This window comes from Poecile atricapillus, chromosome 4 (genome assembly GCF_030490865.1).
Source record: "Poecile atricapillus isolate bPoeAtr1 chromosome 4, bPoeAtr1.hap1, whole genome shotgun sequence".
Classification (NCBI taxonomy): domain Eukaryota; kingdom Metazoa; phylum Chordata; class Aves; order Passeriformes; family Paridae; genus Poecile; species Poecile atricapillus.
The window spans coordinates 41,301,520-41,445,698 of NC_081252.1; the positions used below are offsets into that span (position 1 = coordinate 41,301,520).

The following is a 144,179-nucleotide window of genomic DNA, read 5'->3' on the forward strand; positions in this document are numbered from 1 at the left end:
CTATGGCTGTGCCATTGGTAGCTTGATAGGTGTTGGGGAAGTCTAGGGAAATCTAATTCTTGCCTGATATGATATAAGATATATGATATATGATTTATGATATAAGATTGATATATGATATATGATATATGATATAAGATTGCTGAAGTATAGTTTTGTTGTGTCATTATTATATGGTTGGTTCTTGTGCAGCTTTACGCTAAGCATTGTATTTTAGGATATTTGGCACCATTACATGCTTTGTGTTCTCAGTGTAAAGATTCTTAAACTGCTACTTAATTAACAAAACCTGAGGATTTAACTGACTTCTTTACTATAGATGTTGGTGTAATGAATTTGCATAATGGCATATCAGTTATGAAAGTAATGAATTTTTATACTTTTGTTATTTAAGGAAATTTTAAGTATTTTGTTCTTGGGTTGGTTGTTTGTTGTGCATTTTTGTTATAAAGATATGCCTGTAGTGAGTTTTGTATCATCAATCCAAAGTCACAGCATGTTAATCTTGAGTAATTCAGTAGTTAAGGCAGATAATTTTTAGAGTTATGATGGAACATACCATGAAATTATGTCTACAAGGATTGGCAGGAAGTTTTCTCACAGAATCGAGTACAGCAAAAATAAAAAAAAATCCTGAGGTAAAAATCTAATCAATTGAAAATAATTCTTAATTTCAAAACATATATCATGCTACTGATTAATGGCAAGAATATATCAAACATGACTTTTTATAGAAGTTATACAGACAAATGTCTAAATATTTCTGTATATAATAGTTAAACAGAAATAGTAGTTAAATATGTATTTGGAAAAAAAAGTGCATGGTTGATTTGTCACAGTATATGAACTTAAAATTATTAATTAACAGCAAATTTGGCAGTAAAAGTAGAAGATCAAAATAGATGTTTCTTACCTTCATCCACTTCTGAAAATCTCTATTCATAGCTGAAGTGCATTGCTGACTTCTGATACTGCCAGATAACATGGGAGAGCAGCATCAGTTTGTTTATTCCGATGCAATATAGGACATTATTTTAAGACGTAATCTTTTATCCTCTGTTTTCTAGGTAAATTATACATGTCCGTTATATTTAGGTACAGGGTTTTTTTAGCGCGTAGGGATTGAGGCCAATATACTCTCCAGAATATTCTTCCAGATTCTTAGGGTCATGTCTTTTGTAAAGAGCAAGGTAGTAGCTTGCACTCATAATAAAGAGATATCTGCACTGGAATGTCCAGAAGATCAACTTTCATATAAAATAAAAGGAGAAAATAACCACTGATTTTTTTTTTATTTTAATTTTATTTTTTTTTAAATAAAATTTTTTGGGCAGTGGGGTGGCTGGTTGTATTTGGTTTCTTGTAATTCTTGACTATTGTAGTGCTAAACTTTGATGACACATTGTGATGTTCATAGGCTAAAGCATCATAATTTTGAACATCCCTTCCACTTTTTCCTTCTGACTGTTTTAGGGTTTTTTTGTATTTATGCTTAGTCAATCTGAAATGAGCTAAATTGAGAGTACCTAGTTCTAAAGGGAGGATTGTGAAATGTCTGCAGCAGAAGTTTGATCATCGAATCATAGTATATCTCAAGTCAGAAGGGGTCTGTAAGGATCATTGAGTCCAATGTCCTGCTCCTTTCTAAAACACATGACTAAGAGCATTGTCAAGATGCTCAGTGAAATCTGAATGGTTTAATGACATCAAAGCTTCAGGGGGAATCTGTCCCAATGACTGACCACCCTCTCAGTGAAAAACCTTTTCATAATGTCTAACCAGAACATGCCCTGACATGCTATCTTCTTGTGTCAGCTCAAGAATTAAACAATTGTTTCTGCATCAAATGAATAGGATGTTTTGTCTTTTTTTTATTCCTTCTAGAATATATTAAACAATTTTATTGGGCAATATACTGTAAGACTACATACAAGTTGAAGATTGTCTCTTTTGGTCTGATATATTATAATACACTTGGTTGTCCTTAAATTGAGATCAAAGGACACTTAGATGGAGGTGCCAGCTGGAGTTTAGGTTAAGAGTATATTAAGTTACTTATAAAGCATTTAATAATATTAACATTAATTACAACAATTTAAGGGATGGAACACTTTGAGATTTTTCACATTTTTATTATAATATTTAGTACACGTAGTTTTATTCATCCTACACATACATTTTGTTATTACCTGCATGTCATGGTTTAATCCCAAGCATCAGCCAAGACCCACTCAGCTACTCTCTCACTCTCCCACCAGCAGGATTGGGGAGAGAATATGCAGGGTAAAAGCCAGAGAACTTGTGGGTTCTGGTTCTATAAAGACAATTCAATAGGGAAATCAAAAGCCGAGCACACGAGCAAAGCTAAACAAGGAATTCTTTCACTGCTTCCCATGGGCAGGTAGGTGCCCAGCCATCTCCAGGAGAGCAGGGCCCCATCAGTGGTTACTTGGGAAGACAAACACTGTCACTCTGAATGTGTCCCCCCACCCTTCTTCCCTTCACGTACTTAGCATGATGTTGTATGGCCTGGAATATCCCTTTGGTCAATAGGGGTCAGCTGTCCCAGCTTGAATTTCCTTCATGCACCCCCAGAGAATGCCTTGGCTCTGTGTAATCTATACTAATGATAGTACCTGTGTTGTCAGTTCTGCTCAGCACAAACCCAAAACCAGCACACTATAGTATAATAGTTTTCCTAGCTCTTGGAGATGAATGATGAAATAGGCTAAAACATGTAATTGCCTTATAATGCATTTGCAGTCTCTCTTGTCTTTATTTTTCATGTATAATTTAACATCAAACTTCTTAATTTATTTACAGGTAATTGTGATAGATATTTTCAAGCAGTTTAAGTTCCCATCCGCTATCCTGAGAAGATTTTAATTACGTCTGTACTTTTGGGTTGAAGATATTTACCAGTTTATTGACAGGATAATACCATATTCATATCCATTTTAGCCCATGCTTCCCTGATGATACTGAAACTAAATGTGAGTCACAGTGTTTATCTTGAGAGACTCATTGTTTTGACAGGTTGGTATTGAGACTAGAAAACTCAGATCACAGAGATGGTGGATCAGCTACAGGCTGTTGTGGTTTGACACTGGCCAAACTCCAGGCACCCACAAAAGCCGCTTGCTCACCCTCCCCTGCCAGAGCTGGGCAGAGGAGAGAATTAATGAAGGATTCATGAGCTGAGATAAGGACTGGGGAGAAAAAAAATCTCCAAGGGCAAAACAGGCTCAACTTACAAAGTGAATTTATTATTAATAAAATCAAGAGAATAATGAAAAGTAAAATAAGCCCTTAGAAACATCCTTTCTTCCCCTAACGCCTTCCTCCTTCCCACTGGCAGCACAGGGAGACAGGCCATGGGGATTTGGTCAGATCCTCACCTGAGGTTTTCTTCCTCTGCACAGGGAGAGGAGTCCTACCCCTGCTGCACCATGGGGTCCCTTCCACGGGAGACAGTTCTCCGTGAGCTTCTCCAAAGTGACTCCAAATGTCACAAGCAGCAGTCCTCCCAAACCTGCTGCAACGCAAGTCCCTCCCACAGCAGTCCTCCCAAAACTGCTCTGGCAGGGGTCACTGTTCCACAGGGTGCAGTCCTGCAAGGACAGGCTGCTCCAGCTTGGAAGCAGGACCTTGTCTCTCCACTGGGTCTCCCACTGGATCACAGCCTCCTCCAGGCATTCACCTGCTCTGGCATGGGCACCTCCCCCATGGGCTGTGGGTGGATCTCTGTGTTCCCATGGATCCCCACAGGCTATGGGTGGATCTCTGAACCCCATGTGGATCCCCACGGGCTGTGGATGGATCTCTGCATCCCCTGTGGATCCCCGTGGGATGTGGGTGGATCTCTGCATCCCCTGTGGATCTCCAAGGGCTGTGGATGGATCTCTGCATCCCCTGTGGATCCCCATGGGATGTGGGTGGATCTCGCCATCCCCTGTGGATCCCCATGGGATGTGGGTGGATATCTGAACCCCATGTGGATCCCCACGGGCTGTGGGTGGATCTCTGCATCCCCTGTGGATCCCCATGGGATGTGGGTGGATCTCTGCATCCCCTGTGGATCTCCAAGGGCTGTGGATGGATCTCTGCATCCCCTGTGGATCCCCACGGGCTGTGGGTGGATCTCTGCATCCCCTGTGGATCTCCAAGGGCTGCAGGGGCACAGCTGCTTCACCACGGTCTCACCACAGCCTGCAGAGGAATCTCGGCTTCGGCACCTGGAGCACCTCTGTCTCCTCCTTCTCACTGACCTTGGTGTCTCCATGTAGTTTCCCTCACATGTTCTCACCTCCTCCTCTTCTCTGGCTAGAAAAAACTGCACTTTGTTTTGTTTTCCTTTTTAAACATGTTATCATAGAGGCATTACCACTATTTCTCATTGGCCCAGCTTTGGCCAGTAGTATGTCCATCTTCAGAGCCGTCAGGGATTTGCTCTGCCAGGCATGCTGGAAGCTTCCAGCAGCTTCTCACAGAAGCCACCTCTGTGCCCACCCCCTCCCACTACGAAAACCCAGACCATGCAAAACCAATACACAGGCATAAAAGAGAAACAAGTTTGTTACTATTGAACTATCTGTAATTCTTCGATCAAGATCTCGGTGATAGTATATGCCCTTATAAAAAAAGACAGAACACCCTGAAAGCAAAGGCTTTCCTTAATGGGAAAGTATTCATTTACTTGAAACCATGATTTTCATGTGTAACAAGCAGTAATAATGTAGATATGTTTTAAGAATTTGTAAAATTTTGGTTCACAGAAGTGGTACATCAGTAACATTTTTATTGTTTTTTCATAGATCATGGTTATGGTCAGGGATTTCTTCAGTGCTGTGATTTGAGGTGACTGAATTAGTCCCATATTTTTCATACAGTTTATGAGACTGTGCAAGTCTGTGCACTTTGCATAGTTAATATTTGAGCTGAAATCTCAAAGGGCAAGTAATTTGAAAAATTTCAGCGGTATTGTAGGAAGTTCTTCTGTACATACTTGTGTCTGTATCCATTTATATGGAGGACTGTATAACTATAAAAAATCTGATAATCTTGGAATGCTACTTCCTGTTACTGAGTGTCTTGATTTAAATATTCATGGTTCTTCATGTGTGGTTTGTATTTTTGGTTTGTTTATTTCTTTCTCCTTGGATGTCAGAATTTCTGAGTAAGAGGTTGGAAACCAAAAGTATTGCTGCTTTTCTTTATTCTCCTGGAGAATGTCACCTGCCTACACACTACCCTTAATGGAAACAAAACGCTCTGGGGTAGGACAGGTAACGTCCAATCACATTCATTTACATCCATCCATATGTATCCACATACATATACAATGTATCCATTGTATCCACAATACATACATCCAATGTACACAGTTGCTCTGTGGAAATGGCGAGTAATGCTGAGCAGTTAGTATCTGGTACCTCCGACTATTCTTTTCCTGCTTTGTTTAAGTTTTGATTTAACAGTGGACTTCCCTATTTAGTTTTTGAATTAATTATATTACAAATGGTGGGGAACAGCTTGTTAAGTCAGTATAGAAAGGCAGAGGTTAACTGGATCCTAGGTTTCTTTAGAAACTGGATTTTTTTGGGTCTGCACAATCTCTGCTGAGGATTTGATAGTTGCTGTAACCATGCAGTCAGGAAGGTTTGTATGATAATGTCTCCTAAACAGCACAGCTGATGAAGTATATTGCTGCAGTATAGAAATGTAGTAGTACAGCTTTTATTCCTTTTTACCTTTCATTTTCATTAGCATAATGCACTGTGAAATCGAATGTGAAACTTAGAAGCATACCAGTACTACCTGCTGAAGGAATAAATGCAGTCAGATATGTGAAACTCTTCTGAGGATGAGAAAAGAAGCAGATCCATTCTGATGAATTAGTTAAATCAGGCTTTTTGCATTTTTCAACTGGTGCTCGTGGCTGCAGCTGAGCCTTTTAGGCTCTGCTGGCTGTGAACAATGGAATTGCAGATTTATTTTTTTTCCCTCTTAAAAAAGCATGTTAAACTGATGCTTGGTATTTGCGATAATTTTGGCCCCTCCTACTGTGCCAATTGAAACCACTCCCTACATAACCAAAACAAATCATTCCCCATGATTCTGAGGATATTTTACATTTCAGGACAAGCTTTTGTGCACTGAACTGCATTTTATAGATAGTACCTTTTAAAAAAAGGAAAGTAATTTTTTAGGAGATAGATAAGAAAAACTCAAACAGCACCTCGTTTTCAGAGCTCAGAAGCATAGGAAAATGAATCTTGAAGCACTAACCTGCTTTAATTTTAAATACTGTAATATATAATCTAATAATTGTTTTAATATTGATTTCTGTTTTCCATTAGAAAATCCAATAGGTAGAACATTTAAATTGCTGTTAAAAATATATCAGATTATATATTTATGAATTTAAAACTTATTAATCTCAATTCATACCACAGACTTCAGATCTGATCTTTGACTAGCTTGTAGTGTTGAGTAAATTTTAGCACAGGACTTATTGTACTCACATGTGTTCAGGTTCTGTATTTTTATTTCAACTGTGCCTTCTTTCATGGCTTGGATGACTTATATTTCCCATTGGTTTGATGAAGATGATTGGTATGAAGGACAACAAAGAGTAAGAATTGCTTAAAGTAATATTTTCTCTTTTACTACTTTTATATTTTTCTTCTTTAAGATGCTCTTTATTATTATATTGATAATAGTATTTCTATAGTGGCACTAGGAAGAGATTTGTATTAGTTTTAGTGAGGTCTTGAATCATAAATAAGGCATATCCAAAATGTGGTTTTTGAAAATTAATTTTGCTAGCTGGATAAAAGGTACTGTAGCTGTGACAACCACCTACTTGCATTTTTTAGGTTACATAATTTAACAAGTAATAATTTTTTAATATGCAATGAGATGGAAAGCAAATATTTAATTTCATTGTATTAGAAGGCATTAATATACCATGCATGGCGTAAAATAGTAATAGGGTGAAACAGAAATATTTGGGAGATATTAAATTACCTAGGGTCATTTCCAAGTTGTATCTTGGATAGCTTTATGTTTTTATTAACATTTTTCTGAGGGGGAGTTGTTACTATAGCAACATTTGCAGGATAACTTGGAAATTTTTTTTAGCATTTATTAGCTGCATGTCTAAGCTGCTTTCATAGATTTATGTTGGGAATGAATTTAAGTCACATTTCTTTCACTGTATTAAGCTCTCTTATGGTACCTTATATTACTGTGATTTCTTTTTCTTTTTTTCACAATATATGGTCAGTTAATGAATTAGAATGTGGGAGATGCTACTGAAAGCAGTTGCTTTCATTGTATTATTGTGTATTACTCAATAATGCCTGCTATATACTCTTAAGTATAAAAAACTGGCAGGTATTAGTACTGTTCCACTGTTCTCATTTTACATGTCACTAATGATATGGATGTTTAAGATGTAGAATTACCTTTTAATAGCTGTCATCAGGGATTCAGATGTGAGATGTGTCAAGAGGTAACTTTATCTGAAATCAGACAAGTCTTGGCAATTTGCCAGCACAAAAGCAATCTTCTGGTGATTGTTGTAGCTCTGGACTGGAAGATGAGAAGAGAAACTTATGCAGTCTTGGATGCTTCATGCTGTGATCAGACATGGTTGTATATGTATCTCTGTGTATTAGACACATCTGCAAACTATGATTAAGCAATATTCCACAGATAATGGCTTTCTTATCACTGCTAGAGGGTTTCATATTGATTAGGTGTGTAGTCCAACATTGCTGGTGATATATTGTTAGAAATGTTACCATTTCTCCATGCTTGGTTTCAAACCTAGTATGGCTCTTTAGATTATCTTGTTAAAGCTGCACAATAAAGGATATTCTAGTTAAATGTAAAAGTAGTGTAGTCAAGACAGTCAAAACCACTGTTGTGAGACTTGTGAGACTTGCTATGTTATGATTTTTTTAATGTTATTGCCTTCTGTTTTCTAAGGAGGGTATCTATCTTGGATTAATATATTTGGGTTTTATTTTGAGTGTTTGTTTCTGTAAGTCTCAGGCTGTGATTTCAAGTTTCAAACTTTAGGGAAAGGTCCACAACTTCTTCCCTTGTGAAGCCAGAGATCCTTTGGTTTAATCAGTTCTGGTAGTGATTTGGGTCCAAATTTATTGTGGAGGTTTAAAATGTCTGTGAACACTAGCAGAACACTTGTTCATTTCAAATAATATTTTAAGTCAGACTATTCTTTTCCTGATCAGTGTCTGGATAAGTGAATGCACATTTTGAACACTTACTAAGTTGTCATAGGTTAGGAAATGTCATCTGCAAATTCTGGTTGCAAAAGTCTAGCCAAAGCTTCTGGTATTTCTGAGGAATCTTGTTGAAATTCAAAATCTTGTCCAAGGCACACTCTTCCTGACTATGGTTAGGCTTCTGATTATCTGGGGAGCTATACATGGCCTGTGTACCATGAATTGGATACAAAATGAGAAAAAACTTATTCAGTTCTTGCTATCTATGCTGCTTAGTGGTAAACTAGAAACCAGCCTAGTACTTTAATAAGTGAAATACATGTGCAAACCTACATAATCTACATTCTTCTACATTGTGACTGTCACTATTATAGTCAGACTTTATTTTTTGCCTAGAAGCAGTTGCTAGTGTGTATTGTCTCAGACTATTTTGAGACCTGCATTAGTAAGTGCAGGTTAGTAAGCCATGTCAAGACTGAAAATTCATTAGCACTTTGTGGTACTTCAGAGTAGGAAGAACTTTTGTTTCTTTTGTCAAAGTTTTCATATTGTAGGTTGTCTATTGGCTTTTAAGCTGCATATATACCACAGTATTTCTGATTACCCTTTATTTCATAGGTCTGGACAAATTAATATGAACTTAATTTCTTAACATGGCTATAATGTGCTTGGTGTTTCCCAGCCCCACTGGAAAAACACCAGTGCTAATTATATTTGTGTTTTTACATGAGTCTCAGTGCTATTGAGGCATTCAGTCAGAAGTCATTTTCAGTCTTGCAGACATACCAAGTTTTCTTCATAAGTTTGAAGACATTAATACTTTCAGCAAGATAAAAAGAATGTCCATTATCTGGTGCTTTTAATTGGTCCCACTGGATAGGGTAATGAATTTGAAACCCTATGGTTCACAGATGACATTTTCATCTCTAATTGATTTCCTTCCAAAGACAGGTTAATATACCCCATGTCTTTAAGAAGATATAATGTGATGTAATGTCTGTATCACTAAAGAGCTTATTAATTATTATGTTATCATTGATTTGCTGACAAAAATATGTCCTTGGGACAATAGTCTGGTTGAGATATAAGTTTTATATGTCAAACATACAGGAGTGACAGCAACCTTTCCACATAAGAGAAGATACAAACCTTATGGGAAGATAATGACAATAGAGTGAACAGAAACAGAGGGCACTAGCACTTTACTGCTTGTAGCTGTTACGAAACTACACTTTCTATACACAGAGGCATACTGATTAACATAAGGCTACTGTATATCCACTTCTGTATGCATGCCATATTGCATATGGACTCATTTGGATAAGTCATACACCACGTGAACCACAATCAGAGCACATGTGAACATCTGTTGTTGCTTGTGCTTGATGGTTATGCATTTATGGATATTGATAACATGCAAACACTGTATTGATAATGAAAGTATTAAATGATGGGTTTAAAGAGCTATTATTATTCTACAAGTGTTATTGTAGTGCAATTGGGAAATACAGAGAGCAATGAAATACACTGAGGAGGTGAAGCAGAGAAAAAGGAGTTAGATTAAAATTAAAATGGTGCCTGTTAAAGAGCTGCAGTTGCCAGGCTACTAACACTGCAGTTCTGTGTGGTGTGACACAACACTCAGTCTTTTCTCCTGCATCCTGTAGTAACTGCATTATTCTGTGAACATCAAGGTTTAGTTCCTCCATCTGTCAAGTAAAGTGACTTCATTCTACAATCAGAACAATATTTTCTATTTTTGGGACCAGCAAGGTATTGGAATGAACATGGGAATTCTAAAGTGCTTTGCAAAAAATGATACCTATGCTAAGGTAGGGATTATTAGGCATTTATCTTTAAGTTATTGATATAAAGCCATGGTATGTACCTAGTCAATTCAGTTGTTATTTTAAAATAATATTTATGACATACCAAATTTCAGTTTAATGTGGTTGGTTGTTGGGGTTTTTTTCTATATTAAGCAACAACGAAGGACCTAGAATGTTGTTGCTTCTGCCAATTGAAAAGAAAGGGTTTGTTGTCCTTCCTCTTTCCTTCATCTCCTTGGAAACTGTGAGCACACACTGCTAGCTTTCCCAATGTGGTATACGCTTTTTACATTCACAGGGGTTTTTTTCATTGTAGATTTAAGAGTCCAATATAATTACTTCTATGTCACTTATTTCAAAATAAAATGCTTTTTTTTACAAAGTATAAAAAAACTCTATTGTATAAAAATGCATGTATGAAAACATACGTATTTTCAGTTATGCTGCATTTTTACCTTTTTGTCATTTTACTCCGGCTGTTCTGATGAATACATCTTTCTCTTTTATACTCTGTTTACTCTGTTAAATATGCTTTACAAAAATCTATAATGTTTGAAAAGATCTTCAGGAAACTGCTTTAATACATGATACCTACGAGAGAGCAAGTCAGTATGCCACACAACCACATTTCTTCTTCTAGATACTGTCAAACTGAATTTCAAGGCAAATGCTCGTCTTGTCAAGTGGTATATCATTACAAAGAGCAGGAAATAATAACATCTTAAAACAATAAAATGCAATTAGTAAATAAAATGCAAATTCTCTTCTGTAATAAAGCTCAGAATATTTTATGTATGTAACTTTTTTATATATACTTAAATAGGGAAAATCTAGTCAAAGTTTAAGAATACTTATTAAGCATGAATTCTTAACTCAGTGAAATAACAATATATTACAGAGCAACATTTTTCATCTAAAATTGGGAAAATTCAACTATTAGCAGCATTTTTATAGTGATTACTGCAGAATCCTACAAGACAAATCTGTTGTTACTCTGAAAGAAAAATCCATGGAATTCTGTTTTAGCATCTGTTAGAGATCTTAGATTTATGATTAATTTTACCTGTAATCAAACTGCAAATTAAACAAGACTTAAGTCATATTTTCTTACAGACTAAAACTTCAGCAAATCAGGAATTCTTAGCTCCCATATGAGAAGGTAAAAGAAAAAAGAGTATCTGTACAAAGTGAGAAAAATATTATTATGAAGTAAAGAGTTGTGTAGTCTTAGGTTCTAAATAGTTATTGACTTTTTATCAATCATACATTGATGGTTTTCAGGTGGTAAACGTGGAAACTAAACCTATGATAATCTAATAGTTTACATCTAATTCTCTCCTACTTCACCATGGCTTTTTTAACATTCCTTAACAGTTTGCTGACACGCCTAGAGTTTTAACCATTGTTTTCCCTGGAATCAAGAACAGAACCCAAACTTTCTAGTTCCAGGTAGTCTGTGCTTTCATAAAATAATTATCTAATCAGCTGAGGAATATTAATTTCAGAAAAAGTGATTGTTGGTGGTGCCAGTTACTTTTTCATGTGAACTAGAAGTCTGTTCTGAATGACCCAAATCCAATTATTTCTCTGCATATGTGATTTATAGTTTAATTGCACAGAAGGGACCTCTGCAATTTGTAATTTTACTAAACAGTAAAGAACTCTAAATGGCAAAATTAGAAATTTGGAGGCTATTTTTGCCTCTTCATGATGTTGATTCTTTAAATAATTAGATCAATTTCTCTCTGGGGGACACATATCATTTAGAACATAAGATGGATTGCAAAGGAGCTGCAAGATAATGCAATTTATAGAAATGTTCTCTGAAATCTCTAATTTGCTGCAGAAGTTGAAAGAATTACTATTATTGACAGAAAGGAAGTCTAACAGCCAAAGCACTAGTCTGCAACAACTGTATCTTGTAACTTGTATATTTCTGTTCTGCTTTTGCATTCTCTTTTACTAGAATTTTCAAAGGTTACATGTGAGCCTTTAATTCCCTTCAGTCATTTAGTACTCACTCAGAATGTTTAAACACTTTAACTAGGGTCAGTGATATCTTTCAGATGATCAGTCTCAAATATTCAACTTATCTTCTGCTGAAGAAGCTCCCAAAATAAGTTGCTTAAATTTTTTTCTTTTTCTTCCACACTTTTCAAGGTGAGAGAAACATTGTTATATCTGTAATTATTCATTATTGTTTATCTGTCAAGCAGATAGAGCAAGAAGAGGAGAAAAATTAAAAAAAAAATTAATCATTCAACTTTATTTTTATCCCTTGTATAAATGTATTAAAATAAAATTTTAATATTAATTAGGCAACCAGTTTTTAGTTAATAGTGACCAATAGGCTCCTTTGGGTACTACAGATCACAACTGCAGAACTTGTATAAAGTTTGTTCTGTATGTGCCTTAATACTACTGTCATCCAGAAAATATTTTCCCTTCTATATGTTTAATATCAAGTAGGTCAAGACTGATCTACAGCAACATCTGTGCTAAACTGTTATACAGCAGTGCATTGCATAACCAATCCTTGTGCTTCATCAACAGTTGCTCCCTCAAAATACTTGATTGCTTTTTAAGTCTCATTTCTCATTAATTCCCTTTCCTTTGTGGAGCTTGAAATAGTACCTAACACTTGGTAAATTTAATATGGCTCTCCCCTTTCAGGATTATAGTCTTACCTCTTTGACCTAAAGATGTCATCCTCCATATTCTATGTAATATTTTTCCACCTAATGTCCCTCAGTCTATTATCTGTCCACAGCATAAATGTGACCCTGAGACATTCTGTTACTAGGTAACATGTTGATATCCTGAATGAAGTGAGTGCTAGGTAAATAATTGGTCTGGCCCAGTAAAGCATTTCTTGCATTTTTATGTTGAAGTCAATTTTCTCACTCTGAGTACAGCTGGGACTGTGGGACTTGTTTTGGACACAGAAAGAATAGTTTGCTGTACAGTATTATTACCCTAAGATTTGCTTTTGTTTTTTCACAGCTCACCTCAACTTCTTTTTGTTAAGCAGTAATTATTAAGAAAATTTAGAAATTTTCTACTGAAAGGATGTTAATAAGAAGGATATTATGATAGTGTTGATCTATGCAAGTGGTTTGAAGATCTTTCTAAATGTTGGTTTTACTTAAAACTATTAGAATATGGTTTATTTTGTCTGGGTGTCAGTAGGAGATGAATGGGAGAGCAGAGAAGGCATTAAACTGTAATAGAGAAAGTATTGAACCAGACTGTGGAAGAAAATGAACATGATGAACAGTTTCAGCTAGTACAAATCAAGAACTATTCAAGTTTTTATGGGCTGCCCCCCCGGCTCCCTTTTCTTCCAAATGGATTGGTGTGAATGGTATTAGTCACCCTTTCTTGTGTGGCACTGAAGCCTCTGAACATCTACTTGTCTTTATTTCAGATACATTCATTTGTACCTCAGGCGAGTTATGTTTTTAAAGCAGACATATAAATGATTTATGGGAACAAAAATGTATTATTCTGTTCTTTAATATTCTGTCTTCTTGGAGTCTAATGAATTTCTGTTTTAAAGGCAAAAATGTCACATGTGAAACAAGTGGGACTTTTAGCTGCTGGATGTCAGCCATGGAACAAGGATATATGTGCTGCTAGTGGGGACAGATTTGCCTACTGTGCTACCCTTGCTGTTTATATTTATCAGGTAAGATTATTCTTGTTTAGCAGATTAGTTACACTTTTACATTGCTGTTGATCTCACTTTGATCCCTTTCAACAAATGTTTCTGCAATGTTTGGGAGTATGGTTGCTGCTGAGAAGATGTCTATGTAAAGCTCAATATTCCATTCAAGATACCTCTGAAATTGTATGTGTCAAGAATTATTTTTAGAAGATGGATTTACAGTGCTGCAAACATTTGAGATGAGTGAGGTTCAGTGATAGAAGCCTGGGTTCTGAGGGAGAAATGAAGCAATTCCACAATTCTATTTGATGCTGTAGTATAATGAAGTCTTTTGCACAGTGAATTAAAATGGTTCAAAGCTGAGGATTCAGTGACCCACCTTTATTTAATTTGGATCCTAAACTCCTCAGCACTGTTGTCTTCTGAATCTAAAAAATCTAAAATCTAAGATCTAAAAAATCAAAATGCTGTGACATAGAATTTTCAGATTGAGAAATATGTGAGGAAATAAAGAATGTACTTATTTTAATTTTAAGAGTTATACTAGTAGTAGGATTAAAATGAACAAAATTTACTGTGTCGTGTTTGTGCTTTTTATTTTTTTATATATATATTTTAATTGTACTAAGTAATTTAAAAAATGAGAAGGATTTCAAACTCATTTTTATATTCTGTCCTGTTTACCCTCTCGGAGATTACTAAATGATTGTTACTATGCCTATAAATAAAGCATTTTAGGATTGCTTGAGTACACTTGAAACTGAAATACAATAATTTGTAAGTGACAGGAAGATAGACATAGAACAGATTTTCAGATAGTTGGATACCTGGCAACCTTTCTTTCAAAGTCAAATGTATGAGAATTTATTTTATTGAGATGTGAGGTACTGGCAATAGTTAAATGCACTATAAATTCATCCATAAGTCTAATACTGCCATATGAAATATTCTCCAACCAAGAGATATTTAAAGTAAGTTTACAAAAAATTTATTTCTAACATTAGTTTTGCTATTTGTTTAGCTGGATCACCGATACAATGAATTCAAGCTCCATGCGATTATGTCTGAGCATAAGAAGACAATCACAGCCATATCTTGGTGTCCTCACAACCCTGACGTGTTTGCAAGTGCCAGTGCAGATAGTTTAGTGATCATCTGGAATGTGAATGAACAGAAAGTTGTGGCCAAGCTGGACAATACAAAAGGTATTTTAGACATGGAGATCTGTTTTATCCATACAGCATGATCCATGGCTATGAGAAATACTTGATGCAGTGTAAACTATAGTTGGTAGGCTGGAGTTTTAACAATTGCCTAACACAATATTCTTGTCAGATTTGTTGTAGTTTATTCTAGAAAATAATGATAGCATGTTGGAGTAAATTGCTGTCAACCATCTTGTATTTGGTAAAGACATTATTCTTTTTCTCTAAAGAAGTTGACCAGTTCAAGAATTAACTTTGATAGTGATTTCTTATTGAGCAGGGGGGGAAAAAAAACCCAAAACCAACATTATTTTCATCACTGTATAAAAGGACAAATAACTGAATTTTAAAACAATAAATTTCACGATGACTTTAGCTAAGTGAAAGCAAATAAACGGTAGCCTTAACAGATTCAGGTCTAAATCATCAGTGAATTTGGAGAGTTTTTGTCTACCTGAATCTTGTCTCAGGCCTTGAAACTGCTGGAGATTTTATTACAAGTCTAGAGAGTTAAGCATCAGTGTTAGTTACATTTCCCTGCCCAGTTCTGATTTATGCCATTTAGTCAAAACCAGTATCTGTATTTCTGTTCTTACAGTCAATCTCATCAGGTGTCCTTGACTCCTGCATTTTCATTCTTGGAAAGTGAGTGTGACCCAAGAACAGTCAAGGATCTCAGGATCTAATAAGCTATTTTGGGACTCCCTATTCTAGTCTCTCCAGAGCATTTAGGGATACCTCTGGAAATCTTTTACATCTTGTATATCATAGAAAAGAAATCCAAAAAATATCCACAGTGATTTAATCTATTCTAAAATAAATATTGTATCAGTTCATGCATGAATATACATGCTGGTACTTATTTTTTAATGCATTGCTTGTTTAAAAATCTACTTCAGCCAATGACTACACATGAAAGAAGTGTTGTTATTAATATTTTAATAATTTTAGAAACTAGTTTAAGATAATATGTTTAAACCTTCTACTGATTTATCTTTTAGTCCGTTTTACACTGCCATATAAAAGTGTCTAAATACAGTTTTAAGTTTGCAGCTTGAGGAATTTGTCTCACTGTAGTTTATTCCTTTAAGCACACATTATTAACTTATGAAGATGATGAAGGTTGGAGATGTTAAGATCAAAATTCTGAAACTGCCTCCAATTAGACAACTGAATTAAAACTGTCGTATTCAGAAGGAAGCTAGCAAGAGTTTCCTTTTATTACAGAGCTAGCTTTCAAATTTTGTCACAAATATCTGCTTCTGTTAGATTTATCTCTAAATTTCATTGTATGAAAAATGCATTTTGAAATTCTCAGTATTTTATTATCTTAGTAGCAAATAACTTACAGTAAAACAGTAGTTAATGAAATTCTGAATGAATGAATGAAAGTATTGTTTGCAGGATCAGGCTTATCCTCTTTCAAATGTGTGATTGTGTTTGGCACTGATGAAGTGTAGATATCATGAAATACGGCTCATTAAAGTAGCATAAAAGTAATTTGGGAAATAATTTTACTTCCTGCCTATGGAAGTCTGTAGTTCACTCTTACTCCATAAGATGTTCACACAGTTCTCTAAATTTCAATCTAGCACTTTTTATGTAGAATAATTATTTGTATTGTTTTTCAAGACAATTGCTGATACTGGGTCAAGGAATACTACACTGAATATCATATCCTGGTTCTTACAAGGTTTACCTGTATGTTTCAGGAATTCCTGCGTCCCTTGGCTGGTGCTGGAATGCAGGTGATGCAGTAGCATTTGTGTCCCACAGGGGTCCACTGTACATTTGGACCATCTCAGGACCTGACAGCGGGGTAACTGTGCATAGAGAAGCACATAGTTTCTTGTCAGATATCAGTCTGTTTAGATGGCATCCAAAGAAAAAAGGAAAGGTGGTATTTGGACATACTGATGGAAGCCTATCTATTTTTCAACCAGGTAAAACCCATATAGCAAAATATTTAGTTTTATATATGTATCTCTTGTTTCTCCATATGCATGTAATTCTTCACTTTTTAAAATTAGGTTCTATAATGTAGGTATATACATAAAATTTGTTCTTGATTCATGATATTCCTATTCCTTCCCTATCACATTTTATTCTTAAATAAAGAATTCAGAGCATTTTTTTTATGTCTCCTCCCTTTTTGTGACCAAGATAGGACTGCAATTTTTTGACAACTGCAATAAACACTTTTTTTCTGAGAATGGTAACAGCCACGATCTTCTACTGAACTATATTTTCCTGCAAGTTGATTCTTCTGAATGGAAAGAATTCAGTCTTTTTTTTTTAGCTTTCCTATTTTGCATTTGTTCTGGAGACCTCTTTTTCATGTTCTATAATCCTCTGCAATTTTATAGGTAGAATATCAAGTCACAATATTATCTTCATGGTTCTGTTCTGTCAAAGGATAGATGGGAAAATCTTTACCTCTTTTTGTCTGAAATCCACCAGACACATTTGTGCATACTTCATAAATAGTCTAGTTCTCTGCTAAGAATGTATCATGTTGATAAGCTCATTTGAACATAAAATTTCACTTTTTTTCATAGTTTTCTTCAAAGGCAGATATCTGTATTAGGTCGACTATTTAAATTTTTTCCTGACCGCTTCTTCTTTCTTGAATAAAAATTGATTTTCAACTTTGTGAGAAAAACTGTTCTTTAAATAATGTGCTAATTTTACATAGTTTCCATGTGCCATGTTGTTTCCATGTTTGTTTCCTTCACTCTACTAAGTTGTCACACAGGATGTCACAGAGAAGAGATTCCCTTGCTTCTGTAGTGCTGGCTGAATTAGCACTGGCGTTGGAAAAAGGAAATAAATTTTAATATGATAATATCTAGGTATTTATCAGACTGAGACTTTTCATGAAGTCTGTCTAGAATAATTTGAAAATGAAAACAGAAATAATAATGAAAATATTTAAAATATCAAAATTATGTTCTGCAAATGAAAATATAATAAAGGCTAAAAAAATCTAGTCACTGGCAGTTTTGTATGTACCACAGTTCAAGTTGCAGTAAAAAAAATGTTTAAAGAAAATTATCCATTACTTTTGGGGATAAAACTATTTTCATCAACTCAAAATTTAGATTAGATTATCACATGAATGCTGCCTTTCTCTATAATTAGGATAGTTTTCTTTATTATTGTAATATTGCACATCTTTATTAAAATAATTTTAAAATTAAAAAAAAAATACAAGTTGTGTCCTGTTCTCAGCATAAGATTCTTCATTTCCAACAGAGAAATAAAATTTGAAAGTTTATACGCAGCTGGGTGAAAATTTTCTGCATAAGTAGTAGACTACACAGGTTTTTTTTCACTGTTGTTATCTACTTAGTTTTTTCTCCCATGGCTGTATTTTCTTTTTTATTAATTCTAGACTATGCATTAATGCGTCAGAACATTTAGTGTAAAGAAAATATACACAAGAATATAAGATACATACCAAATTTTTAGGGAGATTCAATGCTGTCATATAGAGCCAAATATTTTCCCTTGCATTTGTTCTCAAAATAATCACAGCTTACTTATATGACCTGTGACTCAGTTGAATGATTCATACTGTTCATGTCTTCTTTTAACGGAAAACAAAATTTAACAGTTGGGTTTTCATGAGGTTTGCTTGCCTTTTTTTTTTTTTTTAAACACTAGTGAAACTGAATGGCTGCTAGATACATACAGTCTTATACTCTCCCACCAGGTGGTTGGGGCTGAAGTGTTTGAATATGGATGGCTTCAGTCACATTTTGCTTTTAGTCCTTGTCTAGCTAACTGAAAAATGACAGTTCGGCTTGGTTGTCTTGTTTTTTCATTTCAGTATTGATTTGCAGTAAAACAAAAAGGTGAGCTGTGATGTAAGCAGGGGACATTGTTTAAAAGAGTGTGAGTTCTCAAGTTTTTGGCAAATTAAAGCAATTATCATAGTTCTGCTGTTATTTCCAATGTTTCAGAAGAGTAAAAAAAAAAAAGGAATTGGAAAATTGGTTTATGGTGTTAATTGTTGTGCAGTCTTAAATTAATTCTCCCATTTCTGGTACCTGATTCTATGAAGTTGCCCTAGATGTAATGTGTATGAACCAGTATTAAAATTGAAAATTAGATAGAAGCTGAATAATGGAAGGTGTCAATTCCTTATTTGTAGAAAAGCAGTAAATTTTAAAATTTTTTTTTTTGTATATCACAACTTCAAAAATAAAGGTCTATTTCATTTTAACTGTACACTGTCTTATAAAACTGAGATTCACCTCTGTAAAAATAAAAAGTAGAAGATAAATATGATATTAAGAAAAATGTGGGTTCTGATAATATGGATCATGAAGTGAAATATGTCATCTTTTTTGTAGGTGTCAGACTAGATACTTCTTGGTCTATTTTGGATACAGAATCTATAAGCACTTAGTAGCTGCAAACATAGTTTTAAAGAAGAAAAAAAGACTAAAGGCAGTTGTTCAGAAAAAGCCTTTACTGCCACAGGGTTTTTCTGGTTCATACTGCCTTTATTTTGTATGTATTTGCTGTGGTGTGCAGATTTACTTACACTCAAATGGCTTGTATTTTATGCTGTGCTGCAGACCTTTACTCACAAAAATTCTTAGAATAATGTACATGATCTGGCATACTTTCCTTTCCTATAAAATTATATTTATAAAGCAGCCAGCCTGTTTCTGTTTTCTGCTATATTAAACATAAATTCGAATCTGATTGAAAAAGAAATACTCTAAGTCAAATATTGCAAAGATAGCTTCATTAATTTCACTGCTGCAAACAATAGAGCAGGCTAGTGAAAATTTCAGGGAGAGAGGAAAAAATTGTTTGCCAGCCTTGTAACTATTGAGAGGATATATCTGATTTATTTTTTAAATAACTTGTTTTCTTGTGCACTTTAAAGGTTCTAAAAATCAGAAACATGTCTTAAGACCAGAGTCTCTTGAAGGAACAGATGAAGAGGATCCAGTTACAGCTCTGGAGTGGGACCCCTTGTCAACTGATTACCTTCTTGTTGCTAATTTACATAATGGCATTCGACTAGTTGATTCTGAATCTCTCTCCTGTATCACAACTTTTAGTTTTCCCAGCGCAGCAGCATCTGTTCAGTGTTTAGCCTGGGTTTCTAGTGCACCTGGAATGTTTATAACTGGAGGTAAGGCTTTTATTTCCTGATTTATACAAAGATAACAAATACAGCACTGAGTGTTCAAAATTGACACTCCAAGTTAGATTTTTCTGGTTTTATAATATTTTTACAAGTAGAAGCATACATGAATTGTACAAAAAAAGACCATAACGAAAATACAGAATATAATAAAACTACACTGGGCAGTTTTTACATGTTTTAAAAATTTTTAGCTACATAAATATATTACTTTGTACAATTTTTTGTGCTAAATAATATTTTCCTCATGCACCCTTTAGCAAAAAAATATATTAATTCCTTTTGGAGTAGGAATAAAAAGACATTGTACTAATTGATGCCACTTCAAAGATTAAAAAATTAAAAGAAGAGAAAAATCTATTTCCTGCCTCTTTTCTACACCATAGACATTACAGCTCAGGTTGAACTAATGAATAAGGAAACTAAGACTGGCAAAATATCTTATAAAGAGAGAGGTTTCATAGAATTACTCTGTGTTTAAATAGTTAATGCTAATAATGATTATTGTTAATAGTGATATGGCCACAGTGGTGAATGGAAAATAAATAGGATGCCATGGATGTTACACTAGATGATCTAGAGAGGTCCCCTCTATCCCTAACTATTCTGTAATTCGATGGAGTTGACAGTGCCTGCTTATAAAATTATTCTTAGAACTTGAAGTTTAATTCACCGCTGTAATTTTGTATAAATCAGTCCTCAAACCACATATCTCTGTGTCTTGTTTTTTTAAACCTCAGATTCTCAGGTTGGTGTGTTACGTGTTTGGAATGTTTCACGTACAACACCTATAGATAATTTTAAATTGAAGCAAACTGGTTTCCATGGCTTGCATGTGCTAACTTCTCCTCCAAAGAAAAAGTGTAAGTGTAATTTTAATTGTTATTCACTGTAATGGCTGTAACTTAAGAAAATCTTATTTATGAGTCTTGTTATGTCCAGATCAATCTCTGTAGGGATGGTCAGCTATTTAGTTCTTAATGAAAGTGCCTTCTGCTGCTAGTGGATTAGACAAATGCATAAAGGATCAAGTACTTCGTAAGGTACTTCTTTAGTAGGCCAGGCTTCATACAGAAATTCTCCATTTCTTTTGATTCAAAACTCATTAGAATACAAACATTTTACTCTTTAAAATTTTACTTATTATTGAAATAAGAAATAATCTTCTCTCTTTGTCTTTTGCTTTGTATTGTTAAGCACGTTCATCACAGTATCCTACTAAAAATCACCATATATCTTCAACAAGTGAGGCTGTTCCTCCTCCAACTTTAACCCAAAACCAAGCATTTTCGCTTCCTCCTGGTCATACCGTCTGTTGCTTCATGGATGGTGGAGTGGGGCTTTATGACATGGGAGCCAAAAAGTGGGATTTCCTTAGAGAGTTGGTATGGTTCATCTCTGTCTTTGAATAGAGAGTTTATTTGGCTAATGCACTTCTAACAGCAAAAAACTGGAGAATGAAGTTTTTGTAGTACTGTAAAGCAGTTTCTATTGTTGAAGAGTCTAAATTTCTAGGAAACAAAATGACAGTTCTGAAGTTTAAAGCAATCCTTTTATTGGAAATTACTGAATTTTGTTGAAAGTATCCTGATGGTTTGTTTTAAACCAGAAATAACGATTTAAGGACTTGTTTTTTGTTTGTTTATTTTTTTAACTGAAATTTTAGTTTGATGGCTTTCTCAGAATTTTTTTCTAGTGGGCTTTCTATAATTCAGAATAAAAGTTTGAGTCAAATCAGAGAGCTATATGGTGAATGCACTCAGTTTAACATTACGAAGACTAAATTATTATATTTTCTTTGAAGCTGAAATTCAGAAATGGATTTAACACAGATTACCCTCTTTTTCACTAGATTTTGGTTATTGAGGTTCTTAAAGATATTTCTCTTTTCCTCTTTCCAAGTTCCCTTTTCACTGAAAAAAACCCCAAACAAACAAAATCCAAATAATTTTCAGCTGTACTCCCACATGCATTTGAATAAAGGCGGCTGATTGGTTTTCTCTTTCCATTTTCATTAGATTTGGTCCTGTAAAGCAACTGAGGCTGGAAAAGATTCTTACATAATACCTGTGTTTCATATATTTGACTTAAATTCTACAAATGCATGTTTTTAAAAACAACCAATTGATACATGAAATCTCTAATGGATTGAAGTTTAAACTGTAATAGAGCTTAGTCTGTATCTAGAAACACAGACTATTCAGTGGGGTAGTAGACAACTTGTAGAGCATGTTCGACATACAGAGCATTATTTTTTCAGTCTTTTTACCAAAAGGGAAAAACTGTTTCTGTTTTAAAAAATTTAAATTTGGTGGGGTTTTTTGCTTAGTTTTTTTAATGCAATTTTTTAGCAACATAGTCCCAACAGAAAATGATAACAAGTTCCTGGCATTGCATACTCTGTGGTTTCATGAAAGAATTTTTCTGGTTTTAATAATAATCTATGAAAGAACATGTTATAGTCCAGGTTATTTTTTGCCTTTTAATTTGACTGATAAGCCTAAATATAAAGGAGTTTTGGAACTCTTAATTGACCTGACATATAAATTAAATACAATGTATTTTAGAGTTTGATCTAGAGTTTGACTTATGAAAAAATCAAATGTAATAAAAATGGATTAAATATTTGTTTCATTTAAGGGACATGTTGAGACCATCTTTGATTGCAAATTCAAACCTGATAACCCTGATCTTCTTGCTACAGCTTCATTTGATGGCACAATAAAAGTTTGGGACATAAATACTTTATCAGCTGTTTATACATCTCCTGGTAATGAGGGGGTTATTTATTCCATTTCTTGGGCTCCAGGTAAGAATATCCTGCTATATGTCTAAATGTTCTTTGAATTAGCATTGACTGCAGAATTTGTGATATAATAGTATTAGTTTTATATAGAAAGGCATCTTATAAGGTTTAAACAAAACTTAATTATCTGTGAAACCAGCAGAATTCAATGCTTCAGACCTTGCTGAAGCTTACCCTTCTGAGTAATGCTCCCAGTATTTCATTCTCAGAATGGAGGGAGGAAGATCTCTGGAACGTTTCTAACATGGCACTACACAGATGACATAATTGTGCTTTGCGTGAAAAGCAGTAGCTTAAAGGAATTCAGATTATATTTTGTGATTAAATATTGGAACATGTGTATTTAGCTATTTTTCTTCCTTTTTTGTGTAGGAGTCTAATCACTGAAGAACTCTAACCTTATTAGAATAGGAGGTGTCTTTTCTGCAAAGCATTACTTTTTCTTAGACAAATCAGTAGAGGCACTGGGAAATTTTGTTTTCCAAACTGTTCTGTTACCCTCTTTGGTGTACCTAAAAATACATTTTTGATAGTTGTCAACAGTTGACAGTAGGTTGTCTTCCTTTTTGTGTTTTATTTCTTTGGACAGCAGATTTTTAAAAAATCTAAATAATTCATTTCTCTGTTCTCACCTGCACTTTTAAACTCTTAAGAAATAATAACTGACAGGAAAAAAAAAATGTGGTGGGAAGCTTAATGTGGTCTGCATATGTGAAATAATTTTGCACTTTTTCCTTTCAGAGAGTCTCTTGCGTCTTACACCTCTTCACAAATAGGTTGTCTTGCTATATGGAAATAGAGTGCTTATGCTTGTTTATTTAGTTTTGAGGTTTAAATTTAATTTGTAGTTGTATCTCATGTTTCTGCAGGAGGGGTGTGGGCTTGTTGCTTTTGCTTTTGTGTTTTTTTACAAAAAAGTAAATTGGAAGAACATGCTTCAACTTTGTTCCTTACGACCATGTACCTCCTAGCCAGAACTTTTGGTGCTTCTTTCCCCTTACTCCCAGAGAGTTCCTGTCTGCCTCGCACTTTGTTCCTGATATATAATCTAATGCATGCCACCATTTGTTTGGTCTCAGAGGACTTTTGAAAAGACTGATTACTCCTTTTTTCTTCCCCATCATTCTCCTACCTATTCCCATTTTATATATTTTCCTTGCTATAGACTCCTCCTTCATAGACTGTCTTTTCTGCCTTTGAAGCTTGGAATAAAATAACAGTCAAAACTTTCCTATAAATCTGATATTTATGAAAAGCATAGCTATACTGGGATAGAGAGTCACTGTGGTGAGGAGAATTTGGTGGTTTTTAGATTAGACTTGAATTTTCAAGTTCTCACTGTGGAGTTTTGTACTTAGATTTTCTACCCTGAAGAGTGTAGTTACAGATTCAATTGCATTATTAATGGTCTTAGGTGCAGCAGTGGTGAAAGATTAAGAAAACAAAATACTTTTAGATATTCTCTCTCATTTTTATGATTTGTCTTTATACATAGGGAACTTTAAAGGAAAATGGTCTAGTTGCAACATTAAGGTTACCTGTCTTTCAGTTTGAGTCATATGCATCATGATTAACTGTTTTCACGCAAGACTTTCAGGAGGCATTAAGATACTTTTTACAGCAATACAAATTTTATTTGACCATTCCTCAAAACAGGAATATAGAAAAACAGGTCAGGCTTTCACTGAAATTGATGTTTGTGACTTAGTAGCAAATGCTAGCCTTAAACTATTGAAAACTCATGTTCATGTACCATTGATGTCTTCTGTTCATATTACATTTTTTCAATTTAAAGTAGAACCACTGTCAAACAATATTATTATTTTAAAATTATTGTAATAATTTAAAAACATCTTTCTTTAAAGGAAATCTGAACTGCATAGCGGGTGGAACATCCAGAAATGGTGGCTTTATCTGGGATGTTCGAAAAGGCAAAATGATAACCAGATTCAGTGAGGTAAGATGAGATTACTTCTTTTTTGTCTGTGTTAAGTGGAAGTTAGTCATTCCCTTTAGTGTCCATAAATAGAGATGGCCAAAGTACAAAGTGTGTTTTTAAAAGATGCTGTAGTATAAAAATCTATGGAGTTATGTGGGTGCCAGTTTACACATGTGGCAGAAGTATTTTTACTTCCCCTGGAAGACTGGATTTGTAATATGAGAGTGGTGAAGCACCAGATGGACTCCATTATCTTAAAATTGGTCATGTAGGGACACATGGCAAAAGCATAGCTGATTCCTTCTTAATTGTGTAAATATATATGGATATGGACTCAGCATCAAAATGAAAACTGTGTTCTGTATTTTCAAACATAAGGGCCAGAAAAAACTTTCAGTACCTGTAGTCTAGATCAATAAAACTCCATTTTGTAGCATACTAAGCAGTATGACTCATTTAATGTCTTGCCTTGTATTACCTGAAATTTATCCAGGCATTTTTAAGTCCTGAAATAGTAGCATAATTTTTATTGGCAGAAGGAGTTGTGTAATATTATGCTGTAGTATTTTACACTATTTTGTGTATTCCTAGTATATAGCTGTGATCTTCAGATTATTCAGACATAATTGTTTAAGTGTAGGATCTGCATCACTGTATAAGGGATGCTCTTTAAGAAGAGAGGTGGGGCAGTGGGAAGAGGCACGAGCAGAAAACAAATATACCTACCTTCAGGAGTTCTGGGTTTCCAATACTGATATTTGCATTTGTACTGCTAAATATCTTTTCTGTAAAACTGGTCCTGATACACGTCCCAATTAAGTTTTCTCATAGCACAATTTTTCATGCCCGCTAACTTCATTATTCCAAGTAACTAACCTTTATTCAGAATCACTGAATGATTAAAGTTGGAAGGCACCATAGGTAGTTATCTGGTCCAACGTCCCTGCTCAAGCAGGGTCATCCTAGAACACTATGCAAAGGATTGCATCCAGATGATTCTGGAATGTCTCCAGAGAGGGAGATTCTCCAGCCTCTCAGGACAATCTGTTCCAGTGCTTGGTCACTTATACAATAGAGAAATTCTTCCTCATGTTTGGGTGGAACTTCCTGTGCATCACTTTCTGCCATTGCCTCTTGTCCTTTTGCTCAGCACCACTGAGCAAAGCCATTCCCATGCCATCCTCCCTTCAGATACTGACAGACATTGATTATCACCCCTCAGTTGTGATTTCTCAAGACTGAATAGACCCAGTTCTCTCAGCCTTGTAAGAGAAATAATTTTTGTTGCCTCCCTAATGGGCCCTCTCCACAAGCTCTCTTGTCCTGAGGAGCCCAGAACTGAACACAGCACTCTAGATGTGTCCTCAGTAAGGCTGAGTAGAGGGGCAGGATCACATTCCTTGACCTGCTTGAATGCCCTTCCTAATGCACCCCAGGATGTCATTGGCCTCTTGGCCACAAGTCACATTCCTGACTCATGGACAGCTTGGTGTCTACCAGAACCCCCAGGTCCTTCTCCACAGAGCTGCTTTCCAGCAGATCAGCCCCAGCCTGTCTGGTGCCTGTGGTTATTCCCTCCACAGGTACAGGACCCTTTGCAGTTGTCTTTGTTGAACTTCAGCTGGTTCCTCTCTGCCCACCTCTCCAACCTGCCAAGATCCCTCTGAAGGGCTACAGAGCCCTCTGGGCTATCGACCACTCCTCCCAGCTTTGTGTCATCAGTGAACCTACTGAGGAGACCTCTGCCTCTTCATCAAGCCATTGATGAACAAGCTAAACAATTCTGGGCCCAATATTGAACTTTGGGGGCCATCTCTAGTGATAGGCCTCCAACTAGATCCTGTGCCACTGACTACAACCCTCTGGGATCTGCTGTTCAGCCAGTTCTCAATCCATCTCACTCTCCACTCATCCAGTCCACACATCCTGAGTTTGACTATGAAGACTCTGTGAGAGACAGTGTTGAAATTCTTGCGGAAGTCAAGGTGGACAATACCCACTGCTCCCCCCTCATCCATCCAGGTAGTTGTGTTATCGTAAAAGGCAATCAGGTTGGTCAAATGTGATTCACCTTTAGTGGATCCATGCTGACTACTCCTGATAACCTTCTTGTCATCCATGTTGATAGAGCTGGCCTCCAGAATGAGGCACCTTTACAGGAATTGAGGTGAGGCTAATATGCTAGTAGTTCCCTGGGTCCTCCTCTTTCTTTTTGAATTGCATTTGCTTTCTTACTTTGCTTGCTTTCTCTTCTCAGACACCTCTCCTGTTTTCCATGACTGTTCAAAGATGACCATGAGCAGCCTCACTGTGGTGATGACAAGTACTCTTTCAGCATTTATGAATGCATCCTGTCAGGGCCCATGGGCCTGTGGATGTCAAGTTTGTGTGTTCTCTAACCCAGGTCTTTTTCAAGGGAAATCAAGGGAAAGTCTTCCTTCCCTTTTTCAAAGGGAAATCAAGATCAAGGTAAAGTCTTCCTTCCAACATGCTTCTGTGCTGGTCCCTTGAGTCAGAGATTCCAGAGAGCTGGTCTTGTCAGTGAAAACTGTTGTAAAGAAGGTGTTCAATAACTCTGCCTTCTCTGCATCCTCTGTTACCAAGGTCCCCCCTCCATTTAGTAATGGGCCTACATTATCCTTGGTTTTCCTTTTGTTGTAACTCAATGGAGTTGAAGAAGCACTACTTGTCCTTGACATCCTTGGCCAGATCTAATTCCAGATGAGCCTTTGTCTTCCTTATCTCATTTCTACTTATTCTGACAACCTCTATATTAATTCCAAGTGGTCTCACCCTACTTCTATCCCCTGTGTATTTCCTACATTTGCATAAGTAATGATGGAAGTTCCTTGGTCATCCATGAAGATCCCTTGCCCCCTTTACTCAATTTCTTGCTCATTGGCGTGCATTGTTCTTGAGCCTGGAGGAAGTGATCCTTGAATATCAACTGGTTCTCTTGGACCCTTTTCCCCTGCAAGGCATGTTCCTGTGGAACTGTTCAAAGAAAATCCCTGGAGAGACTAAAGGTATCTCTGCTGAAGTTCATGATTGTATTTTACTTGCTGCCCTGTTTCCACCTTGCCTAATACTAAATTCCATGGTCTCATGGTCACTATAGCCAAGGTTGCGCCCAACCTTCACATCTCCAACAAGGCTTTCCCTGTTTATTTGTATGAGGTTCAAGCAGCACAACATTCCTTGTGGCATCCTCCACTGCCTGTGATAGGAAGTTGTCATTAACACTTTCCAGGAACCTCTTGGACTGTTTGCACTTCACCGTGTTGCTTCTCCAGCAGATGTCAGGGTAGTTATAGTGCCCCACAAGAACCAGTGCCCCTGACTTTGGGGCTGCTTTTAGATGGCTGTAGAAGGCTTCATCCACTTCTTTTTACCTATTAGGCAGCCTATATCAAACACCCACAACAATGTCTTTTATCCAAACCATAAGCTCTCGACTTGCCCATCATCCACCCCAGGACAGAGCTTGATATATCCTAAGTGTTGCCTCACGCTGGGGGAAATTCCACCAGTGTGGCTTCCTGGCCTGTCTTTCCTAAACAGTGTGTAGCTTTTTGTGGCAGAATTCCAGTCAAGTGAGCTATCCCACTATGTCTCTGTAATCACAGTGCAGTGATCTGTGACTGCACACAGATCTCTAGTTCATCCAGTTTGTTCCCCATACTGCATGTGTTGGGGTACAGGCACTTTATAGAAGTATTTGATTGTGTCCACATCCCAGTGGAGATGCAAATGGATGTCCCATAGTCCTGCCTAGTGATTAAATCTTTGGCTGCTTGTGCTTGCTCTAGGTACTTCCTCTTGAACCTCGTTATGCTACTGGAGTGATTTCTCTTGTTCTCTCCTTCCCTACACATTCTATCTGGCAAGCCTGGCCCTGGCCTTTTTCCAAACTTGTTTAAAGCTCTCACAATGAGCCCTATAAACTCTTGAACTAAGATCCTTTTTCTCCTTTGAGATATTTGGGCCCCATTTGCTGCCCGCAGGCTTGGTGTTGTATAAACTGACCTGTGATCAAAACCTCCAAAATTGTGTGGGTAACACCAGTATAAAATCTAATTATTCATCTGCATGATCTTCCTGTTTCTTGCTACATCATTCCCTGAAACAGGCAGGACAGAAGAGAACACAACTTGTGCTTCACTTCCCTTGAGCAGGTCCCTCTGATTGTCCACACTATTCTTTATTTAAGCTTCAGGTTTATATAGTTATGGATTGCTTATTCTTCAGCTTGACCTGGTTTTGTCTCTTGAATCTTGGAGGCTATAGAAGTTTTACTACCTATCTCCATAGCCCCAATGTTTTGGACTTGGATTCTCAAACATCCAGCTTATATTAGGTACTCATTATTATGTGGTTTTATACAGTATACTGTACTGTGAGAAAAGGGCTGAAGCCCATAGGAGAATAAAGTAAAAAAGATGAGTCAATAGATGAGAGAAAAAGGGGTGAATTATTTCTTATTGATAGGTATTTTGCATTTTTTGAAGCATGGAAAGAATGGAATCTTCTGCATTGCCTGGAGTCATAAAGATTCCAAAAGAATAGCAACCTGCAGCAGTGATGGATTTTGGTGAGTGTTATTGGAAGAAAAAAATTGCTAAATGCACTTCTCAAGTCCATAAATTTTGATAATATTCTCAGTAATTAATTTTAAAACTTTTCTTACTGGAAAAAACTTATATTAGTCTTCTGTATTTGTTAGGGTATGTTTTTCATTATTTTAAGAAAAAAATAAAATATTTTCAAAAGGAATAGTGTCTAAGACACACTGATAGTGAAACTAAATACTGATTTTTATTTGGACTAGAATATCCTTCTAGGTTTCTTATCTGTAGAAAACACTTTTCAAAAATCGTCCAACTTTATTTGGATTAATTTTTTAATATTTTTTTAGTTTGTTGTTTCAAGGACTAAAAAGTATTATTTTAGAATAAAATAACTACAAGTGCACTATCACAGGAGTATAATACCTCATTTCTAAAAACGCATGAATGTCCATTGAAACCAATTTTGCATATACTGTGTTTCAGTACATTTTAAAAATCCTTCTTCATTTGTTTCCTCTGCTACCTGTGTCATTCCAGCTCAAACATAATGGGCAGAAATTTTAGAAAACAATAATTCATAAAGATCTAGTTGTACCTTAAAGCCATGACTACAACTTTGATTCTGGGCCATGAGGATCCTTTCAAGAAAGATGTACCACGGTTAACATCTTTAAAGCCCCTCTGAAAAAACTTAGATTCTGAAGTCAAGTTAGATGCTGTACAGTCGACATGCAGTTAAATGTTGTAATTGAGGGGCTGATATTGTTTGTAGCTTTCTCCTATTCTTTGTGTGTATCTTTTTGCTCTCTGGTTTATTTGCACAGAATAAAACTTAATTTTGGATAGCCTACCCAGAATGTATTTTTCTTTTTAATATCACATTGTAATTGGTTTCAGTATTATTCGAACCATTGATGGCAATGTTCTTCACAAGTACAAACATCCAGCTGCAGTGTTTGGCTGCGATTGGAGTCAAAACAACAAGTAAGTAAAAATTAACCCAAAGAACTGACAATATTTACTATTTAAATTGATTACCAGTAAAGTAACACAAAGTTATCTAAAATGTGATATTCACTGTGATAGTAAAACATTGAAATTTTCTGTTCCAAAGTAGGATATAGTTACAGCAGCTCTCTCCTCCCAGTAGTATATTTCATTGACCGGCATGAATTTTCTTAACTTTCAAAGGAGGATCATTTCATACTGCTGAGAGAAAAAAAAAAAATTATCTAGATGAATATATAATGGGGGGGAAAAAACAGACATTCAATACCAGGAAAGAGGGGTTTAGATTGGTGTCCTTCTAATGACTGCTATGATGAAGATGTAGCAGGCAACTAAATACATTGTGGTTATATGTAAATCTTGTACATAATTCTTAATAATGACACAAGAGCTTTTTTTCCAAAAAAACATATAGTAATTCAGTTTAATAATAGGTGTGTAGTGGGTGCATAGTCAGATGAATTCAAATATATTCCCCCATGGCAACTAATGGATTTTTATCAGGTTTTTTCTGATTTTTTTTTTTTTAATTGGACTATTGATAGCTACATCTTGAAGACATGAAGGAGAAGCAAAAATTCACTATTTAAAAAAATAAGTGCAAATTGCACATCATTTTTTTTTTTTTAATTTAAAAAAAATTCGTCATCTCTGTGACCAAGGATACTGCTATTTTTTATTTTGCAGAGATATGATAGCTACCGGTTGTGAGGATAAAAATGTTCGTGTGTATTACTTGGCAACCAGCTCTGATCAACCACTGAAAGTTTTTACTGGGCATACTGCAAAGGTGTTTCATGTACGGTGGTCTCCTCTCAGAGAAGGAATCCTCTGCAGTGGCTCTGATGATGGGTGGGTATTTCTGAGCTATTAGAAAACTTAAACCTCAAGCAGGACTATTGGACAAACGTCTTTGCTTGTAATGGTGTTGTCAATATTTAATAATCTAAATCTCTGCCTTTTCAGATGCAGCTTTTAGCTTTGCTCGTAGCTTTACATAGTATTTGGGCAGCAGGATCATCTAAAATTGTCACAACTGCTGTAGTAGTGCAAGTTTCTGAATGCTTTCCCCAAGAGTAGGGTCAGTACCTGATACTGTTACTGCAAGGAATAGCACAAGGGGGATACCACGTGTTTACACTACGTCTGAAGAAACAGGTGCAAGACCTGCTCTTATTTGATATTTTTCAAAAGTATGCTTAAGTGGATTCTGCAGAAAATTTTAATGAGTGTTGGGTATTTCTGTTTTTTGGTTTGATTCCATTGCTTTTGGGGGAGAGCACATCAGTCCGTGATAAGTAGGAGGACGCATTTTTCTATGATTCTAAGCTACTTCCCTGCAAATTATACAAGATATTTTTATAGTGGATATTTTGTAAAGTTTGGAGTATTGGCTTCTGTTGCTTTCCCATTATCGTTCATTAGAGGTTTATGCTTGAAGCAAAATCTATTAGTTTATAGTGTAGTGATTCATGACATGACACAACTTGATAGAAAACATCTTGACAATAAAATACATTGAACAGGACCGTCCCTAGAATTGAACCCTGAGGAGCATTGCTGGTGACCACTTGCCACCCAGATTTACCCCTTTCACTACAACTCTTTGAGCCCTGATGTGATGCAAATAAATATTCTGATGAATTAGAAGCTTAAATTATTGCTAAAGGAGAGAGATAATTATATTTGAAAGGTGATCTGATGTAGATTGTTCTCTTTTGTCCTGTTTCAGTACTGTTCGGATATGGGATTATACAGAAGATGCTTGTATAAATGTTCTTAGTGGACATACAGCTCCAGTACGGGGACTGATGTGGAATCCTGAAATTCCTTACCTTCTAATATCTGGCAGTTGGGACTATACAATTCGAGTCTGGGACACAAGAGATGGAACATGTTTGGACACAGTTTATGATCATGGTGCAGATGTATATGGTAATATCTTTCAAATTTGTTTTATTTTATTTCTGTATTGAAATGCATTCTAATATGTTTTGACATATATAAATTAATTTAATCAAACAGGTTATTAGATAAACTTACTTGACTACATTTTTATATATTCCCTCTACTAGGATTAACGTGTCATCCTAGTCGTCCATTTACCATGGCATCCTGCTCTCGTGATTCCACTGTGAGACTCTGGTCATTGACACCTCTTATAAACCCACTACAAATAAATATCATAACAGACAGATGTTGGGATGATATTATTGGCAATACAGGTAAGAAAATTGTATAAAGCATTGTTTTAATTTTTTTTATGTTAATATTCCTATTCCTTTGGTGGTTGTTTATTTTAATTTCATATATAAATCTTTATGTGTGTTAGATCGCGCTGTGGAGTCTGGAGCTCCTCCTTTGCTGTGTGGTAAAGTTTCCAGGGATATTAAACAAGAATTGGAAAAATTGTCAGGAAATCCTCAAGGAAAAAAACTAAGATGGTTTTCAGAATTTTTTTCAGTAAGTATTCTGCAAACTTAGGGATGATATCAATGTGCGTGGCTTTCTTTTCTGAAGTCAATCTCCAAAATAGAGATTTCTTTTTTCTCTACCAATTTTTTTCTCTTTCTTGAAGGGAACTTAGAAAATAGGCAGAAATCAGTTAATTTCTTAACAGGCTGGCATATAACAATGTCCATGATTGAATTGTTCATCAGCTGTGAAAAACAAATTTCATTAATTTAGCTTTGCAAAAAGCAGACCAGCTTTTTGCAAAGTTAAATTAATGAAATAGTATCATTTTCTATGGGAAACGTTAATTTGACAGCAATTTGATACTGAAGAAAATGAAATTATGTGTTTAATCAAACTGCAATAGAGTTTTTAAATTTTTAATTAATCATTCAATTAATCAAAAGAATAACCTTATTACTGATAAGGTTTGAACTGCCCAAGTGTCTGTGCCCAAACTGCTCATTATGTTTTAGGAAATGTAGATCCACTTGACCTGTGCCTCAGTATCCATCTATCTCCTTTTCTCCATTGCACTGTAATATTTTCTATATTACAGTATATTGCTGCAGCCTTTCAGTGGAAATTAGTTAAAAATATGGGTTTCTGTGAGCTCTTACCTGCATAAGGAGCTGCACTTGAGGTAGAACAAGAACAAAGTAACTTGGAACTACAGGTTCTACTACTGCTGGAGCTTGTGTCAAACACTGTCATAATTTAAGTCAAAACACTGATCTAAAAAGACCTAGTTCATCCAAAATACTTGGTTTGTGTTCTAGCTAAATTGAAGTGTATAGTTTAGAAATGATGAAACAATCTTTCTCCATTTCAAACTTAGAAATTTTCTCTTTTGTTAAAATGTATGTATGGAATTCCTTGTTTTACAGAAGTTATAAATTTTGGTTTCCCATGTTGATTTGAGAGTAAAATTATTTTAAGTCTGTGAGAATTTTCCAAGAACAAAAGCTTTTTTGATCAGATATGCTCACTGCTTTTTGAGTCCAGAAAATGAGGTACTGTGCTAAACTGTAAGGAGTCTAGTAAGAGTTTTAGTGAACAGAAAAAAAGAGAGAGTAGTCTTTTTTATTTATTTTTTTGGGGGAGGGGTGGGGGCTTGAGGGGGAGGTTTCCCTAGTAGAATTTTATGTTTTTTACCAGCTCGGAAATAATTTGGCTTCAAAACTTGTAATGCTGTTGTTTTTCGAAAAACTTCTTTAGGTCAAAGGTTTAATGATTTTTTTAAGCTTTTGAATACTCGCTCTCTTCTAGACTTCATTCAGTGTTAAACTGTTGTCCTGTTTCTACAGTAGGGTTGGTTCAAAGGCTAGACCAATGGAAATGCTTAAAATTGATCTTTAAAAAAATGTTTTGTGCATATACCATTATACTATGTGTGTCCATTTTAAGATTTGATATTAAGATAGTAAACCAGCTTGTGGCAATCAAGTCTTGAAGCTCTTTTCTACCTGGCCCATGCCTTTGCTTTATAGAAAGTGGTAAACAAGTCCTGGGCCAGCTCCTGCATGCCAGCAGGAGCATACCAGACTGTTGCTTTGTGCCAGCAGTAGACACAGGATAGCTTGTATTTCTTTGAGAGCAAAAGGAAAAACTAATGGCGAGCCTTCAGCTATGTCCACACATAACCAAATAGGTTTGTGCATCTCACTGTATCTTTACAGCCTTCAAGAGGACTGAAGGACTTGTAGTATCTTGAACTAATTCCTGTTTCATAATAAAGGTTCTAATATTGAAATTATCTGAAATTGCATTTCTTGGAGTTGACTGAAAAATGTTTTCCAATGTCTTTATAAGTTCAAGTTTCTCTCTTGAACATAACTGTTATAAAACTCTTCTTCCCTAACAATTTTAGCCTCCAGGAGGCAGCAAAAATTTATGGGATTTGGTTGCTGTAATAAAAGGACAGGATGACAGTTTGCTTCCACAAAACTACTGCAAAGGAATTATGCATATGAAACACCTCATTAGATTTAGACTGGTAAGTGAAGCACAAACAATATGTGAAATGGTTGTTAGTCTTAAAATGCTAGGCTACAGTTAGTAACTAGAACAGCATTTTACAAAACAGTTAAAAGAAATTGTAAAGCAGTCGTCCCTACAGTTTCAGCTATGAAGCAAGTTTGTCTTGCCTATTATATACACTGTACTTTTATGTTCAGTAAAGTCAAATTATTTGTTTATATAAACATGAAGTGTGTAGCTATGTTCAGGTGTACAGACAGGGGAATTCATGTCTGAAAATGGGGGGAGTCAGCAGAAATGTGTTCTGTAGCTCTCTGGAAGAAGGAATAGCAAGAACCTGTCATTAATACAGATATGCAGCCTAAGAGTGGCTTGGATAAGAATAGGAAATTCAAGTACTAGGCCATAAATTTATTAGTAGCTTCATTCATGAACATACAACCAAATACACAGTTTGTGTGGAATATGCAAGTTCATCGTTCTGTCAAGAAGTTCTTAGGAGTACTAAAGAATCCCATACTCTAATGACTGGACTGTAAATAGAGAAAAGAAGATCTACCAGTATGGACCAGGGAATGCACTTGCCAGCCCCAGGGCTAATACTTGACAGGTATCACCTGTTGCTTGCTGTTACATACTGGCTCTTCTGTAAAATCACAGGCTCTTTAAGAGTTTCCTACATTCCTTATGACTCTCAAGTGATTAAAGTTTATTTGTTAACTGTAATAATAGCAGCTGTTCTGCTAATCCTGTGAAGCTCTGTTTGTGCGTCCATGTGTCAAAAAAAACAGTTTTCTCAGCCAGTTAGTCTGAGAAGACATTAAATCTTGCCTTGTCCAGTGCCAGCAGTCTGTTTATCCCTGCAACATGATTTTATGCATTTAAAACTCTGGTGACCTAGAGTAACTACAGTAATTGCTGGTTATTCTGTGGACCTGGATTGAGCATTCACATTAATTAAAATAATTTTTCCCCTTCTTGCTGACTCAGAATCATGTTTGAGAGCTTTAAGAAAAAGTATGGGGTAGGGTGATGCTGACTGCTTGTTATGGACTGCTAATACTCTCTTTTCCTTAGGAAACTAAGTAATAGCACTGCAGCACCTACACATTTCAGGCTGAAGTAAGGATGTAGAGCAACTCTGTTTTTTCTGTTTTTAGGAAGCAGAGAGGATGCATGGGAGACTTTAGCATCAGAATAATAAAAAATGTAGAGGTGCTGAGGAAAAAAAATAATGTAGTATGTTTTTAACAAAAAACAGATCCTTGGGAGCTGCCATTGGTCTTCATGGCAGTTTACTTTGGTGAAGAATGTTCAAAATTCGTTCTTCATCTTCCATATATGGTACTGCAAAGTCATAAATATCCAAATGCTGTCATTGCGCATTGGTGATAGAATTCAACTGAGAATTCTTGAAATAGGAATCTCCCATTGCTTTTTTTTTCCCCTGTACATATGATTCTGTTGCAGCTTGTTTCTCAGACTCTGCCAGATGAAGAAATTTTGTCTTATCTTCCCAACTAATATAAAAATTGCAGTAGTTGGGAATATAAATAATTTTTTGGCCATAAGGTTAATGGGGAGTGACAGATCAGACCACAGAGCCTGTTGTCTACCAGTTAAGCCTACTGTCTTTGTTATTTCTTTACGTGGATATCATTATAATGGTAATATGTACAATTTTCAGCTCTGTATGGTTTATGTTTACAAATATTACGTTTTTTTAAGTTTCAAAATATCAAGATTTTTATAAGGGACATCTGTGTAAATTACTATAATATATGAGAATACAAAAAAAATGTTATTATAGGAAGATAACCAAGGAAAATGTATATTTACAACAAAACACTAACACATTTACTTTAACAACATAAACTTAGTTCACTGTAATCTCATTGAAATCTCTTTCAATTAGCTTTTTCTCTAAACAATGTTTTTCTTAAATGATAACCTTTATATTCCACTGTAATATTTGGCAATAGTCCATTAAGAAAATTTGTTTTTATCACAGAAAACTTCATCTTTTTTTTTTTCTTTTTTCCTCAGTCCAAGGCCCAAGAACTGACAACAGTAAAGATGTCTAAGTTTGGAGGTGGTATTGGTGCACCAAGCAAAGAGGAAAGACTCAAAGAAGCTGCAGAAATACATTTAAGATTAGGACAAATTCAGCGATATTGTGAACTAATGGTAGAACTTGGAGAGGTAAAATACCAGAACACTATTGAAGAATAAAAATATATTACAGTTTCTTTAAATCAGCTACCCCAGCAAAAATGGGGTGGCAATGAATGGGTCACAAGTCCCCTAAAGAGTAATCTTGTTCCACTTATTAACATATGCAGTCTAAAGCATAACTCATTCCTTGTTTAACTCTTGACAAATCTATTTTTTATGGAAAAAAAGTTACACTAGTTTAAAATATGTCTATTTCTCAAATGAAAATGATCAAGTTAAATGTATTTCTGCTTTCTCCTAGTGGGACAAAGCTCTCTCAGTTGCACCTGGTGTATCAATGAAGTACTGGAGGAAGTTAATGCAAAGGTAAGTTAATTAAAATATGATGGTGAATTGTAGGTTCAGTCCATAAAAAGACACAGACAAGTGGGAAGGATGGATACTATTACCAGATATGCTTATTTTTTGTTACAGCATTCTAGTGATGTTACTTTTTGTTCAGTAAGCTTTGGGATGGAAATGTGGAGAATTTCAACAATACCTTTGTGTACAAGAATCAAAGGGTTGACCATAAATTGCAACTTTGTAAACTCTTTAGTGCAGTATTCACAGATTGTAAGTCTGGAAAGACAGATGGGTTTCAGTGAACTTTTTTTGGCTTCATCTAACACCTACACCATATAGATAAGTTTGGTGATTGTTCATATATGCAGATCTTTCTTGCTTATTTATTCATTTTTTTAATTAGGAGAGCTGATCAGTTAATTCAGGAAGAAAATGATGATGTCATCCCATACTGTATAGCTATTGGAGATGTGAAGAAACTGGTTTCTTTCTTTACTTCAAGAGGTCAGCTTAAAGAGGCTCTACTTGTTGCACAGGTATTACTACATATATACCAGTGTGGGAGATGTATTTAGCTCTTAGCTTGTAACTCAAAATATGACATGTATATTTAAAAGGCTAGCTCTTTTCACTTTAGGAAAACAGCTGGATAATGATGCCCTAGTCTTTACCTCCATGTTGTATTGACCAGTTTTTATACAGAAATCATATAAAGGAGGTACCTCATTTTCTTTTACAGATTTAAAACCTGATTCTTCTTAACTGCAACCAAATCACCGTAATGAAAACTGATGTGTTCCATTTCAATTGAAATGGTACCTGATTTTCAACAGACAGTATTGTCCTTAACATCAAATTAGTGTAGGATTTGATTTCTCTTGAATTTCTGCTGAGAAATCACCTGTAGGTATTAGGTAAATAACTGAATAATGTACAGAATGTAACTTGACACATGCTCAGATTTAACAAGCTAAAATGTTTGAACTTTAAAACAAGTTAAAGCTTCAGAAAGATCTTATTTTTTCATGTAAGAGAAGTATTGCAGAGATATTACAATTCATAGAATAGCCTTTGTTTCAAAGGCTTTAATAAGATAATAATGACCAACAAAATGCCAGAATTTACCTTCCATTGTAACTGAGCCCTGAGGTTTAATGGTGTTATCCCAGCTACATTTTAAAGCATGTGAAAGAATTTCTAAAGATCACAGAATCAATTAGGTTGGAAAATACCTCTCAGATCACAGAGTCCAACCCTTGACCAGCCACCACTTTCATTGGAATCAATTGATTTAATTTCAACCCACATTGATCTCTTTGTATTCAATATTAGAAATAAATTATTGCCAGATATAAAGAAAAGTTCACCTTGAACCACTATATTCCAAATCTTTCCAGATTTACTGGTATACCTGCTGAGAGGTATCTATGGACTTCATCCTTCCTTCAGAGTCCCTTGGATTGTAAAAATCAAGATTGTAGCCTTCACCATCCATTATATCCAAATGCTGAAAAATCCTGCACAAATGCATAGAAAGGAAGGACTCTCTTGCTTTGGTAGAATTCCTGTATGGCTAAATAATACCTAGGCTAGGATTTAGCGATGAATAAGTTCATTAGTTTAAACATTCAAACATTTTCTTTGTTATAACTGTTATAACTTTAGAAAGTTTTTTATAGGTCTTAGATTATTTTTGATTATCTGAAAAAATTAATTTCATATTCAGTTTGGATTCTGCATTAATTAATCTATATTTTATTCACTTCCAGGCAGCTTGTGAAGGAAATATACAGATGTTACCACTCTCCACAACAAGCGGAACTTCAAATGTTTGTGGGAACAATACAGATGATTATAATGAGTAAGTTGTTCTAGTTTATAACTATAAACCTCATCTTACTGCAGAGTGTAAAGTCATTAAGGGAGATAAAGCATAGTGGTTTAATTTGGAATCAGCAATACAGAGTTCAACAAAATATTACATCTTCTAGTACTTAGTACTGAGTTACTAACTAACTTATGCTACACTAATTTCCCTATTGTGCCTCCTGGCACAAAATGGTTTTTCACATGTATGTTTTATAATTATAAATGTCCATTTCACCTGCTTGGTATTTAAGATGCATTCCTGTGTACTAAAATATGTAGGATAGTATCTGAGGACTTTTGGCGAGTAAGATTTAGCATTAACAAGTATTTGTGATCCCTTATTATTACATATAATCTCTTCCTGGACCTTTGCTATTTGTTATCAGTGAAGGTTCTGATAATGTAAAATAAAAATCAAACTGAGAGAGTGGGTTTAGATATTAGGAAAAAAATCTTTCACTTTCACACTTTCACCACTGTGAAAGTGGTGAGGCACTGGAAGAGGTTGCACAGAGAAGCTGAGGGTGCTCCAACCCTGGAAGTGTTCAAGGTCAGGTTGGATGGGGCTCTGAGTTACCCAGTCTAGAGATAGGCATCCCTGCCCTTAGCAAAGGGCTTGGAACAGAATGATCTTTAAGGTTCCTTACAACATAAGCCATTTTATGATTCTATGATTCTCATTGTCCATGCCCATAAAAAAAAAACCCAAATATGCACCTCTTCTTGTCTAGAACAACACTCAAAAACTTGAATTACATTATCAAGCTAGGGATGTAGTAACAAAATCGTTTTGAGGGTGTGTTGTTATTTCATTTACATGACCAGTTTTTGAGCAATTAGAGAAATACTGGTGCAGAGTTTACAGGTACAGATTGGATATCCAAATATTTGACTTTCCTTCTGTCAATCTGAAGAGACATTTCCTACTGATGTAAACTTTGGGAGACTGACCCACCTCAGTGTAGCACGCTGGGCCCAGATGGTCTGGCTGTGTGCTACCTCAGAGATAATCAGAGCAAGGTCTGAGGGTGCTTGTAATAAAGAGGGACGGGCACGATTGTGTAACCTGAAAATAAAGAACTTTCATAAGCAAAACAACAAGCACATAAACTGTGCACAGAAAGGGGATGCGAACAAAAGGCCATGGTCCAGGGTGGGAAACAGACAAAGTAGGTTAGGGGTGTGGAGTGTGAGGGTAAGAGACCAATAAAAATAGGAGACTAGGAATATGTAAAATAATGCACCAAATTTTAACCAATGATAACAGAGAAGCTATAGAACTTTCTAGTATTATTTACATATCACTTTTCTAGGGGCATTGTGGGTCAGTTTTTGCTCACCCTAACTGCGGGAGATTCCTTTTTTTCCTCAGGGCCTGGGGCAAAGTCCATTGCCAGCCTCCTGCCCCAATGGACTCCAATACCTCAGTATGCACCGACATAAGTAGTGGATGAAGCTCAGATTGCATTTTTCAAGCTAGTAGTGTCATTATTTGTGAGCAAAATATAGCAACTTTTAGGGTACAGAAGCAAATGTGGTGAATTTTACATAAATTAAGACACAAGGCACTCCAACCTAAAAGTGACTTTGCAGAATGCATTTTTTGTTTTTCAGTCTCCTGCAGAAGGTCAGTAAAGAACTGGCAGATTGGTATTTCCAGGATGGCCATGCAGTGCTTGCAGCATGTTGTCATCTAGCTGTTGAAAATATAGAGGTAATTTTTATTTTTCTTTAACAATGAAAAAGGAAATATTGACTTCCTTTTTACATCTCCACACATTTTGAAATTTATGTATCACATTCCAAAATGGTATTTGGCATTTGATTTTTTATATTTATGCAGAGTTAGTTATAGTATTAAAGTTGATTCTATTAAATTCAAGGCTTCTGTAGGCTTCTTTCACGCACAGAAGGTAGAAAGTTGCTGCTGAATTTTATTTATACTATCTTGCTATTTCAGACAATAAGAGATACTTAAGTACCTTAGATATATATATCTAAGTGTTAGTATTTATAGTGATTCAAAATACCCATTCAGAACTGGAAGTCATTGTGCTAAAGGTGATGCAGTCATCTACCTTGAAGAATTTACAGTCTAAATGAAGAAATAAATAGGAAAAGAAAACCCCACCCCTCAGTAAAAAAAGTAGAATTTACATGTAGTAAACATTTTATTGTTTTTTATTTGCTTGTAGTTTTACAAATTTTATTTTACTCATTTCATCTGGATTTTGTTGTTGCTGACTTAGCATGTTTTCTTCCTCTATCCCCCCCAAATAAATATAATTCCATCCCAATGAGCTAATCTGAGAGAAATTGAGATTCACTTAATGCCTATATTTCTAAATAGGCATATTCAAGTTGTTGTGTAGTCTCCTAGCGTTTGACATTCTGCTGTGCCTATTCGGAACTATGATTGCTCAGAGAGAGTAAGAACAGGACAATCCTTCCAGTTTTCTTGGGTTTTTGAGTCTCCTTTCATTGAAAGAGAGGGGGAAATATACATTTTGTATGCTAGTGTCCTTAAGATTAGATGGAATTCCTAGCATGCATCTTAGGTATCATATTTATGTGATCTCTTCAGTTGAATAAAGGAAGATTCTGCTAAAGGAAATCTATTTGGTTGTTTAAAAAGACATTAACACATAGTGCACAATTATTCACTCATTCAAGAGACCCAAAATACATATAACTGAGTTTAATCATTGTGTATTTTGTCCTTCTGTAAAAAGTCTCATAAGTGAATGTCATATGTTCAACATGATGAATGTCCAAAAATGCTTAAGTCCCTTAATGATATAATTTCTTCATTGAGCAAGCTTGCGATGGCAAACCTGATTCGTGGAAATGAACTGGAGTTGGCAATCAGTGTGGGTACTGTCTTGGGAGAAAGTGCAGCACAAGCAACACATTATGCCCTGGAGTTACTAGCAAGAAAATGTATGGCAGTAATAACATGGTAAGAATTTCCTAATCCAAAGAAAATTTTTTAAAATTTTCTCCCTCACAAAACAATCAAGGTGTATCATTGTGAAACTTTTGTAGAGATCAAACCATCATGGGAAGGGAGAATAAAAATTTCTGCTTGAATAAGAATTGCTATATTAGACCTTTGAAGTACATGGCATGCAAATGTTCTCTTTTAATCTCAAAATACATTCCGTATGCATTGTAAATGAGAGAGGAGTCATTGTCAGAGTATGAAACCCACTGAAAAAAACTCTAGCTACATGGGCAATAGGTAGCTTATGAACTCCTAGTTTGTAGTGAATAAAAAGAGCTGCTTCAAAAAAAGGAAGGCTGGAATTGAGTTAAAAAGTCAAAAAGAGAAGCTCAAGTAGGATATGTAAAGTGATTTTTAAGTACCTGACTGAAAAATATAAAACGGTGAGTCTGAGGAATTATCTTCTATTGGTATTAGGAGCACAAGACTCCTGCAAAGATATAAGGATGAAACAGGATTAGTATTTAATTCTGCAGAAGTAACTTTTCTCTTGCATATAGGGGAATCCCTCTGTGGTAAATTTTCTTTTCCTGATTGTAGTGGTTTTACTTTGAAGAATACAACTTCTTGGATTTTATCTAACAATGAAAAAGCAGAAAACTTTCCTAAGGTATATTTGGCAGCTGTATAACTGATTTGTAATAAACATTTCATAGAAAATGTGTACTTAAACAATTAAGGATCAGTTTTTCTTCTACAGTTAGTATTTACTGATGTTGATATATTATTAGATTGTTAATGCTAATTAATGCTAATATTAATCTATTATTAGTTATTGCTAATGCTAATCTAAAGGTAGCCTGTGAGAAGCATAGTGGAACGCCTCTCTACAGAGCATTTAGTTTTCATTAGACAATGAAGCATTGTACAAAAAAATAAAATAAGAAACTGGTGACTTGCTGTTTTCATTTTGCAATGGTTTAGCATGTCAGCATTGCACTAGGTTAGAATAGAGCTGTTTTTGCAACTCCATCTGCAGCTTCTAAAGTGTCTGAAGCTCCTACTTTGATCTCCTTGCCTTCATTGTGAAGGGTGATTTTTTTGTAGCCTCCAAAAGCAAGCACAGGATGTGGAGTTACAAAAAACTGTGAATATTTTTTCCAGTTCCATAACAAAAGCTTGTTCTGATCTCAGGGCTGCAATTAGTGCTTATAACGGTATGGCATTTTTCTTTATGTCCATAAAGCTGCTGTAAACTTAATGCTTGTGTACACTGAAGTCTAAAATAAAATAAAATAAAATTTTAAAGCATATTGCCCAAGTATACATCTGAGCTTTTCAATGGGTTTCCCACACTGTACTGCTATACTGAACATCCTAAAAACCTGGATTCTGATTTTCAGCCATTACAGCATATTTTTATATTCTGTAGCAAAAGATCAGAGATTCATGATCTCTTTGTTTTGTTATAGAGAGATTTTCACACAGCATAATCCCCTTGGTTAACTGCATTCATAAGATCGTGTATAAGGCAGCTGGAGTTCATGGGTCTCTGATATTTGAAGGGCTCCCCTCTTTTTTTTTTTTTTTTTTTAACTGGTTGTTATGCTTAGGGATATCCATCAGTTGGAAACATTTCGCTGTAGCAAAGCACTTAATTGTAGATACCAAAAGGAATACCAAAAGGACCCTGATAGGTTAATAAAGAAATCAGTTACTGGTGGAATGTGTCTTGGGTTTTGGTTGGTTATTTTTAGAAATTCTCTAAAATATAAAATCAAGCCAAAAAATAATTTTAAGCTAAACATTCACACACTTTCCCAAATCTAGAGCCTTGAGAAAATGTGTGAGTGTTTAAGGACACATTTTTATTTGTATTTAACACCTAAATACTGTCAAAAGCAACTTTTTATTATTCAAAAAGTTAGTCATATTTGACCTGAGATACTGCATATGCAAACTCAGTCACCTCATTTTCATCTTTATACTCGAGAATGTTTTCAGTTTGATTCTTCAAAATCATTCCAGGTAGCACAACTTGTAGGCCATTATATGAGGGCTTTTTTGAATTACTTCTTTTCAAATCAATATTGGATTTCATTTTTTTGTCAAGACAATTTCTAATCACTTAAAAAATGTTTAAATTGCTCATGAAGATTAGTATATATGATTAAGTGATCTTGAAAATAGCCTAAGCACTTTTGAAATATCCTAGATTCTGAAAGAATGCTTCTGTAACTTGGAAAACTGGCTGTTGCATAGTAATAGTATCACAGATTTTCTAAAGAACTTTGAGCATTAATTTCTTTAGGTTGTCAGAAGGCATAAAATAGAAAATTTTTTCTTTTGGTTTTGAATTCAGTTACTCTGACCCTTAAATTTGCTGTTGTAGTTTAATTATTTTCCATCAGATATTTTCTCTGAAAAGTAATACAAAATTTTGTTCAATACTGTTTCAATGTCTTCCTTTTAGCTTCCCGTCACTTGGATACAGGTATTTTGCTTTTCTGGAGAAAGTTTAAATTTATTTTTTCCCTTAATAAATTCACAAACTTTTCAAATTTCTCCTAAGTGTCCTACTTTTTAATTGTGATTAATACTTGAAAGTGAGATAGAAAGCAGTTGCAAATATAGGATAATAGCTTACTTGAACATTTTTAAGGACCATATTCTGAAAACCCAGAGGAAATCAGTAGGAATTTTTGCCTTACACAAGGGCAAGTCAGTCTTGAGGTTCACAGGAGAAATTACATCTGCATGAATTGAAGAGTCACAGAATAACCAGTTATTAAAACTTAAATAGAACAATTTCTAAATAATTTCCTAATATTACACATGTTCCGTTCTGCTGTTTGTTGTGTGAAGGACAGGGTAACAAATGGTAAAAAAGTTAGGAAAATGTAAAAAATGTTAGTTTGCTAGAACAATTTTCCTTTGAGAAGGCTGAAAATAAGTATCATATCCTTTTCTCATATAATCTCTCTGTTTCAATGTCACATGAGCACCAAGCCATTCTGGATGACTGAGAGATGTTCTATGTTGATGTCATGAAGCTTTAGAAGCCTGGAATTTGAGGATGGTTTCATGACAGAACCACATTATCATCTTTTCTTCTGTCATATTTGAGGGCTCCTTCTCTCTTTTCCCATCGCTGCTCACATATTCTTCCATTTCACTTTGAGATGGTTTTGGTGCTTAAGAATTGCTTAAGAATAGATGTTTAATTCAACCAACTAAAGCAACAGAAAATTAATGAATGACTTTCCCAATAAGATGAATAATTAAGCCTCATTTATTGAACAAAAATAGTCTTAGAGACTGAGGTTGCTTCAGCACTTATGTGGAAATAGTATTTTTTTCAGTAAAATCTTCATTATAACAGGAATATAAAAGAGAAAATAATCTACTTCCACTACAAACTGTCAAGAGTAACTACGTGTCATCTTTTATTTGTGCAGGGATTTAGCGGTTGATCTTCTTATGATGATTCCTGATAATAAACTGCAGTTAGTAAAACTGTGTGCTTTTTATCCTGGATGCATAGCAGAAATAAATGACCTGCATGAAAAGGTACATCATAAAAGAATTTACCTGAATCCAATAAGGTTTTGTATTGATTTATTTACTAATTTCAAAAACAATAAGGCCATATAAAACCATAGGATGAATTTGTCTCTACAATCTTATATGTAACATATCCTTTCCACCTCTATTAGTTTTTTGTTGACTTTATTTTCAGTATTGTACAATAAATTTAGTTCTTTATTTCATTCCTTTGTGCACTCTTTCCCTGGCGCACATTACTTTCTGAAGTAGCTTATGATCTTCAAAATTACCTATCAATATGATTTATAACCTAATAGATGTGCAGCCATAAATGTCCCCTTTCCTCTTCAGAAGTGGAAGAGTCTGCTTTGGTTGGACTCCATTAGGGTGCAACTCAGACTGAACATTTATTAAACAGTAGTAAAAACTTCACAAAAACATTAGCAATGAAAACTGGTACTGCTTAAAGTTACAGAACCTTTTCCAGTGTTGCTGTGGTCTAGATGGCTTTCTTAATATGCTTTATATGCAGGTATGTCTATCAATGACTGCAACAGAGAGAATTTTTTCTTATTATTATGCGCAAACATTAGTATTCCTCTGCATCTTAGATAAGTATTGGAACATTTCAGTGACTTTCTGGCAAAATCTTTGTTTTCTAGTGTAATCTTCCTGATGTGGAAGAATGTAAGCGACTAGCAGAGACAATCCAGGCAGATGGGGATGTATTTGAAACAATAAAGTACTATCTGTTAAGCACAGAACCTGAAAAGGCTCTCCCTGTTGGCATTCAGTATGTGAAAGGTAGGTACTTGGATGAAGAACAATTTTAAAGCAAAAGTCATTTTTATAACTTGCCTCATGAGGTATTTTTCTTTTTATTTTTTAACAGAACAACTTTGTGGCTCAGACTGGACTTTAGATTCAGTCTTTCCGTATCTTGATCTTCTAAGTTACATACGGACTGAACAGTTAATGTTGCCTAAGTGTAGTGAGTGAGTACATTTTCCTATCTCAGAATAAGTGGAACTTTCTTAAAGGAATCTTTCAGATTGCATATATATAGGTGCACACTGTTAGTATAATTTTTTTGTTTAACGGAAGAGGGACATAAAAAAATTCCAGCAAGCATGTTTGTTTCCAGTCTGGAGAATCGAATGTGGATTTTCCCAGATTTTGAAGGTTTAGCAAGAAAAATAAGATACTTTAATGCTTCTTTCTCTGTGGAGTATTTACAATATGTGAACCAATGATGTCTTATATGAAGAGCTTCACTTTGATCAGCTCTGGTTTCAGTTTCCTGAAGTGGTATCACAAATCATGTGGGCTTTTATGTCAAAGTGTTAAGGAACATTGGATTGTCACTCTCTGAATTAACTCTAAAATAGTTGGATAGCTCTGGTTCACCTTTATGATGGACAGTTGATGTAAGAGATTTTTCGGGGTGTGGATGGTCTGGGACACGGCAGAGACCTCTCTATAGTCGAGTTAGATGTTAGTAGTTTATTTCAGGGTGTGGGTGAGAGAGCCCTGCTATGAGCCAGCAGATGAAGCTCAAAGCAGGCTCAGAGGGAACAATACAAAAGGGGGTAGAAGATGAATACATGATTTCAGGACTTAAGATAGCTAAGAAAGAGAGTAAGAGAACAGAAGTGAGAGAGCCAGAAAAAGAGGCCGAGCTCTCCTTTACAATTACTTATATAACCTATACATTTGAATATTCTATCCCTTTACTAACCAATCTTTCTAAGTATACTAATACAGTAACATTTGTGTGCAACCTATAGAAATTGCTGCTTTTGCATATTTTTAGTTATCTCAGGGGTACTTTGGACTTTTCCTTATAAGGCTGGGGAGAGGGGTCTCAGCTTAGTTTTACTGGGGGAAAGAGTGTGTTCTGGCATACCAGACTGGTTTCTTTGAATTATTCAAACCGCGCTTTCATTTGTATTTCTTCCTTAGCCCTTCTGGCTAAGGAGTCATAATTCCTTTCTGATTCTACCTTTCCAACAGTTGAAGCTAGGCCTAGGTGCCTACACAAGTATGCACAATATACACAAATACACAATATATTCTTTTCATGTGAAGAACGAAAAGGAGGAAAAAGTTGGGGAAACTTGGTGAAACTGAAATTGACACATATTTGCGGCAGTTTTATTTACATTTAGACTTTTATCACATTAAAAAGTCTGAGTGATTTTGTTTTTGTAACTCTACATGATTGTGCCTAGAATTGCATTATATGTGCCATTAAAAATTTAGTAATGGAGATCAATATACAGCAGATGGAGTCTGTTTTAAGAAGTCCATGACACAGAAAGTAAGCATAATCAGCAAACATATATTCTTCACAAAAGATGGATGGATGGATGGATGGATGGATGGATGGATGGATGGATGGATGGATGGATAAATAAGGTTTTAAAATTATAATTTGAATATGAGTATGTTTCATGTTTTTGCAAATGCATGTTGTTTTTCATGATTGATACTTGCTCATTTACAGATTTCGGAATGAGTTGCTGATTTTGTGTGGTTATGTTGGTGCTTTACTTGCTATCAGAAGACAGTACAATAGCATTGTACCTGCACTGTATGAGTACACAAGGTAATACTGTGTTTTCATGAACTCTGAGTAATCTCCTTATTATGACATATGCCATATATTGAGCCCACTTCACATCCCACCTCAAAAAATTTAAAACATGTCTTTCCTCTTAGCTATCCTCCTGTGTGAAACTTGGTGAGAGGATTAGGAAAAGGGAAAAGGAGCATTTTTTTGTAGTTGGTTTCTTTTTTCTTTTCTGAACCTAAAGAAATAACAACATGAAATACAAGCTTTTACAGAAGGGCTATTCTGATTATGGATATTAATACACTAGTAACAGGTAGTCTTTGAAACTCAGTTTCTGTTACTTTTGGCTGTAAAGCTTTCAATTATCCTGGGATATAAAGAACTACAGAATAATACAGCTCAAAGTTTTCTTCTTGGATTGCCCAATATATTCAGGACTCACAGATTTTTAGTTTCCAGCCCATCTTAAACTGGACACTTACCTGCTTAAGGTGGACAATTGACGTGCTTAAGCAGGACATTTTTAATCAATGACAATATCCCAACAATATCCCAACACAACACAACAAAATATCCCAACACAACACAAACAAAAGATGGCTGAATTAGGTGAGGTAGTAACTGCCCCTTATATTTTGATAAATAAAAAAATGCAAGGGCTTCTGCAAGGGCTTTGAAACTGTTTTCTGCAGGTGAAACAAGGCTGTCCCAAAGCATGTGTTGAACCATGTTTCTCTAACTGCATTTTTACCATATGGAGCATATATAGGCAAATTGGATCCTTAATTTTAGTAAAGTTGACAATATTAAGAAATAAAAATACATATACCCTTAAAATATAGAATGGCCTAAAATTAAAAAAAAAATAGAGCAAATTAAATAAGGTGTAAATAGGGATAATTAAGATAAAATTTAAATCAAAAACTATACTTTTATATCTAGTATGAGTGTTATCAAAGTTTAATATAGTGTATATTGTGAAGGATTAATTTATTTCCCTAGTTAGTTCATATCCAATCAAAAATAATTTTACTTTATTACTGTCTATCATATTTTGCTTATAAGCAAGTAGTCATTATCAGGACTAGTTTGGACTTTAACTACTTGTATTCCTTTTCAGTCAGCTTTTAAAAAGACGGGAAGTATCTGTACCTTTGAAAATTGAACAGCTTTCTGAGGAATTAGATGCATGGAGAGCTTGCACACAATCAAGTAGGTAGGTGGAAAAATATGAAATTACCATGAGTGAGACTCATAGTATTCAACTGTTTCGTTGTATATTTATTGCCTTTGTAAAGTCTGAATGTCACTGCTTTGAGGATCTTAATTTCTAACACAAATTAGGAAGCAAAGTTGAAAACCAAATTTATTTTATGTTCGTAGGCCTGCAGATGAGTTGCCGTGCACCCCGCCCTCTGAATCGCAGAGAGCGCTGTATTCAGTACTCGTATCGCGAATTCAGGAGGAGCCTCTGAAAGGAATGGTTGGGCCAGACTGTGTCACTGGCTCAAATCTTCCCAGTCATTCAGATGTTCATACCTCTTGTTTGACTGGGCTAAAGATCCAGGTACGGTTTTGGAGAGCTGAAGTATTCTTTCTTGCTGATAGCATTGACTACTTGTGAGGTTGCCATAAATCAAAGGTCCCTCCCACCATTTGGCTGGAAAAAGGTCCAGGAGCAGACTTAAAGGTGACAGGCAGTGACATCTGCTATATAAGAAAGGCTGCATAAAGAATTGTCCAATCAAATAGTTGTCATTTCCCAAATACCAAACCTTTTAATTTCCATTGGAAAGATTTCCTTTGCCAAATGTTGTGTCTAAAGTGCATGTATCTTATTGGCTACTCCCTCAACACAGCTTGAATAAAAGCCAGGAAATTATTTGTCTTCAACCACATACTAACATTTTTCTGGTTTTGGTTTTTATCACTGTGGAAATGCATACTGTAAAACTTGGAATTCATGCCTAATTAAATCCAGATATTAGAAGACTAAATATTCAAATACATTTATTCATCACTCACATTGAGTTTTATGATTAATACACATTAGTCCTTATAACACCTCTTTAGCATATCTTTTTGTTTTATTAAATAGAAAATTGAAAGATCCTGAAAACACTACTGAAAACATTGACTCCAGACAATGCCTCAGTGTGAATTTAATTTCCTAGGTGATGCCGAGTCTGTTTCCTCTGTCCAGTGGAAGATGTTGGCCCAAAGAGTAACAGGGTGGTTTAGGGACTAAGAGGGATGGATAGTTTTGTGACAAAAACTGGAGTTTACAAAATGCTAATGGGATTTTTGAGGTAAACAAAATTCTAAACTTCTCACCAAGAATCTCGAAAAACTTGCTCTTAACACTTCCAGATTAGATCAGTGTTTTCTGTCAATGGCTGTACTCTCAGCATTTGCTAACAACCATGTAAAGCTGCCACTGTTATAATGCGTTCAACAAGAATAGCAAATATGGTGTCACCAGCTTGTCATCTATAGGATCCTTATTTCTGGATTAGCATACATTAGGAGTCATGGCTTTAGGCATGCAGATCAGCTCAACAATCAAAATCAGTTAATACTAAAGTAGAGCAGCCTACTTGCATGGCTTTACAAGTTTTACGTAGCAAAGTTGGAGAGCATAACTCTTTAAGAAAGCACTGAAATTGAAATGCAGCTTTAAGAGCAGATTTTGTCAAATTAATAAATTAGCAAATAGCTCTTCCATCACATGAACAAGTACTTTTTCCTTTTCATAGTGAGTATTTCAAATTGTTCTGTGGACTGCATGAAGACTCTGTTTTCAAACAATTTATAGAGGCATTATATCAGGGCTTTTTTGCAGATAGGAAAAAGCACAGATCAGCAGAAATAATGACAGACATGATGAAATATGGACGGTATTCAGAAGAAAAGTGTTTGTTACCTCAGTTTCTAATTCAAGATAAATTTAACTCTGGAGTCATTGACAAGCATATAGAAAATAACAAGAAAACACATAAAACTAAAAATTTAAACATTATGAGAAGTTGAGTTGACAGATTGGGAGCATAAGTGCCCTCAGTTCATAATGTGTAGCTGTTATCAAAGTTCTAAGTGAGTGGGGAAAAATCTCTGTGTGAGCATAGTGGATAGGTCTAAACAAGGTTTTTATGTTCTTCTCAGATAAAATGTGCTTTCTATTGTGGCCTTTATACAATACATGTATAATTTCTTTTTCTTTCCCTTCCCAAACATTTTTGCTTTACAGGGTCCTGTGTTCTTCCTTGAAGATGGAAAATCTGCTATTTCACTAAATGATGCTTTGATGTGGGCCAAAGCAAATCCTTTTTCACCATTAGGAACAGGAATACGACTTAACCCATTTTGATGAGGTGTTTCCTCTGTACTTTATAGTGCTTAAAATAACACTCTGGGGGTTAATGCTGATTTAACCTTGATTGTCAAAGGACAGAAAGGTGGTAGTTGATTCCTCCTGAAGGTCAGTTACTTGAACTTTGAAAATTATAGGATGAGAACAAAAGGATTTCTATACAAATGTTTGTTGAGGATCCAAAGAAAAAAGTTATTTGATAATCCAAAGAAAAAGTCCTAATTTCATATATAGCCATGCCATTTTTTTAGTAAGAATATTGTCGTCAGACAGTTATTTTTGTCAACTCTGTGTAAATAGATGTTTAGTAAAGTAAGCAACTATCTACACATTACCAAAATACTGATAACAAACTGTGAAACCCATAAATACTCTTCAAAATATGACTTTATTGACAGCAACTGCAACCTGTTTTTAGAATAACTGGAATATTTTGGCTCTTTCACACTGTCCCCTTTTTTAATTTACACTAATTTTTTTGTGTAGGATTCTATAGAAAAAGTAAAATTTAAAGAGTAGATGCTTTGTTTCATCCACTTGTTACTGTGCTTTAATAGCAGTACAAATAGAAGGTCACTTTTGTTTTGTTTAGATTACCTATTTATTATCTATTTATTTAGATTATCTAGATTACAAAATTCTATTTTCTAATAGGATCATATTTGGCAACATTCCCTGTTATACTTTCACTGGAGGCTAAAACTCTTTATAAACTTTTTTTTTTTTTAAACAAAGGCTTTGTAAGGAACAAACAACATATTTATTGAAGTTATTTAACTATGCTATGCACATTTTAAATGCTTGTTTTCTTTTTACATTTTGTATTAGTTATAAACATGCATATGGTATGACAGACCAGAAATAAATACTTGTGCATATATATATTTTTATTTACTAAATCTGCGCTCAAATGGATAAACAGTTATGGCAATAGAATACTAAAAATATTTAAACTTTAAAGCTGTGTATAATATCGAATTTAATTATAAGTAATATATTATTATTATTAATTATTCTTATAATCAGAATTGCTCACCTGTAGAAAAGATGCCTTGGTTACAATACTTTTTATTAGCTTAACTGATGGCACATAAGCAGAAATCTGCTTTATCTGTTCCTACATTTTTTGCTGCTGCTTTAAAACAAATTTTTTAATTTATTTAAGTTCCTGATAGTTACATGAAATGTAAAGAGGTTGCAATTAAAAATTGGCAGAGTTATTTCTATAGCAACTGTTGTAAAACTGTAAATAGTATCAGGTCTCTATTTAGCAGATGCTATCAAACAATCCTCAATACAGAGGTAAGCCCTGCCCTGATTTAACTATAGAAATAACAATGCCACCATGCTGAAAAGGAAATTACAAATGAAAGAAAATCCTGGGTTGTTTTCTTCCCTCCCTCTTTAAAATGGCAAAATTTAACTCTGGGAATGTTCTAGAGTATTATTACAGGGTTTCTGATATAAGAATATATTGGGTGGAGGGAATACAGCTGTTTTGTACCCTAAAATCCCCATATTTGCATGTACTTGGGTGCTGGAACAAAATCTTTTATTTCCTGCAAGTATTCTTTGAAAATGGTTTTCCTTTATTTGTTCCATGGAGCTTGCAGAAGAAGAATTTAGCTTCAGAAACTAAAATCCATAGTTTTTGAAAGAATTTTCCAACAGTCAGTATCTGATCTTGCTTCTGTCAAATGAAAGACTACCTGTCTTTTAATACATAAATCGTACAACCTGGTATGTAAAAGTTGTTGATACAGAGGTGGAGAGCAAAGGTAAGAACTGAACACACAGCCCCATGACTGATGATTGGGATCTGAAGCATTGACTCAACTACCATTCTACTATATTTAAAATCTTTTGTTGTATCATAAGTATTTTTGCTACTATTTCACAGTTAAAATATCTTAAATATGTAGTGTAACTACATCAATGTGTTGCACATAAATTGTGCCTTAACATGGAATCTTGGGCAAATCTACTCCCTCTAAATTACAGACTAAGGGTTAAGAATTCTTTCCGTACTAAAGTAATAAAAATTAAGTCAAAGGGTGTTTTTTTATATTGGGGATCCATCAGGTAACAGTCATTGTGAATAACATGAGGTTGCATTTTCCTTAAAGTTGTTTGTACAGTGGTGAGTGAGGGGAATATGCAGAAAAGGTTGTAATTGTGTCTGCTGTTACAGCTGTGGTTGCAACTGTCAACTAGTTCATCTTTTCAAAAATAGTTTCAGATTGTTTGCTAATATGAAGCTTCATTGTCTAGTACAGCAAGTCAAATACAGGTATCTCCCCCTTAATATTAAAGAATACTTTGTCTTCAAAAGACTGTTTGACTCCTCTGTAAAAGTCATATTTCCATTTAAATGAAAAAAACCTATGAAGCTACACAGCTACTGCTTTCCAATTACTATTAAATCTCAATTATGTTCAACATCCCTGCGAAACCAAATCCATTGTTCTATGGAAATAATCTGTCCAACAGTGCTGACCTGTTTATAAGCTTCAGAGACAGCTTCACTGGCAGCTGCAGTCTGAGATAGGAGATTTGGCACTTTAAAACCACGTTGTGGACTGGAATGATGCCCTGTTCGTTCCACCCTGTGTGGGGCTCCCGCCAGGCTGGGCCAGTGGTGCTGGACTGAGCATGGCCAGAGCCAAGTGGCCCCCAACCCCAGGACAGGCCCAGGAGAAACACAAGGAGAACATTGTATCATTGTATTCCACCTGCTCTCTCACCCACTAGTGAGGTAGCTGCTCTGGGTGTCTGGAATGCTTTCAACAAAGCTACAGGATTTCACTGCTGGATTTCTTTCCAGAATTGACATACTACACTACTTTTTTCTTTCTTCTTTCTTTTTCTTTCTTTCTTTCTTTCTTTCTTTCTTTCTTTCTTTCTTTCTTTCTTTCTTTCTTTCTTTCTTTCTTTCTTTCTTTCTTTCTTTCTTTCTTTCTTTCTTTCTTTCTTTCTTTCTTTCTTTCTTTCTTTCTTTCTTTCTTTCTTTCTTTCTTTCTTTCTTTCTTTCTTTCTTCCTTCCTTCCTTCCTTCCTTCCTTCCTTCCTTCCTTCCTTCCTTCCTTCCTTCCTTTCTTCCTTTCTTCCTTTCTTCCTTTCTTCCTTTCTTCCTTTCTTCCTTTCTTTCTCTCTCTCTCTCTCTCTCTCTCTTTCTTTCTTTCTCTCTCTCTCTCTCTTTCTTTCTTTCTTTCTTTCTTTCTTTCTTTCTTTCTTTCTTTCTTTCTTTTTCTTTCTTTCTTTTTCCCCTGAAAATGCCTTAGAACACTTTTTAACTGGTATAACAATTCATTTAATAAGGGCTTTATTGGAACAATCTTTAACAGTGCTCTGACCTGGGTGAATGTTTGCTTCAGATCCTGGTTCATAGTATTTTAATACATTACTTAACATTTATTTCATACTAAGAATTCAACCCATCAAAGCCACATTGGAATATGGCCCTCACAGCATGAGAACAGTAACAAACCTGTTTCCTTTCATTTCTGGCTAAACAAGGCATCATTTTTGGAATGGCTTTTACCAAGTACTAACACCAGGTATTTCATTGTTCTGTGTTTAGTATGTTGCAATAGCATGCTCTGATCTGCCAGAAACCTGTTCCAGTACATAGTCCTGCCAGGCCAACAACATCTATTCCCTATTTTGTTTGTCCCTGTCACATAGTAACAGAAACAATGCCCCATCCAACTCGGTTCAGCTTGCCAAAATGAACTCAATTTTCACATAATTATCTGTTAGCAAAAGATTTAAGTTTATGTTGAAAAGTGCCTCTTGCCTGAGATCAAAGTAATGGTAAAAGCCAGTTTCTTTTGACTAGTCTCCTATTCTGTATAATTACAGAAAAAAAATAGCACCTGTAAACTACAAAGATGGTCTTGTTTGCTCTTTGGATGGTGGCAGGGATCAGGGGGGATGGTGGGAATACATATTGCAAATGCCACAAGTGCATGATCACACCTATTTGCAATGAGACGGTTTGGACTCAGGTGTGACTCCTGGCAAAAATTTTAACATTGCCTAGTTGTGTTCTGAACAGCAGAATAGCCATGTTTGTTCCAAACTGATATAGGTGTATAGAAAATGAGAGCTTTTTTTGCCACTTTGGATCAAACTTGAAAAGCAGTGTGTACACCTGAAGGTGGGGCTCTAAATGAGCTCATTCTACCTGGAAAGGTTCAACAGTGCTGTGGTTGGCTTGGCAGTTCAAAGTTGGCTTGTTTGTCAGAGTAATACACAGTAATGGTATACCTAAAAATACGAATTGCTACTTTCTGGATGAAAACAAAAACCACTACACTCACCCCTGTTGCTGCTGAAGATGAATAGATCACACGGACACAGGTCGAGGTGTGGTGAAAGGAAGAGCAAGTTTATTTTCCCTCCCAGGATTCATAGGCTCCTGACCGTGGCCAAGGATTGGAAGGTCAGGATAACACTTTCCCACTGCACTGGCCATGAGAGATGCCCATCACAAGACGTGTAACAGAAAGAATGTACACATATCTATGTTTACAGTTACTGTCCTGGGAAAGTCCTTAGAAAACCATGTCAGCAAGCTCAGAAGCTGAGTTTTCAGGGCGACATCCCCCAGTACAGACTCAGGATATGATGGACTCCTAAGCAGCTCCTCATATTTGTATCTGACTTTCCTTCTCCAGAAAAGACCCCTAACTAGAGTTTTTGCAGGGAACAGAAACAAATTAAGGTTATTTAACACAGTGTCAAGTCAACTACACTTTTTACTAGGTGCATATAATTTAGCAACTGAGTAAGCATTGCTCTTTGTGAAAGCTTCCTCTATAGTTAGTTCCTCACTTAGCATCTTTCCAGTAGAAACATAAATACTGAAAGGAGTCACTGAAAAGGAATGGAAGAGGGTGAATCACCAAGGGCAAATGGCAAGTTTTCAGGTGTCCCATGCCTTAGTTTGTAGGAATTGAGTATCAGTCGCTGAGAATGCAATCTGTCCTCAAAGGAACACCAAATGAGAAGTGGGAAAGGAGGAGTGCTGCATTTTCATCTATTCAGATCACAATCATCAAAAATTCAAGGGCATGAGCAAAGACTTAGGCTTTTCTAATGTCTCTTGGGGGTGTTACCATTCCATCTCTGGCTAGAGTTGAACAATACCTTTTCACAGAAATGCCTGCTGGGGTATTCTGGGAATTTGCAATAGGATTTTTGGAGCTAGGTAAATGTTTACAAAACAGATAGAGAAGTAATGTCCTTATCAAGATGTACCCATCTTGATACAGAAAACTGACATGTTTGAAACCTTGTAATCACCTCCTGAACTCGAGCTTGTGGATTCAGTATCCACATCTCCAGAAAGCTCACAGATACTACACATTAAAATATGCCTCTCTCTGAGGCAAATAATTATTTAATATGCCCATTAAATGCTTGTGATACGGCATTTTTATGAAAACATAAGGGAAGTGCCCATGTAATTCTGTTTTACAAGAGTATATCAAAAGTATCTCTGCGTAAAGGCTTTTGAGAAATAAGTTACTAATTGTACCAATAAACAGAATTCTACAAAAAATTAAGTTTGTGTTCACATCAGTTTAATTACAATTCACAGCACAGGCAATGAGGAAGAGTAAAGGAAGCTCCTCACTGTGATTAATGAATTGTTTATATAAAGAAAAGGAATCAAAGTCTAACTGTTTTATTTTTATCAATGCATATAGTGCACCCATCACCAAATATTTTTAGGTACACAAACAACAGAAATTTAAAAATACAAATGGACAAACTTAACAAATAATAATGAAGAAACTCTTTGTGGTTCAGGTGTGTCAAACAGATTTTAAAAACATAAACACAATTAAAGTTAACAGCACTAAAGCTAGTAAGGGTTAAGATAAAATTATACAATCATGTCCCAGAGTATCAGCACACTTATTTAATTCAGCTGGATTAGCACCTTGGCACTAGTTGCTGAATGGCTCCCAATTACTATTACATTACCAACACCAGGTGTCAAAGATACAATTTTTTTAAGCAATATGCAAAAGGCTTTTTTTTTTTCCGCCCAGCAGTTCTTTAGATAAAACATACAATAAACAGAGAGAAGAAAATGTACTTGCTGTATTTAAGTTTCTAACAGTTAATTACTATGTTATCTGTACTGTAAGAAATTCTTAAGTATTGTTGGCAACTGGAGCTGTGGAACAAGATGCAGTCTAGCTCTTCCTATGTAATTTCGGATACATAGTCGGCAGAGCTGACAAAGAGAAGATGGTGTGGCTGCAAACAAAAAGAAAAGAGTTTAACTGTACAACCAGAAAAGCCAGCACTTTGTTTTACAACAGTCTTGCACAATAATGGGATTTTTTTTTAAAAAAATTTAAAAAAGTTCACATTTTTCAAGTTTGACCTTTTTCTTCATTCCCTTTCCTTTATTGCCTTTCTTCCCCTCAAAGGTAAAGACCGGGGCTGCTTAAACCTTAATAATAGTTAGGGAAATACTAAAGAAAGCAAGCCAAGGTCAGTTTTTTTAAATTAAAAACCAGCTTCAAGTAAATATCTGATGTCTATAACTTTAAAAACTGCATATTTGTTGTTTTGGGGTTTTTTATTCACAGCACAGGTTACATACCTGCTACAGCACTACCAATGCATCACTGCAACAAGAATAACCAGGCAAAATACCCCAAGATCCTAGACCATATTTAGTGGTCATACTATTTAATCATGTCTTTACCACTCTAACCCCCACTCCTTCAAAATGAACACTGCTATTTTCCCTGGACAATAAACCTATATCTGTTTCAAGCCATGTAATATTTTTTATTTGCTCTAACTTTTAAAAACACTACTAGTCTTAGTAAATTTGTGAAAATACAGTTTTTAGGGGGGTTTTGTTAATACCATTCACACTACAGAGTGGTTTTTCGAAGGAAAATATGAATCAGTCTTACTTGTCAGTTGACCCTAAAGACATGCCCATGGTTATTCAAGGAGTTTCATTCTCTTGTGGCTTATTTTTATTCAGTCTGAACAAGTCCAATTCCCTTTGGAATATTCTCTCTCTCCAAAGCAGATAGACCTTTAAGAGGTCTGAGGGACTACAGATTCTTTAGCCTCCTGTTTCTCAGGTTTTTATAATTTTTTTAAGAAAATTTAGAAAATTAAACTTCTTATGCCTTTTGCCCACAATCAAAATAATTTGCTTTATATGAACATAAAATACATATTTAAAAATATTATGACAGCTGACCAAAATGAAATATTTTAACCTGAAATTTAACCTGTTTCTTTTTAACAAGGTCTGTAAAAACGAATAAAAATGTAGCTTTAATGTCTACTTGTAAACACCCAATAAACATATGACGATACTTCTTCAGCTTGTATAAATTCTGATGCTGCTTGGTTAATGGGCTCTGGCCTGAGGCTAAATATTGCTGAGTATATTTGTAGTTAGAAAGGAAATTACCTGAATGTTCATATATTCATTTCATGCAGCACAGTGTTACCTTCTATAACATGGGTTGTTTGGACTGTTAAGTTGGGGGTTTTTCTAGGTGGGTTTTTTTTTTTTTTAATAATAGAAGTTTCAGTTTAGAATATAAACATGTAAAACTTACCTTCATGGAAGAGCAGCAGTCTCTCCACTAAACTGCTTGGGGCAGCTAAATCAACAGGCCTCTCAAAATCTGAATTTTTGGCATTTATGTCTGCCCCAAATTCGAGGAGTAAGTTTACAATCTCTGTACTAGAATGCTGGGCAGCAGCATGGAGTGGAGTTTGCAAATTCTTTCCTTTCTGCACATTGGCACCTGGTGGGTAGATGCACATAAAGAGATGTAAGAAGAGAATTAAATTTGCCATTGAGTAAGAAAGACAAGACTACAAAACAAAGAAAAACCACCACTGGCTTGGAATGCCACAGTGCATTTAGCCACTTTATTAATTTTATTGCAAAAATCTATAACTAATCACATCAGTGTTTTGTTTGGGTTTTGTTTTTTTATCCTAGGTTTTATTACCTAAGTACAACCAGATTAAGAGGTATCAGGTACCAGTCAGAGAACATGAGCATCACTATTGCCTAATCACGATAAAACACTTTTTGTACACATTTAAGACAATTTTCACTACATAAAAAACATATTTTCTTTATTTGAGTCTTAAAAAAAAACCCAAAACACTAAACTGAAGTTTTGTATGTATATTTTTGTGAGTACACCAACTCAAGAAGGAATCTTGGACACCTTATAATTTTTCACATGTTGAAGCTTGCAAAGGGTTTGAAATAGATTTCCATCCCATCTAACCTTTTTTTATTAATCTATAAATTAATTTTAATTTTAATTAAGGTGAGATATACAGTCAAGAAAGCTAATAGGAAAAAAAAAACCCTAAATCATTAATTCTCCCAATCCATGGGTTCTAATTATTACACTTTTACATTAATGGTTAATTATTAACATGTTTTAAATTAAAATGGACTAAATTAATTTGCACTAATGCATTCATATTCAAGGAAAAAAAAAATCCATACATGAGTTAAACTAAACTAGCTAGTATGGAAGAATTTCCCTTGCAGGTCAAGCTGTTGCTTCATCTAAAACCAAGCCTTTTTCAGACTTCATACTGACCTTGTGAGACCAAAAATTGCCCTCTGTACCAGCTCTCCTCCCTGAATCAACACTTTTTGCATTTTAAATGCCCATTTGAGTAAAAGAAGTTAATAATGTCACAGGTCTAGCAATTGGGTCTGAAGTCTGAATAATTCACTCTTAACATTAACAATTTGCACATGCTGCTGCAGTACCATGCTTTTGCTTATTTCATTGTCTATCTGCTTTCCAACTTCTAATATATTCTCACAAACTGATAAAATATGAAAAAAAATTAACTTACATAAATAGCTACTTATATCCTCAATACCCTTTTCTACTTCAGGGCACCAGCAAATGTAGAATATGCCCTTCAGTTACTGTTTTTTCTGTATGGTAGTATTTGAATCCCAAAATATGCTAATTACACTTTTGCTGTTCTTAAACCTAAAAAATCATGACATAGGGTAATTAATCATCCAAGGAGATGGACACAGTGAGAAACACTTTAACTGCTTGTTTAAGTTCTAAATATAGCATGGAATCAACTAAAAAAACTATTCTGGTTTAATGATAGCAAGGCTGAATTATCCATATATACATTTTAATTCCTTGCTCTGCAGGATGCAAAAGCCCTGTATGTAAATAACTGAAATACAGAAAATTGTCTTTCAGCTATGACAATTGTGTTCCTGGACTTGTGCTGAAACAGAGCGAGCCTTCAACATCTCTTACCCACTGATTAAATAAATAATCTGAAATTTAGGATCAGATGCCTTTTACCTCACCTCTTCCCTCTGCAACTCAGCCTCTATGCCTTGTGAAAAGTCAGAACTTGCTGAAGAATGAAAGCAAGTGGGATTTCATTGCTAAAATAGTTTGATTGAAATCTCAATGATTACTATATAAAATTTCTCAAAGCTAATTTTTTCCCTTGTTTTTCCTAAAGAGAATCAATACCTATAAAGCTGCTGTATGTGCTGAAAATTTTGAACATTCATTCTTACTGGTCTTGCTTCCTTTTTTCCTCTTATGCTTACTATGGCACCAAAAAATAAAAGATATAGTAAGTTATAAGAAAACATGAATCAGCATAAACTTTGAAGTAGAACCCTGCAAGCAAGGGTTCCAGTTCAATTGGCTGAGCACAGCTGACTTCAAAGGCGAGCACAATATGCATATTTTACAGACCAGTAATATTTTTATTTAAATCATGACATACCTGCATAAAGAAGCTTTCGAATACAATGGATCTGCTGTGAAACACAAGCTACATACAGAGGGGTTCCTAAATGAGGAAGATCTTGGTCAACATCTATACCCCAGGATATCAGTACCTCCAGACATTCACTGTGACCTGTCAGTACAAAGCATGACAGTTTGCTCGACTTCAGTACGCTGTCCCATGGACAAAAACACACACATTTCTTAACCCTCTTGCTGAGACATTGCTCAACTGCTTCATGTTTATTGAGGAGGTAATTTCTTACCTCTGCTGGCTGCTTCATGTGTTGGTGATGGCAGACAGGACTCCCATTGAGCTTTGGCACCATACTGTAACAGGAGCTCGGCACATGCTGCACTGCCTCTCGAACAGGCATTAAATAAAGGTGTCACTCCATCAATTGTGGTAGCATTTACCTAGAATATATAAAATCTATTTACAAAAAGAATTGAAAGAAAGGTAGATTTTTAAACAGGAAATAGTTACAAATTGCATAAAATGACAAAAAAAATAAAATGTACTAGTTAAAATAACAAGTTAACTGACCAGCCCCTGTGAAACTGTCTTTCTCTTACCATGCTTCTCATTTGGAATTAGTTTACTATTATTCTTGTTAAACTATGTTGGATAAATACACCTGGAATACTAAAGATTGACATCTGGGCAGTAAATAATTTTCAAAAATCATTGCACTGAGCCTGTTTCACTGATACAGAAAGTTTAAACTTTGGGTACTAATGGGATAAAGGGATTTTATCTCCACAGCTCTGGCAAGAATTGAGGATTATTTGCCATTTTCTTCTGTTTTAGTCTCCAGATTCAAGTGATTTTTCACAGGATGGAGACAAAGCTAATAGCATAGGCTCAAGTGTTTTAATAGCAACCTCACCACCTCACTCTTCAACTGGATATTTCCAAATAAGTGTGAGAGAGTAAGGAGACAAAGTAGGCAACTTTGTGGGGGCTAATAATACTAAAGGAAGGGGCAGAGGTATGAGGAGAAGGCTCCTTCCAGGATTCTGGCCTATCCTCTTTCATGCACCCCCTGAACCCAACAAAACAAAAATACTAAAAATAAACCAGGTGGGAAAATGAAATTTTTTTCTTACAGTTTTTTTTATCTTGTGCTACCTGAAGTAGGGAGAAATTGGTTTTGGAAATATCTATGTATCTTTTTATCTTTTTCTATAATAACACAGACATATTCCACATGGTTCTGAAAACTGAATTTTAAGAACAATAAATATTTCCATTACAAAGACCAGAGACCTGGGAAGCTATGCACTTGCACTCTGATGTCAGCAGACATTGCACTGAAAGTGATCTGTAAAGTCCCATTTTCATTTTGGGACAAAAGACAGCCTATGTCAGGAGTACAGAAAAGAGACAGCGCTTTTTTCTACTTCAGAGCAAAGAATTTTAAGACCATACAGGTGCAGTGTGACAGCAGGCATTCTGAAGATTAAAAGAACAGCCTCCTAAAAAGCACTCAGAGCAAGAGGAACCAAGTAGAGGAATGCATTCCATATTTTAGAAGAGAAATATCATAATGAATTTCTGCTAACAGATTCACTCCAAATTGTTACTGTCAGTGGCTTCCCAGCACTCTCATTTGCCAGCATTCAGATGGCAGCTGTAATTACATGAGATGAACACAGCCAATAGGGTAAGCACAGACCAATTACATTAAAATAAAGGAAAATATCCTTCTCAGTTAAACCAAGGACAGAACTGGACTTCATATAAAAGAAAACAAAACCAAAGCCTTACATTTGCTCCTGCTTCAAGGAGGATTCTTGCACATCCTACATGATCTCCCAGACAGGCTTCATGGAGTGGAGTTACTTGGTCAATTGTTAGTGTGTCTACATTGTATCCCTAAAACAGATGTAAATGGTATTTAAAGATCACACAAAACCTGTTAAGAGCCATTTCCTCATACTACTGTTCAAATGAATAGTTTACAATACTCTAACTAGGCTTAAAACTCAACTTGCAATAAATTAATCCTCAGGGAGCATTTATTTTTAATCAGGAATAGGCATAAAATAATGTGACAGGGGAAAAGGCAACAGACCCCAGCCAGAACATGGAAAATTCCAAGAAGCTTTGTGGAAAAAAAAATTAACTGGGGGACAGTGAAACCCTGAAACAGATGAGGGAAAGGATGGTGCATCTCCACTCTTGGTGGTCTTTAAAACCTCATGAAGACCTGAGTCTAAACTCTCCTGTGATTCTATCATCCTGTGACTTAAGGTCTGAAATATCCAAAGCTATGAATTTTAGCAAAGAAAACATTTACTGGATTGATAAAATCACCAAGCTCTCTACATTTTTTGCAGTAGATGTTGTCTGATTCTTAAGAACTAACAATTTTATGTACCTGTTTTCATCAAATGTATTCTATAGTATAATTTCTCATTATTGAAATAGCTAATAGGACAATATTATAATATTAAAATTTAGCATTTCCAGTCTATCCCTTTGATATTAGCATTTTTTTTTTAAATTACAACGATGCAAAACCCAGAATCTTTCAGTGATTCTTCCTGTTAAATGGTATCTTTCTAACTATCTACCCAAAGGCTTAAATCAGTGAAACTATATTGATTTATACCATGAAAGAAGGGAAGACTGACATAAATTTAGATACAATTTTGTTTTGTGTTTTTGGAGTTTTTTTGGGTTTTTTGGGGGGAGAGGGTTAAAACATACAAAGGAAATATTTTAAACACTAGCTTATATCTTATAATATGAAAAATTCCTAAATATGTATTGGTCTGAAAAATTCAAGTGAAAAAAGCAAAACAAAGCATACTAAATCTGCATTAATAATCTCTGCTGAGAGATTAAATAACATTCATGAAATAACACAATAAAAGCAATTGTAAAAACAGAGTCTTCACCTGTGACAATAAAGTCCTTAGAGAAAGAAGACGTCCTTGACTGGCTGCCTCATGCAGAGGTGAGCGATCTGCCCAAGAACCTGTATAGCAACAACATTTATTGAATAAGCCATATCAATTAGAAAGGGTTTGGAATTCACAGAGCAAAGCAGAAAATATGATGCACAGAATGAAGTCAAATGTCCTATGAAATTAATTTTTCCTCTTTAGAAACTCAAATGATTAGTTTCTAAACAATAAAAAAGTGCTCTATTATTAATTGTAAATATCGCTAATAAATCACTATGTGGTTCACAGAACAAAATATTGAGATATTGATATCAGTAATAAGGTTGAATAAAATCATTAATTACCATATTCCACTTCTATTTTTGCATTGTTCATTTTTAATACGCATAACAAAACTTTGTAGCTGGAATATAGGGATTATTTAGACTTAAACCAGACAAAAAGCTGCCTGAAGAAGTTACAAAGAAGCTGGTGTATATGAAAAGCAATGTGGGAATCTTTATGCACAGTGAGATTAATTTGAAGCTACTACACAAGTGCAAAGAGAGAAATACAGTGAGAATCACAGTAAAAAAATTATTATAGTAGAAATAAGATACACAGTCTCAATTCTCATTCCATAAACTATTAAGCCTAGAAATAATGAGATATGTTTTTTGTAAAGGTTTGGCTTTTATTTTCATTTATCACCCCCAAAAGAGAAAGGTGAAAAAATAATAGTAACCCAACAACAATCCTGCATTCACACACATAACCCTCCATAACTCCCAACCCAGCTTCCTGAGACATCCCTGAAGCTCTTGCTGAAGGACCTGCCCTTTCCTCTAGATGACTGCACACTGACAGGACCCTTCTAGCCAGCCAAGGTTGCAGGCAGACCTGATCCTGATTTGTGGCAGGAATTTTGAAAATTCAGTTTTGAGAGGCTGTGCAAGGAAGAAACATCTTCAAAATGTATTATGAATTTTCAGTATTTATTCCTCTAAGAACAAAATCGCTAGAACTGTAAAATATTAATGCAATCACTTGTGTGAGTTCTATTAAGCTGCCCAAAATTCCTGCAGAAACGTAGAGAATTAGCCTGGAATGCTGAATTGGTAACGCTGGCAGATGACTCTTCCACGCGTGCGGGTTTGACTCTGCCAGGGACAGGGACTGCCTACAGAGCCAGCCGCTGCATTTACTGACAACGCAATGCATCTGAAATGTGAAGGCTGTTGCTCAATCACTGGCAGTCATCAGCCCAAGCTCTAAGATAACTACACCCCAGAAATAGACCCTGTTTCTGTTTCCAACTGGACTCCTTCTGTCCACTAGCCTGTTTCAGAAAGTACCCTTTTGTTTACTATAAACACCCCCCTCAGATCCCATCAAGAATGACAAAAAGATTAAGGCTGCTCAACCTGAAAAGAAATCAGGGCCTAGCTAAAAACATATGAAATGGTGCACAATAGGAAACTGTAGATAAAACCTCCATTTTCCCACTGGTGTTAGTGAATGAGGCTAAAACTTACACAGACGTATGACAGCATCTTGGAGAACATAGTGCACTTTGTGACTCAGCACTACTGAATACTACTGAGAGCAAAAACTTGGCAAAACAAAAGCAAAGATGATTATTTAAATTATCGTAAGACCACATAGAGCTGATCACAGAAGTTTAAAAATATGAGAGGAAGGTTTTATAAACCTGACTTAAATAAAAAAAAAAAAGTGAGATTTCTATTATGTCTCTGTTATGTTCTATGATGTTCTCCGGCTGACTGCTGCAAAAAATCCCTCAAGTTTAAATCTGTATTTAGAGGTTGCTTTTGGTATTTTGCCCCCCTGTCTCTATAGATAAGAACATCTCTCTCTTGACAGCTTATCCTACTCAATGAAAAAAAAAAACCAAACCACTTAACTGATTATATGGAAAAACATCTTATAAAATTGTAAGAATTTTGTAGCTTTTATGCCCATTAAATACACTTACTTTTCAGACTTTTTTGTAGCCATGTATAAACACAACAAAGATGCAGGAAGGATCTGAAAGCAACAATTTTTCACCTTTATTTCCTTCACCTCCTTCCATCTTGGATTGATCAGAAGAATGTCTATTAATTACTCCAGTGACATTTGATAATCAAAAGATGCCAGATCCTGTTGTAAGCTCTGGTTTGCACCTAGATCCAACTTACATCCCTATCATCAGGATGAGACATTCAGCAGCCAGTTTTTTCTGATAAATCCATAAAATCAAAATACCTGTGTCATCTCTACTACAAATAAAATCTAAAAGCAAAATGTTGCAGAACTATTTTGTGCTGACCGAGTTTGAAAAAAGAAAATTCACATTCCAACTAATTTGTTGATATAGTAATTCATCATTAAATACCACAGGGACATATTACACAGGGAATATGTTCAACATAAATATTTACCATAAATAAACATCAAAGGTGTTTTAAATTCTTTGCCTAGATTACTGCCTTCTGCTAATCTACAAATTACAATGTCTCTCACTTAGAAGTCATTAGCAAAAATATAAATGCTTTTATTCATTGTGTTTGTAACAGCAGTATTAGCAAACACAGTCTATTCCAAAATTGATAATGCATTAATTCCCTACTGATACTGTCTCTGATAATGCTGAACACAAAGTATCTCTAACTGTATACAGAAGCCACATTAGTTTAAAGTTCTCTGAGGTATAGTTTACCAGAAAGGCAAACTACTACAAAGCATCATTGCTTTGTAAGTATTAACAAGAAAGAATAAATATATTCACTGCATTAACAGGTGAAGTTAAAAAAAAATTACAAATTATTATACAATACCTAAATCTCCATCTCCCCATGGCACTTCCAGCCAATTGCAATTATAAATCCTACTCATTTCTTTCAATCTGGAAAATAAAAAAAAAAAAAGAAAACAACAATAATAATAATAAAAAAAAAAAAAAATCTGCTCTGGCTAGTTGGACCTGTCCTTAACACACTCTGGCTATGTTTGGAAGATCAGCAGTTCCCTGTAAGACGAACTTTCAGCCTTCAGTAAAGACAGCTTTGAGTATATGAGTGTGTACAAGTTGTCAGTTTCTTAGGGTAAAAGTCTGCTGCCCTTTTTTGCCAGTTTTCCACATTTTTTCTCCACCATAACAGCTTCTCAAAGGGGCAGTATCTGTGCATTGGCTTTCCAAGACAGATTAACTGGAATTTCAACAGAAGAGAAACTCACAATGAAATCAAGAGAACCTTGACATGATTAAACTGAGGGACAAGCTCCTTCTTTTTTAACCTCATTCAAAGAGATACAGTTTTGTATCCTCAAAAATCAGTACCAGTGCATAGATTTTAAGGGAGGCACTGCCAAATATCCCTGTGTTATTTTACTACTTACTCATAATACGTCTAGAAAATAAAAGCAAAGATATTCTGAACATGATTCAAATGCTGTTTGTGCTGTACCTGAACTATGTTTTTCTTTTAGTAGTTCACTATTCCTTCAATTATGTTCTACAATATTCTTTGGTTGTTGAATTGGGGCATTGATAGCTATTCTCAGCAGTGAAAATGTCCAAAAATAGGGCTTTTCAGTTATGACTTTGATTCATTTCTAAGTCATTAATGTTACTTTCCTCACATTTCCCTACAGACTTCACTCCTTTACTTCTACCTGCAATTATCTATAAGTCATTCCTGCAACTATGATCATAGTAGTAAAACATGAAGTAAAAAGAATTTCACAACTGTCTTTACCTCCAGTCAAGTCATTCCTTTTTGTATTTATTTCTAAAACTTTGTGAAGTCTCAAAAAAAAAAAAGCCAAAAAGCAACAAAACAACCCAAACTCAGTATAAAAAGTACATTAAAGGTTAGATTTTCAAAAGCAGGACTGCAATGAATGAAGTTCTCGCTGACTTCATTGGGAAAGTAGTTATACCAGAGCTCAGCCCTTTAAAAAATTACTGCTCTACAGCTAAATAGATTGAGGCCCAGTCATCATCAGAAGAACTATCATTAAAAAAGACCTGAAAATAGAATCCTGACACAGCTCATTACTGGGAGATGAGAAACACAGAGTATTTGAAAAGCATTGTAGCTAATAATTATTTCTGCAAAACCAACAAATGCTGTGTATTAAGACAAGCACTGTTCCCTTTTATTTCTTAAGATGGATTCTAAGTGCTTCTGCTTCTGGCAACTGAAGCAACAGGCAGGATGAATAACTAAAGAGAAAAACTCTGCAACAACAGAGTCCCAAGATCAACAGAATCACTCCAGTTGTTGAAAGTGTCTGCTTGTTTGTATATCTAATAAGATTCTAACAGATTTTTACTGTGACACTATAAAATTACTCATTTGTCTAAATCCCTTATAAGATAAATAAGCATGTCAACTACTTAATTGATATGTGATGTTGGAAAACTATTGAAAAAAATATTCAATGAAGGATTTAGACTTTAAAAAATACATCTATGATGCTTAATTACCATATTTAGATATGACCAAAAAAACAGAAGCTACTTTTTTTTTTAATAAATGAAGTTTAAGCACTGAAGAACTCCAAGAGAATCAGAATTTAGGCTAGAGATTATTATAATATGTCTGAAAGAAGAGATGTAGTTCAAGTGGAATTTACATGTCATTTCAATATGTCAACTAATCTGAAAATTCTCTAACTATATTACTAAATGTATATAAATATATATATATATATATGCATACAAACAATGAAAACTTGATTGGCTCAAACCAGTATACTTTTTATATATTTTATATGTTTATCATAATGTAGACTTTCACAATTTGCAGAGCTTAGTGTAAATGCTAACAAATTCCTACTCCTAAGAACCATACATAGCAAATCTACCTTCCCACACAGTTATGTCTCTAACATACCTGCACCACATGACTACACATTAGTTTTGCCATTCCAGTGTTGTATTTGGTGAATAAGTTAATTCAAAATTTTTTCTATCTCCATATCTAGCAGGATCCCTTTAAGACACGTCATCCAAACTATAAACTCACTGTGAAATTGTTAATTTTCTACTGCCTTTTTCGTGGTATTGTCCCCATAACAAAAGAATACTTCAACTGCCCTGCTGAACCTATATCAAAACATCATCCATTCATACTATTGTGTAACTAAGGAATCAATACACAGAGTTTTGATGCTTGAATTATAAAAGCGTTCTAACAGACTATTTTTTTTCTGAGTTCTTAAATATTAGAGTGTACACCAAAAGCACAGTTTAATTGTGGTTATGAGAGCTCTGAGCCGAAATTTCAGCTTTAGATAATAATAACCATGATCAGCCAAAAAGCTTTCACATTAGAGGATTGGTCCTAAAACACACAGGTGCCAAAGCAAAGACAACAATGGATTTTACTTTTAGAGACATTAAAATGTTAACCCTTTCTCCCTCCCATTCACTGCATGCCTTCTAACCTTTGCATCAAACAGAAAGACATAGGGTATGTTTTTTCAGAGTATCAACCTAATGCATTCTCAGATCACCATTCACATTGCAGAGCTAAGGAGGCTGGGGCTCAGTGGAAGAGCATAGCATGTGACTGTGCTGTCAAATACTGAGGTATAATGCACTGAATGGTCAAATCAGTGTGGCACAGGTAACATTTAGAGTGTTTGGCATTGCACTTTAACATACTTTTCACACAGAAACACGAGCCACTGAACTCTATAAAAAAGCCTAGAATAACACAACAGCGATTTCCAAACACAGCTTGCTTGGTTCCCAACAGAAGCAACATTATCCTATGTGAAGATGATGGCAGTGACAATGGTGGGAGCAGCAGCAGCTGATGCTGGCTCTGTGCTTGGCCTTGCTCATGAGGGAAGGAGTGTGTCAGGCCCCTTCTCGTGTCACATGAAAGCACAGCCACAGCTCCACGTCCATTGCTCATGCACAGGTTGTTTTTTCCATTTTCTTGAAGCATCAACAACTGTCTGGATATTTTTCTAACCTAAAGTAGCTTGCAAAGTCTGTGTGCCCTACCTAGAATGCCAAGATATAAAATCACAAAAATCTCCAAATTCAGTAATCTATTAGATCCACATCAGATTGGACCTGAGTAAGAGGAGCAGCTGGTAATAGTCTTTGGCTGTTATTATTTCCTTGGATAAGTCACTAAAACAAAGTAAGGGTTTTTCAGTCCCCTTCCCAACTAGAAGGTGACAGAAAAGGCATATGGACATTCTTAGCTGAGTTCAGACTCTGAAGATTTAAGTCTGGAATAATTTTGCTCCACAAACACAGTCTTAGCCTTAATTCAAAGCACAATTTTTTTTCCCCAAACTGTGCTGAAAATTCTCTGTATTTTCTCAGTCTGCCAGAGACTGAATGCAGCACAGGGCCTAATCCCAAGTCTTATAAACAGCAAGCAATTGTGCAGCAAAGCTGGGCCCAGTGTGTGATTTTTGTCACATCCACGAGATTTTGGAGTTGTGGCTCCTCAAGCCAGTAGGCTGGAGACCTTTTCCCATTTTGACTCTATCCTTTCACCTTTGTATCCAATCTTATGATATATTCCACCCTCTGCATCACTTTCAGTCCATTTTCCAATCTGTCTACTTAATTACAGACTGCATTGCAGTATGACTTTCTCTTCTTTTGCTCTGCAGGCGTGCCTGTAGAGCCAAGTCAGATTTGGATGCCTCCATGGATGAAATAAAGAGGGAAAAAAATATCCTTCAGACTTGATAAAAGAGATACTTGTTATTCAAATGAACTGCAACAATTAGAAGCCTTAAGTGCAACAGAAGTATCTCAGTACTTCAGCATGTCTGTCAATAAATTGGTATAACATTCCCAGTACGGCAATTACAAAGAGGCTCTAAGCAGCTAGACCCTGTTAATATGGATTCTTCAGGAAATTTTCCATATTTTAGTTAGATTCTGAGAATTTCAAAACTAGACTAATTGTGGATATTTCTTTGTAAGAGTAGCAAGAGACCCTAACCTTCAACCGTATAATGGAGTGACCAGTACTAATGCTGACAAACTCTTGTGAATTTTTTTTTTTTTTTTCAGCTGAGGGATATTGTCCAAGATTTTTTGGAAACTACTGACCTAATGAGTTAAAATGACCATTAAAAAAATGTTCTTTAGGTCAGGAAATCTTAGTCCAAACAGTGAAAAACATGAGGGCAAAAGATGCTCTGCGTATTCAAGCTGATGAATAAATGCAACCATACAGTATCATTGCATTCAAATACTTACTCGGAAGATAATGAAACTGGTGCTTAAATTCTTGAATATTGCTTAGGTCTAAAACTGTCAATACTGGAAATCATCAAAGGTATTTTAAGAATAACTCAGATTTCTATAACATATAGCTATATTTTACATGGTAAATTCACAGTTCCTTTATGCACAACATATGAACTCCTGTCTACTCCTCTCATTGACTGTTTTAACATTTCCAGTTTTTTATTTTATGTCATACTGTCAGAAATTTCAAGCTGGACTTCCTTCTTTTTTTTTTGGTTTCACTCTAAACCTTATGATATCACAAATATTAAATGGAATTATGATCACTCTTTAAAAAAAATTCCTCTTAAGGGTCTTACAATTACTCAGAGCTCCCTTTTACACACTTGGACAATGAAAAAAAATATACAGGAAAATACATAGGCAATAGGAGTCCTAAATACTTCCAACAGAATTTATTCCTCATTGCTGAAAATGTCAGTGTTCAGCAACTTAAATACCTCCTAAGTACTTCTCTATGCAAAGCCCTACAATTATATCTTTGTCCTTAGTATCTTAGTACACAACAATTCTGTCACCTGTGTTCGTCTACTGCCTCGTATTTCAGCTATCTATAGACTCCTCACACATGAAGTTATATGTAAAGTTTATTCCTCCCCCTCCTTTCATTCCCTGGTTCCCCATAGTAAACAATTAACCTTCCGTATCCAGTTACCTTGCGACAGGACAGCAAAAGTCAGGGTAAGTCAAGCCTTAAACACTTGCACAAGACAAATAGAGCAGATAAACAAGAAATGGTATTTTAGATCAGCTGATAAGAGAGCAGAAAGAACGAAAATAGCCTCAGTACCCTTCTGTTAACCCATGCAAGACAACAAAGTGCCACTAACAAAAGCATGCATTTACATTACAGCTAGAAAATGAAAAACAACAAAATTCAGTTTTATAGCTAGACCATCATAAATTGGGTCAGCTCAGCATATTTCAGTATCCGGTTTCTGAAATGGCTGCTATACTAACCTTGGCTGGTCAGAATACCCCAGCTAGCTTTCCGTTTTGCAGGACACTCCCCTACACTTTCTAGGCGTCTTTTGGGGAGATTCTGGCTCCTCTGAACAGCAGTGTTTGTTGTCATGATTTGTTTCTCGAGGAAAGCCTGTCTGTCATTGGTGCAGGTACTCTGCTCTGACGAACATCCACAAATGATTTCTACTACCTTTTTTCCTCCTTTCGCTTTTTCACAAAGAATCTTGCTGTACTTACTGTAGAATGGCTACAACACTGAAATCCATTCAGTAACATTTACTAGCTTGGACTAGTGACTACAGAGTGGGGGAAGGGAAGGACTGCTCCAGCATTTTCTATTTTTAAAACAGAGAAAGAATCAGCTTAGCTACAGCATGAGTCTTAACTATTTACATGATTTAAATGGAGAGAAGGTGTTAATTTTTTAATCATTTAATACAAAAAAGAAACAGATTCTTAAAGCATAAGTATTCAAATGTTTTGCTGCTTGAATACCGAGCAGCCTAAAAGAGAAAACCAGAATTATTTTATCAGAATGGAAATTCTTTTAATAATAGTAACAACAATTATTGCTGCATCAGGTTTTACTCATATGTAATGTGCAATTAGGAGTGATTTTAGAATTCAGGAGAATCCACGAAACTATGAAACACTCCCAGTTTTCTGTGATTTGTTTCTTGTTTGTTTTTTTTTCATATGGGGCAAGTTATCCTACAATGTCAACAGAAACCAAGTCCTGAATAAAAGCATGTTTTGAGTAAAAAAAAAAAATATTTTGAAAGTCTGATGCCATTGTGAAAGTAAGGCTGTAGACTTGTCAGAAGAAGCACAAAGCAATATTTTTTTTAAGTGTGCTGGAATTTATTGTTCATTACTATGTATCAGGCTGATACTATACAACAGAAATCTGCAGAGAGAAGCAATCAATTATAAAATTCCATCATGGCAGAAGACACTGATTTCTCTGTAATAATACCATATTAAAATGTCACCTTACTTCCCTGGCATTTCCTCATTATGTCCTTCTACAGATATATAAATTAGCCACTTGTAAATTTTTAACTAGCAAATCAATATTGCTGAGTTTCACTAATACTACTCTTTTCAGGTACCTGACAAAACTTAAAATTCTGAAATAATGCTCAGATATTTAATGAAATTTTCTATATCCCTCTTGGGTTTTTTTAGGAGAAAATCAGAGGCAAGATTATAGTTAGTTAGGGTGAGGGGAAGAAGAAGGAGCAGCTGCAAATTTCACCTTGAAGTTACCGCAGAAGAGAACTGTCTTGCTTGGAATCACACTACACCCTTTACAGAACAGAAGCAGGTGGGCTACTGCTTTTCTCACAAGAAGAAAACAGCACTCTCACAGACATTACGCTGCTTTCAGACAACTGTTTTCCTCAGGTTTTATCTAGCTGAATGAATCAGAATATCTCCCATACTGCAATAAACACTTCAAGATATCCAGCAATCAGACTCTGCGTGTAAATCTGAAACTTATAAATGGGACATTATAAATATATTACGTTAATACTAGAATTATATGTTACTTTGTAGTGGATTCTTCCAAGTAAATAAATACTGGAACAGGAATTAACAGGAGAGCATACTAGGGATGTGTACACATGTGGCTGTGCAGGAAGATACCAGCATTATTCTCCTGTGAGAAATAAACACTGACATTTTTGCACTTGCCATGGCTCTGAGGCTCATCTCAGTTTTAAATTTCCATTTGGAATGGAATTCCAGGACTCTCAGGAGAAGGTGGTGAGGATCAGGATCAAGCAAAGCATCTGGGACTGCAAAGCAGGAATTGACAGTGGTCTGGCAAGAAAAAAATCCACATTTTTTTGTGGGAGTTTTTGTGGGTGAGGTTGTCAGCTGAGAATGAATCTGTTGCCTTTCTACAGGAGTGGAACAAACCTGGAAGTACTTCATACAAATGCTTTCCACATTCATTCCAGCCCCTGTTCTCTCTTACTAGTCTGGGAGGTGTGACTGGCAGGAAAGCAGCAGGTACACAGACAGCTGCCATGGCTTCAAAGAGGCAGAGCCCCACCCGAGTCAGCATCAGCTGCTCTCTTGTGCAGACAAGTGCACAGGAAACAATGAGCTACCAACGCAGTTAGACCACCCCCAAAACCCTCCACCTTCAAAGCATGGCTTATAGGAAAAGTACCTCTGTTACACAGAGATATTCCACAGATGCTTGCCACTTATTGAGTTACTTTGAATACTCTAGAGGACATTAAGAAATATGCATTTTTGTGCTTTAAAGAAGGCAAACCTTATCCAGTTCAGGACTCTAGTAGAAACTTTTCACTAAATTCTGCTAGGCCCAACCATTCAACCTCCAGGCAAAAACCATTAAAAAGTCTTATTAAAGACTTCAAATACATTGTAAACAAATGTAAAAAAACAAATGTATTTGTTTCCAAATACAAAATTTAAAAAAAACCAAAAAACTAAAACAGCATCAAAAATCATATGAAATTATGTTAAAAATACACTTGAGATGAGGGAATCAACATGGTTAAAACCATGGAGTAAGGCTGAAGACCATGCTATTTCACTTCCACCTCTGACTGAAATTGCTGTGATCTTTCTCATGTCAGCCTGGACATCTATGCCCTGGACTACATTAGCTATAAAATAAAAATCAGTATCCTTCAACTTCATTAGGTAATAAAAATATTAACATTCAAAACTGCAAAACTACTTAGGCTTAGTTTGAGATTCTGTTGTTCAGATTTTTCTCTATAGAACATGTCAAAACACATGCAAAATCTGCCAGAAAACCTTTCACAGAAGTCTAAGTAGGTGTCCAAGCATGTAAAAAATACAGTTGACCATTATTTTTCCTGACTTGGCAAACAAGAAATTAGGGCCAGCATTTAGATTACAGTTACTCATGGAAGTAATGCGGTTATCTTCAAAAAAGTAGCCAGAGGAATCAGTAGATGCTACAGTTTGAGAGTAAGGAAACCACAGGACTTTACTGATGGGTTTGGAATTCTAACCTAATTTAGCATACAAGCTTTAAATAAAGCACTATGTTACATTTCATTATTAATCAGTTCTGTTCAAATTTATAACCCAGAGGAAGAAGTGTTAAAGGAAACTTTCAAAATTGTTTTAGTCCAGATTTTTATAAAAGGAAATGTCAATAAAGTTTCAACATTTCCATGTCAGCACATAGCTCTGAGTTTAAAGGGGCAGCAGTTCTCAACAGGTGGGAATGAAAATAGAAGTAAATTTTTGTCCCTCCCTTTCAGCAGGGAACTCATTTTATTTTCAAGACTATTTTAAGGCAACAGAGATGCAATTGTGCTAACACACAAAAAATGTGTTAATACAACCAGCAATACCCAAGACCCTCTTGACCTTTCAACATATCATGCAGTCCAAATCAATACAGTCCAAACTTCTATAACAATAATTTATCTTAGGAAAAATTGCACAAAATTGCACCATTTTGAAATGTCACAGATCAATATTCTGTGTGCAGCCATCTCAAACCAGAAAACTGATGACCCACCTTGCTTCCAAAACTGTTCTGTACTTTCAGGTTACTCTGTTTTCATGACCAGGATAACTATGGGGTCACAGTGACTGCATGGAACCTGCCACCCTACATTCTGGAACAGGACTAGAAACTGACTCTTCCTGTTCATGTGATCCACACCCTGCAACCACAAAACTGAAATGACAGACAGGCTCCCTGTGGCTCAGTGCCAGGACCTCAGGAGTGGCCTGGCATTTGATATCGCCGAAAATGAATCAGAATAAATCTTGAACATTCCTCCCTATAGAAGATGCCAAGATGAAGCAAATTTTAGGAAGGATTGAGGAACTGTGGTTACTGACAAAAACAGCATCCTACAAGGCCACAGTGGTACCACTGTTACATTCTGCAGTGCCAGCTCAATGCCAAGGAACATAAATGCACCATAAAAGTACAGGGACAAAGCTCTAGGAGCAGAACAGGGAAAGGCCTGGAACAGCTTTTTGTTTGTTAAATAGATTCTTGCATCAAGCCATTCTTCATGGCAACTACGGTGGTGATTTAAGTCAACCAGAAGCTTAGGCATTAACCAGGTCACCAACCAGTCCTCTTGACAAATACCAGCAGATAGGTAGATAATGCTTTCATGGTCACTAGTTACTTAAGCATAAAATGACATTGCTTTACATCATTATAAGCACTAAAAAAGTCTATTGTATACTCTTAATACAATCTCATTACTGAATCTTAGCTGGAAATCCAAATCAGTAGTAGTAGTAGTAGTAGTAGTAGTAGTAGTAGTAGTAGAAAATGATGATGATGATGATGATGATGATGATGATGATGATGATGATGATGATGACAGAATCACAGAATCAGTAGGCTGGAAGAGACCTTCAAGATCATCTAGTCCAACCCATGTCCCAGCACCTTAACTAAACCATGGCACTGAGTGCCATATCCAATCTTTTTTTAAACACACCCAAGGACAGTGACTCCACCACCGCCTTGGGCAGACCATTCCAGTATTTTACCATCCTTTCTGTAAAAGACTTTTTTCTAATATCCAATCTATATTTCCCTTGGCTCTGTTTGAGACTGTGTCCTCTCGTTCTGTCAGTTGCTGCCTGGAGAAAGAGACCAACTCTTCACCCACCTGACTACAGCCACCTTTCAGGGAGCTGTAGAGAGTGATAAGGTCACCTACAGAATCACAGAATGATGATGATGATGATAATGATGACCATGATGATGACGTTAGCTAAAGCATGGCTGGCTGATAGTAATTTTCCTACCTCTTCTCTTGAGATTTCTATAGTTGTTATACCTTGTGTACCTGGATTCTGGGAATCATAACTGAAGGTTGAAAAAAGATTTAAACTTCTGATATGAAAAAAGGCTTTGTCTCAGGCCTCCCAGAAATCAAATATGGAACAATAACACATTTATTACATTTATTGGATTGTTTACAATGTGTACCTGTCAGACTCTTCATGCAGACAAGGCAGCAGTAACACAGAATACTTGCTAATATGTAAACTAAACTAAATCACAGAAGTCATGGGGCGGAACCTAAGAAAATCAGTTACCAAGCAGGCCTGAGCTTCAGATATTGACGGAAAGAAATTCACAGGCATGAAGCCAGTACTCAGCATAGGAGCAGTAAAGGGCACCCCAGAAGGAATCTTCAGTCAACTACAGTGAAAGAACAGCCATAAAGAGAGAGAGCATATCAGTTGCCAGAAAGACTCCAGACATGGCAGAGAGTAACATCCACTAGTGCAACAGATGCAGCATGCCACAAAGGATTTATGGCCAACCAGCCAGCATTGCTGCAGTCATGGGCAGAGCTCAGTACTTAGGCATGCTATGCAATTCCCCCCAAGCCATCATCATCTAACTGGCAGAAGTTCACTCGCTGTTTGCCTGCATTGTGAATGTTTGAGAACATCCCCTACGCGAGAGGAATGTGAATAGCAAAACCCTGGCCATAAGAATCCAGGGGCTGAAGGAAGGAACATCACCTTCAGGGTGCTTTGCTATTTTGGTCTTCCCCTGTTGCCTTGTGCCTCACCAATGCAAGAAAGAGCAGTGGAGATGGTACTACTGAGCTTGCCCCAAGCCAGTACTGCAGTTTTCTGCGTATTTTCTTTAACATCTTTAAAGCCTTGCAGACAGATTGCTCCAGGATTGTCTTTCAGACTTATTGCTATGCACCTTTAAAAACCCAGATTTTAAGCTACATCAGAGTTCATAATGTTCATTTTGTACTTAGAATATTTCATAAGCTTACTATTAATTTCACACAGAAAAATACAGAAATCAATTGATGAAGGGCACTTCTATATGAGTTTACAGTGTACGCTCCAAGCAAGTGAATGGGGCCTAGGGTGGTGGCAAGGTCCATATTCAGAAAAAAATATATTTCAAGGAGACACACCTGAACAAAACCAACCAAAAAATGCAGCTGGTGGACCTCAAGGAGGTCCTGACATACATGGAAGAGTCAAAAAACCCCACAAACAAATCCATATGACAGGCTATATCAGTTTCTGTCAGGCAAGCACGCAAATAGGCTCCAGCATACATATTCTCTAGGAGTTTCTGTGGCCTCAGAAATTTTCTTTAAGATAAGGGATGTAAAAAATTAAAAATTTAAATTAAAAGTAACATGCTTGCCAACAGATGTTCTTGATTTTTGTAGCTGTAAGTCAGTCAGGGCTCTGGCCATGTCGATTTAGTTGCATCAGACAACTCTGAGCAAAACCTGTTTAAGGTAGAATATGTTCTTCAAAAAATAATGTTCAGGTATTTTTTCTAATATGTGGTGTTATTTTCTTCCTTCAAAAAAAAGTGCCTTATTGGCTTTATTTTGAAGTATGACTCTCCTTTGGCAGCCATTTGTCATACTAGGCAAAGTTATTTGGCATACAAGAGAAAGTGATGAGCTCCATCAAAAAAGCCCCCCTTCTAAACTTTCAAAAAAGAATATTCACACTATCTTAAGCATTTTTACACCATTAGCTTATGTGCTGCAAATGAAAGACAAATGCTAAATGTGGTGCCTTACAGAAGTGGTATGGTGAATAGGTATGCCATACGATATTCCTGTCATTGCTAAATGAATCTCTATTGTATCCAGGAAGCTGAGAGAGGTCTTGTATGGCTTTTATTAATAGAATTGTGATCTCTGTGGAATGCAAGTTGAGAAAATGTCTCGTGCTGATCTTCCCTACCTAACAACTGCTGCTGAGTGGCATTATCAATTGCAATTTGTTCAGATAAAATAAATATGAAAACTTTCCTCTAATCATTCACTACAAGCCTTCCAAACAGTAGATCTCCGACTGTGAAACACAGCATTATTGCCTATTTATGAGCTGTATTTTAAGGACCAGTCTCTTGGGACTACTCAAGTAGTTCTCAGTGTACAAGAAAAAAAAGGTAACAGAAAACTTCATAGTATTTACCTGTTTCTGGAAGAAGATGGAGACTCCAGTAGACTGAACTACCACTGTCAATGGCTTAATTTAGCCTAACTAGTGTACTGAGCTTTCCAAGGCAGACACAGCAAAGATGGGTAGCTTAGAATTTGCTACAGTTATTCAAGAGTAAATTTATTTAAGCTTAGAAGAAACCAGGGCATATTCACCTCTCCTGTTCTGCATGTATTTAAAGAAGCATACTATAAAGACAATTTCTGCCTTCAAATAACTTTAATTTATATACTTATAGAAAAAGTGAAATTTTATACAAATTTTTGTGAAGAGAGGTAACATCATTAAAAAATAGGAAATTTAAGACAAGTCATTTTATATTGTCAGAGCTATGTAGCTTGTCTCTCAGACCCCAGGTATCTGTATATGTATGTTACTAGCTGTTTGTTGTTTATGCTATGTTAACCTCTGCAATTTTTTTTTTTTCATAAGAAGGTTCCCCTCTATCACTTTCTGCTTGTACCTAAATACATTTTGACAATTGCTGAATATCAAGTTTACTTTTGATAAAATAGACACATTCTGCCTTATAAAAAAGTCTGAGTGGGAATTATGCCTCCTTCTATAAAGTTATCTGTAGTAATGAAGAATAGGCTCTTTCATACAAACCAAGATCTAACCAGTATTTGTTGGCAGACTTTATATCTTATAGACCCAAAATATCTGATAATTGATTAATTCTTTAGATTTGACACACAAACTCTGAAATCACCTCATACCACAGCACTTCTACCTCATCCCAAAGCAATAAAACTATAAAACTCATCTGAAGCTCCAACCCAGTGCTTCTATACACAGAGCACTTTCATGATATGACCAGTTAGCTGGTACAGTAGGAAGAGTCTAAAAGCTGCTTTTGACCCTCCAGCATTCATCCAGCAACAGCTGTGGAAAAGGCTGAGTTATAAACTCTTCACAGATCCGGAAATACCATGAGAGAAGAAATGTTACTGTGCAGATCACTGTCATTACACATAGTTTGCTAAGGAGCTAAATATACCCAAAGTTAATTTTCAAGCTAGGTTATTCTTCTGCATCAGTTTGTCGGGCACAGAATTTTAAAATGGAACAAACATATACTCACTATGACTTTATCCATTAAGAAAGAACAAAATGTTGACTTTTGCAAAGTTTTAAATGCAATGAATATATAAATGTTCAACACAATAAATAAACACTAGTCACCACAACCTATTTTCAACACAACTCTAGTCCCTGATTGCAAAGCACTTGGCTCCAAACAACTAATCAGTCCTTTCAAATCAATGGGGCAAGTGCATACGAGTAAGTGTTTACAAAATTAGTGCCAAAGTTAAAAATAACCCAGCAAATGACACCTTTATAATAGAATGGATCCTTTTTTCATTTCATTTTTTATGGTAATAATAACACTGACTTCACTGAAAAAAAAGTATTAAACTCCAATAACTTATTAGGACACAGGTCTTCACTTTAAGCAAATGTAAAAGACTGCAGAGTTCTGTCCTGCATTTGGTGCTATCCAAGCTTCTAACATTGTGAATGATAGAATAAAGTATTTATTTTTATGCAAGTAGTAGATGATACTAAACTGTAGATGCTACAACTGCTCAGAGGGAAACAATTCAAAACAGACAAGTAAAACGGAGAAATTGTCTGATTCCAAGACAGCATGAAATTAGCTGAAGGCCAGTACACAGTACTAAGAGAGGAAAAAGCAAATGTACAATACAGTGACTTTGTTTTAACATGTGGTTTACAGGCCACAGACTCTATCCAAAATACTTTACTGCTGAGGGGCAGCATCATTCCAGGGGGTATTACATAGGGTGCCATACACATGGCACATGACATAAGTGTTCCACTTGTATACAACTAATAGTTCCCCCGGTTACACTCATAAAGTCTCAGCTGGAGCACTCTGTTTAACATGGGAAATTAGACATCAGTAAAGATGTCTGTAAACTATTTATGAACTGGCACAAGTCCAAGAGAGAGCAACTGCAGTAACTCCAGGTGTTAGAAAATAAGACTTAGGAGGACAGACAAAGTTAAATCTTTTTTACATTATTCTAAAAAAAGAAAGAAAACAGCAGAAGTAGGAAAATGCATGATAATAGTCCTTAAATTGATTACTTCTCATACACAGAGAGAAATAGTTATATTTCATGTATTTAGTTTGCAGAAATAAAGATTTAGGTCAGTCTTGGGGGAAGTGGGAAGCAGTCTAGTGATGAGAACAGTAAAAACTGCAATTGGTTGCATAAGGATGCCGCAGAAATTACTATTACTAAGCATTTTAAAAACAGGTTAGCCAAACATTTGCCAGACAACTCATGTATATTTGATCCTAGAGCATTCAATTCACCTCTGAAGGTACCTTTCAGCTATACACAAAGGTTTTACTCAGACATTATTTCCTTAAACAAATTAATGTGCCTTATAATTAGTAGAGCTTTTACATGCACTATTTTGGGCTTAGCTGATGCTGAACACTGATCTAGTTCCTGTATTTCGATGCCACATAAACAGTATAATTTCTAATTAATTATTGTGACATTAGCCTTCCATTCATATACACATGAGATCCAAAGGATAGATGGAGTGTAGATTGCTGACTACTGAAACTTAAAATATTCCTGAAATATTAAGGAACAAAGTATGACCCATTTCACTACTAACACTTAGCAACAAGACCACATAAAGGAGATGACACAGGCAAAGCTGTCTCCTTATGTTTAGTAAAGAAAAAGTGACAAACCTAAGCAAGTCAGCCTTGAAATGTATGATCCCTGGGCCTCAATTCCTGAACTGACCTCTACACCTTCAGTTTGATGAAAGGAGATCCACCAAAAACTACTGCTCTGTACCTGAAACATCCTCAATTAAACAGACTTCCTAAAACACTTATTTTAAGTCAATTAAACTTATTTAAGCTTATTTTAAGGGGTCAATTTAGAAAGTATGAAATAATGTCGGTGCCTAGTAGCACATTATTTCCAAAGGTTTGGTTTTTTTTCTTCAAAATTATAGCATTCTATCCTAGCTAAGACATTACAATGGCAATAAGTAATTAATTTTTTTTTAAAAGCAAACCTGAAATACCAGTGCTAACAGAATTTTGAGAGTATGTAATCAGGTTAAAACTAGAAAATGAAAAGAAACATTTTCTCTAATTTGAATTACTTATGGAAACACTATAAACTTCAATTAGCTAATGATAGACGCTAGGCTAATTATCTATTTTGGTGGTTCTTTGCATTGGTTTTTTTTGCCAAGGTTTTTCTCCTACTTGAGAAAAAACACAGAATGGATCACTAATTAGGAGGACACTCAGTATTTAATTTTACAATGTAATGTTTCAAGCTGTTTCATGCTTCATATTCCTTATTGTACATCTTTTAGATATCACTTTTAACAGGATATTTTGTTACATGAATTTTATAAACTCTACCGAGGCATCCCTGTGTTTCACCACCACCAACAAATCAAATCCCACAACATGCTATGGGTTCAGACACAAGCATGTCTCCTTCCACAGGCATAGAACTAAATGAAGAAAAGATAACAATTTTGAGGAGAATTATTTTCATCCCAAAGAGTAATGATTGCTGCTGTTAGTCACAACAAACGGATGAATAGCAGATTATGTATGAATATGTGCTTACAACTTATAAATCCAGAACCAACCACTGCAAGCTGGACAGTGAAAAATGAAGGCACACTGATGTTGAAACATAAAAAGTACAATTTTAGCACAAAATAGTTGAATTAACTATTTTCTTTTAATAAAACAAGCAGAAAACTATAAAATCTACCATATGTTTGATCCTTTAAATCAATAAAAAACTCTGCTACATGACCAAAACACTAAACTGTAAGGGTGATAGATTTTCATCTTTTGCATTGGCCAGCTACTAGAATGCTTAATAATATATTTCTTTATGTATAATAGATGAGACTTTTGAAACATGACTGAATTACAGGTTCCTGGGTTCTGCAACAGGTAACACCATAGACACTATTTTACTCTCCATCCCCATGCATGTTATCCCTTTTACTCCAGTTTCTCCCAAGTCTCTTTCCTTCTGTCCCCAGCTTGTGTGTCAGTCTTCCCATAAAGAGCTGTCTTAGAGCTATCCAGCAGTTTCTGGCAAAAAAAAAAAAAATCTTTATTTCAAGTAAGGCCTTCCCCATTACCTGAAAGTATTCCTGTCTGTGCTCTTCCTATCCTACTGTAGTGAATATTATACATACATACCCACAGCCTCCCACATTTATATATCTGCACATATACTCACACACACACACACGCATAATAGTTCAAATTGTGTCATTAACAGGCTCAGATGTAAAAAACACTGAGTTTCAGAGCTTGTGCAGAAAACACATCGTATAAATCCATCTCAAGTAAATCTTCTGCAAAGTAAGCTAATTCCTACTTTAGGATTTAAGCCTTTCTTTCTGGATTGCAAATTTTAACACCCTCACACAAAATATCTAACTTTAGTCCCAACATTGAAGATTGAAAAAATCTTTTGAGTTTGAAGCCGTTTCTGGCTCATTTCTATAGTCTCTCCCATTACATTTAACTTGGGTTATGTCTTCACATATGTGGTACTTAGGGATGAGGAGTAAAGGCAATAAGAGGCAAGACAAGTCTTTCTGTTCCACTGCCTAACTCAGCTTGATGCCATCCCAGAACACAAGGGACAACAACAAAGACAAATGAGGTAGCAGGGATCCCAAGCTGAGCAAAATCAGGGCTCAGTCATGTACCAGCAAGCCACAGCTTAGAAGAAAGAGTGTTCTGTAATGCAAAAGAACAATTGAATGAAAATGGTGCATCACTACAGATGAGTTTGGGGCAACAGTTCTGCTAAAGTTCTGCTTGTGAACAGCAGAAGGAATTTTCACAAGAGCTTTCAACACAGTAAAATTTGAAGAGTTTCCACACACATGCCAAAAAGCTAGCCCTGACAAAGTGTTACTTAGGCTCCTGATAGGTGCCAAGAGACAATTTATTCAAACTACATGAGGACTATATCTTCTCAAATGAAATCACTATAAGAAAATTTTACCTTAATCAAGACATAATTTTCACAAATGTTTGGACTAGTTTCACTAGAGTGGTGCAAAATAATCATATGCCAAACATGGAAAATTTCAACTATGCATGGTAAGCTGGGGAACAGTAGGAGCAATTGGGAAAAAAGTCCTGTATTGGGAAGTATTTGGCAATCTTATTTTTATACAGCCATCTTAAATATAGGCCTCTATCCTAATAGAAAACTGGCTGTCATATTTCCATTTTTCTGAATTTTTTGAACTTAATATTAATCTAAAAAAAAAAACCAAATTAAAAAACTAAAAATTTCACAAAATCTAACAGCACTCCTACAGATAATTACACTACAGGTATTATTATTACAGTATTATAATATTAATATAATAATTATTATTATATTATTACAGATAATTATACAACAGATAATTTTTGTTATACAAAACACAACAACTACAGAAAAAAACCAAAAACACTCACATATAATTTAAAAAACTGAATGTAAAAGAGGCTAGCAGATAAGTAATTACCTGAACAACAAAATCCCCAAACAGTAGTGATAACAGAGTATGTACAAATATACCTTGTCCTTGAGGAACTCCATAAAATTCAGCAGCTATCCTTGCTGCTTCCTTACGGTTTCCTTTCACAATGTAGAAATGACTAAGTATAGCCAGGCTGATCTTCACAAAAAGTTTAAAACAAAAAAGTGAAAGTATAGTAAAGTAGACATTGGATAACTGCTGTGCAAAAGGGCGACTTTCTTCTATGACAGTCATTGCTGCAGCAAAATCTCTGTCAGTGTTTGGGTCAGGCTCTCAAATGTGTTGATAAGATCATATGGCTCCAGCCATGCACTCTTGGGAACAACTGGTCCCGAGGAAAGAAAATATCAGCTGGTCATGATGCCTGCTGCTCAAAATATGACGATTATTTATACTGTACATAGTACTGAGTTCACTACTGCTCTTGCTAGCCCGGTGATATTCATGTGGGACAGCAGGTTCCAAGATCCTGGATTGTACTTGTTCCACTTAAAAGGTCTGTTGCATTCCAAATTCTGCATTTCTAACTCATTTATTTACATGTTTAAAATACATTTTTGAAAGTATTATTATAAACCCCGGAAATTCATATACTAAACCACGTAACACAGATAATCTGTTTTTGCTAAAATATGTTCTCCTGCTGCTTAAGTACAATTGCTCTTTTCTCATATTTCATTTTATGTCAGACTAATATTCTTTCCTTAAAAAACCTAGAATCATATCAGTAAATAATTGAAGTACACATTAATATATAAACAGAGATTTAATATATACCAGCTTTGACAGTCTCTCTCATTATTTTACCCAGGCTGAATGAAAGTATTTAATATGCAAAGACTTCAGCACTATACAAAAAACAGTATTCAGAGCAGGTGATATGAATCAAACATCTAGATGTTTTTATGCATAAAACCTGGAGCACCTAAAATTAAAATAATTAAAATGCAATGGTAGATATACAACATGGAAAATTTCTAATAGTTATTATATGTATTTCATTGTGACACATATTATTTTAAACCTATGCCATGACAGGATTTATTTGCTGGCCAGTTTTAGAGAGGGGACTCTAAATTCCTCTGATTTTTTAAGAATTAACTTACTTATATACCATAAAACTATTACTCACAGTCATCAGCAGTCACTCACAAGTTGTTCCATTAGTGTGAGTAATTGCTCAGTAAATTGTTGAGTTGCAACATGATACAAACTAAGGAGCTGCATGACAGAACCAGATTTCTAAGTGAACTACAATCCTAAAGTATAGAATCATGGCAGCACAAGAAAGGGTCCTGCTCTAAACTTTTATACTTCCTTCTAAATTAAAAAAGTGTCTTGAATTGTAACTTAAAATACTCTACCCAAAGTAATCCAAAACTTTTCTCTTCTACCCAGGATTCTCTCATTTGGTGATTAGAAAAAAACATTTTAAAATGTTGGCAGCAGCCCATCAGGATAAAAGAGCATGATCTAAATGTCACTGCATTCAAAGATCACCTGACTTCAATGAACAGAATAGCAGATATTAATCATTATAATATAAAACCTGAAAGGAAAGGGGAAACAATAAGGCACCTCATCATCTGACTCTCAGACTAATTTATTAGAGTAAGAAGCTATAATGTTTTCTGGAAGCTAAATTCAAACAAACCTACATAAATGAAGACAAGATGATAAATAGAAATATTCTTGGAAATAAATATCAAGATTTTTAACAGACAGGAAGTGAATTGTGCTTGTCTTGAAATAAAAAGGCATTACATATTTTTCTTTGAAAATATTTAATCCACTTAAAAGTCAACCACAACTAGAAAACACCATTAAAGAGGAATTTGCACTGTAAACTATACTAGCTGGTAAAAAAAAATACAATTTTTTACTAATTTTCATTTATAGACATTTTCTCATCCAGCCAGAATAGGAACTGCTTTCCTCATACCATTATTAGAAGCGGGAATGAGTACTTAAAATGCCAAATGAAAATCCCTTTTTATATTTGGCACATTGTTATCCAACACTGAATTGAGGTGTCATGTTTTCCACAAGTATAAAAGGCATTATGTTCTGAGCTACCACTGCCAATCTCTGTTTCAATCATTAATAGAAATGATATTTTCCTTAGTAACACACCCAATATTGGAATTTCTTACTTCTTCCATATTTGTGCTAGTATTATTAAGTTTAACTTGATCAGTCCACAAAATTCCCAACCATCTTATGGACCTCTTTTATAAATTTACCATGCAGAACAAGGATAAACCATAATTATGTTATGGAAAGCTTTTTCTTCCATACGGTGTTTTACCTGATCCTTTTTCCTCTTTTTTTCATATTGTGCCATCTAATGCCTGCTTTCTCATCTGGACTTCTCCCACATTTTTTTAGCGAAAAGAATTATCTTTCTTTGTAGAGGCAAAACTCCAAATAGCAATTACCATAAATAACAGCAGGAGTTAGCAGTGCTCAGAATTCATCTTCCCATTACAATACTTTTCCCTGCTTCTTTTAACTGCAGTAGATAAATCACAAAATAAATTCCTAAGCTGTTAGATAGTTTTCTTCAAGTTGAATTTTTCTGTTAAGGTTCAAAAAAAAGTAAATTTAAAACTACAATAATAAGGCTATGTATGCATTTAGTATTTTGTAAGTGATGTTTCAAATAACCACACAGATTTGTAAAACTGCTTCTAGGAACATGAAAATTGAACAGGAAGGTTATTTCTGCATCAAAACTTGCCTTGTATCCTTTTAAAAATTTCCCTCATCAGTAATAAACGACATAAGGATGAAAAACTACATTAAATCATTAGTTTTGAGAATTCCAGTTCACGCATACTCATCAGAAGCTGGCAAAATTACTCTCACAATATTTCCTCTTTTTTTAGATCTCTATAACTCTTATGTGTCAGCTTAGCTGGAAACTCTCCCAGCCGCACAGAACCAAGTCTATCCTAATCTAAAAGTTCTAAAGTGCTACAGAAATTACCATTACAGCTTGTTGGCAAAGCCATGCTATGAGGCACCCAGTCGTGAAAACTGAGCAACTGCTTGGAAGTTAACGCCCACACGGCATTTTGGGAGAGCCAACAAAGTGAATGCTGACATCTGAACACAGAATAGCTGAGAGGAAGCCCATGCAGACTGGAAAACCAGAAGCAGAAAGCTACAGCTGTTGCAATGGAAACCAGAAAATAGAAGCATAGGTAAATAAATAAAGGATCTGACGGTCAATACGATGCCATGAAGGAGTGAAAAAAAGCGGGATGTAAGTGTCCCATGTTTTCTATTGCATGGCAATGTGAAATAACTGGAGTCAGATCTTGCAGCACTGCAGAATAATGAGAGCTTCCAAATGGAAATGCACCATATGTAAAAAATGTACAACATTATAAAGATATCAAAACACTTGAAAAGAGCAGTGGCTTAATCTGGATATTTGCATTTCCCATGTAGTTTTGACTTCTGGGAATGAAATTTCTTGGCCTCATTTCCCCTAGTAAAATGGGGAGTATTCGGAAGATAACTTCATTGCTGTTAAAAAAACCACTCAGATATCCTGGTGAAAAGAATAACTAATTAGGTATTTAATAAACTTTATTTTAATACAAAATTCAGATTACAAACCTAAATAAAATGAAATCTTGACTGTTCATTCACTTAATGTCAACAGCAGAAGAGATAGGCTGTAAAATTATTTTAGCATTTAGGATTTTATCATAGCACACAAGAAAAGACAAGAAAATGGCAACAAGCTACATTGCAGATTAACAATATTTAGATTTTTATTTTGTTTAAGAAGATAGTAATGTGGTGACAGACAAGGATAACCTTACCTTGACATACTAGCACACTCACTCCCAGCAAATAATATGAGAACAATGTAATTCCTCTGATAGGCTTCCCCATTTATAGAAATTAACTATTTTAATTCTAAAACCACTTAAGGAATTTTGAATGCTGGAATTTATGGTCTTAGAGTTCCCTTTTAATGTAGCTTGATCAGCTATCATTCCTCAAGAATATAATCTGTATAATCAAGATAGCAGTACTGCTGTTTATAATGACTATGAAGGGGTTCATTTCAGACTGCAGAGCTCAGATAAAGTAGCCTGGCCTTTAGTGTTTTGCTGTGTAGCAGGCAAGTGCAGAAAGAAAGTATTTAGTAGTGGCACCTGTTTGTGCTAATTCAAACTGTCCAAAACCTAGTGTACAATTTACTCTCAACCTAATAAAGTAATTTTTAGAAAAAAACAAAAACAAAACAAAACCAACAAACAAACAAAACTATGCTCTATCATCTATGATTAATTACATAACCACATTCATAAACTACTTTATTCTGGCAATTTTTCATCTATCCTTTAGAAGACCAGTGTGTTTAATTTTCAGTAAGGCAAGATACACTAGAAAATTAACACAACTGATAGAATGTTTAGTCTTTGAAGGCATTTTTTTAACACCAAAGTCTATAAAACCCCTAGAAATATGATTTTTTTGTCGTGCATGCTGTGTTGTTATTTTTGGAAAACATACTTCCTTCTATTTATATTTTTTAAAGTAATATATCTAAACTAAATGATAGAAGATGTAAAAGACTAATTGCATTCACAGCACAAGTTTCATTACAGTTAGTCTTAAAAGTTTTCTTCTGTATTTTGGAGATGCATATAAATGTCTGAAATTGAAAATGTTTACTTTAAAAATGAGATAAAGACGAAATACAGTACAAGGAGTTATTTGTATGACACTTCACCTGCATCTCTTTCTCCACACATAAGAGATGGCTAAGTATAGACAAGTTGATAGTGATCCTGGTTCTGAAACTTCTGTCGAATAACAGGTACAAGATTTTAAGACACCAGGCAGAAGAACAGGAACTCTTAGGTGCTTTGAAGCATTTATTATTTTATACATTATAGGCAACCAACCAGGAGAAATTTGTAAAGCAATACCCTTGAGACAAAGAGTTTAAAATTAAATCAGTAAGAAATCAAGTTTTAGAACTGAGTTTCTGATGTAAGCATATAATGCATCATGAAGGACTCAAAAGAAGAGAAGCATGAGCTACTGAAAAGGAAATGTCTAACTCAGTATGAAAAATTACCTGCTTAGTGACCAGCTGACTTGTACTTCAATGAGTGGATGAAATGCTAATCCTCAAAATTTTACCAACTTATCTAAAGCTACTGAATGTTATGTCATTTCCTCCTTGATCTATGTTCAGCAATTTTTTCTACTATTTTATATTCAAAGCATTTGAACTGAAGAAATCTTAACTCAGAGGAACTATTTTAAAATTTATTTGCTCATTATGCAAAATGTTACCTTAACATCAGACTGCAGACAAAAAAAGGCATACATACCATAAAGCAATATTCAAAAAGTATTAAATGTTCTTTTAATTAATATCATTAAGGATAGTATGCATTTATGCTTAGGCACAGTCATATTTACCTGAGAGCTACAAGAAATTCAGAAGCTGAAGTGACTGGAAAGCACCAAGCAGCTGCTGTGTCCTTTCCTAAACAGGAACTCAACTCCATTAGTACAACCAAAACACTACTCTTCATAAAATACGAAAAGCTAGCTGAAATACAGACTTTGTGCTACTGTTTTAGGGAATGAAAACATAAAAAATGAGAGTACACAAACTTTTGAGTCCAGAAAAGGTGACACTTGGTTTAGATCTGAACTCCTTTTTACTGCACCCTGTTGCTATCCTTCAGAATACTACAGAATTACTTAAGCATTATGACAAAGTCATACTATCAGAACAAAAAACTGAGAGTTGTGTTGCCAACTGCATGACACAAGACTGTAAACCAAACAAATGAAAGGCTTTGATCTCCTTTTTACAGCTTCTCTTCCTGAATGCCACGTCTATCCAGGATCTACACAAAGCATACAGCATGATGATACAACTCATAACCAAAGTTATGTTTCATTCAGATTTCTGCAGTTCTTATAATTCCTGCTAATAGCCTGATAACCCAACCAAAGACTTCAACCGAAAGTCTTTTTCAAAATGCAATGCAATGACATCCTTAGTGGCACAACAGGGAAAAATGAGAGTGTCTTAAAACATTTCTCCTCTTAGCTGAGCTCTGGCTTTTGACACCCATTCTACCAATCAGTTACATATTTAGACACCATTTGTCTTCTCTAATAATGAAATACAACAGTTCCCTTGAAAGAGCTTTAATACACAAAAATTTATAAAAGTTTTGTTGCATATATTTTTTTCTCTATATATTTTGGCATAGCACATTATTTCCATCAGTTCTTGAACTGCTCTAGAAAGTCCAAATTTATGCCTTTTGGTGGTATGATGGTACATTTTTCCTCCAGTGTATTAAAATCCTTGGTCTGACACAGTTTAGGCTCTATAAAAACCAAGTTATTTGAGTACATGAATGATGCAACCTTTCATTTCTAACATCATTAAAAGATTGCTTATTCTACTGCTAACTCTTAATGAGTTCAAAATGGTTTGACTGAGGTGGTTTGCCTTCCCTAGTAGTCGAAAATACTATTCCTATCTTAGAAAATAATTCTAGTATACAGACTTGTATGTCTGGATTTCCAGAGAATAGAATTACTGGTCAGGGATTAAATATCAGTCAGTCTCTCTGCACATAACAGACATTCTCTATATAACATGTATTTAAAAGCATTAAAAGTAACTCATATATAAGTGATTATGAAATTCTAGTTCTCTAACTTTCCCCATTCTTGAAGAAATAACATAGTAATGTTTAATCTGTATCCCTTTGTTATGCTCCTCATAATGGGGATAGATGCCCCTTCAGCTACAAGCCTTATATCAACCAATTCTGCTGTCACATTATCACATGAACATGCTTGATCTGCTTAACCAGTCCATCTAATCACTGACAGCAAAGTTCTACCCAGAAGGGAATAGGTATGACCAACAGCTTACAAGTAAATTCAATCTGAGTTCTGCTCGAAACATAGTAAGTTTATTCACAGTATTTGTTGCAGTCCTCTCTGGATACCTAACATAACTCAACTATTAAGAGTATTACAGAAGATTCTAAAATAAGTCATGTGTGTACTAAGAGACATTACTAAACCCAGAAACGTGTCAGACAGCAGGCATACACAGCCTGCTGACAGACAAACTCTAGCAAATCTTGCCCCCCAGAAATTAAAACAGTTACCACCTCCAGCTGCCCATTCCATTCCTCAGCTAAAGGTTCCTCTCTCTAAAAAGTGCCCCTCTCCCTTCCTGGAAATCAACAGGAAGGAATGTGTATTGGTACACTCCTCAGTTCAAAACCTGGCAATTTATATTGTTAATCAGTTAAAACTAACCCACTGGACTTTACACTGAAGAAAATGCTCACACCCACCCCCTACAACCCATTCTGAGACAGAGCAAATGAGCCTCTGGACAAATTCATAGCAAACTATGAGGGGAGAGTAAGTCAAAATGCATATACTTGCTGCCTCTTTGTAAGGATACTTAGACATAATTTCTGATGACCTAATGTACTGATATAGGTGTATCAGTGAATCTTGGGAAGAATCTCCTCATTTTGCACCTCTTTCCCTTTGTATAGTTCCCTTCTCGGGAAAAAAAAGTTATTTCCAACCATGTCTACCGAACACACATTTCCTTTTTGGCAACTAATTCAACCTCTTCCAGAGGATTGTGGTACCACAGGAGCTAGGCTTTTGGTATTTCAACTAGCTTGACCAACTAACTTTGCTATTTCTCTAGCAGGCAGTGCAACCACCTCATTAATTAAAATTCATGTAATTAAACCTAGTATTTTTGCAGTTTTTACAGTTAATCTTTTCCTTCATGAAAAGCAAAAATGTCACAGGTTCTTACAAAATAGATGCCTCTAAATAAAACAATACTTGTGCTGTGAATCTTTTGTCATCAATTTGAATTCCTTACAAAATTGTTAATTTTATTTTACATTATAGGCTGTTTTTAAATTTTCCTTTAACCGTTTAACTTTTTTCTTCAAAAAATAATTTTGGTTTCTAAAAACTGAAATTATCCATTTACTTTTATTCCCCTTTCTTTAAACTTTGTCAGGTTTTCTTCTTGACTAAATAAAAGTGGTTAAGTGGTTTAATTTTTTTTTTCTTTCTGTGTAAAGCATATTTTGGTGCCTAAGAATGTTGTTAATAAAAGGAAATTACATAGTCAATAGTAGGGATGAGAGTTAAAAGTTTATTCTGCAATCTTATGTCATATGCTGACTCCCATGGCTAGTGTTCATAACAGAAAGGTTTTTTCCATCCACTAAAATTGGTATCAGCTAAATGATATCACCATGACAGAGCTAGAAAAGCATCTTTTTCTTCAAGCTGAGGCATGACAAGTCTCTGCTTGGTGCTTTTACAAGAGACATAAAAATACATTATGAGGAAGACTTGCAACTGGCTGAGTGAATGAGGTTAAAACCCGGGTGAGGTGGATCAGTGGCACTCCAGCTTCCTGCCCATAATGCAAAGCACAGTCAAGTGAGAAACATTAATTTAAATCAGTAATGTTTGAATTAATTTACCTAACATGGTAGGCTAATTCCATATAGGCCATGGAATGGGCAAACATCACAGAAGCCAAAGATTAACTATGTTAGGCTCCAAAATATACTGACTTTGGAGCCAAGAATATTTGGTTCTCTCTGTGATGCAGCTTTTATTTTGCCATATGTTATGCCACTAAATGAGACAATGTTGTAAAATATCAACTTCATTCTGAAACCAGAAATTAAAAATTCCCTGAGGTCTTCTTGCTGAAGGACTCACAATAATACTACAAAGGCAAGTGAAAACTTCTTCTCACCTATCTTCTTATTCTGCATACTGTGTAGATCCAAAGCTAAAAAAATGGAGGTGAGAAAAACATTAGAATCAAATGCAGTCCAAAAAGCCTCTTCTCTTACTTACAGCCTTTCCACACCAGCTGTAAAAATGAGCCATCCAGAAGAGGTGTTAACTGAAAGGGGGCTGTTGCAAGAGACAGCTGATCATGCCATTTATTTTAATCTTCATCTTCCTACCCAGAGCTGCCTAAGAGGCTGTGTATTGCTACTGTCTGTTAAAGAATTAACATTTTAACAATTAATAAAGGACAAATTCAAGAAAGTATTTAGGCATTTATGATAAAAAAAAAATAAATCAAAAAGTACATACATGTCCCTAGATCACAAAAAAGGTCCTCATCTATCTTGGTGCCAAAGATGCCACAGGCACCTAAAGCTTCACCTGTAAAATTAGTCAGAACTTAAGCCCCAAGAAGGCTAAAGGTGCTGGGCTGAAGCTAACATCTCCCTTTCTCTTGAAATTCACAATATACACCCCAAACTGTCAGCCACCCCAAACCTTCCATCTATGGGTGCCATGTTAGAACCAATATGACTTCAGTGGGAAAACAAAGAACTCATAGCAATCTCTGTTGATGGCCAGTGTCAACACTTGCTATTTTGTTTACAGACGATGAAAGGAATCGCTCTGTAACTTGAATATCAGAGTAGAAACATGTCAACCAAAGAAAGCAAGCTACTCTCTCTCAAAAGACTACTAATCATCAGCTGCTGACAAGGATCAATCCTGTTGAAGTGCTGGCACTATAAAAAAAGAACACATGTTTAATAGATCAAAGACTACACAAAAACTCATTTTCAAAGTCAGGACTGGAGAAGGATGGCAAATTCTACATTTCAGACCTGCTGTCAATCCTATCTCTGCATTTTTTTAATGAGTTTGTAATGAAAAATATGACATTTCTTGAAGTAATAGCCAGCTTGAACACTGACATGCCTTGTGCTCTGCAGGTCTAGGCTTAAGGTCACTGCTTGGGCATAATAAATACCATTCCACTGCATTTTGGAAATGGTCTCCCAAACTCTTCTGCTTCCCCACGATCCTATAAATTTGTTTCCATAATTATAGTATTTGCTCAACCCCCAGTAACACAACTTATTTAGCTGACACCAATTTTTGACAGTATTATGTCACCATTCTTCATGAAATATCAGATTTTATATCTTTCATAGAACAATGTAAAACTTACAAGCAAATGGGTGTTGTGGATAAGTATCTCCCCCCTTCTTCTTCCACAATTGCCTTGTTGCAAAATTTTTTCCTACTTTGATTTTGCAGGATTATAGTCATTAAAAAGCTATAGGTTTCTTTATTCTAAAACAATAATAGATCAGTCCTTGAATAAATTACACCATCTGTCTTCCCCTGTATACTGTGCTTTTAAGTGATATTTATTTAAGGTTTCTACTAAAATAAATCCAAACCTCCACAAGCAATAGCCATATTTATTAATTGCTTTAAAAACACATAAATTTCGCTAAACCTTTTGATTTTGGTCTTTTGCAGGTACCTAACTACTGCTTTGGAAATTTCACTACTTTATTTCTGCAAGTTCTGCCCAAGAGGCATTTTTTTTATTAAACAGTAGTTTAGTATGAAAAACTCTAAACAGCAACTACATGAACTAAAAGCAAGAACAAAGGCAATCAAGCCTTTTTTTTTGTAGACATGAGAAAAAAAAATGGTGTTCACATCTGAAGTATCCTTTTGAAAGCAGCAGACATTTTATAACTTCTGAAATTATTAGGTTATAGTAAAAGCTTCCTTAATACTTCTAAGTCAAATATTTTGGGGAAAAGTACCTACTTTTCAGTAAGAATAATCCAAGGTTTCTGTTACAACAGGTTCCAGACCACAAATCATCCCAATAATTAATATTTTGAATAGCATAAAATAATAACAAGCCAACAAAAACCTTTACACAAGAAACTCTCTGTGCTGCTGAACTCCTTAAGAAATATCAGAAAGGTCAAGAATTACAAAATGCAAATCAGAAAAGAGCCTACCCTTTTTGGGTCTGTGACTGATTTCAATGTGGCAAATGCAGACACACAGAAACCACCCGCATAGTGGAACACAGGGTCCCCAAAGGAATGTCTCCACAGACACCTTCACATCCTACAGGCTAAACAGACGTGTGCTTCAGTTACTCAGTCTGGGGGGAAACAAAAAGCCTCACTATGATATTTTCCCTATTCCATTCCCTACCTTTATCTGCAAAGATCTGTCTTTCCTGACTCAGAGACCTGGCTCTTGTCTACAGGGAGGAAAAGAAACAGCACCATCATTACAGAACACAGGTATTTCAGAATGGCCTGACAGTCCCTATCCCTTCAGTCACCACGAGGCCTTCCACCCTTTCAGGCTCCTGCATCTCAGCTCCTGCTCCTACTCCCAGTATTTGCAGCACTGGAACCTTTGGGATGGGAAGAGAGAATTAAATGTTACTGAATCACTGCTGACACCTGTTGGCAGCCCAAAGAAATCCCCGTTAATCGAGCCTGGTATCGTTAATACAGACCAATACAGCGGTTGGGAACACCAAAAAAAATCGACCCCAAAGCATTGTAAAAGTTCTCATTCCCCTCCGGTTCTCACATCAATACTGTTGCAGGTCCGTGAAGCAGGAATGGACATCAAACAGGACCTCGGGAGGAGTTAGGAATCGCCTCACTACAGAAACTGAGCTTTGCTGGTAGAGATTTCAACCAAATCGGTGGGGTCAGGTGAAAGGCTGCCTCAGCCTGCCAACAGCGTGAGATCACCATGCCATCTGGCAAAGAAAAAGGATTCCAGAAACAAGCCCAGCTACTGAAGGAAATTTCTAAGCAAGAAGATTGAGCACGTGCGTAGCAAAGTGGAAACAGGAACATCCTGTAGGAAACAAGGGAGGGAATGGCAAATCACAGTACCAGCGAAAGCAACCTTCGCCTAAAACTTATTTACGCTTTACTGTACGAATGAAAAATTCCGGCGGAGCGACAAACCCCAGCTCCCCGGTGAGGGAGAGTGCCCTGGGAGCCCAGGCTGCGGCAGGCACTGAACACACAGCGCAGCACCAGCCCCAGCACGGCCGCCATGTCGCGCCCGGGCCCGGCGCCAGCCCCGCCCATCTCCTGGCGGAAGCGGGGCAGGGGTGGCCGGGGGCGTGGCCTCGCAGGGGGCGTGGCCTCGCCCTGGGCGGGCGGGCGGGCTCCCGGGAGGCCACGCCCCCTCGCGCCGGTCGCGCGCGCGCCCCTTGCCCGCCGCCGCCCGCTTCCTGCCGCGCCCGCCCCGCCCGAGCAGCGGCCGCAGCCCCGGCCGGGCCCAGCGGGGAGATGAACACGGTGCTGTCTCGGGCCAACTCGCTCTTCGCCTTCTCGCTGAGCGTGATGGCGGCGCTCACCTTCGGCTGCTTCATCACCACCGCCTTCAAGGAGCGCAGTGTGCCCGTCCGCATCGCCGTCTCCCGGGTCACGCTGTGAGTGCGGCGAGGGGAGGGAAGGGAGTGGCGGGAGAGGAGAGGGCCGGGCCGGGCCGGGCGGGGAAGAGTTCGGGAGCCGAGAGCAGGGGCCGGGGCGGGTGAGGGGCAGGGGCGGGTGGCCCCCGGCTGCTCGCGCGGCGCTCGGGGCTCGGCCTCCTGCGCCGCCGGCCCGGCCAATGGGGGAGCCCCACGACGGCGCGGCCGGGCGGGAGCCGGGGCGGCGCTCGGGGGGCGGCCCCGCCGCTTGCACCCAGAGCTCCCCGAGAGCGGGGCGGCCGCTCACGGCGGAGCCGAGCCAGCTGCTGCCCGCAGATGCGGAGAGGCAGGAACCTGCAGGAACGTGGAGTATATCCTGTGAACATTTATCTGGTCGAAGTACCTCTTAATTAGTTGGGTTTCTCCGTGGATAACCTAGCATTCTTTCTGTCCTGTGTCAACAGTGATCGGATGGCTCCTTCTCTGCGAAATGTACCAGGTGTAGGGCGCAATACTACATCAAAACGTGCTGCCTGCACGTAAAATGTACTGATGCAGAGTCGTGCTGGGTGACCTTTTTTCCCCAGTTTTGGTGTTGCTTCGGGGTGAGGTTTCTTTCTCTGAACGGAGACTTCATCACAAAAAACTTCCATTAAGTATGTGTGATGTGTAGGGCAGCAGTTTCACAAGCATTTGAGCAGCTGTTACAGCCACCAGCGAGTGGAGGTCTTTGCTCCCATTTTTGCCACGTGGTTCTTTACCAGAGCTCCACATGGGAATCTGGCTCATAGGACGCTTTATTGAGCTGCTTGAACTCAGCTCATGTTTTTTTGTCTTGTTGGTTTTGGCCCAGATTAGGGACTAAAGCAGCCCACTTTTGGAAGTGTTTAGTACCAGGTTGGATGGAGCTTTGCTCAATTTGGTCTAGTGAAAGGTGTCCCTGTCCATGTCAGGGAGTTTGGAAATTGATGATCTTTAAGGTCAAGGTCCCTTCCAACCCAGGCCATTCTGTGATTTGGGGATGATTCTGTGGAGCTTTGGGACCACCCCAAGGTATCTGGCACCAGTGGATGCCAAATAGCAGGACTTGAAAGATGAGATGAATGCAAATAAAGGGTCTGCCATCACCTTTCAGACTGGTTTAATACCACAGGATAAAAAAACCAAAACACTTGTGTTCATGCTACATTGAGGATTGCAACAGCATAAAATTAGCATAAAAGCATGTCTTTGAGTGTTATGGTGAGCTCAGCATATATGAGGCAGCATACTAATGTCTAATTTGGGTGAAATGTGTATTGCCAGTCCCTTCTGTGATGCACAGATCTGGTGTTACTGAGAGATGTTATACCTTCTGCTGCTTCTCTTGAATGTCTGACAAGTTTTGGAGATCCCAAGCTTAAAGCCTGCTACTCCACCTGACTGGCAGTGGTGAAGAGGTGAAGTCAAGTGCTTGATAAGGTTTATTACTTAAAAAGATATTGCTTTTTGCCAAAGGTTGGAAATTCATAATACCAAGGCTTATATTGTGAAGATTTGGTGGTGTTTTTCTTAACTACTATCTCCAAAACTGTTTTCTTCACTTGTAAACTTTTTTTTTATTTGTGATTACTAAACTTGGCTTTTAATGAAATGATATTTTAATTGACTTATTTACAAACTGGAATAAATATAATTACAAAGTTCATAATTCATAAAAAATTTGTTCCATGAGGAGTTAAGGTTCATAGTTGATTGTCACGATTGTATTCTTCTTTGTAGATGATAAGTTTGGTAAATTGATATGCTTTATGAATACATGTGGAAATATCTGCTATGTGTCATTTTCCAGTTGCTCCTTCTATTGTGATTTAGTGTGGGAACATCAAGTACTGTTGCAAATGTAGATTTATAATAAAGCCTTCCAAAATGATGTAATTTTCCAGAATGTAGAGGGGAAATAACTATTTTTATCATGCTGTTACTTAAATACATTACAGGAATAAATCTTGAAACTTGTGTGAACTGTGCACGTAAACTGTTTCATTGGAATGGTCGGAGCGCGAGAGATTTTGTTTTTTCGAGGACAGTTGATTTCTCAGCTGTCTCAATATTGACAGTGGTTACCAGCAGACTGCTATGCTGATGGTTTTACAAAAACAGTTTTACATATTCGGGGATGCTAAGACACATTTTACTAAAATTAAATATAGTCCAGCTTAGATACAGATTTTTTTTTTAACAGGAGGAAGTCAATAGGTTACTTGTATGTCTTAGACATTGTGAGGGCAAGGTCTGACATTTAAAACTGGGACACCATAATTTCTGGAAGGTAGGTGTTAGTTTGTAATGTTGATTACATTTTACCCAGAACTATTTAAAACAAAATACAGAAAAAGGATGAGGGAACTATCTAATAAGAACCATAACTTATGTACTGTTTAAGAGACAAATAATGAGAGGATAATCTTGTGTTGTGTTTTGTTTTCTCTTAGAAAAAATGTAGAAGATTTCACTGGACCTAGAGAAAGAAGTGATCTGGGATTCGTCACATTTGACATTACTGCAGATATCCTTAATGGAAAAAATGGTTTGCAAACTTTTTGGAATAAGAACCCTGATGTCTATTTTTGTTACCTTATACTCTTCAGATATTCAGGACTTTAGGGAAAACTAGCAATTTGTCTTAAAATAAAAATTTAAAGCAGCTAAAAATAATATTTTGCATAGGTATGGCAATGGCAGTGAAATAGAACTTAAACCAGCTGTTTGTTCTCTAGTCAATGACAAGCTGTTTAATGCCTGTTCTTAAAATCAGGCTCTATTGCGAAGTGCACTGGATCTAATAATGGGGAGTGCAGTTTGACTTCTAGACATTATTACTGTTAAGTGGAGTTTGTATTGGTGATTTGAAGAGTGAATTAATGGTAGGGTTTACATAACATGTTGTTCTGAATTTCATACCTAATGTAGGAACTGCTCCTTTGAAACTTTTTGTTGTGAGGCATTCAAAGTTCTGACTGTATAATGGTTGCATAGAAGTACCTGTATTCTTCTAAAAAGAAAAAAGGCATTGTAATCCTTCACTTGCTTACATGTTAAATACTCTAATCTTTAGTATTGCATAGTATGAAATTAATTCGGAAGTGTATGGTTTACTAAAAAATTTATCACATTGTTTTTTGTCCTCTTTCTCAATTGCTGTTGCAGTTTTGCAGTTTTTCTTTTGTATTTCTTTGCTTCCCTGCTAGTCTGGATTAAGCCTCTTTGAAAGAGTTTTTCTGCAGAAGTCAGTACCAAATAATAGGTGGCATCTTCAGGTGATTACACTAAACCGTGTTTTGCAACTGGTCTGAGAATCCTGGGATTTTTCCCTGTCTGCTGGTTTTTGTTATTGTTAGGCAAGACACTGATTACCTCTGTGTTTTGGTTTTGCTCTTTTGAAGGGCACTGTTGTGTGAGCAGACCACACAAAATACAACTCTTGATACAATACTGGATAAACAGGCTAATCAGATTTTTGCAGGTCTGTCAGGACAGGAATAAGAGGGTTTTTTTAATCAACTGGAAGCAGGAGAAGTAAGCTCCTAAGTCTGAGTTTTACCTCTGAAATACTAATACATATTAAAATCAGAGACTGAAATTCTAAAGTAGGTGCATAGACTTTTACACGTTGTGTATGGAGAGAAGCAGGGCAAGGCAGGACAGAACCTCTAAAAGAAATGTTCTTATACAAGGATTGGTTTGCAATATGTGGCCATAAAGATTCCATGTTTGAATAACTTCTACTGGTAACGGCCTTTTTTTTTTTTTTCTTTAAAGTTTCTGACTAAATTTCTCATACCTGGCATTAATGAAGCTTGCAGTATTTAGAGATGTAAAATGCAACTGTCTGGTACGGGTTTTTATTCAAAATTTGTAAAGAGATACAGGTACATGGACTGTCTTAACTACCAGAAAGAAGTTGTTAGCCCTGGGAGAAGTTAAATAAAATGGCAGTTAGAAAAAGGAACTAGGCAAAGAAAAGGGGAGCAGGAAAGGAAGGAAATAGTTTTCACAAACTCCTTTAAGCTTATTTAAATAATTGCTACCTTTTGTAAGTGATAAGAAATCCTATCAAGGAAAACTTCAGAACCTTGTTTGATATTTTGAGCCAGATGACAGAAAATGTTCAAGTAAAATATTTCTACCTAGTCTTGCAGTGACAGAAGTTAAATATTTAATTCTTTCCTTTCTTGCCCTTTGAATTAGTAGCTTAAGAACGTGTTTGTTTTGGATAAGTGAAAGAAAAAAAAAAACAGATTTTGAGCTAGGTTAGGGAATCTATATGTTCTTTGAGGTAATGGCAAACAATACAAAAGAGGACTAGGAAATAAAAGATTACAGCTAATCTCTATAGTGAATTAAAAAGTCTTTTCCTTAGTAGTCACATGTTATTTTTAAATAAGCAGACAGCTACTTAGAATCCCAGCATCATTATACTTTCTCAAATGGTAGTCAGCAGTTTACTGTTGATCAAAAATCTGAGCAGAATTTTGTTTGAGTCTAATGAGCTTTCCTTGTTGTCAGTAGGGAATCAAATTTACTAATTCTTGGGGTCCCTTCCAATATGAAATACTTCCCATATTCTAATTTCTGTAACATGGGCATTAAAGTCTCTTTGAATTCCCTGCACTTCACCAGTTTTGTTTTTATATATTGTTTAATGTTATTGTATTTGGATACAAGGGTTCTCTGATAGTATAAAAAATTGCTTTGAGTATATTTTTGGAAGAATTCTGTCATGACTTTTATGTCTAAGGTTTTATAATAGGTTGTCTAGCAGAGGATTCTGGTTACTAGCTTAGTGTCAAATATAGAACTCTTAAATTATTCGAGAAGTAGCTGCTAGATTTCAAAAACAGTAAAAAGAAATGCCTACCTAATCATTTTTAAAATGTGTGTTCAAACTGCCGGCAGTGCTCTGATTTATGAGTAAGATGAGGTGTGTTGAAAGGTAAGAGCTCACTGTAATGTTTATAGACTACTTATATCTAGTAAAAATAAAACAAGGTTATGTAAGTACAATATGGTATTTTTCTTAACTTGCATACATCTGCAGAGTATATTTGATTGGAATGTCAAACAATTGTTTCTATATTTGTCTGCGGAATATTCAACAAAAAACAATGTAAGTATTAAAAAGAAGTTTGAAGCAATTACCCATTTTAGTACTGCAGCTATTTTTAACCATTCTGTAGTTCTGCTGAGAAGAGTTAAGGCCACCAGCATTTCCTACTAGTCTGGGCTGTTTTTACTGGCCTTCATGATTATTTTCTTGACAGTTTAACTGTAGGCTAGGAAGTTCACCTCCATGAAACCTAACTTGATATATGCCCAGTAGAACTGGAGGAAAATAACACATACCTTGTGTTGCAGTATACTTACAGTAGTATACTGTGAATGAGTTTTTTTCACCTTTTCTATCTGTTTTACTTTTTTTCTAAATTTCTGCAGTTGGCTGCTGTTAGAAACAAGAGAGTGGCTTCTGGGCTGGCCTAATGTGGTGTGTCTTTTTTTTCAGAAATCACAGAAGTGGTTGCCCCTACCAGTTACTGTAGCCCCATAATTCATTCATAAGTCATACTTCTCAAAATAATTTTCCTTGCTCCTTTAAATTGGTTGCTATTGAGCCTTCCCTTTGAATAGCTGAACACCCTTTTTAATGATCTGATATAAGCTATGTGGAACAGCCTTTGAAAAAAAAAAAATCACTCTAATGGAGCACCATGCAGCCTCGGTACCACTGAACTCTAGTTAAAGCTGCTGTGCTCACATTGCAAGGATATGGTGAAAGCTTGGGGGTTTTCTTACCTTGCTGTACAAAACTGTCCTTTTTTTTTCTTGTTTTTTTTTTTAAGTGCCTTAGTTATATTAAATAAGATGGCAGATATTTTGTTTGTACTAGAATAGTTCTTAGGGTTTCTGTGATTTTATTGTATTGTTCCATATTTTAGATTTTTTTCCATGTAAATCACCACTTCTCACAAATACTGAGAAGTATTTTTCTAAATTGTTCTATAAAGTACTAAACAAGACTGTTTAGCATCTACTTAAAATAACAGTATAAAGTTTCTGTAATGTAAGAACTTGAGATCTCACTTTTTCAACTGTTTGTAAATTTTTTTGGGATTATACTTGCAATTCAAGTAGAGATTTCCATTTAAGTTGGAAAGATGTTAAATACATAAGCAGAGTTATGATAACACAGTTTTTAAGTCCTTCACTTGAAACAAGGTCTAAATAGTGCTTTAAATGTGACTTACCTTTGCAATTCAGAAGGAAACCCTGTTATGCTTTGTAATTCTGCTAAAGCATATGACTTTTTTAAAATGTCTTTCTTGTGTTTTAAGATGTTCCTCGTTGTTTCCATTTATTCTGAGCCACACTTCACTATGTAGTAGTATTACATTACCCTGCTGTGAAGCATTATTTTGTTAGTTATGGATTGCAAGCATGTACTTCAGGGGTTTTAGATGAATAGTGTAATGAAGGTCCAGTATCTGAATGTGACTTGGTAAGGTACCTTGCTGACTTAATTGCAATTGTGATTTTAGGCTCTAAATCAGGTAGTCCTTTGGGACAAGATCATGTTGAGAGGAGACAACCCAAGGCTGTCCTTAAAAGACATGAAGTCAAAGTACTTTTTCTTCGATGATGGAAATGGTCTCAAGTAAGTAAATATTTGTTTTATCACTGTTATTCATGATATCTTGATTGACTTACATATTTTGCATTTAATACGTGTGTTTATTGATGTGGGAAGGTAACTACATTCTATCTGATACTCTGTCATCTCTGTTGCATCTTTGATTGTTAGAAGATGGCCTTGGGATACAAGATATCCCATGTATTCTGTAGAATAGAAGATGATGAAATGAAGAAGTGCGAGATGCACTGCTGTTATGAGCAACAGGCTTGTGGGTTTCTGCCTTCAGTCTGTGTAGAATTGGTTCTGTCATGCAATCAACTCCAAAGGAGTCAAGTAAAAAAAAAAAAATAGGCGGTAACTACCTAAAATTAAAAAGCTTATTGTTCTGGACCAGTTAAACAATCTGTATCCTTATGTATTTAAAACTCGAAACTGTTAATTAAATCGGTTAACTTGAGTATTTGTGCTGATAGTTTTTGTTGCTTTTGCAGGGGAAACAGGAATATCACCTTGACTCTCTCCTGGAATGTTGTACCAAATGCTGGCATTCTACCTCTTGTTACAGGATCAGGACATGTGTCTGTACCTTTCCCAGATACCTATGAAACAACAAAAAGTTATTAAATTATAGTACTGAATCATAAGCAAAATATTTTTTATACTTGTATATTGTGGATACATTTTATTGCAGTTTCTTCTTGCACCCCATGCAACTTTTCACTGAAAGCAACTTAATTTCCTCAGGCTAGCAGCATAGGAAAAGGAAATGAAAATTCAGGGTTTTGTTGTTTTTTTCCTAAATAAACATTGAAGCTGAAGCTTCAGGGAAAGGTAAATTGCGGAATAATGGTTTTGAGGGGGGGAAACTGGGGATTTTTTTTTTCTTTTCCTGGCCATCTAAGTATAGATCTCCTTTTCTTTTAAATAAATATTTTTAAATCAGAAGGTAGTCTTCCTGTGTTTGGGCTTTTTAAGTACTGTGATAGTTATTTATTTTGTGTAGAACTCAAATATACCTTCTGGAGTTGGTTTCTGGGAGTGCCTGAAGGAAACAGCTGTTCCATTTTAGGGCATTTTTTTAAATCCACATGCAGTATGTTATAGTAGGCTAAGCTTGGTCCTTTCTAGGACTGCCGCCAGCTACTTGGAAAACTGATAGTTCATTATCTGTCAGTCAGCCTCAGATCTTGAGTGCCACTGATGTAGCCCACATACAGTTCTGTATTACAAATCATTTTAATTACTGTTTGCAATGCAGCAGATTGGAAGAATAAAAAGAAGTCTATTCAGTATGAGTCTTAAGACTTTAAACACAAGATAGAAGGCTAAGTCAATAAGAAAAGTAAAAGCTTTAGGTAAAAAAACGCTTTCTAAAATGGAATCTCTAGATTTTTATTGGGATCTGTTCATCAGGAGGAATGAACATGCTTGTTCCAGAAAGGGCTGAGACAATATTAGAGGGGACCTTCCATAGCAAGGAATAGGATAGATATTCCCTAAACAATCTGGGTAAATCTTTCCAAAGCAGAGGATTTCCCCATGGTAAGGTAGAATAATTGGGGCAGATTTACCAGCTTGAGTGTCAGTGAGTCTACCTGCAAGTCTTGCTGAGTGTCATGAACCAGGAAAGGTAGCAAGCCACATGTAGCAGCTTCCGTCAGCGCCTCTGCAGAAAAGGTGGGCTCTGTGTGGCTGCAGATCCCCCTGTGTGTGCTCCTTCCCTCAGCTGCAGCTGTGAATGCTGTCAGGGTTGGCAGGATGGAAGGAGCAGGGTATCAGGATCGCCTCGTGGCAATAGCAATGGTTTGTAGTGATTGACTGGTGCATTTAGGTCATCGGATATCCAGGAGAAGGAGCACGCGTCACTATCGCTGTCCTGGCACAGTCCATAACTTACATGTGTATTTTCAAACTAAGCATGACAAGGGAATTTATTACCAGACAGGGAATATTCTGGATGTATTGGGGACTTCGTAAAAGAGGAAACTAAAACTTGGGTTTTAATACTATAAATCAGAAAAAAGTAATAGGAAAAACGATGAGAACTTCAGTATGAAAAACCTTACAAAAGAAGAGATGGCAAAAGACTGGAGCAGAGTATCCCCCTTTGTTTTGAGCTGATTGATTTTGAGGGAACTAACTTGCTTTTAAAAAGGGATCTTTAATATTTGTGAATTATCCCTAAGTGACTTCAATACATTCTTCATGTTGGTGTATTAATCAAAAAGGTCTTGAAAAAAATTCCCAAAACTTGCTTTGTCTTTACAAACAAAATTTTGTTTAAGTGTGAAGACTAAAAAGTTTTTTTAACAATGTTTTAGGAGAATTTGTCATTTGTATCCAGCATATTTGCATGAATTTTAGTTCTCTGAACTTGTGCTGTTTTCCACAGAGTAGTATAATCAGCACATTGAAACACATACTATTTTTGCTGTGCTTTTATATCAAATATATATATGGCTCTAAAAACTGTTACAGAGAACTTAAAACTGTCATAGAGAAGGAAAACAAAATATTTTTAGAGATAATTGGGCAAAGTTGTGGATTTGTTTTCGTAATTGCAAAGTAAGTGGTTGGTTTTTTCATAAATGATATTCTTGAATTGTTTACTGAAGCATTTCTTGTGGCTTGGCATTCAGCCAGTTCCCTGCATTCCTTTGGCAGTACTCTTCCAATGAATATTATGTCTGCCTATTAAAGAGATGCTGTAACTACAGAGACAAGGATCCGCTGTCAAAGCATCAGGGAGAAAGCTACTTTCTTTCCTACAAAATGGTATATTCCTCCCAGCAGACAGTAGCAGAATTTCAAGACACTGAAACTGTAGCTTTCAAGTGTGATGTTTGATGCTTTACTAGCCTTTCCCTTTGAAGAGAAATTATGTTTGAGGTAAGCATTTTAGAGGGATGAAGAAGAAACCATCATGGAGTTCAAGTTCTTGGAGAGAAGAACTTGTTTTTATCCTGAGGAAAAGACCAGCATAGATGAGCACTTGATGCTGTAATTCTTGGTTTTTGCTCCTGAGCCACCAGGTGAGACAGGGTGTTGGTTCAGGGTTTAAGGAGGCAAATTCCTCAACTGATCTCTACAAAAAAAGTAAAAAGCCTTCCAAAAAGTCAAATGGCTGCTGTATTTTGTTCTGACAATTCTCAAACCATTCATAAAAAGGATGCGCTTTTGTGGAAACTAATGGCATTTACTTCCTCTTATCTCACACATCTCATAAAGTACTAGTGTTGCTGGCAGCTGATTGTTCTCTCAGCTGTGTTGCTGACTAAATACTTCTGGTTTAAGGAGTAATACGTACAGAAAAGGTATTCCCTGGCAAGTGATTTACTTAATGGGAAGAGACTGAACTGAAAATGCTTAAGATACATTTCAGATAATAATTTTAAAGGGAGGTGCTGTAGACAGTTCTTGTGTAGGAACTGAAAAATGGAAATTTTTAAAGTAGCCTGTGTTCCCATTTGCCATCAAAAACATGCAGCACTACATTGACAGCTCTATGCAGGAAGGGCAAAATAGCCTTGAAACATCTATGTTTAGAACTCTGCTCCCCTGAGCATGCAGTCTTTATTTGTGGGTGGCTCTACAGTTACTGAAAATAGAAAGTCATTTAGAAAATAAATTACTTCTATTAGTTGTTAATTCTTTAAATATGTTTCTTCTGAACAATGAAGTTAAAGCTAGCTAATACATTGCTTTCTAGCAAGATTTAAATAGAGTTCCTGCATAATTTTTTGATTCCAACCATTAAAAATGTTCTGAAAATTGCTTCAAGATTATAGGTTTTGCAGAGTAGTTCTGCAAAATGAAAGCTATTTAGGCTGAAAATTCAGGTATTGGAGAAGCAATCTTACTCCAAATTTGTGTCAGAAAATACATACAAGATAGCTTTGTCAGGCTTTAAGAAAAGTTTTTCTGGTTTATTTGTCTGCTTTATTTTGGAATATTTTTTTTCATCAAAACAGTTAAAAACTTATAAAAACATTTTAAACTCTTCATTCAAACAAACAAGCCAGAAGGCATATATTGTTTAGCCTGAAAAGTCCCATTCTACATGTATTGGTAAATGCTCATATTGCAGTAGTTACATCAGGCATCTTTTTATTAAACAAAAATATCCAAAACTTAGCATGAATAAGCCAAATTGTTTCTGGATCTTTTTCTGGTGCCCTCCAACACTTCCCTCTGACCATTTTCTCAAACTGGCAAGTTATTGAAGATAATGGGCTGAAGACAAGGCGCAGATGAAAATAAGTGACAATTCAGTAATAAGAATGGTCATAGAACAGTTTGTGTTGGAAAGGAGCTTTAAAGGCCATCTAGTCCAACCCCTCTACAAGAAGCAGGGACATCTAACCAGATCAGGCTGCTCAGAGCCCCATTGAGCCTGACCTTGAATGTTTACCTGGAAAAAAAATTCTTCCTTATATCCAATATAAATCCACCCTTCTTCAGTTTAAAATCATTATCCCTTGTCCTATTTCAACAAGCCTTGCTAAAATGGTAATACCCATCTTTCTTTAGGGCCCCTTCAGTTGCTGGAAGGCCTCAATTAGAAGTCCCTGAAGCCTTCTCTTCTCTAGGCTGAGCAGCCCAATTCTCTCAGCCATCCCTCTAGGCATCTGCCAGAATTTTTCTCTCCATCTCCACCCTCTCTTTCCCTTCTCTCACACTTTCCTCCCCCTCACTACCCCTCCCCCTGTTTACTCCAAGCTTCAACACAACTGCTTTTCTCAATCATTAATGGTCTAATAATGAAATTCTAAATCCTCTGAATTATTTAGAAAATAAAGTGGAAAAAGAACAACTATGGGATAATCACAGGCAGATTCACCTAGAACTTTCCTCTGCTTTCCTCTGTATTCCCTCTTGCTCCTTAGTAGTGCTCATGTAAATTCTGAAGAAATAGCTGGCACTCTTAAAATGGTAAAACTGGCAGAGAGAGCATACATATTTCCAGTGCTAGAGGACCATGACAGTGAGCAAGCATTTCTGTAATTTGAAGATGTGTTTGTACTGTACCACCTACTTTGTTAACAGCATCATCACGCATTTTGCGGTTTTAATGAAATGATTTCCAAGTGCATTACAAGAAAAATACACATTTAGTTCCAGAAGGATCCTGGCATTCTTAGGCCGTACTGGAAGTGCTTTTGCAAGCAGGTCTTCAAAACAGTACCCTGGGATAACTAGAATTGCCAATGTGGCATGTGATAAACCCACCACAGGTTCCACCAGCTGGCGGCACAGGTGGTTGGTAACCAGAAAGGATAATTGAGAACTCTTAACTGGGGAGTCCTTTGGCAGAACTAGGATTTGGATGCCAGGTGTGGAGTTTTGCTTCTGAGTTGCATTGTGCACAACAGGTGCAGTGCTATTCATTCAGTCTGCCTCCTTGCTCAGTGCTTCTTCTTGCTTTGTCGGGTTTTGCTTTCATTTTCCGAGAGACCACTACGGTCCTGTGTGCTCATGCTGAAGGGAATTTGTTGGATTTGGTAAGCAGATGAAGTTTCAGACTGGTGGTAGGAGCTATGAGGTGGGTATAGAAGATAAACCAAACTAATTTCTCAGTTGAGGTGTGAAAATATTTACGTTTAAGAATGGTTAGTATTAGATGTAGTTATGAAAGACAGACGTAGTTTCCGTGTGACGTAGTAGCTGAAGATTGAGATAAAACTAGCTTAGCTATGATTTGGAAGTAACAGTGATGAGATAGTGATTGCTGAAGTTTTTCTGGGTTTTGTTGTTTGTTGGGTTTTTTGGTTTGGTGGTGGTATTTTTTTGGTTGGTTGATTTATGTTTGTTTTTTTTACTTTGCTTATATTTCTAAAAGGTAAATTTATTCCTGTTTTCTTTCTTTCTCTTAGTTCTGAAAGAAAGAGAGGGCAAGGGTTTTTTTTTCTTCCCTGCCTTTCTAGTCCCCATAATTAAAATTAATTAATCCCCATAATTAAATATTACTTGTTCATTTACATTTTGCTTTAGGAAATTAGTATAGTAAGAAAGAGTGAAGGACAGTAGTGCCTGCATTCTAACTGCACATGTGGCAACAACCTACGTTAATATTCTTTTTAAGGACTGTTTTGGGTTTTTTTATATTTTCAAATGTTAAGATTGAAAAGTAAAATGTTTTGTATGGTTTAATGCTGTAATGAAATAAGTTAAATATTATAAATTTTATCAGATGTTATCTGAGCTTACTGTAAGGACTGCCTCATTTCAAAAGCTTTGATCCACATGGGAAGTGTCATTTGCCTAGTTGTGACCTCTCTGTATTGTCAAGTGTCTCTCCTAAAAAGGAGCATCTCCTTGGGATTTGTTTTTTCAAAGTTAATAAAACTTTCTTTTTACTTAATAGGGTATATGTAGAGTTTTTGACTTGATGACTATAATTTTTCCCTGTCCCTCACTTTTAAGAAGTTATTAATCAGAAATTTGTAAAGCAGATGCTAACATCCTCAGCATGGACATTAGGCCTCTCTAAGTGAGATAACTATGTAGGAATCCATCAATATTCATCAAAGCCAGATAAGAGGTGTCTGGGTTTGTTTGTTTCTTTTTTTTCTGGATACTTGGCATAATAGTAATGTCATGTGTTCGGTAGTAATGTCTCTATTAATGCTCTCCTGATTCCAGGATGAGAATTTTCCCACTACTATGAAATTCATTATTTTTTTATTAAACAATGAATGGGGAACTTCCATTTGTACTTTGTACAGCAAGCTGTTACCCTTTAAGGGAGATCCAATAAATAGGTATGCTCTATGTGTGTATCTGTTGTTCAGTGTAATCCTTCAAGAACTGGTAAGCACCAGGGCATTTCAGCAATTTTAATTTCAGTGCTGCTTATATTTCAGGGGAACCAGCATCAAACACAGATTTATCTGGCCACTTCTCCAGGGTGCAATGCCAATTTAACCCTTTCCCCTGGAGACCCATATCGGGGTAAATAAGTTGTTTTCCTGGATCCAAAGTGAAGTTTTTTGATGACTTGGCTTTTAAATAATTTTTTACCTTTTTTTTTTAGCTCTCTCTCTTTTTTGTATTTATTGTTTACCTTCTGTCAAAGAGAATTGCAGATGGTTTTCTTTCAGAAAACTGATGTACATTTGCCATTAAATTTGTGGTAATTTTTTATGCTCTCTTTTTGGTGGTATAGTAGCAAAATATAGTTTCTGTGTTGCTCCGTAATCGAATATGCACATTATGATATAGGGGTTCAAGAGAAACTTTACCAGGTTTTAATTATACGTAACTGGTTTTGTTGGTACAGAGGGAAAATAAAATAAAAACCAAAAAATGAGTGAAGGCAATAGCTTTTACTTTACAAAAGAAAATTTTGTCAAACAAAATTTTTTGTTTGTTTGTTTGGAATGAAGGATCAGCTTCTGTGGCTGAAGAAGGAGTTCTGCTCTTTGATATCCATATAGGGTTTGAGCAAAGGTCTGTTGTTAACTTTGGAAGTTTCCACCCCTTCTAAATTTTGTCCAAAAAAAGCTTTATATTTTTTACCACTTCTGTATTACACCAGATTAAAGAATTCGTACAATCTTTTAGTTTCTCATTTTCTTGGGTATATTTTTTCCTTCCTATTGTCTATTTGTGATCCAGCAAGATTATTTTAATTCTGGTATGCTGACCCTTTTGTGTTTCTGATTTGTGTTTTAGCTAGACAAAAGACCTTGTTTTACAAAGGTACATCACAAAAATCACAGGTGCTTGGATATTTTAAAATTCTAATTATCCATACTAAAAATTCATTAAATTTTAGAAAAAGAGCTGTGCCATGAGAAGGTGAAAAACTGAAAGCCTTCACTTGATCAATTCTGGCTAGTGCCCTCTGCTGCGTTTCCTAGAGAAATGTCCTTTATTTTCTCCCATGTCTTTCCTGGGACTTGAGAAGCCTTAAAAATAAAGTTTTGTAGCCTTTGTCACAGACTTTTGTAAGTTAGTATTTTAATGGGCATTCCTGTTGTTTTAACCAGCAATTATATTTTTTGGTAGCATGGCTGAAATATTACAGAATAGTGTAGAAATAGCTTTTTGAAAAATGTTCAATCTAAACAAAATGGCAGTGCAATAGCACTAAAATTGCTCCTTCTAATTTAGAATAGTAAAAATAATGTAAAGAAAAATCATATTGGGGAAAAATGATTGCTTTTCACTTTTTTTTTTTGAGGACTGGATTTGATCATTCCCGCAGGGAAATTTTGTAGGAAATTCTAAGAACCTGTTTTGAGTCTAACGAGTAAAAGCAATATTGATACAGTTCAGTTTTGAAACCTCATTATGTCTTGATTGATGTCTTGAATAATTTTAATCTTTTGTTTGAATAAATTACATATTCTAAAGCATCTTCCTTAGTCTAAAAAACAGAGTTTAATTCAACAATCTGCAATTTGTATATTTACCAGCAGGTGTCAGGCATTCACTTTACAAAACAATGGAACTTGAAAAATGTCCATTTTCACGGTAGGATATACAAGATATTTGAATTTTAAGTTTAGGTATATAATGCTATTATGCAGTCTTTTTACCTATTAAAATTGAGAGATTTTAATTTAAATAACTTTTCAGAGTGTTCAGATTTAGACAGTGGTGGTCTTAATGTGACATAATTTTTTTTTTAATATTTGACACATTTATGAATGCCATGTATAATGCAGTAAAAAAAGACGGATCAATTGTGTACAAGTGGCATCCTTGCATTTGTCTTCTCTAGGCAGTAAGTGGTGACATTTAAGAGAGTGCTGTTTAGTTATCCCTGGGATTTGTATCACCTGTTGCAAATGAAAAAAATCTTTACAGTTAAAATCCCTGACAGACTCGGGACTCTGGGATGTTATTTGTGGGTCCTCTACACATCTTTCATGGGCCAAACAAGAACCTGCAGATGACAAAACTACCATGCCACATTTTAAACTATATAGGGAGTGATGGTTGATTGTCTCACAAACACTTTGAAACCTAATTCATTGCAAATATAAATAAAATTTTCCAACTTGGAATAGTACGGGTAGAGATTTCTGTAGGGAATGAAAAGTCTGGGCAACATCATCTTCTTTCTGAAGCTACACTGTTGTAGCGAATATATTTAAGGCAATTTTCTGTGCATTTATTACCTGTTACATTTTTTGTATAGGAAACAAAAATATTTTTTGTAAATATTTGGGCAGTGGAGCAGGAATAGCTGTCCTTTGAAGTGGGGTGGTATTTCTATACAGATAACCGCAGTGACCCCGTTCTTTAAGGTAAATGTCTGTGTTCTGAGCACCTACCGCTGCTAAGTGGGAACAGCTGCTTCCCGAGGAGACAAGATACAAGTCAGTTGCTAATGCTGCAGCAACGGGAATCTCAAAGCAGCCATGGTTAAAAACAACAGAAAGCACTAGCATGAAATAAAAATTACTGCCTCTGCAGTTCCCACTGTATTAGCCAACCATTTTTATCCTCTCCTTACCAACTGTAGCCACTACAAATGAAAAGGACCAAAATAACTGCTGTAAGAAAATATTCTATTCTGTATCTATGAGAAAGAAAGGGGTACTACGTTTAACAGGGGCTTTTTTGGTTTTGTACCTTCCAAAATGTTGTGGGGTTTTCCCTTATGCACAAGAACTGGGAAAGTATTTTTGATCCGAAACAGAAGAGAAAGACAAAGATGATATTGGTTACAAATAGGAATCAATAGTGTTCATAAACCACTTTGAAAGTGGCACATGTTGAAAGTGCCTAGATAAAAGAAAATGGGATTACTTTTTTTGGTGTAAAAGACTTAGAAGGAAGTCTCACACATCTTCCACCTTTAATGCTTTGGCTCAAGAGTTGGTGCCAAGTAACTTTGAAGAGCTTACTGATCCAACAGTTTTCTGTGAATGGCATGTAACTGCTGCTTCATTCATGCAGAAAGAATCAGAGAGTGTCTGCTCATCACTGGACTTAGCAGCCTGGGCTGCTCAGCATTACTTTCTTGGCAATGGATGGGTTTGCATTCCTCTCATTTGGGTCTCTTTCGTTTCATTCCCAATTGCAAGAAGTTCAATGAAATGGCTGGCTTCAGTGGCTGAGTTCAAAGCCTAAAAACAACTCAGGGCATCCAAACTTGCTGTTGTGCACAAAATAACTTCTGGAGAATAGCAATATTTCAAGATTGTTTGATATAATACACTAACAGACAGGTAAAGTTAACCCTGTCAACCAATTCTTTCTGTAAACTTTGATAGGCTCTCTGGAAATGCCCTCGTTCAGATTTTAGCTGTAAAGCTGCCATGGGAGTGGCCAGTGCGGTGCAATCTCCCCAGAGCTGGGTTGCACACCACAGGGCTTGTAAAGCTGAAGGGAGAGACCCTGCCAAGGCTGTTGTCAGTTTGGGGTTTGACTGTGTTCATCTAGAGCATTTATTGCTTTAGCAAGATGGTGTGGGAGCATTTTCGCCTGTTCCAGGAGATTTGCAGTGTCACAGCGAGGTGAGGCTGTGACATCCTGGTTCATCTGACCCTCTGCTTGAAAGAAGACAACAGCACATGTATATTTCTTATCTTCAGCACAAACTCATTCATTTTTGGCTTAAGTCTGGCTTAAATTAGGCTCTCAGTTCTTATGTTTATTGTTTTGAAAGTACCTGGTATTGGTAAGGTCATGGCATGTAAGATGTGCACCAGGAGAAGGTTCAATTTTAAATGTAAAACCAGTAAAAATGCATATGATTATTCAGAGCACTAACAGCAAGGTCTGCAATCATGCAAATAGGTCCTGTGTGATCTTTTTCTGAAAGAGAAAATACTGACTTCCACTTCCTACTAATATAAAGGTCTTTTCCATTAGCAATATTAAAAGGTACCAACCAGACTGTTGAAGAGCTAATCATGGAAGTGCAAACACACAGTGAGAAATATTCTAAAAAAAAATCAGATAATAAAATTTATTTTCCTATTAAACTACATTAATGATTTGAATAATCTTTTATTAACCCTGAGCTAATACAGTGAGTGAAATTTCATTAGGGCAAAGTGATTGAGAATAGTTTATCAGCAGAAAGCATCCTTACAGTGTGTCACTAGATGGCAATGTAACACATGACACAGGGAGACTTTTGTTAAACTGTACAAGCAAGCTTTTAACATCGAGAGAAAGCAGGTTTTTGAAGCAGTTTTCATGGATAGAAGTGCATCAAATGAGAAGCTAGATAATAATATCACAAGGATGTTTCTTAAAAAACACATATTTATAGTCTTGGAAGGAGAGAAATGTTAATATTTGTGGTCAATTGTGTTTGAAGGCCTCAGTAGTTGTGGTGAAACAGAAATTGCACTACTTATCTGTTGTTTTATGTCATAGTGCTCCTTCATGAAAGAGCAACTGGAAAGTTCTTGGCATCTGCTGTCCTCCTGGGTAGCTAACACTAGCTGTAGGCTACAACTTCTTAAATCTGGCACTTCTTTAGTGAAACTAGACTATTCCCCTTATTTTCATGGGGTTTTTTTGGTGGGGGTTTGTTTGCTTCTTAACTTTCAGTCCCAACATTAGGAAAGACCAAATATCTGGGGGAACTTGTTCCAGGAAAGCAGCACTTGGCAGAACCTGATGTGAGAGTACCACACGCATGTCATTCTCAGAAATTCTACTGGTATCAAAGGGAGTTCCAAGGGCATAACACATGAAGGGTCTGCAACACAAAGCTTGCAATGACTTACCGAGGGGAAATGAAGCTTTTCAGTCTCCTTCACTTATCCCAGCGTGCCTGGCTATTGCACAACAGATGGGGTCAAGTGACCTCTTAATGTACGTACAGACTAGTGCCCATTAATCTTGAAAGGAGGTAAGATTTCATGGTATGTAAGGACTTTTTATTTATTTCCCCTTGTGCTGAAATACAGAGATGCTATGGGGAAATGAAGCTTTGATGATGCATTGCCTTTACACAAATGGCATATTATTTTAAGATTAAAATCACATCCCCCTTCCTTTTTACGGTAATAGATCATAAAGCAAAGTTGCACAAGATGGATGCATTTTATTTGCTCTTAAGGAGTTGCATGGCTCCAAAGTTGAAATAAGTTCATATTAAAGGGGTTCATATTAAATTCTTAATTTCTATGACAGCCCTAAAATTAAACAGGCAACAGCAACTAGAATTAAATGTTAGCTTTTTGTTGTCAGGACATTTGAAAATCTATATCACAATAGGTTTCTCAGTCTTCCTTACCAATGGGTACGTTTCCATTACTGTTGTTCATTCATGAGAACAAGGGAAGTGATGCAGGATGAGCTGGTGAGAAAATTTAAAGGAAACAATAGTAATGACTCACAACTGAAGTCTGTGCTTTAGAAATTCCCACCTTTCAAAGAAGGTCTTCTAAAGAAAACCCAAAGTAATGTTCCAGCCGAGTCAAAATTACACTGGAGAAACACTATGGCATGCAAAGTATTGTTTTCAGAGAGGCAGCCCAATCTGCTTCCACTTTTGATCTGGACTTTTTTTGGTTTAATGGCATGCTAAAAATTACTTGCCCCATCCATTGTCTTCAGAGACTGCCCTTTCTTTGAAGACTTACAGGAGCTGAATTCTGCCAAGACCTGACTTCTTTATCTGGCATTCTCTCTTCTTTGGGGCTGTATTATTGAAGTGTTTAGCACAAAATTTTTAATACTTCGAAAGGATTTAATACTACAAAATACTAGTAAAGTTTAATACTACAAAACCTTATGTCTTTCAAATGTTAAATTCAGTGTAACAATATGTTAAAACTAGCAGTAAAACAGCAACACAGTAAACTACAGAGGTTTGATAAATTTTATAGCTTAAATTTAATGCACTTTACATGTTTGCCATGAAGGAGTGATGTTTTCAAACATCACTCCTTCTGAGAAGTATTTTTCCCAGAAAGTGTGAACACCCCACTGGAGTTTCCTCAATGCTCTTCCTTGTGACTATACTTGGGATCAAATGAAGTCACACGCCTTACATGCATGATTTTACCATGTGAGAAACATGAATGTTGGTTCTGATGTGGTAGAATATTGAGCAAAGCTGTATCTTGGAGAAATTATGTTCAGTGTAGTAAGATTTTTATCTGGTGCTGGTATGTGTCTCTGCATATGGCTTCTGTTACATGACTGCTGAAAAGAGTTATTTTCTTGTGAATGCTTGTAGCTGTCATGTTAAAGGAGTCTTGTTTATCTGGGAGCTCAAGCTAAAGTTACAGAAGTTGTATTTTTAGTGCTGATTTGATGTGTATACAGCACAGAGAATGCTAATAGGCTAAAGTTGTCTGTTAATCCACTAAACAGAAAACATACTGTGCCATATACAGTCATATTCATGTTAATTTATCAGTGCTCCTTAACTGTATCTGGCAAACTCTTTAAACTGTCATCTGGAAGAGTTTCTAAATGTGTATGTGTTCTTTTTGCAGTAAAAATATATTAAGCCTTTTTTTATGAGAATATTAATGTTACCAAGTTACCAGATATTTTAGTGGTTGTCTACTGAAAATCGTTCCAAGACCCTGGAATGTGTTAGGGTGGGCAATATAATGAAAGAACAAACATAAACCATGGACAGATAAAGTGAAATATGAAATGCAATGTATTCAAAATCACAGAGCAATATTGCCTAAGTATATAGATATACCATAATAATATAATAAGTCCCAAAAAAGAGATAATATTTGAAAGAGTAGCTCTATAGCCAGACTTCTGTGAATGTTTCAATTCTGCATAACAGAATGCTTTTCAATTTTTTAAGTTTTGCTGTAATCATTCTGCTATACCTCTTTCTTTACAACTTCTTTTCCCTAAACCAGGACACCGTGCCTGCCCTGATAGCTAGTCCTGTATGCCAAACTCTCTGATCAAACACTAAGCTCAGTTCAGTGCATCAGTGCTTTGAAAAGGTTGTTCAGCAATCTCCAAAGAGGGATATTAATATCTTCCCATCTTTCCCTCTTCTTCATTTGAAATGTTCATTATGAGGGAGACATGGAATGTGGAAAGTAAGTGTGACTGTAATTTTTCTCAAATCTTCATTACACAGATGAAGTAAGAATGGAGATAAATTGAATTTTATTCTTTTTCACAGTGAGGAAGAAAGTTTGCTTTTCTTTCTTAAGTGAACTGCCCTCAGGTGTGACCTATTGCTTTTTTTTTTAAAGATGATGTACTTCCATTTCCATTCCTTTGTGCCACATGTGATATTGTGTAGCAATCCTTATCAAACAGCATTTTTCTCTGGTCATATTTTACTGATAAATTATTTAAGTAATAGAATAATTTTCTTCTTGACCATAACTTGCTGATGAGAGCTGTTCTTTCTCAAAGACAAAGTTGCTCTTTTTCAAAGGCATCACTTATATGCTGCCTTCTTTTGCACTGCTCTTCCTTAACCAAACCTATCTGGTTTAGCAGTACTGTGTTTTCAGTTCCCCCACAGCAGTGCAGGGTGTAAACCCAGCCTGCTGCTTCAGCAGTTTAGCAGCTCCTCTGTGCTCCTCACCTTGCCTCTCTTTTCAGAAAGATTGACAAGTAGTTGACCTGAGGCCTGTGTTGAGCCTCTGATACATGTGGATGTAATTAAGTAGCATGAAAGGTGGTCTAAGGCAAAGTACTGCTTTAATGGAAATAATTTGGGATGGAAATTCATTATATAGAGCTAGGCATTAAGCTGCTGATGAAGCTACTGATTGCCTGTATCAGGCAGCACTGGGAAGATGCTTGTGTTCCAAATGAGATGAATGATGCTGTCATGGCCTAAAACCTGACCTCTGCAGCAACAATTCCTTTTGAGTCTTCCTTCTACCCTACTACCAGCAGATTACTTCATGCTGATATGCTTGTCCTGCTGCTTCTTCTGGATCCAGCTCAGGGATCATTATGCTGTATAACACTGTACAGTGTATAAATATCATTCTGCTCCCTTGTGAGATCTTTCTGTGAGCTAAATATGCGTCTGCAAAAAGTAAAAGGCTAATCTGTAATCTGAACCAAGAAGTAAAGTGGGATAGAAACTCTTTAAAGGGAATATATAAACATGGAAACTGGTACTCTGTTTGTGTAACTACTGATTTTTCTCTGTGGTTTCAGACCAGCTATTTATTTACTATCTTTACTCATCTGTGAAAGAAGATGTGATAATTATTTACCTCAATGGAAGTTTTAATGGTTCATTACTTTGTTTTCAAAGAGCTCCATGATAGCTGAGGCAGACCAACATACACACAAATTTTCAGTGACCAGGACCTAGCAGCTCAGTTATGTTGAGCTCTGCCTAAACAGCTGTCTCCACTTCTTCAGCAGGAAAGCCAAGGGTGGCTTCGAATTGTCCTATCTCTCTTCTCCATGCCTGCCTTAGATTTTCATATTTGTACACACTTTTGCTCTGTGAAATATGTTCTATTGTGTCCTTTATGAGAGTTCCTGAAAACCTAGCTGGAAAAAACAGGTACATAGACCTAACGATCATAAGATCATTATAGGACAGTGGTCCTAATCCAAATGACTTTCTAAATTGTTTAAAGAACTGGAGAGTTTAGGAAGCTTATGATTCAGGTTTTGTAGGAAAAAACATGGAAGGCTAATCTGCTTACAGAGACAAGACAGCTAGCAACCCTGGTAGAAAAAAAGGAAAAATGGGGAGGTGCAGTTAACAGAATAATAATACTAGAGTTGCTTTCTAGCAAAAGGGAACAGAAAATCACAAAAAGGGCTACATAAGACCTGTTTCACTGGCAATGTATGCGAAAGTATAAGCTCCATTGTATTAGGAAACTGGGTGGTGTTTGCCTAGTGCTTGGAAATGCAGTTTTTGCAGGTAGAACATGTATGTTCTATATATGTCTTACAACAGCCTGTTCCTTGTCTTTCAGATACTATAAAAAAGCTTAGAGGTTACTAAGTTAAAGTTGCATTTGCTTGCCAAATAATGGTCATTCATTAGATCTCCAAATATACAGAGTTTTACAAGAGCTGAAATAAAGTAAGGCTTTGTGCATTTTTTGTATATATCGCGTTGTTGTTGTTGGTTTTGGTTTTTTAACACAAATATAAATAAGAGAATAACTGCTGCTGAATATTTGCCCTTCCACAAGAAAGTTGGCAGTCTCAGATTTTTTTCTTTTTAATTAAACATACTTAGTTTTGCCCATAAGTTGACAAGGGATATCTCGTGAAGTTAGATAGGTCCATTGAAAAAATCAGCTCTCCCAGTAAGAAATAAATAATGAGAAACACAGTATTGATTAAACTGTGTTAACAAAGTGAAGCTGATTTGGGATAAAAAAGAGAAATTACTACTCACTTCTGATGTAATGGACCAGATACCTAGCTCCTTAAAGATTACTTGATGAAATAGTTGTGGTTGCAAACAATTTAAAAGCTGCTGAAATGTTTGTATACAAAGGGTAATGTTTTAATTTAATTGTTTGGTTCAATTTAAGAAACCTTTAGGTTATTCGAGATATGAGAAAGATATGAATTAGTGTTGCCAATTCTTGAAATGAAGGCTGCTTTGGCTTTTCATATGAAAGCTAAAAGCAAAAGTTCTCTTGTTCTTCTGTAATCTTTAACCCAATTGCTTAGGTAATAAGAAATAAGGTCCCATCCTCCTCCACCATTTTTTTCCCCCCATGGTTCTAATGTCTCAGCATTCCAAAAAGGAAGAAAATAATTGTTCCTCAGGGTCAGCTCTGTCTCTCTAGACCTGAAACTTCCATGTATTTTTTCACCTCTGAAGTATTTTTAATCTATATGTGTTTTCTTCATAATGGTATCATGGAAAATGGGTAAAAAATGCACAAACCATGTTTTACAACAAACAGTTTGGAAAACAATATCCTAACCTTTCTACTGGCAATGTTTTCCCATGGTGCCCAAGGTTACATTATTTTTCAGCAACAATTTTTTGACTGATAAATCTATGGAATAGACTTAGGATATTGTCTACCCCTTACTATATATGAAAATAGGAGGAATCTCTAGTGACAACGTGCATATTTGAAATAATCAAATGTCTTCTGGTTAAAAAGTACAAATAATCAAATGTCTTCTGGTTAAAAAGCCAAATTCTAGCTTTCTTTGTGTATGCAAGTGTTATTCTTTTAGCCTTCTTATAAGAATAATATAAAGTTATTTTCCCCTGATAATCTGACTTTTAGAAATAGTTCTGTCATTGCTCTTTTTTTTTTCTTATGCTGATGAAATCTCTGCAAGTTCAAAGTCAAATGATGCTCTAGAGATGTTTCAACTGGAAGCTACCTTCAGAACTATTTGCAGAACGAGACCTGCGCTCATGAGTGAGATAAATAATATTTTTTTGAGTTCAGGGTGGCTCAAGTACTTGAAAGAACTACTACACAGAAGCATAAATCAGCCTTGGCATAAAGTTTGAGATGGAAAAAGTTAAGGGGGACACAGAAAATTAAGAAAGTAAATGAAACACAGAAGGTTCCATCCTTGCACAACCTCATATATATTTGCCCAGTTCTTGCTTTTTCCATTGCTGGTTATCCAGATGCCTGCCTATAGGGATGCCTGTTTTCATCTAATGTTTTTCTGGTTTGCCATTTATGTTCTCACTCACCTTTTCATTTATGTTCCTTCGTGTAATTAATTAAAAATTAAGCACACTAATAAAAAGAGAAAATATAACAAACTATGGCAAAATACATACTTTGAACATAATTGCATATTTGAGGATGTAAAATTCAGCTTGGGGTCATGTTTGCTACTCATCCTTCCTGCTGGCTTCTCAGTGAGTGGGTGCTAGGTACCCTGAAATTGTCCTTTAGACCTCACACTGCTCCTCCACTTTGTGCCCTGGTTCCTGAATCTTCCCCAACTAATTCAGAAGTATGTTTCCATCCTAAAAGTGTGGGGGGGTGTGTGGCTTTTTAACAGTGCTCCTTCACAGTTGCTTTCCTTACAAGATACATTTTATTAAGAGTAGTTATTGCAGCATACTTGGCACACATGTGACGCACAGGTATATGAGAAAATGTGTCAAAACACTTGTATTGTCATGTTCTGTACATACTATTAATAGATCAGTTCTATATGGATATTGAAATTTATACTTATGAAATGTTTTACAAGTGTTTCAACTGCTTTATGAAATTTGAATTGTATTACACTCATGTCATTAAACTTTGGAAAAGGACTTTTTTACTTTTAGATAACTCCCTTTTCATATTAAGCCATTTTTTTTCAAACAGGCACAGTCAATTATGTTTAAGATAGGAGTCAGGCCTGAGCACTCTTCAGTTGCAGGTCAAGTTACTTCATGGGAAATGCAGTTTTGGCATCATAACTGTAGGGATTTGTTTCAGATCTTTGAGCATTAAGTACTTAAAATCTCCTTTTTTAAAAAAATTCAGCCTCATTCAGTTGAATGAGAAAATATATATAAAATCATGTGGATTTCAGGTTGTGTTAGGCATGTCAAATATTTACATCATAAAAAACACCTTCAGATATTCTTGTTTATTTGTTTTTGCAATCAAGTAAGTTAGGGTTGTAGGACCTAGATTTACTTCAGATTTACTTCCTGCAAGCTCCTTATCTGGTCATGATTTATAAGCTGAGCCCTGAAAAACACTTCAGCAATGCAAAGTAGCAGCATTCAGTGCTGGAGACTGTGAGTGTAGGAGTAAAATACTTCTTATTTTTAAATCACTCAAAATTGTGTTTATAGACTTGCATGGTTCAGATATTTGTTGGCATTGGGTTTGCTGTTTGCTAGGATTTACAGGAAGTAAATGCTGGTGGTTTATTTTTTGCTGTTCATGTTAGCCATGTCCTTTCCTTGTGTTAGATGAGTTGAGGGTCACTTCTATACAGAATAATACAGATCATAGTGGAAAAAATGGTTGAACTTGGTTTTAATTTTTATGCCTATGCATTATATCCTGAGATAAAAACCACACAGTCACATTCTATGTGCTTATTATAGAGAGAATTATCTCTGTTTATAGCAGTCAATTTTTAGTTTTAAAATGCAAATTTTGTTTATGTAATCAACCTTAATGTTAGGAGTTCTATAACATCTTCATGGCCCAAAGCATCTCTCAGAGTGGCAGAAAAGGAATTTTTTTCTGTTTTCATTTTCTCTTTTGAATTCTTATGCAGGTTGTGAGCATTCTTAGGCAGTGCTGAGAGGACCCCTGAAGATCTTTTCATCATGATAAGATTATATCAAAGATTTGCACAAAGCAAAACTGTCTTCCTTCTGGCCCTGAAACTGTCTCTGTAGATGGCCTCTGAATAAAAGTATTAACATTTAAAATTTACATGGATGAATAGAAAGCTGACTAGTACTTACATGATTACTTGTTTCCTATATGTTTATTGTGCATTTCTTTTTTTCTTTTTAGTTGAAACTAGGAATCTCACATTGCACCTATTTTTTTGTTGCAAATTGTGTAGCTGAATGTACTTCTCTCATAACTCTTCAACTTCATTTAAATGGCCTATATTTCACATTAAATCAAACATGTCTGTTATTATATATATTCCTGAAATACTCAAAAAATTGCCATTGAACAGAAATTTTGTAAGCTAGAATTTCCATGTTTGTTATCCAGTATTTGTATTGACAATCAAGCTGCATATATATATATATATATATATATATATATATATATATAATGTTTAACTTATCTAATAATGAGGGACAACAGGTTTCATTATTTCAGACTTGACACAGTATAAAACTGCTACCAGAAACCTTTAGAGTTAATTTGTTGGTCTTTCTTTGGGAAGATGTATATTGCAGACTTTAGAAACAGCTATGAAATCCATCTGTCTGACCACCTAAGCATTTGCAAATCTTAATGTGGAAACATTTAATTCTGCTTTGTTTCCTGAGGTGACCTCGAACTTTTGGTGGTAACCTGCTAAACTGCTGCCAGGAAGGGTTTAGGAGGTGGTTGGGTGTACAAAGATTTCCCTTGACACAGCAGTGAGCTTTTCATTACAAAACTTGTAACACAAACATGACATAACTATCAGTCACTTGTTTTCATTACTAAAGAAAACAGAAGTGGCCAGAATCTGAAGCTGATATAATTTGCTGTTGCTATGTAGCTTGACAAATGAATGGATGGAGGTAAGGCAGAAGGACTACGAATCGAAGATTTTATTTTTTTTCCTTTTTTTTTTTTCCCCTAAATTTAAGCTTCTAGTCCTACATTTAAGATAGTTTGGGAACCTGAATGAAATTCGGGTTTGTATAAATAGTTCTTTACATTTGTTACTGAAATTATTGCTAAATCCACAGACCTTCATCTAAACTGAGACACTCATAAGTCATTCTGGACTCTGAGACTGGCTCTTGTAAACATGAAAACCCAGACCATTCTTTGGGATCTGAGAGTGAATCATGAGAAAATGGAGATACTCAGCATTACTTTATTAGGCAGGTCTAAAGATATTTATTAAGAAAATTTATCTTCTTTCCACCTAACATAAAAATCCAGATTTGTGAGTTTTATTTTCCCTCCCCAAATAAATCATAATTTTTTTAATTAAAAACAGAACAAAAACATAAAAGATAAAATTCTTACTCTAAAAGTTCAATCAAAACCCTCTCATTTTCAGTTCACACCCAATTTTAGTCAAAATTTCAGTTAAAGTAAGGCAAAATTATTGGACTAAATTGGAATACTTATTTTTAATTAATTTTTATGACTTTGAATTTTGCTGCTAATTTATAAAAGGAAGACACTTTGAGATAAGAAGTACTTCCACAGAGAGAAAAAATTCACCTTAGCTTCAGTCTAAATTGGGTAACAATTATTAATGGGTAGGCCGTAAGTGTTAGAGTGTTGGAATTGGCACCTCACAGTACATGAGAGCATATACAATGGCCACTGCCTTGCAAGATTTTGGGGTCCAGTGTAACAGCTGTCTCATGTTAGAACTTCAGGATCAATGTACAAATTTAAAGGGCACCCTAAAGCTACTCTTGGATATGGTTGAATATGGTTGTGTGAGTTTCTGACCGTTTCTCACAGACCACAGTTTGGAAGCTGCCTCTAAATATAGTGTCCATTGTTTCTCCTTGCATAGGAGGATGTGAAATAGGCAGAGAAAAATCGAAATCTCTGAAATTTATCTACCTGTAAAATGGCTTAATGACATTTCCTTCCTTCTCTTTAAAGTATTTTGAGATCCCTTGGTGAAAAATGATGTATAAGAACAGAATGGTAGTGTTTCTTGGTACTTCTGTCATAAAGAAATGTAATGTATTTTGCTCAAGTTGTAACGGCTTCAAAGTCTCATTGCAAAGGATAATCAAGATAAAAGAAACAGAAACATCAGCTTTTTGTTGCAAGTTATTGCTCAGACATCTCTCTCTGTAATGATAATCACAAAACCATGGGTTAAATATGGTTTTCTAGCAAGAATAAAAATTATACATGTCATGATTTAGAAGGGTATTGCATTAATGGTCTTGTGTGAGTTGCATTTGTTCCCAGAAGGGATGGGGTGCTTTATAGATAGCAGAAGGGGTGCTTTATAGATAGCAGAATTTTACAAAGTCTAGTAATGCTATAATGTGTTATTTTTTGAAGGTAGGTTTTTGTGACTGACATTGTTCCTTTTTTTTTTTTTTTTTTGAATTAGCTAGGAACGAAGCAGATAACCAGCTCAGGACTTACTGCTTTATTTAAGAAGCCATTGGTTTTTATAATTACTCTAATATGTAAATATGTTTGCATAGTTGCCCTACATGTATTAATAGGACTTATCTTCTGAGTGCTAACCTGAATCTCATTTACTTGTAGAATAAGCACTTCAAAAGTATGTGCCTTACATTGTAGTTAGGAATTAGGATTATTTATTCATGTACTGTACCTGCGAAGAGACTTTTTTAAATGCATCTATTAAGACCTGAAAAGCCCTGACTTGGATTTGAAATTAGTTCACATGCTTATGAGAATGGAAACTAAATGTGTTGCTGTTGGCATATTTTGATTTTTAAAGCTTTTACAAATGGAAAACCATACGTGGGTAATACCTGCATCATTAAAACTTCTAAAAAATTACATTTTATTGGGGGCTGATCACCAGAGATGCTTTTCAGCCTAAACAATCCTGTGATTTTTGTGTCTTAACATCTTGCTGTGTTGGTGTGATAATAAAATATGTTATATAAAGTTGTGGGATCCCTGAATAAGTTGAGGGTAAGGAGAACTCAAGAGACCCAAGGTAGGATCATCCCTGTCTTTAGGTTGCAAGAGATTGCCAAGGCATAAATACCTTTTTTCTCTACACTAAAGATGCTATTTAACATGGTGCTGTGAACTTTTAAGTAGTGCTTATAGTTCAATTGCTAGTACCTGATCCCAAACTCAGTTTTCCTTTTACAAAATTGTGTGGTGCAAGCTTGTTTGTATTTGGGCTGATTCGCTTGAAATGAAAACTGAAACTTACAGTTTCAGTGAAAATTAAAGCAAAAGCAGTTACATACTTGTAACATTGTATTTTCTGTCTCTGGCTGATTGAGCTAATTTGGACTGCAATAGTCTAAATCTTTTTTTGTTATAATGGATACAGACTCCTTTGAAGCACATCAGATTCTTGTGGCTGAAGTGAAAATTGTATAGTTAGTCCAAGAGATTTCTGTTTCCTGTCTGTGTTGGTGTACTTATTATGAATTTTAAATTCAGGTTGAGTTTAGAAATTAGTTAATGTAAGTGACTGTGTCTATCCCTTGTCTAGCTGTCTTAATCTCTTCCTTTATGGCACCTGCCACTTTGTCACCCTGAAGAGATGGGGGGTGACTTGTGATCTGAACTTGTGTGTAAACATTTGATCTTCCACTTACTTGGCTACTTTGTAGTCTGCATCCATCCTATAGTCCATGAAAGTCAATTCCCTCTTTGCTTCTCCTAGGTCTCCTTTCTATGATTAGAAATACTGAGGAATCATGGAGGCTCATTCTGAAGGAAGGAGGTTGATATGGTGGTGCCAAAGCCAAACAAAAAATTAGCCAATTATAATTCTTAAAATCTTTCTGTGCATGTGCCAAAGAGGTAAGTCGTTAGAAATACAATGGCATTAACAGTGGCTTGCAATCAGAGCAAGGTGCGATGGTTATTAGAGACAGAACTGCCATCATCATTGGCCTTTTCCCCCCTGCATTCCTACTGCATGTTAAACAAAGTCAGGGAAGAATCTTGAATCTTCCAATAGTGTCACACAACGAGTGATGGAAGTGAGTGAAGGAAAGGATGTGGACCTTGGTTCACTTTTAGAGACCTGAAGATATGCAGACATACCAACACAAGAAGTTTCTGTGGAAGAACTGTCAAGTCCTCTCTGCCACATACTTTACTTCATGCAGCCATGAATCTGTGCAGGAGCAACGAGCTATAGCTTTGATTTGCAGATTCATCAAATATATTGGTGATACCTGTTTTATCAGTGCCTACAACATTATTATCAAATGCATTGTTCATGCATTTTAATTATTTTCTTGAAAACTTAACAGAAGATACTATGATTGTAGTTGTTGCCTTTTGGTGTTAATTAATTTAGTTTTATAACATGTTATCTATCAGTGCAAATTTACATAATTTTCTCATTTTTTTCCATAGTTTTACCTGGAAAATTGATGATCAAGTAGCATGGCCCTCTAAATGTGGCATGCCTGTGTTGTTAGGTGGGCCTTCTCTATGAGCCTGTTCTTCAGTGAGTTTTTGTGTCTTGAATAAAAAACTATTTCATAACCTTGTTTTCAAAGCAAGTAAATGACAAAGGTTTTCATTTCTCATGCAGATTTAGGATTATATTTTCTGTTTATATTAACTCATTAGTAGAGTCTTAGGAAGGCTAATGCTGTCCTGTATGTACCACTAGGAGCAAGCAGAAGAAAATTAGACTGCAAAGGAAAGCTTCCAGGACTAATTTGATCAAATACACATTAGTATTGGGAAAAGTGCATGAAAGTGACAGCATCTGCTCAGGCCTTTACATTTTACTTGGATTTGTGGGGCTTAAGTTTAACATTTTTTGCCATTTTACTTTAGAATTTATGAACTTGTTATTAAGATATTTTTTAAAAAAAAAATTAGTTTGGTTTAGGATTTGTAAAATCATTTTCAGAATCTTCATCCTGCAAATAAAGCTTACTGCTTTTTAAAAAACAAATGAACAAATAATAGTGGAGCGCCATTTGTCTGAATGCTTACAATTTGCAACATCAATGTTACTAACTTTCGCAGTAATGAAGTGTTAATTTTTTAATTTCTTTTTTTTTTATATTTGGGATTATTTTACCTGTAAAGTATGTATTCTATATGGAAAACCTTTCCTAAAAAAATATCATAAACATCTTCAAGATGTCTAGGGCAGTTCTAAAAATTTTTGTACAAGCAAAGCTTACTGATCCTTTTTATGTCTGCAGCAGAAGAATATGATTTACCCATGTGCTTACAACTGGTAAGGAAAAATATTTCAGATATATTTACTTTTAATGTCTGTGGTTTTTCTGTTCAGAGTACTACTGCCCATAGAAAAGAACACTTTCTCATGCTTGCTTAATCACTTTAATATAGTTAAGGTGCAGCCTTCAGTGATTAGCATGGTATTTCTCGTTTCCTAGAGACCAAGTGCTAAGTCTATTAGACATTTCCTGCTATTCTTTTGAATTGTAAATACTATTCTTGTAAATTGAAAGGGCCAGTGTAGGGAGATATTCATGCAATTTCCTATCTATTAAAGATGTAGATTTGAGAGTGGAGAAATAAAATACAGTTTTTCATAGAAATTAAGTCACACTGAAGATGGAATTCACACTTGAGCATTCACAGGGATCAAATATTTGGAATGCGAGCACCAATTATTTTCCATTTCTCATTATCTGTTTGAAGCAAATATCAGCACAAAACTAAAGCAAATGGTGGAATTCTGATCTCTGTGATACTGGAGGAAAGTTTGTACTAACCCTTTTTAGCATCAGTGAAATTATTCAGTGGCATCAGTGAGCTCAGAATTTGGCCTCCTGCTTTATCTTTTTAGAAAGTGCTTCAGTATACAAATGCAGATGTTGTAACTCTTAAATTAAGTGATTTGGCTTGCATTTGGAATAGCAGCCAGTAGGAACACAGAGAGTTTACAATATACACAGAGCAATGTACACTGTTTGTAAGAATTCATGTTTATAGCTGGATGCAGCTGATTTTGGAGCAGGGGAGAATGGAGGGAGAAAGAGGAGGAGGTGGAAAAAGAGAAAAACGTTCAGGGAGGGAGCGAGGTGGGAGAATGAAATCACACAATCTACTGAATGTTAGCACACTGTGTCAGCCTGAGGAGGAAGAGGACCACCCGTGGGGAGGACAAGTGAGCCTAACCTTTTCTTAAAATTCTGGCTGCCTTCGAAATGCAGCATTCTATAAAGCAGCTGCAGCAAAGTTTCAACCAGACCCAAGTGCAGGTGTAAACTTCATGTTATCCAGACTTCAAATGCATCCTGTCAGCTGTGTTTGTATCTGTGGATCTAGAGCACATGACATGCATGAGAGTTGGTTAAACTTTGCTGGTGTATGAGAGATCAGACCTGCAAGGGCCTGCTGCATTTCAGGAGGGCAAGTGGCTGCTCTGTTATTTCTTTGCTTAAGGATTCTGACAGGAAAGAATGGAACTGCATTACAGCTTAGAGTGTGCAGAAATTGTTTCTGAATACAGCAATATTTTCTGAATTTACCTGCTTCTTGAACATGGAGCCTCAAACACTTTGACATGAATGTTTACAACACCTGGTGTGATTTTTTTTTTTTTTCTTTTGTCAGGCTTGTATTTTTAAAGTCATTCCCTTCTCTAGGCAGAGTTTGAACCCTTTACATCATTATACCTTTGTGGCTGAGTCTCCTGCAGAGACTATGGGAATCTAAATCAGCTTCAGATGGTTTGCCAAGAAGCTTTTAGGCAAAGTACATGATCTGGCTACATGCTGGAGGGAGTATGTCTAAGCACAGGGGGATACGTCTGTATTGTACTCACTTCTTACTCTCTTCCAGAGAAAATTTGTTGTAGTAATTTCTAAACAACTCACTTTAGTCAGATCCTTTTCTGTTGTGTGTGGTTTTTTTTTTTCACCTGACTGGAACCAAAAGAAGTTGGGATAGCAACAGCAGGATTATTTACATCAGTTCTGTCCTTCTTAAAAAAAAAAAAAAAAAAAGAAAAGAAAAAAAAAAAGGGTAATGACAGCATTGTTCTTCCTCTTCCACAAGGACACAAGAATTCAGCTTATTCGGCTTCCAGGCAGTCCTTAAGAAAGTGAAGGGCAATGCTTGTGCTGCAGTAAAGAAAACCTGCAGGTGCAGCTGTGTTTTCCTTTCAGGGGTTTTGACTGTGAAAGCAACTCCACTCTTTCTCTTACTCACAATGGGTGTGCTTTGTTCTTAGAAATAAATGTTGTCCAGTTTACAGAGTAAGAATGTTGTTTTCTTTTTTCCAGAGGCTAGCTGTGAGGCCTGGTTCAATGACGTCAATAGTTCAGTCTTCAAAAGCTCTTCCGTTGCTGGAAGTGGAGGAATGGTGTCTTCTTATAGCTCCCCTAAGCTGTGGAGAGAGAGGGGCTGGAAAGGGAAAGGCATTCAAGTGGCATCAGCTTTTCAATTGACAGAAGCACTTTCCTGTGTGACTGATAAAAGCCATGTATATAAATACTCACAGTCTTTTTCACTTGTTCTACATGGCACACTTTAAAATCATGTGCTCTGCACTTGTTTTGCATGCACTGAATAGTATGTGTGAACTACAGTCAGTAATTTTAGAAAGTAGGCAAGCCAGGTAGAAAAAGTGTTTTAGCGTGGTATGTCCTGCATCATAATTCTCATGTGTGTGTATACATGTGTGTTTTACCGCTGAATTATCTGGATTTTTACTTTTTTTGAAGGTAGATGGGTTTTCATCCAAACATTTTGTGGTTTTCATCCCAAGGTTTTGTAGCAGGAAGGGTAAAGAAAGACATAGGAGAGCTGTTGCCAAAGACATCTTGATGAACAAGAGTTGGAGGTACTGCAATTAAACCAATGTCTTAATTCCTTTATTTTTGTTTTAAAAATATTATTATATATTGCAACTGGTATACTATGGCTTTTTTAATAAATAGCACTTTTGTGGTAACAAGTCATACAACTTGTGCAAAGCAACATGAAATATAAAAATAATAATGCTTGTAACAGTACCAAAAAAAACAGTGAAAAAAAAAACTAAAAAATTACCAGTAGAATATTGTGATTGTTGTGCCTCACCCTTTGCACTATCTGTAAACTGTTTTTATTATAAAAAATTGTGTAGTCTGAATGGTAGGCCGACTAAGTTCACTCAAGGAAACTCAAAGGCAAAGATGGCTTCTTCTGGCTCAGGAGGTCACTAAGTTACAAGTTATCTGGAGATTGGAAGAGTATTCATGAAAAATATTACTACATACTTTATTTATTTACTTTTCCCAGTCATTTTGTTCATTCTGAGAAAAGGGGGCTGTTTGACTAGATGTTCCTTTGGCCTGTGCTTTTTTTTTCTCATGAACTTGGATGGAAAAGTCAGGTAAATCAACAAGGAGTTCTGGGTTTCTTTGGCTACAGCCTGAAGCTGTCTGCTTTTGCAAGTTTAACAGAAAATGTTATGACTCTGGAAGTAACAATAGAGCACTTTTATTATGGCATGTTGAAAAAAGTGGATGAATAAACACTTTCATAGACTCTGTGTTCTTGTAAATGTTTGAAGTGGAAAATATGGTCTCAAATAGTTGCTTGCAATAAATCTAGTCCTAATAAATCAGTGCTCTGAGTGACACATAATTCAAAATTAGGGCAGCTGGAAGTCAGCTAGCAGGGACTGCTTCTCGGCTCTTTCTGGGTAAAGATATCTGGTTTTTTCCCCTCCTCTTTTTCTCAAAAAAACATTTTCAATTCTTTTTATTTATTTATTTATTAACTACAACAGCATTGTAGGATTACTTGTCAGTAACAGTCCTACAGAAATAAGTGAAAAAATAAACAAAATTGAATAATTTCTGTAGGAAACCAGAACAGTTTATTTCCCCATTTTTAAAATAATCCTATACCTTTATTTCACACCAAGCCTTTGGAAATCTTTTCACTTTCTGGCACCAGATGTGTGTTCAGAGCGACTGTGTTTTGTATTACCATCCTGCACTGGAATATCCTGATATTAAAGAATATTTTCCTTTTCCCATAGATGCCAGCCAAGACATACTGGCAGTAGAAGAACCATTATTATGTGAAAATTATCAGCTATTGTGTACTTCATAGATGTTATTCCTGCCTGATAATAACCTCTTTCTTTAAGTGTGTGCCTATTGAGGAATCATTCACATTCCTGATCCAGCTCAGAGAGCTCTACTCAGACTTGTGTGACTCCAGATCATATTGACCCTAATAACGGCAGGAAAGTTACCATTTGTATAATTAAGCTTTGAATGGGACAGCATTAGGTGCAAGAGTCTGTCTTCTGAAGGTGGGAAGGTAAAGTAGCTTGCAAGCAATAGTAGAAGCTGATTAAGACAAGGACCCACTACTAGATCTTGACAAGCATGAAATAAAAGCCTACTGCATGACTTATGTTGCAATAATGGCATTCTAATATCCTTTCACGAAGATATTTGTTCAGATAATGCATGCATACTTTCTCCCCTCTATTTTTCCAACAAATGAGTGATATATTTTCTGTAAAAATGAAAAAACACAGTACTAAATGGATAGGCCTAAGATGATTATATGAAGTTAAATAACTGATCACCTCTACACAGAAATGGAAAATAATGGCAAATTATTCCATAGGAATGACACAGCTCTTTCTGATAGGAGGTTAAGTGATAATTAAGTAAATCGAGATGAGAGAGAATCACAGAAGAAAGCGATTGAGGCTGAGATGTTTCCAGTAAGAAGGGAATAGAGCAGAAGAGGAGGTTTAGCCACCTCCAGCTCGAAGATGAATGAAATTCTGCTGCCACAGTATAATTTAATTACTTGATCTTTTTACTTAGAATACTCCATAAAAGCATTCCATAAGAACTGGTATAGATATAGATTTTTCTGTCCAAGTCTACTTTGAAATCAAAATGCCATGGTTAAACAGTGCATCCCTCTCTGTCCCAAACATTCTTATTTCTATTTGGATGTAATTTTGTTATACCTATTCCTGCTTAAATTAGAAAAAGAAAAAAGTGTCTATTTGTATGCTTTTTAAACAAGCTGATGTTTCTAGTGCTGCAAATAAATTATACAGCCTAATCCCCTAAATGGGTACTTACAAAATTTATAGGTAATGATTGAATAAAGTAAAATTCCGTTCTTTATTTGCTTCTTGATAATTGTGGTGAAAGACCTACAGAAAAGCAATGAATGACATTCTCATGCCTGACTTCTGGAACAAAAAAGGATGAAAGCATGGAATTCTGTTTTGTTTCAGCTCACTGTGGTCTTGCTACTGACCTCGTCTAAGCTTCACTCCCGTTTCCTGTGGGTTGCACCCTGTGCTAGGAGGCAAACCGAAGCTGTTCAGCAGAAAGGGTTATATAACATAACATTTTTGGTATCTCTGAGTTATGTGAGACCCTGGGGTTAGCTGCAGAAGCTTAAGGACAGTTGAAGCTTTTGTGCTGACCTAAGGCCTGTTTGCACTTATGGCCCGGTATTTTATGGGTTACGGCTCTGTGTTTTTAGCAGCCTGATGGAAAATATTGTAAGTTTGTTCTAGTGTGTATTTCAGTAGTCATCCTTGCTGGTAAGCAAATTTACAACTTTATTTGATATGCTTAGTTGTATCAAATTTGTCTAATTTAAAACCTTCTCATGAAAGAAAACAGCAGATCTGCATAAAAGAACATCGGCATCCAGCAATTACACAGTTCTGTATTCATTGCTTAGGGTTTCAAGGACGATACAAAGTTACTTTCCAAATATTTTCATCTCTAAGAAAAAAGACAGCATATTTTAGCTGTCTTGTAGCTGTCATGGATTTGAAATTTCTGCATAACCATGTTTACGGTTTCTGGTTGTGATGAAAGCACTGGTATGTTCAGCAGCTGCATGTACATTAGTCCTTTCTGTTAGCTTGGCTAGATTGTTGTGTCCCTCCTGATGCTGTCTCCCTTCTCAGCTCAGTAGAACCTGCTCAGTTTTCTGTCAGGAACCAGCTGTGCTTGCACATGTTCTCTGCCATATTTAGGGAACAGGAGGAAACCTGATGCACTGTTGATCAGAAATAGTTGCATTGTTGAGGATTCTCATTGCATTGAGAAATAGTTGTAGCGTTGAGGATGATAGTAGCCAAAACCAATTTACTTTCAAAATTTTTTTTCTTAAAAATCTGAGTAGTATTAACAAATTGCCTTTTTTTCCCAAGGAAACAAAATTTTAAGCTTTATTGACTGTGGTACAGTTGTGCTTTTTTTGCTCTGACAAGCCAAGGTTCTTTCCCCAAACCTGTTATAAATTGAACGGGTTAGATCTTAACAGAATGCATTATGGCTGGTTTCAGCAGGCTCAGGGACTTTCAGATTTCAATTCTTATGGTACAGCCACTCATATTTTCCCCCTTCATTCTACATATGTATTTGGGCACTGCTTTGGGGTGAAAGACCATGAATAAACTCTCTCTGACATCTGCAGAAGGTAGTAGTTGTAACTCATGGTAGAGGTTACTGGTGGGACAGGAGGTTTGTATTGTGTCCTCTTTTCCTGCTGCCAGTCATCTACTTTTTATAGGCCTTTAATTTTAAAATAAAAATGAATGTACATTATAAGCACTTCCTTTGATGAAGTATACAAATGTCACTGGAAACAAAGTAAACTAATTCTATGGCTGATTTAGATTAAACATTCCATTGGAGTAGCTTTATATTAGGACTTGATTCATTTATGTCATAGCTCTTAACTACTATTTTAACTAATTTTCCTATTAACAAGACCCAAATGAGAGCTCCCAGGCCAGTCTTCAGAAAAGGCCTGAGATGAGCCTACTTAAATGTGCTAACTTTAGAAGAGCTGTTTTTCTTAAATGATCTCATTCTTGTAGGTATATCAGTAATGAAAGAGTTCTTGAAAGAACTTGTAACTAAATTTCAAACAACGTGGGAGGTCCCCCTCTAGGCCAATATTCTATGACTGATTCTATGAATATTCAAACATACTGTCAAGTCTGTTTTCTAAACTCATGTTTTTTTAATTCTTGTTGTAGTTAATACACCTTTTGTTCATCCTCGGTATTTGTGTGGGGTCTCATGGGATGGATGGAATTAACTTTCTTCATGTATCTCATGTGTGCTGTGTTCTAGATTGTGACCAAAACTGTGCTGATATCACTGATATTTTTGCTGTCGCTCATTCATGCTCAAAGTGAGAAGGCCTGCTCTGCTTCTCACCTTGTCCCCACAGGACTGATGGTGGGCAGGAAGCTGGGAGGGGGCAGCACAGGGACAGCTGATTTGAGCTGGCCAAAGAGCTGCTCCATGCCATATAACATCAGGCTCAGCAATAAAACTGGCAGCAGGATAGCTCTCCCAAGGTAACCTTTGCTGTAGGACTGGCTGGAGAGTACGTCTGCTTGTGGGGGGTGGTGAGCCTTTGAGTCACTTGGGGCTTTTTTTTAATTAGGTTTTGGTTTTCTTTACTTTTTAAACTGTCTTTATCTTCACCAATGAGTTTTTCTCACTTTTGTTCTTCCAACTCTCTCCCCATCCCACTGGAGTGAGTAATCAAACAGCTGGATGGGAGTTCAGCTGCTGGCTGGGGTCAACCCACCGGGGTGTATGTCAATTAAAAGCTTCTGCATTCTGTTTTTGTAAGGATGCTAGAATTTTGATATTACATTGTAGCTTAAAATTTAGAGATTTATGATCTTTGTACAGAGAGGGAAAGACCCCAAGTACAGAAATTAACGTAAGCCCTCTTTTCTTGTGCCAAATCTAAAATCCCTTGATATGGGAAATTTCTTTATGTGGGTAGACAGAAGTAGTGTCAGCTGCAAAAACACTGAAAGCTTTTGAACAAAATGGAGATGTCCCTAGAAACTATACTATGTTTAGGTGAAAATTATTATTTGCCAACTGCAATATACATAGGGTATGCTTTATTTCTTTTTTAATGACTATACATACACATAAGCCAAGATTAATTCTGTCAGTAGGTTTGGATTTAGTGTAAAACAAACATGGTACCAAAACAGTCACAGTGACTCTGCTTTCACATTATATGAAGTTAATTCAAACACTTTCAAACTTTGGAACAAAGTAATCTTGAATGAGAGGTGTTTGAAATACTAGTTCAAATTTATTCTTGGTTCCTGATCTCTCTGTTGCAGTGTTCAGTGGAAAATGTAACTTAGTAAGAGAAATGGGCCATTGTAGAGGTGAGCAGTAGCTTTGGAGGAACCTCCAAAGAATTCAGGTTAGAGCAAAATCTTCTGAACTGCAGTATGTATATCTTTTAAATGTATTGAAGTGTGACAAGTTAAGAGTGTCAGCTATTATTTTTTTCTCTTTCCCTCCTTTCTGTCTCTTTTTGATGCTGGCTATTTCTATAATAATCTGAGCTAAGTCAATTGTTGTCTGAGGCTGCCATTCATTAATTTTTATTTCTGCCATTATCATGCTCACTTCTTTAAGCAAAATGTAATCAATGTTTGTCTTCTACTACATCTAAGATTATTCAATGCAAAAAAAGTGAAAGAAAAATATTTGAGTGAAAATGCTTATACCCTCCACCAGAAGAAAATGTTCATTGCTTTGGTTATTGTGACATAAAAGTAAAGTTTGCAGGTTTGGGTCTTAATAAATATTTACTGATATAGAATAAGTTTTGTAATTCTGAGATTTAATTCAACTTTCCACCAGAATATTAGTTTATGCAGGTTACATCCAATCTCTTTTTTTTTTTTTTTTTATCCTCATCTCTGCTTGTTCTTGGCTGTGTTGTGCCCTTTACCTGGTTTTGGTAGGTCCTTTTAACCAGATCATTTAATGGTTGTGTGTCAAAGACCAGTTGCACTAGTTATGGTGGTAAAACTGAAGAAGCAGCAAGACAAATGAATGGGTGAGAACATGTCACATCTGATAACTTGAGTACCTTGCCACTGAAATAACTTGTTTAAATATTAGCCCTAGAAAGAGAGAAATTCTGGGAAAACTATTGCAAAGAAAATATATTTAACAAAATTGAAAAAGGAGAAAATCCAAATGATTGCAAATAATATTTGCAGATAGAATAGAGATATACTCAGAAAATGTGAATATAGAAGATTTTTATAACTAAAAGCAGGAAGTATGTGTGCTGCTATGGTTTAGCTCCAGGAATTAGGAAAAATCTTACAATCTTTAAATGTGCCAAATTTTCAGGTTGGAGGTACTAATAGAACAAGAGCTCTCTTCGTATAGTACATGACTCTACATCTATCTACATGTTTTTTGTATGAAACCTGTAATGTGTAATGTTGGGTCTCCTGGCACAGCAAATTCTATTTGTTTAAAAAGCTTACTCATTCTTACTACATAGGCCTCAGTTATTTGTTTGTGGGCAAAAATCTCTGAATTTATTCTATGCTGGTGTATTTATGGGTATCAATATACTAAGATCAAGATAATGGTAAAATAAAGCAGATTTTTTTATATTGAAAAATAAGGTCTTTATCCTGTTTGGGTTTTTTTGTTTGTTTTGAGTTTGTTTGTTTTCTAGTTTAGGGCACACATTCTGGGACACAGAGTTTTCAGTTTTCAAAGTTTAGCAACAGGAACACAAAGCTCACTTGACAAATTTATGCAGTGTTAAAGAAAATTGTCTGTCAGTTTCAGAAGCCAAACCCAGCTCAACTGATAAGCAAAAAATGCTGGATTTTCCTGATAACAATGTTGGGTTTTCTCCCCAGATCTTCTCACACAAAAGGTTAGAAGTTTGCAAAAGTCCATAACATGAAGCGTATGTAACATAACACAATTCACAAGTTTAAGAACAAGGTTCCCTGGCACATGTATGTGACTTAATACTGCACATCCTCTTTTGCATTTTTTTCTTCTAGATAAACCCAGTAGAAGAGGGTTTGATCTAAGTAATAAAAAAAAAAACCTGTATAAAATCCTATCATAATATACCCATACAACATTGGGATTTATTGTATTTAAAGGAAAATTGATACTTCCCAAGGTTTAGAAATATATTTTTTGCTTTTCTTAAGTCAGATGCAGCCTTTAATTGTGTCTAAGTGGATGCACAGAGAGGGTAAGAGACCATCCTCAGGTTCTGACCTGCAGGTGTCACAGTGCAGTGGTGAGGACAGTAGGGCTTCATTTTAATTTGTGTTGCCTTGTTGACGGATTAGCCAGAGCTTTCTTGGGTTACGAGCCAAGGGATCTCTTTTGAATCTGATTCCAAGGAAAACAGCAGGCTGTCCAGTTGATGAAAGCTTTGAAGGGGTTCTTTCTGGTTATTAGAAATAATAAATGGCTGAAAGTCAAGCATAAAAATATACACACTGCTGTGTGTAGTGTAATTTAAATTTTGTGTGGCTCATACGAAATAGATGGATATATAATATGATTTCATTAATAATTTTTCTCCATCAACATTAACAATAATATTCTTAATATGATAATACTATGTGCAGGTACTTGAGAAGGAAGGTATTTTTCAGAACTGTGGTAGCTAAGGAAGCTGTTTTCATCAGGATTTCTTTGTCAGCTTTTGATTGTGAATGACCAGAGGATCACAGCCCCCTTGCCTTTACCCAAGGCTTGGCTTTTCCTTAAGTGTACTCCAGAAGTCAAAGCTGACCCTTTAAAGTGAAGTTCTGGCAAGAGCTGGGGACAACAAAGGTCAAGCATTGGTTTATCTGAGTCAAATAGAAGTGGTATATGATCCTTTTTTCTTTTTTTTTTTTTTTTTCCTCTCGGCATGGTCATCAGACAAGTGAATTCTGCAACTTCTATTAGTCCATTATATATATATTTATGGTTCTGCCTCGCAGCCTCTTACTGGCCTAAATAGGCAGCATAAGCAATTTACAAATAGAGCCAGAAAGTAATTTGGCTCCAGGAATATAAAGACAGTTGGTTTAAAGATAGTTGATTTTCCTTCTGAATATGTTGGTAGACTGTTTTAAAAATGTATACAATGAAGTTGTTAAATATCACAGATATGTGAGTTATGAGGAGAAGCTGCTGCCTTTATGACTTCAACTGATAAAAATTGTTGCATCATTCTCCCAATGTTTTGGCACAAAATTCTTTATTCACAATCAAACATGAGCTTGCAAATTTCAGTTTAAGAACAGAGCAATTGCAGACAAGCTGAGAGAAAATAGTCTTGACTACGTGTGAGCCTTTTTAACAGGAGGGTGTGCAGATTGCTTACCTCTGAAAGCAGCTGCAGGTAGTTTAATGCTTAGATAAATGAGAAAATAATGGGAGGTGATAGATGAGGGGGTCTGTAGTGGGTACTGTATTTTGTGTTAACAAGCCCTGGCATTTTTATTTGGCAATGAGAAGACTCAGAACAGAAATAGGAATATTTATCACTTGAATTAGAAGTGAACGGGAAAGTGAACGACTTTTAGCAACTATGTAAAGACAGCACTAGTGTTTCATTTTCCCCAACACGTATCTTTTTAGTATAATTCCATCAAATTCTGAAGTGAATGGTTACAGCTAAGTGTAGTCTTGCTACTGTCCTATGAGCTTTAGGTTCTTTTTTTTTATCCTTACGAAAATTTTGATTAATACGATGAAAAGATTAATATAATAGAAGAAACAGAGAATTTAAAGCTGTGTTAAGTTGAATCAATATTATGTTGTAAATTCCCTTCAACCAGTGAAACATTCCAGTGCTAATGTCTGTAACATTGATTCTGATGAGGGCTCCTCTTTAGAATACCTAAATATATTTAATAAATTATTAGTTTTTTACTATATTTACTAAATCAATACTATATATACTAAATTACTAAAATTGTATCTTTTCTGGCTGAACTTTTAGGACTATATATTAAAAGTTTATCATTAGATAAAGATATAAAATTATATCATTAAAAGTTTATTCCTAAATTAGTATGATTTCATGTTTTCAGATTATTTTTTTTTAAAAGTTGATGCTTGATTAAAGTGGAGCTTTCAACTCCAAGCTGCAGTTAATTTTCAGAATTAATCTGCCTCTCTTGTAATTAAACTATACTCAAAAAATGAAACACTTGAAATAATTTGAGAAAGGAACTTGCTTGAAATACTTGATGAATGTGAATATGGTCCAATTTGGCAACCACAACTAAATAAAGAAACAGGCTTGTAACTGCTCCCCCCTCTTCTCCATTAACTGTGACTAAGAGGGAGTGTTTTCTTCTTCACAATAAGAGGAAATCTCATTTGTTACATGGCAACTTTTAATGTTATCTCTGTAAGCACTGCTTAAAGACAAATTACAATACCAAACACTGATTTAATGGAAAAAACATGTATTGAACATGGGAAAAATGTATAGTTTGGTCCTATGAAAGTCTCTCAAGGTTTTTTTAGGTAACCTGTTCTGTATTAAAAATTAAAGACTTGAAGAAATAGTTTTCTTTCATGTCCTCAAAGTGTTTTCAACAGATGTTCTATGTTTCATCTTGTAAGAGAAACTTTAAAGCCATCTGTGGTGTTGTAAAGATTGAGGATAGTGACAGAAAATTAAAGCTTTAATTTTAAATTTTGGAAGAGGATCTTGGAACTAGTCCTGTTGCATATATTGTAATCCAAGAAGAGTTTGCCACTGATTTTAGTAAGTCTTGAATGAAACTATGAGTCTCTAGTCAGTGCATCCAAAACCACAGTCCATTAGCTATGACAGTTTAAGGAAAATTTAAAGACATAACACTTCTTAATATCAATAGTATATATATTGCATAGTACTCATTCATTATGAAAAATCACACTGAATGATGTGGCAAATAATTGTCAATACAGAAGCTTGCTTTGTAGATAACATGTAATAATTGTTTTAATCTGAATTTCTGATCCAATATATACTTCTGGAAATACTTAAATAATCTTTTGTGATACATAACATTTTTACTTAGATTAATGTTAACTCCATTCTTAGTTCTTTTTGAGCTTTACTATGTTCTGCCAGTGGCATTTAGCCTGTACATACGTCTGGTTCTATTTCTGGAATATGAAGGGTTTTATTCTTTCAACAACATATGGGCTTATAGAGATAAATATTACCACCTTCTATTGGAAATAGTTTTCTATAGGATTCAAGTGTTCTTTTCAATTTCTTTTTGACTTTGTCAAATTGATTTATGATATATTCTGTAAGATATATGGACACTTAGGAGATTTCACTAGAATAAAGTAAAGATAAAACGCGAAAATATCTTTAGACAATAGAAAATGAAGTAAAAGCACACTGTAATGTAAGTGCAGCATGGAACAGTTGTGTGAACATGATCCAGAAGTTATTTCAGTGCTCTACTGTGTATTTTTTTCATTTAAGTACTCAGATTTCTTTTCAGGGCAAATTTTACTTTCAATTTTCTTGTTTTGTAGTATAAAACTTGAAAGCAATTTCACACCCATATAAGATTTTATTCCTCTCATAGTTGCAACTTGTTGATGCACATTGTTAAACTTAACATTTCCTCACAAAAGAATCTATGTTGATTCTTTTAAGTAATAGGGGAGTTGCTGTATTGTTTTAATGCTGTTTAAATTTGCAGTCAGTAATTAATAGAAATAAAATAAAACATTAACTTTGATTTTTTTGTCTGTGAAATACTGTTTCAGAGAAGATATTAAAATAAATGGAAATATATTAGAAGTAATGTCTTGAACCTTGTCTGATCACTGAAAGGGAGCTCATCTATTAGCAGCAGGAGTCTATATAGATAGAAGATGCTTTGATACTTTTCTTTTTTTTTTCTTGACTATATTCTTCAGAAGGTAACAGAAGATAAATGTAAATATTGCCAGATTTAGATGCCCTCTCAGCAAATCGCATTGATATATGGAGCTTGTATTAGAAAAGGTGAAAACGAACACATGATACAAATAACCAGAAAAACAATCTGATAAATCAACTTCCAGAGCTGAACCCAAATAAATTTTACAGCAATAAATTAGATTCATTACTTTGGTGAGCAGTAAAACTTGTTTTTCTGCTTCTTGCAACTGAATCAGAAGCAATCTTTATTTTTAGAGGAATATATTCTATAACAGAAATCACAGAAAGACATAAAAATTAGGTCTTCAAAACATATCAGCAGTTTAGTGTGTTCTCTTACCCCAAAGTATCATTTATATATATCTTCCTTGATGAATTTTTAAGATTAATCTGGGCCCAGAACTCCAGCATCCCTAGACAGTTAGTTCTAATGTTTTGCAATTCATACTTTTAGAAGCTACTTTTTTGAAACTGAAATCTTGTTGACTTATCTCTATTTTACAATCTTCTTAAAAATGATATTGCGGTTTATTTTTCTATCCTATGATCATCCAAATTTTAAAAAAAATCTCAAAGGCATCTGCTCTGATGCATTTAAAGGATGTTGTGTTGGCTGAGCAATGCTTCTTGTTCCAGCTCATTCTCATGAATTTTAATTCTTTCAGTCTTGTTTTATAGTGATTTTACTCTAATCCTTCTTGCTGCTAGTGAGAGTAACACAGGTTAAAATTATGCCAATCCGTAAAACCTAAAATATTGGCCATTCTTGTTCCTTGTTCAACACAAGTGAAATATTTTAAAAGCATTAATGCAGAGAGTCTAGAAAAAGATTGATTTTTTCCAAATGAAAGCTTATTGATATCCATACTGTTGGAAGCAGAAAAGTTTGCTCTGCATGGAATTGCATTTTCTACCTAGCCATATCAGCAATCCTTGGTAAGACTGGTAGGGCTTCAAAAATAAGAAAAAGTAATGTCTGTGGATTTAAGCAATAAGGATTATTATGAAACCAGGACCCTAGAAAACATGCTCTCTATTAGATGACTGTTCTAAAGAATGAGATCCTTTAAAGGTCTTCACATTCTTAGAAAAAAATCTGTTTTCCAAAGGAGAAAAGTATTCACAAATCCTTATTTGGATAAAATAGTAGAAATTAAATATAGTAGAAACTAAAATAGTAGAAAATAGTAGAAACTTTTTTGCCCTGGATTCTCCTTTTGCATCAATAGAGAGGTAGACAGATATCTCTTGTGTTCTTTGTAGTAAGACTTGCCATAAATTCAGTTTTCAATTGTTTTATTAGTAATGTTTCAGAAAACCATGTGACTGGCACTTGTTTTTGTAGGTTATCTACTTGTCACCACCACGTTCGGCCCTTAATCTTAAAATATTTATCACACCTCCAACATTTTACCTAAATTTGAAATATTAAACATTTTAAAAAAGAAATATTAAGTATTTTAAAGTATTGTTTTTAATTATTAGCTAACTATATTTTACCACTTTAAAATGCAATTTTTCTGTAACTAGCTTTGGTTTTAACCTCTAAAAACAGTCTAAACTAAAATCCTCTTCCTGTTTTTTGTAAAATAAAATGCCTAATATATGCTAAATTAAGGATTTCAGAAAAAGTAATTTCTATGGTAATTTTATTTTCATTAATAAACAAATTATTAGGAAGCAAATTCACAGGGGAGGAAAAGAATCTGTGGGTATATGAAAAGCAGCAGAGATTACTGCCTGGATTTAATGAGTGAGAATAATGGCATATTTTGTGCAGTAATTACAACTTGTTTTATCAAATCACATGATACTTAGATGAAAGTCTTTTTTTGAATACTCTGCCAAAACAAACTAAGTAGAAGAGTATGTCTATTCCCCTTCAGATTTATTTATCTGATACTGTGACAATAAGTTTTTGAATTAAGGCCAGAAAGACAGTAAAGATAATCAAATCACCAGACCTGAAACATCTACATTCCTCTATTGAA

The 144,179-nt window shown here is 35.7% G+C and overlaps 3 protein-coding genes across 12 annotated transcripts; 2 read left to right on the top strand and 1 right to left on the bottom strand.

Moving 5' to 3' along the window:
* Positions 1 to 6,553: 6,553 nt before the first annotated feature.
* WDR17 (WD repeat domain 17) lies at positions 6,554 to 54,552 on the top strand. 5 transcript variants are annotated; one of them, XM_058839018.1, is made up of 30 exons: positions 6,554 to 6,634; positions 13,644 to 13,772; positions 14,773 to 14,956; positions 16,669 to 16,899; positions 19,860 to 20,111; positions 20,864 to 20,986; positions 21,321 to 21,508; positions 22,764 to 22,932; positions 24,795 to 24,886; positions 29,377 to 29,459; positions 30,334 to 30,420; positions 31,132 to 31,296; positions 32,177 to 32,379; positions 32,520 to 32,669; positions 32,777 to 32,907; positions 34,769 to 34,894; positions 36,925 to 37,080; positions 37,355 to 37,419; positions 37,802 to 37,934; positions 39,168 to 39,259; positions 40,882 to 40,981; positions 42,087 to 42,226; positions 44,685 to 44,705; positions 45,670 to 45,781; positions 46,420 to 46,561; positions 46,650 to 46,752; positions 48,264 to 48,365; positions 49,453 to 49,548; positions 49,716 to 49,899; positions 51,580 to 54,552. In XM_058839018.1, exons 1-30 carry the CDS (start codon positions 6,569 to 6,571, stop codon positions 51,697 to 51,699), a joined length of 3,945 nt encoding a protein of 1,314 aa, XP_058695001.1. In that variant the 5' UTR covers positions 6,554 to 6,568; the 3' UTR covers positions 51,700 to 54,552. The 5 variants fall into 5 exon arrangements, with proteins under 5 accessions (XP_058695001.1, XP_058695002.1, XP_058695004.1 ...); XM_058839019.1 differs by having other exon boundaries at positions 6,569 to 6,634; positions 44,685 to 44,707; positions 45,648 to 45,781; XM_058839021.1 differs by lacking the exons at positions 6,554 to 6,634; positions 44,685 to 44,705 and having other exon boundaries at positions 13,650 to 13,772.
* A 2,715-nt stretch (positions 54,553 to 57,267) lies between these two features.
* Positions 57,268 to 97,605, bottom strand: ASB5 (ankyrin repeat and SOCS box containing 5). 6 transcript variants are annotated; one of them, XM_058837430.1, is made up of 8 exons: positions 97,525 to 97,605; positions 67,249 to 67,316; positions 64,421 to 64,500; positions 63,285 to 63,392; positions 61,780 to 61,930; positions 61,512 to 61,646; positions 59,315 to 59,506; positions 57,268 to 57,974 (listed from the first exon to the last, which is right to left on the bottom strand). In XM_058837430.1, exons 2-8 carry the CDS (start codon positions 67,304 to 67,306, stop codon positions 57,847 to 57,849), a joined length of 852 nt encoding a protein of 283 aa, XP_058693413.1. In that variant the 5' UTR covers positions 67,307 to 67,316; positions 97,525 to 97,605; the 3' UTR covers positions 57,268 to 57,846. The 6 variants fall into 6 exon arrangements, with proteins under 6 accessions (XP_058693413.1, XP_058693415.1, XP_058693416.1 ...); XM_058837432.1 differs by lacking the exon at positions 97,525 to 97,605 and adding an exon at positions 85,307 to 85,429; XM_058837433.1 differs by lacking the exon at positions 97,525 to 97,605 and adding an exon at positions 72,669 to 72,947.
* On the top strand, positions 97,343 to 107,369 carry SPCS3 (signal peptidase complex subunit 3). The gene is made up of 5 exons (XM_058837434.1): positions 97,343 to 97,599; positions 100,053 to 100,126; positions 102,651 to 102,727; positions 104,154 to 104,269; positions 104,740 to 107,369. The coding sequence occupies exons 1-5, from the start codon at positions 97,457 to 97,459 to the stop codon at positions 104,870 to 104,872; spliced, it is 543 nt and encodes a 180-aa protein (XP_058693417.1). The 5' UTR covers positions 97,343 to 97,456; the 3' UTR covers positions 104,873 to 107,369.
* Positions 107,370 to 144,179: the final 36,810 nt, after the last annotated feature.

Bases quoted from the DNA above. Each gene is read 5' to 3' on its own strand.
- ASB5 (XM_058837427.1), bottom strand. From the start codon at position 85,502: ATGACTGTCATAGAAGAAAGTCGCCCTTTTGCACAGCAGTTATCCAAT. The intron at 63,393-64,420 runs GTGAAGACTCTG...CATCTGTTTTAG, and splicing joins TAAGGACTTTATTGTCACAG to GGATACAATGTAGACACACT. The intron at 61,647-61,779 runs GTAAGAAATTAC...TTGTACTGACAG, and splicing joins ACATGAAGCAGCCAGCAGAG to GTCACAGTGAATGTCTGGAG.
- WDR17 (XM_058839019.1), top strand. From the start codon at position 6,569: ATGGCTTGGATGACTTATATTTCCCATTGGTTTGATGAAGATGATTGG. The intron at 30,421-31,131 runs GTAAGTAAAAAT...TTTATTTTGCAG, and splicing joins GATTGGAGTCAAAACAACAA to AGATATGATAGCTACCGGTT. The intron at 32,380-32,519 runs GTAATATCTTTC...TCCCTCTACTAG, and splicing joins TCATGGTGCAGATGTATATG to GATTAACGTGTCATCCTAGT.
- SPCS3 (XM_058837434.1), top strand. From the start codon at position 97,457: ATGAACACGGTGCTGTCTCGGGCCAACTCGCTCTTCGCCTTCTCGCTG. The intron at 97,600-100,052 runs GTGAGTGCGGCG...GTTTTCTCTTAG, and splicing joins GCCGTCTCCCGGGTCACGCT to AAAAAATGTAGAAGATTTCA. The intron at 100,127-102,650 runs ATATCCTTAATG...TAACTTGCATAC, and splicing joins CACATTTGACATTACTGCAG to ATCTGCAGAGTATATTTGAT.